A 144179-nucleotide genomic window follows, 5' to 3' on the forward strand; every position below is an offset into this window, starting at 1 on the left:
TACTAATATAACTTGTTAGTGAGTTGACCAAGCCCTTTCCAATTTGCCAGAGATTCCCACAACTTTCTACCTTAGACCTTAGAGCTTAGCCTTAGCCAGTGCAACTCATTGCCTGCCTGGCCTCTATAGGCATTTGCATGTAAACCTCTATAATGATTATTATTGCAGATTCTGAAATTAGGGGCCTGGATCTAACCCAAGCTCTGTCAAATTACTTAACCTCCCCTCTGCTTCAGCTTCTATATCTACTAACACTGGTAGCACTTTGTATAATTGTTAGGACTCTGCAAAACTAACTCTCATAGTAGCTTCTATTGTAAACAGCCAGTTTTTACCAGAGCACGTTCCATTTTGTCAGATTTCTGATTAGTTCAAACACTTTATTGCATTCTATCTTCAGCCTTTCCTTGATCAGTAAGAATAGAAAGTCTGAGATATGGCAGTGTCCTTATTAAAATGGAATTCTTGGTTCAGGATTACAGAATTATTTTGGTGTAGGGAAAGTGGATGAGGTGGCGTTGTTCTTCAGAGAATACCGAAAGGTTGAGATGGGCAAAAGTGTATGTTGGACTAAGTTTGGGAAGAGATTTTGGGGTTGAATTGCTCTGCCTAATAGAGTGATAGGTAATTGTGATTCTTAGTGACGATTCATCAAGGGTAGTTGGAAAGAGGAGTGGAAAATAGGTAGAGAAGTCAGAGCCGGAGTGGGCAGAAATTTTAAAAAAAGGAAACTTTTAAGAAAAGAAACATGTAATATATTCTTCAAAAATAATTACTTGTAATGTAAACCCTGCTACCTTTCTATGTCACCAAAAACATCTATAAAGTTTGTGTTATTGTTAGTACTTTTGTGTAAGTACAAAAAGGAAAAGCCAAAAGCCATTTCTTGCCACTTAAGTTTGTTAAGACATGGTTAAAATAATTTAGCACAAGAGAAAGATCTGAGTTAGAAGTGAATGTGTGAAGTCAGCCTTAGAAATTTTCATACATGTCTTGAGGAGTGGGTTGGCTTTTCCACAGGACCTAGAAGAGGACTTCAGGCTACTCTTATCCAACATATTGAGGGGCAGGTTGACTTCGATTGACATCTGCTGACAGTAAGGCCTAATATTTTGCCCTACATATTAATACATACATATGTATATACATATATGTAGAAATATACATATATCTAGAAATATACACATAGAGAGAGAAAGAACTGAAATAAATAGTAAAAATAGTATCTGTCAGAACTGGAGCAGCAAGAATGAAAATAGAAATGAAAAGAAAAATTTTCACTGTTATGGCAGCTGATGTGAAGAAACTGAAGGGTGGAACCCTCTGTACTTTGGTGGTCTTATGCTGCTCAGGCTGACTCTGTGATTAACGTTTATTACAGCATACCAGCTGAATATATGTTAGTGTGCATGTGTGTGTGTGCATGTGTTCTATACTGATAATGACTTAAAGAAGATTCTTAGGTTAATCTGTGATCATTTAATATTTCATAAACATAATATCTTTGACAGTTTATTAGATCAGTAAAAGTTCATACACAAGTAGTTGTTTAATATTATAACTAAATACATTTTCTTATCGCAAAGAAAATTGAAATATGTTTTACCTAATTTTTAAAATTATTTTCATATTTACTGTAATGGATTAATTCCTTACAAAAGAGAATTATTAAATTGATTGTGTCAATGATTTCTTTGTATAAGACTAAAATTATTTGGCTAATAATTGGTTACTTTCCTAAAATGTTCACTCTATCACGTCATATAAAACATAAAATTTCTTTAGTTGTCAGGGTCAGTTCAGATTCTCTACTCCACAGGATGAGTAACAGGTTACAATATGCTCTTTATGCCCCTTTGTTTGTAACGTATATGTGAAAACTATAAATGCCTCGTGGGAAATATTGCAGGCTTTTCTTTTTGCTATGTATCTTGACAATTTAAGAATTTCACAAGTAAATGAAAATTTAAAATATTAAAATTTGGGAAAAAATTACATATTTGTTTAATAATTTTTATTTGCACCGTAAGTGAATATTCTCCTCACACACACACACACACACAAATATTTTAAAATTACCTAAAAATCTCCTCATATCATCACCTTGAATCCTGAGTCCTCATGGAAAAAACTAGTTTACTTTATCATTATTTGTATGTCTAGATTGAACCATATGAAACTGACTTTTTGTATTTTAAAATAGCTGAATATCAGCAATTTGTGGTTCAATCTAATATTTTAATTTTTAGATTTTTTAAAAAATAAGTATTATTCTAATCTATTATCTAATGGAATTTAAATTTTTTTTCAGCCAAATATCTTAGAAAATAATTCTTTTTAACTAATAAATGTTATTCTGAGGTATAGAATGATTTAGCCATTCTCTTGATAATTAACTTCTGGGTTGTGCTACTTATTTTGCTGTAACTTTTTGTACATACTTGTTTGAGCAAATGAATGAGTATTTCCCTAATTTAGTATTTCCCTAAATCTTAGAGGTAAAAACGTTAGGCCCAAAATAATACACATTCTTTGTAGTAGTTATTACCAAATGCCTGCACCTCTCTACAATGTCAGCAAAATCTGACCTTAATTTTCTTAATAATTGATATTTTCCTATTTAATTATTTTGTCATTTTAAGTTAAATCATAGTTGTTTGATTCTTATATTTATGTTCCCCTTATTCCCAGTGATATTACACATCTATACCTGCTATTTAAAGTAAGTCTCCTGTAAATTGTGCAGAAAAATATGCTTTCTTACCTAAGAAATCCAAAACCTTATATGGGAGCATTTTCTAAATATCCCAAACACTTACATATAAAAAGGAAATGACTTATATATATATATAATGCCATCACTTTTACAGATAATTTAGGCTGTTGAATTCTTGGCAAGTGTTCTTTGCAACCTTTTTCCCCCTTCTTCAAATAGGATCCATCATAATTTAACTCACTAAGGGGTCGAGGTCTTTAATGTGTTACCTAAAAATGACTCATTCCTCTTTTAAAGCATTTTCATTCTGGGACAGAATATACTCACTGAGTTTCACATTTACCCTCTATTCACTTTAAAATGAACTTTTTGTGAATTTTGATAACTGTTTTCGAAGTGCATTCATGTGGAGATGTGACATAAACCTTCTGTCTCAAACCACTTACACAGGCAGGTTTTGTTTCTTTCTGAAACTGAACAGGTGTGCTAACTATGTGCTTCCTGGCCCCTAAACATTCTATTCCAAGTGCATCTTTTGCTGGACCAAAGATCAAGGTTTCACAGATATTATACCTGAGCCCATTTTTCAAAACTGGACCAAGTAAATGGAGTAAGAGTGACATTTAGTGGCCACTTTGAGTAATCACAAAGAGCTGTAATCTATGTCTCAAGGGGATGATGGATAATTTTGTTTGCACGACTTCTTAAAGCAGAAAAGTAGTGTTAGAACCGACTAACCACGAAACTTTTATTTGACTTTTTATGTCACCCTATTCTAACAAAAGATCAAAACCCCGTGAGTCAGTGTTCAGACAGCTGGAAAGGTACATGTTTAATTGGTAAATGAAAATCTAGTCACACCTATTAATGTGACTTAGAAACTTCAGTGCCTAAATCCCCCACTCAAATAGATTTGGAAAAGTACCATTTAATTGAGGCAAAAATCCTTTGCTTTCCATGGATTGACAAAAGCCACCTGGTGGTCTTTTGAACCTCAGAATTAAGTAGCAGGGGGAGGAGTTACTCATTAGCATCACATCTGATCTTAGAAAAGAGAGCCCCCCCCCCTTAGAATGAATGTCACTGTTGATGGGAATTAGATGCTCAAAATGTACTTTTTTCTTTTTTTGAGGAACATGTGTGCCTCTATAATTTCACCTTAAAATGTAGAAAACACCTCCATTATTAAGACATTTCACTCATTTTATAACATGGGTGTTGTTTTCTTAAAGACTTAGTTGCTCTCCAATAGAAGTACTTTCTAGGCAAAGATATGTCAAAAGATAGAGAATTTCTGGCAATAAACATTAAAATCACGTGGTAGACTTTTTTTTCCAATGAGGACTTTCAGCATTATACATAATCTGTACATTTGTATAAATGCGTTTTAAAACAATGTTTTGTTTTAATAGTACTCATTATTAAATTTTTTCAAAAATTTTTTCTAATAAATCCATTGTTATGTAAGATGGTAGATTTTTATAAAAAGGGAGACAAGTAATGGGTAATACTTTAAAAATCAGGGCTTCTGAATCAGCATCTTTCAGAGTGGCCAATTCTAAAAATGCATGAATTACAAAACACAAAAGATGGATAAAGCAATGTAGTTTGGTGGAAAGATTAAGAATTAGGAAACTTATTTAAAAAAATTAAAAAATGGTTTTAGTTGAGATACCAGTTTACTTTCAGGTAGTTTCCAAATGGAGATATTAATCAAATTAACTGGCAATATAATTTTTTTTGGAAATTAATATAATACTATTATATACATGCATGATATTACAAGTTCCAGATAATAATAACTCAAAAACTGAATGGATTATTAAAATTTGGTTTACATATTTCCTTTCAAATACATATGTGTATATGTGCATATGTCTATGTAGAGTCTGACTCAATGACCATTCCATTATCTATCTATTACTGTGAAACACATCTCCTCCAAAATGAATAACATAAAACAGCAACTATTTTCTTATGTTCATGATTCTGTGGGTGAGGAATTTAGGCAAAACACAGTAGGGGTGACTGGTTTCTTCTCTAGGATGTCTGTGGCCTCATATTGGATAGCTTTAGCAGCAGGAGATGACTGAGATGGCTTTACCAGAGCCATATTGGTTTTGGCTGTCAGTTAGGTTCCTCAGTTCTTCTCTACAGGTCTCTCCATGTGGTTAGCTTGGGATTCCTCACTGCACACAGTGTCAGACTTCTATTCAGGGATCCAAGAAGGAATGCTCCAGGAGATATATCTGTCATCAAAACATGGTGAAGGACATAGATACCCCCACCCCCACCTCTTGATGGGAGGAGTGTTAAAGAATCTTTGGCCATCTTTAATCTACCACAAAAATGAAAAATTTACATCTTTGGTAAATTTTAGCTACTGCACATAGCTGGAGGAACATCAGGATGCTATTTATAAACTTTCAGAGTTCATAAACTGGATAATAAGTTGATTATTTCTATTATGAGCAGAAACATTAAGCCAGTATGATGGCAGAATATAGTAGGAAATAGATAGATAGATAGATAGATAGATAGATAGATAGATAGATAGATAGATAGATAGATAGATAGATAGATAGACAGATAGATATAATTGGTCTTCAGGGATCTTCATTTACTCTTTCTGATTGCCATTTTCTCACTATTTTCCCCTGGATTCCAGATCTTCCAGGACCAAGCACCATCATTTCATTCCCTGCCTTTCAGGAGCTTCAGAAACCAAAGGACAATTACAGGTACCTGTTTTCATTGCCATTTTTGTTCCTATCATTAAAATACTTGCAGCCACTTAACTGTGCAATAACATTGGGAATATAGCAATCACCATATATGTTTCTTTACTTACATAGTAGGAATTTGTTGGGATTTGAGGAGCTTAAGGAATAATAATGATAATAATATTCTTTTTTACTCACCAAGTTTGGAACAACTTACAATGTAAATGTAAGAGACAGACTGATGAGATTAAAATGTCAGCTTTATTCCTAATAAACTAAGATTAGGCTAGGTTAAGCAATCAAACCAACTTGCTTTCCTACATCTTTCTGGGTTGAACTAACCCTGGAACTTCAGGTCTTCTTGCTAAGCTTGTCACATGCCAGAAGCAAGTGCTGCATGGCCAAAGGACAGATCCCTAAAACAGAGAAGAGGCGAAGCCATACATGTCCATTTTCTTCTCTCACATTCACCAAGTGGGAAAATCACTTCTCCCCTAGAGAAGAGTGAGTGAGGGACTGGAAAGAAGTCACAAGGGTTACTCTGGGGAGTATGTTTCTGTCTGCATCATTGTTGGCAGCCAAATCTAAAGCAACAAATAAAATTTCCAAGTATCCATTTTCAAGATTCTCCCTGCACAGCATGCATTTGATTTTTAAGAGCAATTATGGTTTAATTCACTGTTAAAATTGAACCTTTTTTTATTCAAAGGACTTCACAGCATAGGCCAGCATATTTGAATCACGGGTCTATTTTTGAAGGAAATGTATATAATTCATCTTTGGGTGCTAGTATCTCAGAAAATAGAATTCAAGACAAGAAATGTTCAAAGAGAAAGTGTTGATTTTTACACACTGGTAAAAGTAACAAAGGAGGAAGACAATCATCATGAAGATATATTGTATAATAAAGCTTCAAGTTATATAAAGTTACAACTAACAGAAATGTATTGAGAAATACAATTAAGGAATAAAGAGCATTATGAACAAGAACTTGGTAGTAAATTTGAATACTTAAGGGGATAAATTATGGGAAAAAATGTAAAAATTCAAAAGGTACTAGAAAAATAAAAACTCAAATTTATATTCTGGAGAATGTAACGGTGATTTATACAAATAGTGATATGTACAAAAGTTTTCAGAATTTTCAGAATTTAGTTGTTCTTTGCTGATGGAATGATTAGGTAAAACAGAATACTCTAGCAGCACTTGGAAGCCTCAGACTAGAAATACAAATAGAAACAAACATGGATAACTCTTAAAAGCATAGCTATGAGTAAAACTCATATATAACAGTAGATGGATAGCCCCCTTTTCCCTCAAATATATGTAACTACTGGGATGCTGGCAGAGTGAGGGCACCAGTATTCATCCTACATTAAATGTTAAACCGCTTTAGTACTTTCTTATAATTCTGACACCCCAATGGATCATTTGTGCAACACCTCCCCCCCTTTGCTGGAAGACCACTGCTCTAAATAAGTATCAGCTAATCTGATGAACCAATTTCAACATTTTAATACACGTTTTTACATGCAGCTCTGTACAATCATCCTTTGCTGAATTTTTCTCACATTATACATTTTTAGAGAAGTATCAAAGAATAATTTATGCTATGTATATATTTTTTTGCAAATACCACCTCAAAAGTGATTTGAAGCTTATAAGTGATTTGAGACTTATAAGGAGCAAAAGTGAAAGTGTGTATGAAAGAAAAAGGAGGAATCAGAGTAGGAGGTGATAGTAGCCAGAACATTCTCACATTGCTTCGTATACTTAGAATAGACCTGCAACTTGAACCGTGCTGAGAGGATAATTGATTCAGCACAGTTACCTGATAGGCTTTTCTGTTATGGTAATATCCTGTTTACTTAACATCTTTTCTCCTTACTTTCATAATTTTGCAAAAAATTCAGGGTATTAATGAGATGAAAAAAGACTCAGATGGGCACACAGGCACATATGCATACACACTTATAGTAAGGTGATATTTTGAAATACTTGTCTTTGTATTTTATTTTTTATTTCTATATGACTCTGCCAATCAGAAATAAACACATTGCTTTCAATAGCATTGCAATTGCTATAGTGGAAATGAAAAGAAAACAAAGTAGTTAAAGCACATTTTTTTCCCCAGTGTAGCCTGTTGAGAGTCCACAGGGTAGAACTTCAGCAGGGCAGAGCATAGAGGTTTTTGCCTCAGTAAAAGATTCAAAAACGTATAGTGGGAGAAACTGTCAACATTTGCCTGTGACCTGGCTTTGCTAAGCTACATTCAAGCTACCCCAAATAGACAGTCACATTTAGAGGCCAGGACAATAATGAACCAACCCCACTGAAAGCAGAGGGACGGTAGTGGTATAGGAATGTGTAAGAGATTTTAATAGCAACTGCACTTGAATGGGACATTACCATGGTAAAAATCTGCCCGGTTGACATTTTCAGATTTCTATTCATATGTGGATGAATATGTGGGTGTATGACACACAAGTGGCCCACTCCCTTCATGGGGAGATTATGCAGAGGCTGCAAATGAGGACAGGTGCCACGATGATTGCTTTCTTCAGTGTCTACCCTAACATTTCCTGCTGGCTGCCAGACTGATAATCAGGGACACATTTTATCATGACCCAACTGGGGAAGCATAGCTGCTGAGAGAGAAGAGAGACTGTATGCCCTGGGATCAGCAGGACCTGTGTAACATGCACACCCAGGAGTGGATTCTGAAGGCATTGACTGGAGGGCAGTAGAACATAAAGCCAGAAAATGGAGATTTGGTCAATATAGGGCAGTGTCTCATGATTCAGAATTTAACACCCTGACAAGGACCCTGAAGGATAACAACCATGTTGCCCTAATCATCCTAATACACAGTAGGATGGCTCTGGGAAGCTTGGGAAAAGTGATGACCCACATTCGATGAAGTAGTGATGCCAGAATTGTCATGCAAGACTGTGGAAGAAAATGTTAAAAGTCACAAAGAAGTGGGCACACTGAAGTATGTCTACTACATTATACTGGAATGTGTACTAGCTGTGCATGTTTCTTGGATGCCACAGAGGATACTCCGTTTATTAAGTTAGTCATTAAATATGTTAGTGAGGGGGGAAGTATGTCAGTGCAGCATTGGCTCCCCAAGACTGATAGTAGGAGAGATTGTTACAAAACTGCAATCCCTAGTAGCAATGGGACGATGGGATCACAGAAGAGAGGAAGCTACATGGCAGCACTTAGCTCTCGGAAGCATCAAGGGTGGAATTACCTTAAAGGACAACAAAGTTGCAGGGGCATCTAGGGGAAACTAACCTGCAGAGGTATATAATTAAAAAAGATCAAGAATGGCTAGGCAGGGGGCCGAGGTCATCCATCCCAGTGAAAAGTCATAATCTTTTGTCCAATTTTCAGATCTGGGCTAGTTCTTAGACATGGAACCTATCGACTGAAGAAGAAGCCAGATATTGGTGAGGAAGGACACCATGCCAAGTGTGATTATACAGTAGTGATTATCTCAGTCCTTTTTCAAAGAGACCTACTGTATTCACTCAGGTAACTGTACATTTGGATACTGGGTCTGAGTTGCTAATGACATCACGTGTGCCACTGGGCTGTCATGGCATCCCTACTACAGAAAGGAAATATGAGGGTCAAGGAATAATTGAAATCTTTACTCAGGTCCATCTCACACTGGGCCTGTTGGGTTTCTGGACCTACCTGCGGGGCATTTCCCTGGTTTCTGAATATATAAGTAGTCTTAATGCACTTAGCCTTTGGCAGAACTCTTTCATCTGTCCCCTGACTTGTTAAGTAAGAGTTATTGTACTAGGAGAGATCAAACAGGAGCCCTGGGGACAGTCCCCCTTTATTCACCAAGATGACAAATCAAAATCAGTAGTTCACTCCAGGGACCACCTTCCAAAACTTAAAAAACTCGACAGACACGGAATTTAAAGGGTCTTGACTGGGATGGTGACTACTTATGAGTAATACATTTGTCAAATCTCCCTGACTTAAAATGTGTGCATTTATGTCAAATTTCCATTAATAAAATTGTCTTAACAAAACAAAACAAAAACTAACTCCACGTACGTTAGTCAGCCTGTGTGAAATAGATCTTCTCTAATTCCAACACATTACCTTGAACTGTTCTCTTTTGTTGCCATTTGTGTTTGTTTAGTGTGCTTCAAAAACTGCTACACTTCCCAGAATGATGTTATCTGTGGAATTTGGCAGTATAAATAGAGAAGCTGTGAAGATATTCCCCAGGTTAAAAAAAATCAAATGATATAGAAATCTACCTTTTGGATCAGATTTTTAATTTTAATAGTATTGGTCTCAATAAAATACCCTCCAGTATCCACATCTAAAAGAAAAAGCACAGACTCAGGGTTTAAGGACACAAGAATCCTTAAACTTCTGATTCTCGGCTTTTGATTACCGTTTCAAGAGTCTGTGGAAACTTATCTGTACTAGTAGTATTACTGAGATTGTTGTTTTTTGATGATTTAGTGACAAATTTACAAAGCTTTGAGTGGTTTGTTTCTAACTGTATTATCCACATAAGCCCTATTGGTTTTAGTGCAAGATTTTGAACAATGCGAATTTTTTTTTTAGAAATGTGTGAAGGGTTAGTAGCAAAAAAAAAAAAAAAAAAGTGTTCTAAAATACTCTAAAACTTTTTTTCTCTTTCAGTCATAATAAGCGGTTCTTTACTAATGTTTTGCTTTCAGTTTTATATGTCATTAATAAGGAGGTTATTCATTTATTCATATAATCAGACATATCTTTACATGTTCTAATAAATATTTCAGTTGCATAAATGAGTTGAGAAAGTCTAAGTCTTTGTCAGTATCTAGATGTCAGATGTCCGTCAATACTGGTTGTAGTCAAAGAAAAATGCCCTGTGCTGAACACAGAAGACTTTTTATTTCTTTACTCAGTGTGAGCCCAGAATATAGTCGCTTTATAATGCATATAAATTACTCATGTGTAATTCTGCGTTTTATTTATTAAGCTACTGCCTTTATCGTGGCAGTATGATTGTAGAACCTCAAATTTTTAAAGTGCAGAAAATGGTAAATGCCTTTTAATGCAATGAGTGAAAAAAAATGCCATACTTGCATCTGCATCTTACTTATTAATACTGTCCATGCAAATATGACTGAACGTTTGAAGAGCAACAACTCAGTTTTGTATAAAATCTTTGCATATATAAATTACATTTTATTTCATTTCATAGACCAAATTATTGTCCTCATTTTAGATTGCGTTATACCTCTGAGGATAAAAGGCAGCTTCATGTTAGCAATTTTTCTTTTTCATATCCTTTCACAATATTACAAATTTGCACTAAACGAAAATAGAGCCAAGTGTTTTACCCAATGGTTTCTTTCCCATATTGTAACATTTGTTAACACAGGTCACAATTCAGGCCTTTGGTACTTCACAGTGTTCCTTGATGCCAGTTGTTCACCATCTCTAAAATGGTAATTCTTTCTTTTTCAGTGATTTCATCTTGTTCATTTCCTTATCTATGAATTTTTGAACTGTGTAAAGATGTGATGTGACAAATTGCCACCTTTGCTTTGGAAGCATCTAGTCAAGAAAGGTCTCCAGAGTGAAGAGTACTGAGGCAATCCAGCCTTCACGTCACAATCCAGCCACAGTCGAGGACCTTTTCAGACGCAACTAAATTTACCACTTCGTATTGATGAACTGTCCCAATCATCATTTGAGGAAACCAAAGACTGATAATTACTCTAGTATCTTCATCTTTCCTCATCGTTTTTGCTCATCAGAACTGGTGCCATTTTGAACTCAACAAATGCTAGTTTTGTAAAGGTGTTTAAATGAAGGGAACAAGTTTAAGCTCTGTTTCCTCCTTTCATGCAGTCAGAGGTTGTTTGTTTAAAGGTTAACATCTATACAGATTATAGGCTCTCACCAGTGCCAGGCCAAAAAACACAGGCCCCAAACCACTCATTCCATAACTGCCTCATTTTCTGACCTATGGTTGTTATTGTAGGAACTGGATCTATCAAGAAAGTGCCTCTGGTGCAGTCAGGGAATATCACGGCACCTTGTGCAATAATTTGCAAACAGTGGCTTGAGAGAAGTAGTATGTAAAAAAAACGCTTCCCTCTCTACATTGTCACAGTGAATGTTTAGCTGGGCTTACTTCCAGAAAAATGAAGGAAGTATATCTGAGAGCTCGGTGGGATGGGGAAAACATGCTTGGCAGTGAAATGGCATCATGAGAGATGGTAAAGAGCTATACCTTTGGTCTTTCACATCAGGCACACCTGAGGTCAAATCCTAGCTCATCAGTTTAGCATGTATCCTTGTGCTCAATATTATCCTCTTTAAAACTTAGTTTCTCCATCCATAAAATATGAAAAATAAAACTAACTGCTTCATGAAGTTGTGATGGCCTACAGAAACGCCTCAATAAGTGCTGAATTAATGTATTTCATTATGTAATGTACTTAAATGAATTAGCAAAGTGCCTGACACATTGAATATCTTTTTATTGTTGTTATAAATGGTATGTTTGTGGTTATTCATGAAGTTTTACCAGGTCTCGGGACAAAATTGCCAAAGTAAAATGCAGATCTTATTTGAGGGATAGCCACTATTCCACAGTAGAAATAGCCATTGTTGCATTACTGCTGGGACGTAGAGTGCCGCAAAACCTCTTCTTGGCCCCTCAAAGTCCAAAGTGGCTAGGAAAAGAGACTCTAATTTTGATTCTCCTCGTTGGAAAAACTGGAGGATAGAAACTGTTCCCCATGAGTTTATTTTAAACTAAGGTTTCTCTGAAGGACATTTCAGGGAATAAGCCATAAATCTCCATACAGAATCTCTCTTTTTGCTGCTTAGAGAAGCCTCCAGTGTGGTGAAGCATTGGCATGGTAAGTGCTCTGATGGCCTTGGAGGGACTGTGTGTATGTGCTGACTTGAAACTTGAAATATTCAACACATTCACCTATTTCAACTACATTAATATGTTCATAAAATTTAAGGTGACATTACTTTCAAGAGAGTCTAAAAATCTGGGTGAAAGTCTTAGAAATCCTAAGTCAAAATCTTAGAAAATAGATTAAGCTGGCAAGTTCCAGAGGCACATGGCTCTTTGAGATCATAGAAGACATATACAGAGTTCAGAGTTTTTTAAATGACAAAAAGACACTGTGACAAAATGAAAATAAGAATAATGAGAATAGTAATTTTATGGATGGCATTATTGTTTCTTATCCTCTTTAGCAAAATATCTTTTTGGTTTATTCCTGTTACAGTTGAAGAAATATTCATGTAAAGCTTTTTTCCTGCCTTAGTCCTATGGGCTCCATCGGCATTATGTGCTCAGAGTGGCACAGGCAAAAGCTGAGGCAGTGTCGCCTGCCACATTCACCTTCCAAGCTCATCGACAAGTCAGATGGGAATTCAGCCTGGGGACTCTGACTCTTGTTATTCCATGTAACCACTAGACCATTCTGTTCCTTTTAAAGTACATGTTCATACAAACAAACCCTGACTACCTTAATATTGTTTTATTGCTTCATTATTTTCCCAAGCTCTTCTCTCTTTTAACAATCATTTGTGATATTTGAAAAATGTCTCAAAGGGAACACTTCAAAGTATTGCTTTGTGGCTCAACAAAACAATGTCTCCCTGTCTCTTCTTCCTTTGCGGTCTTTGACAAACCTACCAGATAATATATATATATTCTCATGCACACAATTGCCTTTGCCTTACATTTCTAAATGCTCACTCATTCTTATTCTGCATAAAAACATTTCAATTTACCTAAGTGTGATATGGAAGATTTTTTTCTCTTTTTTCCTATCTTTAGGCTTTTTTTATCAAAAAGGAAAGAAACACTTAATGGGCATAAAACTATGCTATCTACCCTAAGTGTATCATTGTGCAGAATATGCAGGTATTGAAACAACATACTGTACCCCACAAATAAGTACAGGTAAATGTTAATATATTTTGAATATGAAAAATATGTAAAGTACAACCAACAAAAATTAATTAATTAATTAATTGATTGACTTTATATAAAAAAGTAAAGAACATGATGGTTTGAAATAACATGATAGTAAAAAGAGAGATAGAATTTTATTTTCACAAAAGCTTGACTTCATCTACATAAGACAGAGGATTGTATTAGCACTACTATTAACAGAATATTTTGAAGATTCATATATTTACATTGACACACACGTGCACACATGTCATATACACAGATAATTTTCAGACTTCTACTTTTGAACTATACTTTGTATGAAAGAAGTAAAGTTGACAGATGCCAAATAGAAGTTAAGTATGTGATACATCTACTGGCCTTTACAATAGGACAAGAAGGAAGATAGGATGCTGGAGTCACTTGAGAGGGCTTTGGGACTTTGGGTAATTAGAACAATTTAGGTAGGTCAAAACTTTGTCAAGATTGGAGATCAAACATCTTTGACTTGGTCAAAAATTTTACATTTAATGACAACATAGACAAATTGGATGTGGGAAGTAAGAACAGAAGGAGAGATACAAGAGCTTGCTGATTTCAGACAAAGAGTAACAGGTAACTTAATGTCAGAAATAACCTGGACTTTTGGGGGCACTATTAAATAAAGTTCTGTTCCCATGTTTGTATCAAATCCACATGTATACAGTGAAAACATAGACTTCCTAAAATAATTTGCTTTGACATTACTTCCTTTCCTTATAAAAACTTCCATCCTCACTGTGATCCATACACAATTTTTTCCTTCTGTATTGACTTTCTGAGAGAAAAGATTGCATTTATAAATTGCCTTTTAATCATCTGATGATTTTCTATACTGCTTCAGTAAGCTTCAGTCTAATTTCATATTAAATCATGAAAAATAAGAGAAGCAAATGCAGTGGGAATATGGATTATAGAATGTACTTTGAGAGGGGAAAACATTAAGACTAGGTAAATCTGGTTTCTTTTTATACTTAAGGCATAGATTTGGGAAAACAAAGGTACTGCAAGTATAAAAATACAATTTCTTATATATTTAATTTATGTAAAGTAGAGGCCCAACCAAATTGAATTTGAAAAAATGGTCTTATCTGAGACATTTACTTCAGTCACTCATTCATTCATTTATTCAACAAAGGTTTTTTGTACACTTACTATGTGTTTCATAATTTTCTAGGTCTTTGGAGTGAAAAAGGAATGCACTCTTTGCTATAGAGCTTATATTCTAGTGGAAGAGAAAGACAATAAGCAAACACAAACTTATAATGTCATGTAGTGATCAATGCTATTAAAAACAGTAAAGTGGGCTCAGGGATAGAGAGTGATGCTGGAGGGGCTATTTTAGATGGGATGGTCAGGCAAAGCCTCTCTGAAGAAAAAAATATGTCAGCAGAGGCCAGCACGAAGCAAGGGAGGGAGCCATGGAAGAGTAAACTAAGTAGAGGAAAGAGAATTTCAAAAGCATTAAACTGGGGAAAAATTTGGCACGTTTTATAAATCAGGAGCTCAGTGTGATTGATGCTGAGTAAGAAGAGAGAGTAAAAAAAGACAAAATTGGAGCAAAGTCATGGCAAAAGATGAAGTAGGACTTTCTAAGCCATGAGAAGCTAACTGTATTCTATTTTGAATGAGATGGAAAGCCCCTAGATGTTTTAAGAAAGTAACAAGATCTAATGTTCAAATACTTCTTCTGTTCCTTTCTTTCTTCTGTTATTCCCACTATGCAATTTTTCACTTTTGTAATTGTTCCACAACTCTTGGATATTTTTTTTTCAATTTTTTTTCCTCTTTGTTTTTCAGTTTGCAAAGTTTCTATTGACATATCTTCAAACTCAGTGATTCTTTCTTCAGTTTTGCACAGTGTATTGATGAGCCAATCACAGGCATTCTTTATTTCAGTACAGTGTTTTTGATCTCTGGTATTTCCTTTAATTCTTTCTTAGAGTTTCCATCTCTCTGCTTGCACTAGCCATCTGTTACTGCGTGTTGCCCATTTTTCCCATTAGAGTGTGTAGTGTATTAACTATAGATGTTTAAAATTCCCAGTATGATGACTACAAAATCTCTGTCATATCTGACGAGTTCTGATGGTTGCTTGTGTCTCTTCAGACTGGGTTTCTACCTTCAGCATGCCTTGTAACTGTTTGTTGAAAGCCAGAATATGATGTATTTGGTAAGAGAAAGTAGGAGAGATAGACCTTCAGTGTGGTTTTATGTTTATCTGGCTAAGAGTTACACTGTTTACTGTTTGCTATAGCTGTGGCATCAGAGGCTAAAATTTACTCTCGTGTTGTTTTTGTCTCCCCTGCTGCCTTTGGGTTTCTTTAGAGATTCCTTCTTAAATAGTGTTGAAGGCTTGCATTTTCTTTTTTATAGCTGTAATCCTGTTATTATGTAAGAGCTCTGTTGATGCTGTGGAAAGGTGCAGGGGAAAAGTAGTTTGTAGTTTTCCAGCTTTCCTCTCCACCCCTCGTAGTCTGGAAAATTCTGGAGTTGGGACAGAGTTGGACCTTTTCTTTCCCCCATGTGGAACACTAGAGGGGTTTGGAATTGGGTGTTTCCTTCCACCATATAGAAGGCTGAAGGTGTCTGAACTTGGGTATTTCCTCTGCCCTAAGTTAGTTATCCTCTAACAGAATAATTTTGAGGGCAGGCTATATTAAGGAGAATAGAGATCTTTTAGAGTATTTTAAAGTGGTTATTTTTCTCCTCTTCCTGATGGAAGCACTGGGATATGTTACTCTGATCTTCACAGTGAGAAATTGTTAGGGTTTCCTTAGGTAAAATTCATAAAAAGATTGGAGCCTCTATAACTCCCGCCACCCTCTGGAGTTTTTAACTCTGTCGTTTGTCCACAGTGAGCCTCAGCATTTTGTCAATTACAGGTTAAGGGTTCCTACTGGTATTGGCTCCCGCTGTGGACTTGTGCTTGTGGTAAACTGGACTTCTCTTTATCCACCTGTCTCCAGTTTTGGCAGCAGCGGTTTGTCTTACAGCATGAAATCTTCATGGATATAAGATTTGTTGATTTTCAGTTTTTTCAGGTTTTTTTTTCTTGTGAGAATGGAAGGGACCACTTCTAAGCTCTTTACATGTCGGACCAAAAACCAGAAGTCTCTTGTTGTTTATAACAAAATATTTAAAATAACCCAAATATCCATGAATGGAGGAGGCAGTTTTAATAAATTATGACCATATAGATAGGCAGCAGAGAATGGGCTAACAATCCTGTCTAGAATGATGAAAGTTCTGAGATTTGCCTTACTTGAAATCTATCAAGTTAGTCAATCACAATTTCATGGGTGCTGATAGAAGCCATAAGATCCCTGGGTCAGAGGCAAAGTACTTGATTATTCACAATAGAGCAAGCGTGGGCATCATGCATGCATAAGCTCAACTCGTCCCAATTCCATGGAGCCAGTGTGGAGGGTTTCATATGGATGCTGCATAAACAGTGGTGTTGCATCATTACTTATAAGCCCCAGATTAAGAGAACCCAAATCTTTTATAATCAACTGCAAATAAGTCTGCCCTTTGCCATGGAGAGAGATGCTAGATTTATTTTCCTGGACAGTAAATCTGCCCTCTGCCGGGGAGGGATTTACAATTACTATTTTGCAAGGCTGTTCACTATATAAACACTCTTGAAAAGATAGACTGAGACAAAAGCAGACTGTGCCTCTGCTCACAAGACTTGCAGCAACATAAGAGGAATTCAAGAGTAGTCTCCTAACAAACTCAGGATCTGGAGCTAAACTCTCTCTCTGATACCTTCTATCTCTGTGATCTGGTGCAAGTTAACGACTCTCTCTGCCCCTCAGTTTCCTCATACATAAAATGAGTTTTAAGGGAGGAATTGGTAAAGGGCCATAAAAAACAATTACATTGTGTAATGTTGGATATACTAATTATAACAATTTAAGCATCACATATTGCACACAGGTATTGATAGTCAACTCTGTACAGATATGTACAATCAACTATGTTTCAATAAAAAAATTAAAAAGTTAAAAAAAAAACTGAATTGGTTAAAGCATTAGAATAGTTCCAGAATCCAGCTACATGTTTAAAAATGTTAGCTGGTGTTATAATCATGATGCATTTATTCAACTGTATCCTGTTCATTCATTACATATGACTAAAGCACATGGAATGACAGCTGAGATATATTTTAAGAGGAAAGAAAACCCCACAAAGTGCAAAGTACTATAGAGCATACCACCATTTGTGTAAAGTAAGAATACATAAATATAGGTAAATACCTACAGACCCACATATATAGATGTTTATTGCATATGCCTAGGCTGTCAACAGAAGGATAGTGAAGTGCTAGTAACTGGGGTTGTCTTCAATGAGAAGAGTTCATGGCTAGGGAACAAGGAAGGAAAATTTACTTTGCTCTCTATACTCTTTGGTAAATTCTGAACATTGTACTGCGTGAATGTATTAACTATTTTTAAAAAATAATAAAATAAACTGTATCTGAAGCTAAAATTTCCTTGTTTATGTGAAAAACTCAACTGTTTATACATTGAGATTATATCTTATTGAAAACAAATATAGATTATTAAAATAGCAAGTTATTTTAACAATGTAGAGTTTTTAATTTGTTATATTCAATTTTGAATAAAGAACATTTTCCTTATCAGTACAGGTAAAGAGTAGGATTATAACCAGGATTGTGTGTTTGGAGGTTTCAAGTTGGATTAATGTGGTTGAATTGATTCAGTAATTTTTGGTTCTTGTGGAATTAACTGATTAAGTTTCCTTTGAAATTTCAGTTCTGTCCTATTCTAGACCACAAAATCTATATGCCAAACAAAACCAGAACCTTTTCCAAGACTCTATTGAATTTCCTGTGCACTTGTGAATGTCTGTGGTTTTTATCATCGAACCACAAAAAAAGCAGGATTAGTACATGTGGGCCCTTACGATGATAGTGAAAACTTTGCATTAATTATGGATGAAAAGTTCAGGGAGCCAAGCAAGTTTAGATTAAGTTTGGCAAATTTATTGTTATTTTCCAGAAAACTAGCCAAGTATTACAGTGGAAGATACCCATCCTCTTTCCCTCTAACACCACATGTTTCCCTTTGCATCAATTGTGAGATTGAGATTTTGGCAATTTTGCTCTGGATTTATGGGAATTGGAAAGAAAGCTAATGGACTGCAACATCTTGGGCTCTCTTTTCTGTGGATAGTCATTCTCATTGAAGTTCTCATTTCGAAATATACTACGGCTGATATCTGCCTCTTGTACTAAATCTAACCCTTAAAAAGTCCCCAATCTTGTGAAGTGGCTAGCTCTCAGAAAAATATTGCTACTGCTAGATAGCCAAGAATCCTTAATGTTAACATAATACTTTCATAATAACTGTTGCTTGTTCTAAAATGTCACCGAAATGTGTTTTGTTCTGTGTAACTTTTCAATAGAACTAGTGTCATCTACAGGTCAGTGTTTACCACCCCACATGGCAACATCTATGTGTACTGGCATTTGAAAACATGGGCTCCAATCTGGATTTTTACTTCCTTTACCTGCTGTGCCAGCTTAGAAAATGACTTCACCTTCCTGAGCATTAATTTCTCCAGCAGAAATAGGGTTTATAATATAATACGTATCCATAAAAGTCCTGGAAAGAAAAAGAGGGCATGTTCAGTAGGGTTAAAGAAAGAGAATTTAATGAAGAGACCATTTTAGATTTGTTGTCAGGGTTAAAGGGAAACCAACAAAGGAGGGTAGAAAAACCCAGAGTCAGCAGCAGCAGGAAGGAACTATCATCTCTCCACCTGCAGAGGCAAAGGAAGGCAGTGGCCACCATAACCTGGCAAGGATGTAGCTGCAGGAGAAGTCAGCCCGGAAGGAGCTGAATAAATGGAGATACAGTACGTGTAAAGTGTTTAGAAAAAAATACAAAAGCTAGTATAGGGGCATATAATTGTGCTTAAAAATAAATAACTAAAATATTCATAGATGGGAAGTATGAATTTTGTGAAGATATCAACAGTTGGTAACAGTTTTTCCCTAGAAAAAAAGGAATAGCAAAAGGAACATTCCCTGAGATTTATTAAGATGTTATAAAATTAAAATTTACAAAAAGTGTGACATGACAAACCAAGAAAAGGAGTTGATAATTCTGAAACAAAGCTAAGTATATAAAAGGAGTCATTATATGATAAAAACTTCTGAGGGGAAGACGGATTATCCGACATATTTTGCTTAGAAAATTGGTCAAAAGTTTGGAAAAAAATAATTGGATGCTTACTCCATAATATAAACTAAAATAAATAAATGCCAAAATAAATGACATAAAGAGTTAAAAGCAATAAATTATATAAAAGCAAAAGAAAATACATGTGACTATATAGTTGACCTGATGTTACATTTGCCAGATTTTTATTATTCAAAGTTTTAAAGTATTTTCTAGTTCCCATTATATTCTATCTCTTGATCCTTGAGTAGTTTAGAAAAATATCTTTTCCTTATTATTTTAGTACTATTTTTAAAAATATATGTTTATTTCTACCTTTCGTGTGATGTAGGCAGAAATGTGTTTGTATATTATGTATATTGTGTATTTTTAAAAACAAAACTTGCTTTATAGGCTAGTCATGGTTAATTTTTTTAATTGCTACCTGTGTGCTTGGAAGACTACGTTCTTCATTTTTAGAGCAAAATGCTCTTCTTCTTCAAATTTTATGTATATTCTTTCCCCAAATCTAACTCCCCTAGGACTTATTAAAGAACTTGCTGTGAATCCTCTCTTTTGCCATTTTTCTCTTTCACTATCTTTCACTTTCCTTTACAAAGGCCTACCTCTCACCAATATGAGTCTTACTATGATATGATGCCCTCTATACAACACTTCCAAAATAAAACTTTGAAATATTGGTGATGAAAAACAAAATGACTTTAGTAACTGCTTAACAAGTCCTTTTGCAAGTCAGATGGTTTTTCCAATTCTTTGCTTAAAACAAATTACATAATATATACATTTTTATTCATGCACTTAGCATATGTGACTTTAATCAATCAAGTGTCGCAAATGAACAAGCGAAAACAATCCAAACTGTCAACACAAGCTTAACTAAGTTCAGCTGCTTTTATGTATAGCTATATAGGTTCAAAAAAGCTATCCTATGTGTACATACAAGAATTGTTTAAACACAAGTTTGTACATAAGGGTTTATCCTTTCATTTCTCAAAACTCTTAAGTGCCAACTCTCAGTAGACACCAACACTTTATTCAGATATTTTGCAATAGATAAGACTATTTACAAAATTAACAACACTGTGCATCCCATATTCAGATCATTTAGGCTCCACTGCATATAAGTATTATTAAAAGACAAAAAGTGTTAAAAATTACTGTAGCTACAACAATTTGTTCAAGGAAAAGCAATATAAAAAGATGTAAATTGTGACCTCAAAAACATAAAATATGGAGAGAGTATATAAATCTAGAGGTTTTTTGGAATGCAATTGAATCTAAGTTGTTATCAGATTAAAATAGACTATTATAACTATAAGATGGTTTATGTAAACCTTGTGGTAAGCACAAAGCAAAGCATGCATGTACATTTATCAGACACACAAAAGATAAGGCAATGAAAGTATAGTACCACAGACAATCATCAAATCACATAGGAAGGCAGGAAAGAGGAAAAAAGAAACCAAGGAAATACAAATGGTCAGGAAACAATGAACAAAATGACAATAGTAAATCCTCACGTATTGCTGTGGGTTAAATGTGTTCCCCAAAGGTTCATATGTTGGAGATTTGTTTTCCATTGTAACAGCATTTAGAGGGTGGGAAATACTATTATGATAATTGAAAGGTGGAACCTTTAAGAGGTGATTAGATTGTGAGGACTGTATCCTCATGAATGGATTAACCCACTGATGGTTTAATGGGTGATCATAGGTGTGATTCTGATGGCTTTATAAAGAGACCAAGTGAACAGATTAGCTCTCTCTTGCTCAGCTATTTTCCATGTGATCCTTTTGTCACTGTAGAGAGTCACCACCAAGAACAAGGTCCTTACCAGACATGTTCCCTGGACTTTGGACTTCCCGATCTCCAAAACTATAAGAAATAAATTTCATTTCTTTATAAATTACCTAGTTTTAGGTATTATGTTATAAGCAACAGAAATGGACTAATACACCTATCAACAACTACTTCAAATCTGAATAGATTAAATTCTCCAATCAGAAGACATAGAGTGGGCCAATGGATTTAAAAAAAAAGATTCAACTATACTCTACTTACAACATTCACTTTAGCTTTAAGAACGCACATAGATTTAAAGTGAAGAGATATGAAAAGATATTCCATGCAAATGGCAAACAAAATAGTGCAGGGGTAGCTATATACATCAGAAAAAATAGACTTTAAGTTAAAAACTGTCAGAAGAGATAAAGATGGTCATTATATAATGAGAAAAGGATCAATTCCCTATTGTAAATATATATGCACATAACACCAAATCACCTAAGTATATAAAGCAAATATTAACAGAAACAAAGTGAGAGATAGACCATAATCCAATAACAGTATGAGCTTTAATACGCCATTTTTAACAAAGGATAGATCATCTAAACAGAAAATCAATAAGGAAACAGCTGACTTGAACAGTACTATAAACCAAATGGACCTAACAGACATATACAGATCATTCCATCCAATAGCAGCAGAATACATATTCTTCTCAAGTGCACATAAACATTCTCCATAATAGATCATATTTTAAGCCATAAGTCCTAAGAAATTTAAGAAGATTGAAATTGTGTAAAATATCCTTTTTGACCACAATGGTATAAAACTAGAAATACTAGTTTTTCTAGAAAAAGTAGAAATACTAGAAAGGAGGAATATTGAAAATTTCACAGATTGGTGAAAATTAAATGGCATGCTTCTGAACAATCAATAGGTCAAGAAAGAAATACAAAGAGAAATAAAAAAATATCTTGAGACAAACAAAAATAACAACACAACATGCTAAAACTTATGGGATGCAGTAAAAGTAGTTCTAAGAACAAAGTTTACAGCAATAAACAGCAATAAACTTTTCTTTAGGAAAAAAGAAAGATCTCAAATATTCAACCTAACTTTCACCTCAAAGGTGTAGAAAAAGGACAAACTAAGCCTGAAGTTGGCAGAAGGAAAGAAATAATAGATTACAGCTGAAATAAATGAGGGACTAGGAAAACAATAGAGAAGATCAATTAATTTAAGAGCTTTCTTTTTTAAAAGATGACAATCTACAAACACTTGTCTAGACTTAAATAAAATTATAAATTGAAGAGACATTACAATTGATACTACAAAAATAAAAAAGGTTTATAAGAGACTTTTATGAACATATCATTGTATGGCATATTATTATATGCCAACAAATTGTATAACCTAGAAATGGATAAATTCCTAGAAATATAATAACATAGCAAGAATGAATCTTGAAGAAATAGAAAATCTGAACAGGTCAATAATTAGTAAGGAGATTGAAACAGTAATCAAAAACCTCCTGTTAAAGAAAAACCCAGAACTAGATGGCTTTTACCAAATATTTAAAGAAGTAACATCAATCATTCTCGAATTCTTCCAAAAATTAAATACTAGAGAACACCTCCAAACTCATTTTGTGAGGCCAGCATCACCCTTATTCTGAAGCCAAACAAAGCACTACAAGAAAAGAAAATTATAGGCCAGTCCCTGATGAACATAGATGAAAAAATTCTCAATAAAATACTAGCAAACTGAATTCAACAGCACATTTAAAGGATAATAAACCATGATCAAATGGGATTTATTCCTAGGATGTAAAGACAGTTCAATATATGTAAATTAATAAATTTGACACATCACATTAAGACAATAAAGGATAAACGTCATATGATCATCTCAGTAGATACAGAAAAAGTATTTGAAAAAATTGAACATCTACTAATGATAAAAATTCTAAACAAACTAGATATAAAAATATTGTACCTCAAAGTAATCAAGGCCATGTATGACAACCCACAGCCAACATCATATTTAATGGTGAAGAGCTGAAATTTTTTCTTCTAAGACTAGTAATTAGACAGGGTTTCTCCTGTCACCACTTAAATTCAACACAGTACTAGAATTCCTAGACAGAGCAATTAAGAAGGGAAAAAAAGGCAGCCAAATCAAAAAGGAAGAATAAAATTTTCTGTTTGCAAAGAACATGTTTTTCAAAACATTTGTGGAAAAATGGAATTAAAAGATAATATGAGTCTTTCCATGAACTTTTTGAAGTCCCCTCATAGATTAAAAATCCTAAAGAATCCTCAAGAAAAACAAAACTGCAGGAACTAATTAAAAAATTGAGTGAATTTCAGCATAAAAAATCAACATACAAAAATCAGTTGCATTTCTATACACTAACAACAAACTATCTGATAAAGAGATTAAGAAAATTATTTTATTTACATTGAAAAGAATAAAATACTTAGGAATAAATTTAACCAAGGAGGTGAACATGTCTGTAGAGTAAAAACTATAAAACGATAAAAGGAAGCTGAAGAAGGCACAACCAAGTGAAAGGATATTCCATGTTCATGAACTGGAAGAATAAATATTGTTAAGATGCACACACTACCCCAAGTGATCTATGGAGTCAATACAATCACTATCAAAATTCCAAGACAGTTTTTCACAGAAACATAAAAACAATCCTAACATTTGTATGGAACCACAAAAGGCTCCAAGTAGTCAAAATAATCTTGAGCAAAAAGAACAAAGCTCAAGGCATCACACTAATTGATTTCAAAATATGCTACAAAGCAATTGTAATCAAAACATCATGGTACTGGCATAAAAACAGACATGTAGACCAATGGAACAGAATAGAGAACCCAAAATAAATTCCCACATTTTATGGCCAATTCATTACTGACAAAAGTGCCAATAATACAAGGTGGAAAGGATGGTCTCTTCAATAAATGCTATTGAGACAACTGGAAGGACAGTCTCTTCAATAAATGGTATCAACACAACTGTATGTCCACATATAGAATAGTAAAATAAACCCTCATCTCATACCATATACAAAAATAAACTCAAAGCGGATAAAAGACTTAAATTTAATACCTGAAACTGTAAAGCTACTAGAAGAAAACATAGGGGAAAATCTCCATGACATTTGTCTGGGCAGTGATTTCTTGGATATGAACCCAAAAGCACACGCAGCAAAAGCAAAACAAAACACACACAAAAAAATGAGCAAGATTACATCAAACTAAAAAGCTTCTGCACAGTCAGGGAAACAATCAATAGAATGAAAAGACAACTTATTGTAATGGGAGAAAATATTTGTGAGCCATACATTAAGGGTTAATATATAAATTACATAAAGAGCTCGTAAGACTCCATAATAGGAGAACAACCAGATTAAAAAACGGCAAAGTACCTGATAGACATTTCTCCAAAGAACATATACAAATGACCAACAGGTATATTAAGAGGTGCTCAACATAATTATCACAAAAATGCAAATTAAATATGCAATAAGATATTACTTCACACTTGTTAGATAGCTATTAGCAAAAAAGACAAAGAATAACAAATGCTGGTGAGGATGTGGAGAATAGGAAACCCTGGTGCACTCTTGGTAGGAATGTAAATTGTTATAGCCTTTATGAAAAACAGTGTGGAGGTTCCTCAGCAAATTAAAAATAGAACTATCATAAGATTCAGCAATTACATTTCTTCGTATTTATCCAAAGAATAGGAAATCAAGATCTTAAAGACATACCTACATTCCCATGTTTAGTGAAGCATTATTCAAATAACCAAGTTATAAAATGTGGTATATACATACAATGGAATATTATTCAGCCTTACAAAATAGATGCAATCCTGCCATTTGTGACAAGGACAAACTTTGAGGGTGTTATACTGATTGAACTAAGCCAGACACAGTAATACAAATACCGCATGATCTCATTTATAAGTGGAATCTAAAATAGCCAAACTCATAGGAGCAGAGAGTAGAATTGTGGTTACTAGGGGACTGGGGTAGGGGGAAATGGAGAGATGATGACCAAAGGGTAACAGTTTCATTTATGCAATATAAGTCCTGGAGATACACTAAACTGTTATACTTAGTAGATACATAGGCACTATAATTATTTAGGCACTATTATAATTAGTGCCTATAGCTAACAATTTCATATTGCATATTTAAAATTTGCCAAGAATGTATATCTCATGTTAAGTGTTCTTACCCCCCACACACAAATATTACTGCTACTGCTAATAATAATAATAATAATAATAATAATAATAATAATAATAAAAGGAGGTGAGAAAGAAATTGGGGAGTTGATAAACACGTCTATGGTCTGGTTTCACAGATACATATTTGTTCCCAAACTCATCAAGTTGTATACATTAAATGCACACAGCTTTTTACATGTCAATCATTCCTCTATAAAGTGGTTTTAAAAAAATAAACTTATGGGCTGGCCCCGTGGCTCACTCGGGAGAGTGCAGTGCTTATAGCACCTAGGCCGCAGGTTCAGATCCTATATAGGGATGGCTGGTGCGCTCACTGGCTGAGCGTGGTGAGGACCACAACTTGCCGAGGGTTTTGATCCCCTTACCGGTCAAAAAAAACCAAAAAACAAACTTACGATGAAAAATTTAGATGTCCACTTAAAAATGTGCAAAATAAATATGTGTCTGTATATGTACACACACATTTTTATACATTACATACATACGTATTTCTAAAATTTTTAAGAGAGATGCAAAAAGAATCTTCTCAGATAACTTGTTAGTTGATGATGAGAATGGAAGACTGCTATACCTTTTTATCTCTTTCTTTTACTTGAGGTGATAATATATTTACTTTAAAAGCATTTCCAATATTCCCTTTTCTGCTAGATGTTGCCAATGGAAGTCACTGGGTAAATTTTGGAGGAACTCTTCATAAGCTTAGATTCAGCTGCCACATGACTTTGCATCTCATATCTTTTTTTCTTTCTTTCCAGAAAGTGTATTGATTGCTTGGAAAGTCGCACCATCCTGAAGCATAAAGTGAAAAGCCTAAGTTAGGGATGGCTGATGATTCCTTGCAGATCCACTCTACCAGCCCTGCAGCGGCAACCCCAGACTCCTCCATAGGTCAGGAAAAGAAGACTCATTTGTTTAAGCCACTGTTTCAAGTCAAATCAATTTCCTAATTGAAGCATTATTTCACTTATTTTTTTAGTTTTTTTTTCAAGGCGGGTGGCGGTGAGTCCTTGTAAATACTAACAAAGTTGTATTAAAATTTTTCAGTAAGATTGGAGATTGGTTAATTTCTTCTTGAAGATTTGCCACCATTAACTTTATATATGTTGAAGCTACCTGAGGGAATACAGCTTAGAATAGTTATATATTCCTGATGAAATGAACTTTTTTCACTACGTAATGAAGTTCATAACTAATAATAATATTTCTCTTAAAGCTTTAGTCTTAAATTTTAGGCCATTAAAGTAACTACATAGACTTTTGGTGTTCTTAGTATTTTCTTGGTTTGTTTCCTTCTATTACTTTTCACATCTTTAGATGCATATATTTTTAAGTCTTCTTTAAAACTTTTTGAGGTTTTCTTGAAAAAGGGCACATAGCTGGAGTTTTTAAAAAAGGGTTCTTCTGAAAACATTTTTATATATTAACTGTTAAGTTTAGTCCACTTACATTTATTATAATTATTTATATATGTGAATGTGTTATTTCATTTTATAGTTTTCACATTTCTTACCATTTTTATGACTGCTTTTTGCCCCTTTTTCCCCTTGCATAGGTTAGTGTGTTTAATTTTTCCATTCCAACTCTCCTCTTCCATAACTTTAGAAGTTACTTTCTCTCTCTGTTTTAGTTTTGATATGCTTTGGGGTATATTCTATTATTTTTTAAGTGATTACTATTACTCTCCTTACCTGTTCTTACATACCACACCTGCTGGTGGATTTTATTCCCACTTCATTGACATCAGGCTTTGGCATTTGACTTGATAAGCAGAAACTTTAATGCCCAATGTGTCTACCTGCCGAATGCTTCTTGCATATCCTAGGTTACTGCTGCTGCTTCAGCCTTGATTTAGAAGGAAAAGGATATAAAGCCAAGCCATACGCAACCCACAAAAGATACAAGTCTGAGAGAGAACGTATCCTTTGATGTAACTTGTTACTGCTGTGCATTTTAGCATTTGCCTGATACATCTTATAAATTTTAACGTACGTTCTTAACAAAATCTAAAATTGATCAATACCTTTACCATTCTCCTAAAGAATGTAAGAAACTTAGAGTGATTTATATGCTAGCTTTTATTGTAGTTCATTTTTTATCTTCAAAGGAGAAATGGTGATTTTTTTTTTTACCATAAATTTTTGTTTAGATTTACCCATATATTTAACATTTTTTGTTCTCACCATTACATTTTTTTACCTTAGTCTTCTGGGATTTTTCTTCTGTATCCTCAAGCACATTCTCTACATTCTAGAGTATAGAAGTCCTTTGGTAAATGTCTGTGGTAATAAACTTGCCTAGTTTTTGTTTCTTTGAATATGCCTTTATATATTTTCATTCTTGAAAAATAATTCTACTGTACACATAATTCCAGTTTCACAGTTGTTATGTCTTACACACTGAAAATGTTCTACAAGGGTTTCCTTGTTGTTTGTTGAGAAGTTGAGTAGTTAGGCCAATAGCTGTTCCTTAGCCATCTCCTTTTTTTTGCCCTAACTGCCTTTAAATTCTGCTTTTTGGTTTCGTTCTGTTATTTTATTATGATATGTTTGTGTGTAGATTTCTTTTTATTTGTTCTGTCTGGAGTCACTGTGCTCCTTGAATTTGGGGATATGAATCTTTTATAATTTCTGTAACTTATTCTCCATTACTTCTTTGAGTAGTTGTTGTTTTCCTGATCTCTTTAACATCTCTTTCTGGTACTCCAATAAGACATATATCAGAATTTCTTATTTTCCCTCTCCATGTCCCTTAACAGATATTTTAAAATACTTCTCATTGCTGAAGGAAAACAATGGTAATTTTATTTTTTGAACCATTTCTTGCTCTTTGTTATACTGAGTGATAGTCACAGATGAAAAAGTTGTTAAATGACAGCCATCTGATTTAGGGTCGAAAATCCTCTTTGTATTCAGAATTAATTTACGAAATTTTCTCTTTTAAACTATTTGTAAAAATGTTAGGTCCACTAACCTATTCAAGACAGAGTAAGCTTATTGCAAAAATTCATGAGAATTATATTTGCATTTAAACATTTTAATGAACCTAAATGTTTGACATACTTTTTATCACTATCTGTGAAGTACGTATTTCATGATCACTGTTCTGCATTTTAATGCATGTAAGTAATTTTTTAATCCTAAACAATTTAACTTTGTTAGAAAGGAGTTATTTATAAGAACTACAAAGTATAAAAATATTTAAGGTTTTGTTTTAGCAATATTGTGTTATCGATCTTTGATTAGAAAGTACCCCCCCACACCACACCCTCAAAATCGGGAGGGTACTGAGCATGGCATATAGTTCTTTCCAAATATAAAACAAACCAGTCATTTTTTTAAAAAGCCATGGAATAATATTTTAATGTCTCCGTTTATTCCTTTTAGCAACAAAAATGTAATTTCTAGGTCATTTATCTAACATACGTAAAGTTTAGAAATAGTCTAAAATGCAAACCTCAGAAGATAATTATGGGATAGATATCTGGAGACCTTCTTGACCGTAATTTCAGTAACAGAGAATAATTCCAGGGTTGGACATTATATCAGTGACAGATAATTATTTAGGGAAGTAATGCTGGAAAGAATTAAAGAATTTAAAGATAGTTGATATTTAAGCATATTAACTCAGAGGAGAATGGGATTTAATTTTGAAAAGACTCACAATACGTAAGACTCAAAAGACTAAAATATTTCTTTCAAAATAATATTTTTAGAAGTTTAGAATAAATCATTTTAAAATATATTAATTTTTTCTCCTTTGAAGTTAAGGATTTGACAAGGTTGGTTTGGGATTTGACTAATTAAGAGTAATCTAAAAGTAATAATTGAGTTGGGCAACCTATAAAATGTGGCCTACTTTATTCAAGGTACATTGTATAATCAAAGATAAATTACAAATATTTATAGAATAATAGAGGGAATGGGAAACAATAAAGGAATTGTGCAAAACTAAAATAAAATTTTAGAATATAAGATATAAAATGAGACTTCCTAGATGCACCTCTCTGGTTTCATCATAGCTAATGCTGTTTAACTTTGGGTAACTTATTCTCTCTTTGTTTCATTTTCCTATAAATTAAAGATAATGAAATCTACCTCATAATTTTTTTTTTAGAATAAGTGGATTAATTGTTGTAAAATGCTTAGTACCATGCTCGCATATAGTAAGTGCTCAATGTATTTGTGTTATTACTGCAATTTATTACTGTTATTATTACAATGCTTAGAGAACATTTCTATTACTTTATTTTATTATCTTCTGCTATGGTCTGAGTGTTTGTGTTCCCTCAAAATTTATATGAAGAAGTCATAACCCCCAAAGTGATGGTATTTAGAGGTAGGGTTTTCAGGAGGTGATGAGGTTAAGTCATGAGGGTGGAGCCCTTATGATGGGATTAGCGCCCTTAGAAAACAGACCCTAGGGACACCCTTGCTACTTCTGTCATTTGAGAACACAGTAAAAAGAATTCATCTATAAACAAGAGAGTGGGCTCTACCAGACACCAGATCTACCAGCACTTTGATCTCAGATTTTTTAGCCTCCAGAACTATAAGAAATAAATTTCTATTGTTTATAAGCTACCCAGTTTATGGTGTTTTGCCCAAACAGACTAAGACATAAAATTGGTACCAAAAAGTGGATTTGCTGCTGTAACAAATACCTACAATGTGGAAGCAACTTTGGAACTAGGTAGATCTGGAAGAGTTTGGAGATGGATGCTAGAAAAAGCCTACACTGCTGTGAAAGAACCAAGTGCAACTTGGTGAGGGCTCAGAAGGAGAGGAGGAGAGCTGTAGAAGAAGATTCTATCATCTTAGAAAATAAGTAAGTGGTAGTGAAGAGAATGTTGGTAGACATATGGACAATAAAGGCTATTCTGATGAGGTCTTAAACACAAATGAAAAACATGGTATTGAGCAACAGAGGAAAGGTGATCCTTGTTATAAAGTGGAAAAAAACTGTCTGAATTATGTTTATGTCCTAGTGCTTTGTGGAAGGTGGAATTTATGAGCAATGAAATTCAATATTTGGCTGATGAAATACATAAGCAAAGTGTTGAAAAAGCACCCTGGTTTCTCTTGACTGCTTATAGTAAAATGCAAGAAAAGAGAAATGACTTAAAGACAGAATTGTTAGTCAGAAGAGTAGTAGAACTTTGAAAACTGGAAAATCTTAGCCTATCCATATTGAAGAAAATGAGAAAGCTTGCTCTTGAGAGAATAATGGTATGGCCAAGCAACCATTGGATAAGATAGCATGGTTTGGAAATCTCACTGGAAGCTAGGTTCCATTCATCAAAAGAATGGGGGATTAGTCAGCATCTAAATAGCAGTCAGGACCTATTGTCTAAAACAGTGGAAAAATTAACTGAAAGCCATTTTGGAGATCATAGGGGCTACCCCTCCTATCACAAGCCCAGAGTACAGGGACAGGAGAGAAGAACAATTTCAAAGGAGTGGTCACTGCTGCCTGATGCTGCTTCACCCCTCAGGATCCATTCCTCACATTCTGTTTTCTCTCCCACTCCAGGTGCAGTTCTAGCCTGCCTAAGTGCAGCATCAGTTGTGCTCAGCAAAGCTATGGGGGCATGGCTCCCTCCACCTAGATTTCAAAGGATGCCCGGAAGAGCTGCAGGCCCAGGTGGAAAATTGCTGCAGGAGTGGGACCACCACAAAGAGACCTCACTAAGGCAATGACCAGTGAAGCCACTATAATCACAGACTCGTAGAGCCACCAGTGTTCAATTTCAGCCCAGAAGAGCCACTGGCACACAACTCCAACAATGAGAGCTACTTCAAGAGCAGCAAGTAGGCTACCCCAAGTTGGAGGCAGAGCTGTAGAGGCAGAACCATTGCCCCAATGTGTCCAGATAGCATGACTTCCATCCCAGTAGGCCTGGAGGAGAGAACAACTAACCAAAGAAAGTTATTCTCCAGTCTTAAAGGTTTTGTATTTGGTTGGCAACTGTGATTTTTTTCTTTTCCATTTCTCCTTTTGCAATGGGAATGTTTGTCCTGTTCCTGTCTCACCATTGTATCTTGGAATCACATAACGTATTTGATTTCACAGGTTCACACTAGGTATGATTCATCCTAGTGTGGAGAATTTGTCTCAGGATGACTCATACTTTGAGTCTCATCCGCATCTGATTTAGATATTAAGCTGAGACTTTGTTCTTAAGACTTTTCAATTAATGCTATAATGAGTTAAGACTATTGGGCTATACTACGGGGCTATGCATAGTTAACTCTTAACTATGAGTTAAGGCTGTTAAGACTAAATTGGGATAAAATGAATATATTTTGCATTCAAGAAGGACATGAATTCTGGGGGACCAGCATTGGAATTCTATGGTCTGAACATGTTCTCCCAAAATTCATATATTGAAATTTTAACACTCAAGGTGATGATATTAGATGGGGTCTTTGGGGGGGTGATGAGGTCAAGAGGGTAGAGCCCTTGTGAATAGGATTACTGCCCTTATAAAAGAGACCCCTGAGAGATTCTCATCCCTTCCACCATGTAAGAATACACCAAAAAGACATTGTCTATGGGCCGAGCCCGTGGCGCACTCGGTAGAGTGCTGCGCTGGGAGCGCGGCAACGCTCCCGCCGCGGGTTCGGATCCTATATAAGAATGACCAGTGCACTCACTGGCTGAGTGCCGGTCACGAAAATACGACAAAAAAAAAAAAAAAAAAAAAAAGACATTGTCTATGAACTAGACCCTACCAGACATCAAATCTCCCAGCACTTGGTCTTGGACTTTCTAGCTTCCAGAACTATAAGAAATAAATTCCTGGCAATTATAAGCTACTCAGTTAGTGGTATTTGTCTAAAGCAGCTTGAACAGACTATGATACTTGCCTTTCTCTGAGGTTGAATGTGTGTGTGTGTGTGTGTGTGTGTGTGTGTGTGTGTGCGCGCGCGCGCGCGAGTGTGTGGGTGTGTGTGTGCGTGCGTGTGTGGTGATTTTGTCTAAAGTATGGTTCAGGGAAGTAAATAATTTTATTTTGGGGTCCTATTATAATCCAATATTAAGAAGGCAATGTAGTTTAGCAGTTAAGAGAGCTGACTCCTAAAAGTAGATTGCAATGACTAGCTGTGTGACCTAGGGCAAGTTACTTGATCTCTATGTGTCTCAGTTTTGTCATCTGAAAAATGGTGGTAATAATAGTAATAATAATTATTATTATTATAGCATTTTCTTTTGAGGATTATTGTGAGGATCGAATGACTTAATACATACAAAATATTAGAATGTTGTCTGACACATCGTAATTACTTAGATATCATCATTATTCAGTATTACTGATAATTATGTCTTTATTTTAATTATATTATCACTCTCTTTAATATTTTATTATACAAACAAAGTGATAATGTAATCACATATGCTCACGGGTATATTTAAATGTCAGGGAACCAAACTCAGCTTTATATATTAGGATTTATCTATAATCAAAGCTCATTTATGCTAATGGATGACTACATTTTAAAATAAATGTAGAAACCAAACGTATTGATTTTCTATGTGCTTACTGACTGCAAATGCCACCCAGCTATTAGTATTTAGTCATTTCTTTTTTTTTCTGCCTTTTTCCACGTAAAAGTGAAAATATGTGCTGTACTTTCTAAAACAATGATCATTCCACCCTAAGTAAATCAGGTACTTAGTTTTGAAATACTGTTACTCATTAAATATTTTCTCATCTACATTTCTACACCAATATTTCATTTTAATTTGAGATTGGAAAGATATATACATAAATAAAATAGTACATAATATAATATCTGTTTAAAACTGGTTTTTTTTAAGTGTTCTAAACAGCAATTTGTCTATTTGGTTTTTGCTTCAGAAAATATAAAAGACTTTCAGCTATGAATTTTGAGATTACCTCTGATAAAAGAACAAACCTTCAAAATATAATTCGCATGTTGCAAACTATTGATTAGCTGCAAACCCTTGAAACTTTACATGCAATGACTAAGATTATTTATACCTTCTGATCAAAAGTTTATAGCAAAATTATTGAACCCAGATAAACTAATTAAGGAATAATTTTATGTGTGCTTTGCTGCTAATGAAGTGCCTATCTGTGTAATGAGCTGACTTAAAATCAAAGAGAAATTTTAGCTTGATTTATAGTTAAGGATATTTTATAATGTCTTAAGGAAAAATTTATTTTTTCCAAAAAAATCTAATTTCTCAGGTAATAAATATAGTAACATACTTGACTGTTATCTCTTGTTTGCAAACATTCTTGTTACGCTATTATTTTCACTTATAGATGAGGGATATGAGGCTAAGATCAAGCATTTGAATGTGCAATTTCTTACTTTAAGCTCTGGGTCCTTTAACTTTACTCCTCTGAATACTGAGAATAGTTCCATGCTTTGAAATGTGAAAATTGTAAATCATTTCTTAGAACTAAACAAATACTTTAACTAAACAAATACTTCTTTCGGCTGTAGTGCATAAATAGACTTTTAGAATTCTTATATCCTACAGTGTATAGTGATTACAAACATCCGAGGGGCACTTTAAGAGATGGTGACTAAAAACCTACTATATATCTTCCTTAAGACTTCACAATCACTTATGGAATCCTTGTCATATTAAACAGGGGAAGGAGGGAGACTCTTTTGAATTGAAAATAATACAAGCAATATCTAGTTTGCTGTTCTACATGTAATAGATAGAGATGAAAAGAAAAGAGTTTTAAGCTGTGAAGAATAACTCAGAGATGATCAGTGTAAAACATTCGTGATTTACTGCTACATTGGCATATCTGAGAGAATACAGCCCTTGTGAAGACTGTCTCTCCAACCTAAGGCAATAGCGAGGCTCACAAAGACAAATACCTACCAAATTTCACAAGCAAAGTGATTAACGGCTTAAGCAAGTCCTGGCTTCGGTTCAGAATTGGTTGGTTCCAAGAGCACTGGGTTTGGCCCATTGCTAAGCCTTGACTTGATTGTGTAGAGAAGGTACAGTCAGTTTGCAATCAAGATGTTTTTGTTGCTATTGATTTTGATCAGTTTTCCAGGAAGCAGTGGCTCTGGTTCCTTCTTCTAGGGTCCTGACTTCTTTATCTCTCCTTCTTCTAGGCTCAAGGCCATTTCAAGAGGCAAGGTTGACTACACACGCTCAAGGCTCGGTGAAAATGTTATCAATGAGATTAAAATTTCCTGATTCTGTTTTATCTGCTACCTGTTAAATAAAGCAAGAGATATTGGGCCACAGATTATGACTTGCTGGTGGTAAAGTCTGGGCTAAACTTAAGGATTCATAAGACGAATGACAAATGTAGAAGCAAAGGAAGATTGTCACCTTTAATATATAGATAGTTGATAATTCCAGAGAGAAACAGGGTAAGCAAACATTACAGAACTGTGTTTGTGTCTGGAAAGGAAATGGGGGACTGCAAAATCCATTGAGTAGAAATGCAAATAAAAATTGGGTGACAATAAAATTGCCTGTTTTCTTGTGTTTTGTGGTGAAGTTGCCACCAGAAGTTAGTTTTTATATTAAAAATATTAAAAATATTTCATATTAAAAGGTTTAAGTATGGAGATTTAAAGATCTCAGTACTTAGGCACAAGTGACAATTGCAAACTTGTACATTTTCTTATATAGGTGAATTTTCTTTATTGGATACAACTTAATTGGTTATGTACAAAATATCGTATAAGATTAAAAAGATAATGTCATTCTGACTGCATTTGAGAGATGTGCAATTGTGCTTTGTCAGTTACTACAAGTACTTGCTGTGGTTCAGTGAATCAAAGTGACATAGATAAATTTCACTTATGGCTGGCTTTGGAAAAAGAAAAGAAAAGAACAAATTATATCTATATATATCTCTCTCTCTCTCTCTCTCTCTCTATATATATATAGTTATTTGTGTATTTTCCTCCAACCCACCTTGCTGAATGATTTGAGAGAAGATACCATTTAAGCTAACATTCTAGTTTTTGCTTCGGAAAAAGTCAGAGGTATGGAAATTTTTCTAAAAAAGAATGGGGAAGTATCTGTTTTCTTCAGACCAACAGGGTGCATTTGATGAGAGTGAAAAGAAGCCAACAACAAAAACAGCCTTTGGATAGCTTTCCTGGAGTGTTGACGACCCACACTAAATCGTCAACACCTCACTGCACACCATTGCTGGGAGAGAAGAAAACATCCCTCTCTTTCATTTTTCTTCCTCTAAAAGGCCAAACATGCTGTCTTTGGATCTATTTCAATCCTGCTTTAATTCATTAAAAAGTGAAACAAAATCACCGTTTACATCCATGACAGCTGGCAGGTTTTATGTGTTCTTACTACTCCTGCCAAGTAGCAAATGTTTCATTCAACTCAGTCACGGATCCTTGGAGAGCCACAAGTGTGGAGCCCATCAAAACACTGTGGTAACAATGACCCAGGGACCTGCGGGCACGGGGGTATTGTGCCAATGCATCAGTGTGTAGTAAGTCATAACTTTTAAAAACTTCAAAAAGAAACTACAGCAAAAGTCCCCCCCAGACCATGGGGAGTTTTGGTACCAGTTGGGTTAGAAAATTATCAAAATGTTATTGATTATCTTTAATATAGTTTCTAGGTATCTAAAGTAAGAAAGGTATTTTTAAGAGCATATATGTAGTAAAAAGAAGCTGGGAATTTAATTATCACTCATTTTTTTAAAATAGAGAGAGCAGTGGAACTTGTAATGGGTGAACAAAAATAAAGCTTAGAATTGGAAACATAGAAAATTTTTTGGAGATTAAAACACATAAGTTTTTATTTTTTAAAAAAAGCACTAATTTCCTAAAGGCATGGGGGTGTGGTATGGGTGTGGTAAGGATAAAATCATGAATTATGAGCTTCTTTATGTTACTTACTTGAGGAAAGAACAAACTGAATTTAAACATATGTTCATAAGAAATGATTAGTTGTAAATGAATTAATTATGGTAAAGTTTAGACTTCTCTTTGTAATTTTCTATTGGCTTGAACAGGATCTTGGTTAATTTTAAGAATCACTAGGCTTGCAGTGAGAAATAATGTGGGAACAAGGTTACTAAATGTTCTTTGAATTTCTTAGCCAGGACTAGTTTACATAGATACCAATCATAATTTCTGCAGATACTAATCAGAAATGATAGTCCTTCTCAAAATGAGGCCATGTAGCCTAGTGCATAGAGATCTACTTTTGAAATCTGACTCTCTGAGTTTCTATACCATTTTTGCCACTTAGTAGATGTGTGACTTTAAGTAAATTAGTTAACCTCTGTAAACTTCAATATCTTCACTTATAAACTGGAATAAAATAGCAGTATCCACCTCCTACAGTTAGTGTGAAGATCAAATAAGATAATGATATAAAGTGTTTATCCAAGCGTCTGGCACATTATAAGCATTTGAAAATGTTAATGATAATCATTACCATAACCTAAGGTATATTTTTAATTTACTAGTCTCCAGAAACATCAACTTAATATATTCAAGTGCCAAGTCAAGACACTTTGCCACCTCTGAGGCTCAGATGACTTGCAGGGTAGACATGGGTGCTTTGCTGTTCAGCTTTGCTCTTACTGCTTTGAGATAGAATCAGAATTTCAACTCAGACCCCTACATTTGGTTTTAACTTAAGACTTTTTGACTCAAGGAAGGAGGATAGAAACAAACCTAGAATGAAATGGAGAGCGAATGCTTTGCTTATCTTACGATTTTTCGTTTAGATTTTAACACTAAAAACAAATATGGATCCAGCCTTGGAGGACGACATTGCTGCTGTTACCCAGCACATCTAGGAGGGATCCAAAGCCACTTTCCTAATTGACTCTCGATCCAGTCCAGAAGTATTGCCAGATCAATATGGCTGGCCTTATTAAATTAAGGAACAGCTTTAGGCATCAGAAATTATTTACCACTCTTCACTGTCATTTAAAAATAGCTGTTTTGTCAATCATAGACTGTTTCTATTACTTGACTGGGTCAGTTTCATGTTGCTTTGGTTAGTTATTTTTACATGCCTGTTATTTTACGATTTCTACTTCTTATCCCCGATAGGAGGAATGGCTCATAGCTGCCACTACAGTCCAGAAATAGGACTACTTTTGGCTCTAAAACAAAGAGCCAGAGGCATGGGACTTTTCCGGCAAAATGTAATCGTTATGGCATGTGCTCAGCCTTTGGTTGTTTCATTTGTTAAGCTGAAAAGTTCTTAAAAACAACAACTTGCTTTTAGAAAACCATCTTGTTGCTTTTTGCCTGTGCAAAATCCTGTTTTGTTGCAGATCCTTTTTTTATTTTTTAAATCTAATACTTGGGCTAGAAAATTCATTTGCCACTAAAATTAATTTGCAAAAAAAACCAATGAAATGACTTCTGGTCATTATTTTTTGTGTGTCCTTTTTTATCTCAATGTGGGAGGGTGACAGACATATTTTGTTTCCAACCAGACCTGATACTGAGAAATTTAGTGGGTAATAATTTTTGGAATATATTTTTAGATAGCAGACAAGACCAAGAAATTTTAAGCTAGAGGCCTATGAAACTTCCCCTGTGGAATTACTAATGTTTCTGGAATGATACAGAATTACAATCTTCATCATAGGTGAAAGATATTAGAAAGGCAGAGTCTCAAAAGGTGTCATAGTAATTCTCTTTGTGTATCGTTAAATTTTATTCAAAAATTTAACTATAATTTTAAAGTCTATTGTTTTACAGACATGCATGCTTTAAGCAAAAGAGAGCTGTCATTATGAAGACTTCTGGTCCAAAAGAAAGATCTTTCCAGTATCTCAAAAGTAATATATTTAAAGCTGAAATCTTACCCCATAAAATATTCCCTTCTTCTAACAGCACCATATTTTTAACTTGTTAAAATATAATTTTTCAAAAGTTAAAACAGGACTCTCATACCAATATAAAATGAACACATATCAACAATTGTATTCAGATTATTAATTAGTAAGGGAATCAGTCAAATGCTAAGACTGGTTCAAAGAGCTTTTGGGAATCTGAGTACTTAAAAATTTATAAAGGATAGTTTAAATAAGTTTGCAAGGTTAAATACAACACTGGTTAACTTCCTAAAAGACAAAATTTCATAAGCTTTGGGATTATCTTTTATTTTGTACCGAAATTATTTTTATATCTACCAGATAAAAATCTAGACTTTAATCTGTAACTGTAAGTCTGAGACTTTAATCAATTATAAAGAGGGAGTTGGAAAAAAGTATGTTCTCCTAAGCATTTAAGTAATTCTTGGATAAACCTGTGCCTCCCTCCTTTGCCATTTAAAAGAATGCCACTTTTTTTTTTTGCTTTATGTTCAACTTTTAGGCAAATTTAGACAATTTTCCAAGGCTGGGAATATTGTACTTCTCTCCTGTCACTCAGGTTGTTTACTGAATCCTCTTGGTATTTCTTTCACAGTATTTCCTACATAATATTTCGAAAACACATTCCACGAGACAAGTGGGATTCATGGTCAAACACTTTTAGACGCGTTGACATGTTCTTTTTCTCTATTACCAATGAAATTACAACTGGTTCTTGTATAAAAATTAGAAAGCTATGATATCAATCAAGGACAGAAGAGGTCACCATGTTGGAAGGAAACTTTAGAGATTAAATTTATTTTTCTTTGTAAAATGCACTCTGTTTGTTTATTTATTTAATGTCTTTATTTCCTTGATATTAGAGCAGTAAAATAGATAGACTTATTATACTTGGAAATAAGAGATACTCTCCAACTCGAACTCCCGTAAAAGGTGGAGCTGAATTCAGGAGGAAGTCTGGAGGGAAAAAGAGAAATGTGTAAAAAGATCTTTATCTCTGTTAACATTAATTTATGGATCAAAATACAAGTCTAGAGCCTCTAAAACTACCAAAAGGGCTTTTTATTTGACATTAAAAGAAGGAGCTCCAGGGGACCAAAAACCAAACCACTAGAACAAGCTCAGCATTTCCCTGAATATGTGGGAGTAATTCCTTGCTATATCTTAAATTAGAGTAAGTTATTAATTAATGTTAAAATAGTGCTGTTATTAAATTATTGCAAATAACAGTATTGATAATCAGCACCTGGTATGTGTGAGGATTTCTACCCTTTGCGGTGCTAAGATCTTAAAACCATACAGTCTGTTTGCAAGGCCAGTTTATTGGTTTTAACTGTTTTTCCTATATCTCAGCTTAGATTCATAAATCTAAGTCATATGTAGCTGTTTGATTCTTTTTTTAAGAAACAAGTTCTTATAAAAATAATGATTCATTTTCCCACAGATTTCATATGTGTTGTTGATTTTGTAGTTATCTGAGTTGGCTTTTAATAATGCTCTTGAAAATCTGTTATGTCTCAAGAGTTCTACACTTGGGAAAGTAAATCAATAAAAGCTGAAAGTACATGATGAGAGTATAATACTGAGACACTACGGAGATTTATTTCTAAATTTTGAAATTTATTTCAGACATGAGAGGTATTAGTCAACTCTTTTTTATTGACATTTTGTGTGATATATATTTAATCCCCAGGATAATATATGTTGATATCCCTGTCCTATTGAAAGATTTAATTTTGTCAAAATTGAGAATCTCCTGTGTATTCAGAATGTTATGGTATCGACCCTGCATTAGTTTGCTAGGGCTATCATAACAAAGTGCCACAGACTAGGTGGCATAAAAAACAGAAATTTATTTTCTCCCAGTTCTGGAGACTAGAAGTCTGAGATCAAGGTGTTAGCAGGTTGGTTTCTTCTGAGATCTGTCTTCTTGGCTCATAGACGGCCATCTTCTCCTTGAGCCTTCACAGCGTTTTCCCTGTGTGTCTCTGGGTCTTAATTTCCTCCTCTTACAAGGAAACCATTGAGATTGGATTAGAGCCCACCCTAATGACTTAATTTAACATAATTATCTCTTTTTTAAACATTTTATTTGAGTTTATTTTTGTGAAGTACAGTGTGTAATTTCAATACATGCATATGCTGCACAATGATACATTTAGGGTAGACAGCATGGTTTTGTACCTGTTAGTACACCACTTCTTCCCCACCATCCCCTTCCCCTACCAACCTCTGGAACACATTATTTCACTTTTTTCTTCCAAGAGAACCACTTTTTTTTTTTTTTTTTTTTTTAGATTCACGGATGAGTGAGATCCTGTGGTATTTATCTTTCTGTGCCTTACTTACTTCAGTTAACAAGATCTTTTCCAGTTCAAGACATGTTGACGCAGATGATAGGATATCATTTCTTTTTAAAACTGAATATATATCACTTTTTTTCTCTATTCATCTGTTGATGGGCACTTAGGTTGACTCCATCTCTTGGCTATTGTGAATAGTGCTGTGATGAAGATGGGAGTGCAGGGGTCTTCTTTTTGATATATTGATTTCATTTCCAGTAGTTGGATAGCTGAGTCATAGGGCAGATCTATTTTTAGTTCTCTGAGGAATCTCTGTACTGTTTTCCACAGTAGCTGTACCATTTTACATTCCCACCAACAATGTAGGAGGGTTCCCTTTAAAGATGCTATCTCTAAACATAGTCACATTCTGAGGTACAGGGGGTTAGGACTACAGCATAGGGATTTGGATGAGTAACACAGTTCAGCCCATAACAGACTCCAAATCTACTCAATAACAAATTTCAATCTTAAATAGTTGCAACTGAATCAGATTTGGCAAGGAATAACCTGGCTCATATTTTCAGGCACCTAAATGTAAAAATATGTATGCATGTGTGTTCCATCTCACCTGCCCTCTTTCCCTGGTGTGCATTGATTTAACTGTCACTGCTTTGCTTTAGAAAGTTTGCTTCACCCAGTTTCACCATTAGCTCTAATGAAGAAATTAAAAGTCACTGTTCTTAATGACTCTCTGCTTATAATTTAATCACTGAATTTTTATTGATCCAACATTCTTAATGTTTTTAATCCAAATATACTGAAACACATGGAAATCTGTGAGTGTTGAAAAAAAAGACAATTTTTGATATGTTTGCTTTCTGAGTGTGGAAGTAAGAGAAGACAGATGATAGATAATTTCCAGGAAAGAAATAGAGCTCTCACTGTGATAAAGGAAAGGGAATTTGACCCTTTAAGAAGGGCTGTGAATCCTTAAGTGGTATAACTCTTTACTGAGACTCAACTTGGTGGGGTATAAAAAACATGACATTATTTTATGTTTTAACTATCTACCACCTTCAAAGGTGCTAGAATAAAATCTCCCTTCTCTGCTGGATAACATTTTGAACATATTTGATAACTTCATAGGAGGTCTTAATAATCAAAATTTTAGTCAAAGGATACAAAATTTCACTTAGACAGGAGTAATAAGTTCAAGAGATCTATTGTACAGCATGGTGAGTATAATCAGTAATCATGCATTGTATTCTTGAAAATCACTAACAGTGTAGGTTTTAGATGTTCTCGTCCCCCCAAAATATGTATGTGAAGTAATGCATATGTAATTAGCTTGATTTAGCCATTCCACAATGTACACATATTTCAAAACATCATGTTTTACACAAGAAATATATACAATTTTTTTGTCAATTAGAAAAATTAAAACAAAATAAAAAAACATTTTGGTCTACTTCAATTTAGAACTTCAGTATAATGTTTGATAAAATGATTTTTCTCTCCGCATTGCTGGAAACAAAAAATGGTAAGTATCCCATAATCTAAAGTTAGTAGTCACTGATAAACAGATTCCATTCATTCCCTTGCTCTGTTGCTGGCCAGTTCTGAAGTGGGGAGGAGATAGGCGGGCTGTCTTATTTGCACTCCCTCCTCCTCATGTTGGAGTGTAGAGATGCATGTGCAGAGCACAGCTCAACTCCCTCCACCACTTGCTAAGCTTCTATTTCCTCTGGGCTTGCACCAGGGGGGAAAGGAGTTCAAAAGAAGGCATATTGTTGATTTCTGTGGCTGTGCCAAAACGCTGATCTCTCTTGGGGTTACTCCCCTTCCAGACATACACACACTGCACAATTCCCAGACATGGGAGATCTGGTTTGAGCTAAATCTCTCCCAATTTCTCTCAGCACCTGACCCTGCTGGTGAATCCCATCTGCTCTTCCTTTTTAATTTTTGGCCCTAGCCAGCATCACTCTTACTGGAGTTCAGGTAGGATGGCTAAAGTCCATCCACTTTCCACAGTACCCATCTAATCCACAGAAAACTCGTGCGTTTTCACTATGACAAATGATGGGAGTGCCTGGTATTCCACTCCTGCGTCCTCTTTCTGCCCTGAGATCAGTCTAATCCTTTATTGCCCTTCTCAATGAGGTGTAGGAAAGGTTGTAAGTGATTCTTTTGGAGTACCCCTCAGCTTGGCTTTGTGATTTTCTCAGTCGTTTTTCCAAGGCTTCTTATAAGTGATGGTCATACAAATGGAGAAAGAGGAAGTGGAGGCTGATGTGCTGGAGGAGGAAAGTTATTTGTGGCTTTCTTTAGATTATGGAATACTTAGAAAATTTTGTCTCCAGTTTGCGGCTCTAGTTGCCAAGTTCAGGGTTTTCAACATCCTATTGTATTAGTAAAAGATTCATTCATCCGGAAGGCAACTATGGCAGAAATGGCCAATTTGTAAGACACTGAATTCTGACCAATTGCCTTGAACCTAATTTTTTAAACAATGGAGAGAAAAATGAAAGAGTTAGTCAAAACAGATTTTCTCAATGCTTAGAAGTTGTAAGTTTATTTGTTTGGCAGATCCCCATTGATTTTTATGGCACATAATAGTCTAGGTTTATGTTCCTGCCTCCTAAATGCAATTTGTGTACTACTAAATATTTTTTTGCAATCTCTTTAGCTGTAGTTTTCCCATATTTAGAATGATCTGAATGCTTGCCCTACTTATATCACAGTGTTCTTAGGATCAAAAAAGTTAAAATGGATATATAATTGTTTTATAAACCGCAAAATGCTGATATGAAATAGTATTTGTTCAAAACTTACTTGTATATAAAAGTGACTCAGTAAAAGAGAAGAATAGGTGGGCTTTAAAAGAAATAAATAAATGATCACTCAATTCCAATCTTTTTTCTCTTAGAAGACCTGAAAACAGGAGCAATGACGACTGATCACTGAGACCCCACAGAGAAGGGAAGCAGACACTTTGCTGTGCCCCAGAGCAGCCTACTGTACTTGTAAATGGGAGGGTCAGCCAGGTTTGATCAGGTGGATTTTCTGCAGAAGGTAGTGGTTCAGAATGAGAAACTTGCATTTGGTGAGTACTGTGTCCCCTTCTCACTTACATATAGTGTGATCTTGATCAAGTTGCTTCTGTGTTAATAAGCATAATGACACCACCACATTGGGTGAATGAAAAGCCATGTAATATGTAGTTGTGCAATATTATCCCATACTATTACACATTATTAACTCTGACTGTGTAACCACATTATTTGAAGGGCTTTACGTGTATGGTATCCTTTGTGTAGTTCTAAATGCTTTATACGCTTTATATGTATTGTATGCTTACATGTACCGTACACTTTTTCTTCGCTAAATGTTAGTTCATTGAGGGGAAAAAAAAAAATGCTAGCAGAAGAAAAATTATCCAGTTCTTAAAACATCTATACTTTCAACCATGAAATTGGAAAGCATGGCAACGTAAGGGAAGTAAGCAGAGAGCTGGAAGGGCTGTGGACCACAGAATCAGGGTTTTCCCTCTGGCCACATAATTCCTGGCATCTGCAGACACAGGCTTTTGTGTGGGTTTCCTTGGACATACGCTTCAATACTATGTAACTAATCCTTTTTCAGTACTGCTCTACTGGACATGAAATTTGTTCATATCTAGTTTCAAGCCTGAAGAACCACATGCTTGTGGCTAGAATGGAAGATATACTTACTGTCTCTGAACAGATTATATTAAAATGCTTCTTGATAAACTTCTTTATATGCTAGGTCTTGAAAGGATATTAGACATAGTTGAATCTACATTTTTCAGAGTGCTCTGCAGAACCTAAATATATGTTATGAGGAAAAAAAGGTTTTATCATCAAAAAATTTGGAAAACATTGGGGTTTATAAATTAAACAAGTTTCTTTACTAAAAGGCTTTGAAAAATCTGTAATACTCTAATGTGCTTTCTCAAATCTAATAGAAGGATATAGATAATGTACTGTGTGTCAATTTGCCCAAGAACACTTTTCCATGGAGTTCCTCCTGGGAGTAATATTTCATAGAACATGCTCTGGGAAATAATGATCTAAGTCTAATGTCCTTATTATTTGGATGGGGAAACTGAGGCCCAGACAAATGACCCTGAAAGAAGCTGGAGTTCTAATTTAAAGACTGCATAAAATCATCCACCACTATTTTCCCTTTCCTAACCACATCTATGTAAACCTCTAAGTGTCCTATTTAAAATATAGCTGGCAGCTCCAATTTCAGTAGGTGGGCCATTTCAGTCCTTTTAAACTGATCATAATTTCATATGCCCCCAATTTCCCCTTATCTTTTCACAGTTGTAAGAAACCCACATTTCAATATTTTTGTTTGATGTTTTATTTCTAATCTTAATATAGAGTCTATCTACTGTTTAGACAGAGGCCTTTTATTTTATTCCTAAATTCATCCATCTGGTAACCCACCACAAACTTTATTGGTAAAAGCACTCTATGATTCTAAGAAATAGAATCTCTTTTGACTGTCATTTGGTTTAGTTTAGTCGAATCAAAGATTAATGATTAGGGATGGGGGATAGAGTGTTTCTAATAATTAGATATATCAACCAAGGGGTACAGTTGCGCTTAAAGGGAGTATTTGGTGTAAATAAGCAGCTTCTGTTACAAACAGCTTACCACAGCTGCTGATATCTTTTGGAGCCCGATAGTCCAGTTTGCCTCTATCTCTCAGAATAGCTCCTCTTGGGTACTGTCTCCCTTTGTGTGCCTGTATTCCTCATACTTTGAGGGAGTAAGGCTAATGGACAGACAGAGAAACAAATCTTTCATATAATTGATTTATCTCCTCTCTAACATTTTTTCTCAAAGTACTATCCAAATTACTGTAATACTGAAATAATACCAAGGATTCTTGATCTATGGAGAGTTTTCTTAGGAAGAACAAAGATCCTTAAGCCCTAGAGACTTCCTGGAAGATTTTATCATGAGTCATGTGTATAAACACCATATTATTTTACAGAAACTCTTTCTGGTTCCTTTTTTATTATTTGAGATATCACAATATCTCCAGTGAAACAAAGGTCTGTTTCTTGGACAATATTTCTGTTATTTTAAATCTGCTATTTTATCTTTACATCCCAGGAAGAATTTTCCGACATTGCCCGATGATTACCATCCAATCTGTTGGTTTAATAGTTCTATTATTTTCTCACTCAGATTTTCACTCGGTTTTATTTTTAATTGCTGGCATAGCTTCCTCTTCCTTTCTTGCGATCTTCAGACCTTAATTTCCCCTTCCTAGAATCCCTTCCTCAAGCCTCTAGACTTGATAGCCATTTGGAGGACTTGTGAGCCAATGCAATTTGATTGAGTTCAAGGGCTAGAGAGCACTCACAAAGTTCTTTTGTTCAGAAAAGAGAAGCTCCTTCATTTAACTGTGTGATCCATATAAGACACTTTACTTTTGACACTAAATTGTATGTAGCACAAGATAAATTAATTGCATTAAGCTATGATGTCTTTAAAAAACTGGACAAGTGTGTACATCCTGCATATACAGAGTACTTCAAAAAGTTCACAGAAAGACTTTGGACTTCTAGTCTATGAAACTAAGTGATATAGGCCCCGAGCCAGAACAGGTAAGCACTGCCACGGGACTCCCAGCCCAGGACATTCTGCACCACCCAGAGAGGCCCAAGAGCCACCGGGCCCACAAGCCCCAAGCCAGCCATATCAGAACAGTCAGGCACTGCTCTGTGGGACTCCCAGCCCAGGACAGTCCATGCTACCCAGAGAGGCTCAAGAGCTGCTGGGCCCACAGGGTCCCAAGCCACCCATGGCAGAACAGATAGGCACCGCACCATGGGACTCCCAGCCCAGGCCAGTCCCTGTTGCACAGAAAGGCCTGAGCTGCCAGCCCACAGGCCCTGAGGTAGCCACGTCAAATTGGTGGCCCCTGCAGGATCCTAGCCAGACACTAGGGTAGAATGAGTGGACTGTGAAATCCCTTGCCACAATGACTAAACATAAAAGGAAAGATACCAGAAATATTAAAAATCAAGAAAGTATGGCACCACCAAAGGAAAATAATAACTCTCAAAGTCTATATCCTATAGGACAGGAAGTCCTTGAAATGACTGACAAGGAATTTTGAGCAACAATTCTAAGGCAACTAAATGAGATACAAGAAAACCCAGACAGCACAATGAAATGAGAAAAGTATACAGGACCTGAAAGAAGAAATGTACAAAGAAATCAGTGCCCTGAAAAAGAATGTAGCAGAGCTTGTGGAGCTGAAGAACTCACTTAATGAAATAAAAAACACAACAGAGAGTTTAATCAGCAGGCTAGAACAAGCAGAAGAGAAAATTTCAGACCTTGAAGATGGGCTGTTTGAAATAACAAAGGCAGACAAAAAAAAAAAGAAAAAAGATTTTGAAAGTCTGATGACTAACATCAGACTCTTCATCACAAACCCTAAAAGCCAGAAAGGAATGAGATGATATATTCAAAATATGAAGACAGAGATTGCCAGCCAAGAATGTTTTACCCAGCAAGGCTATCCTTCTGAAACAAAGGGCAAATAGTGTATTTCTCAGACAAACAAAAACTGTGGGAGTTCACTATCACATGACCACCCTCACAAGAAATTCTCAAGGGAGTACTGGGTTTGGTACCTGAAAAATCACCACAACCACCATAAAAACACAAGAAAAAACAAAACCCACTAGTAAAATAAAAATGCTAACAATGAAGAGAAAAAAAAGTTTATCTACCACCCCAAGAAACTAACAAATACAGAAGACAAACAGTATATCAGAAAGGAAGGAACAAAAGACACTTAAGACATCCAAACAAAAAATGAATAAAATGCTAGGTGTAAATCAACACTTTTCAATAATAACTCTTAATGTAAAAGGATTAAATTCCCCACTCAAAAGACACAGACTAACTGACTGGATTAAAAAGGAGAACCCAACTATATGCTGCCTTCAAGAGATTCATCTCACCTGTAATGACACACATAGACTAAGAGTGAAAGGATGGAAAAAGATATACCATGCAAATAGAAATGAAAAACAAGCTGGAGTAGCTATTCTTATGTCTGATAAAATAGATTTTAAATGAAAAACCATAAAAAGAGAAAAAGAAGGCCACTATATAATAGTAGAAGGATTTATCCATCAAGAAGACATAACAATCATAAATATATATACACCCAACATTGGAGCAGATAGATTTATAAAGCAAACACTATTAGACCTAAATAATGAGATATATACACTAATACCATAATAGCAGGGGTCCTGAAAACCCCACTATCAGTATTGGACAGATCATCTAGGCAAAGAAACAGCAGAGAAACACAAGATCTAAACAATACTTTAGACCAATTAGACTTGGCAGATATCTACAGATCATTCCAACATGCCATCCAACAACCTCAGAATATTCATTCTTCTCATTAGCACATAGATCATTCTCCAGGATAGATCACATGTTAGGTCACAAATCAAGTCTCAACAAATTCAAAAAAACTGGAATTATCCCATGTATTTTTTCAGATCACAAGGATTAAAATTAGAAATAAATAACAAATGAAATTCTGGAAACTATACAAACACATGGAAATTAAACAGCATTCTACTTAATGACATTTAGGTCCAAGAAGAAATTAAACAGGAAATCAAAAAATTTATTGAAACTAATGAAGATAATGATACATCATACCAAAACCTGTGGGATACTGCAAAAGCAGTACTAAGGGGGAAATTTAATGCATTAAATACTTACTTCAGAAGAGTGGAAAGATGGCAAGTAAACAACCTAATACTTCACCTTAAAGAACTAGAAAAACAAGAAAAATCCAAACCCAAAATTAGCAGATGGAAAGAAATCATTAAGATCGGAGCAGAGCTTAATGGATAGAAACCCAAAAACAATACAAAAGATCAATGAATCAAAAAGTTGGTTTTTTGAAAAGATAAATAAAATTGACAAGCCATTTGCAAAGCTAACTAAAAAAAGAAGAGTAGACCCAAATAACAGAAATTAGAAATGAAAAAGGTGATATTACAACTGATACCTCAGAAATACAAGAAATCATTAGTGACTACTATAAACAACTATATGCCAACAAATTTGAAAGTCTGGAGGAAATGGATAAATTTAGGGACACACATAAACTTCCAAACTGAGCCAAGAAGATGTAGAAAATCTGAACAGACCAATAACAGTAAAAGAGATTGAAGTTGTTATCAGAAGGCTCCCACCAAAGAAAAGCCCAGGAACAGATGGATTCACTGCAGAATTCTACCAAACCTTCAAAGAAGAATTGAGACCAATTCTCTACAAACTATTCCAAAAGATTGAAATAGAGGCAATTCTCTCACACTCATTCTATGAAGCAAACATCACCCTGATTCCAAAACCAGATAAAGATACTACAAAAAAAGAAAACTACAGGCGAATATCCTTGATAAATATAGATGCAAAAATCCTCAATAGAATACTAGCTAACAGAATACAGCAACACATATGCAGAATTTTACACCATGATCAAGTGGGATTAATCCCAGGGATGCAAGTTTGGTTCAACATATGCAAATCAATAAATGTGATACACCACATCAATAAAATCAAACACAAAGACAATATGATCATCTCTAGATGCTGAAAAAGCATTTGACAAAATTCAACATTCGTTCATGATAAAGATTCTCTACAAGTTAGGTATAGACAGAAAGTATCTCAACATAATTAAAGCCATATATGATAAGCCCACTGCCAATATCACCCTGAATGGGGATAAGCTGAAAGCTTTTCCCTTAAGAACAGAAACTAGAAAAAGATGCCCAATCTCACCACTACTATTCAACATAGTGTTGGAAGTACTAGCCAGAGCTATCAGAGAAGAGAAGGAAATAAAGGGCATCCAGATTGGAAAAGATGAAGTCAAACTGTCCCTGTTTGCAGATAACATGATCCTATATATCAAACAACATAAAGCCTCTATACAAAACTCTTGGAGTTGGTAAATGATTTCAGCAAAGTAGCAGGATACAAAATCAACACACAAAAATCAGTAGCATTTCTATTCTCCAATAGTCAGCATGCAGAAAGAGATATCAAGAAAGCTTGTCCATTTATAATAGCCACCCAAAAAATAAAAGTTAGGAATAGAGTTAACCAAGGATGTGAAAAATCTCTATAATGAGAACTACAAACCACTGTTGAGGGAAATTAAAGAGGACACAAGAAGATGGAAAGATATCCCATGCTCTTGGATTGGAAGAAACAATATTGTGAAAATGTCCATACTACCCAAAGTGATATACAAATTCAATGCAATCACCATCAAAATTCTAAACAAATTTTTCTCAGAAATGGAAACAAGTATCCTAACATTTATATGGAATAACAAAAGACCACGCATAGCCAAAGCAATTCTGAGCAAAAAAAAAAAAAAAAAAAAATCAAGGTGGAGGCCTAACACTACCTGACTTTAAACTATACTACAAAGCTGTAATAACCAAAACAGCATGGTACTGGCATAAAAACAAACACATGGATCAATGGAATAGGATAGAAAATCCAGAAATCAACTCACATATCTACAGCCATCGGATCTTTGAGGAAGGTACCAAGTCTATGCACTGGGGAAGAGACTGCCTCTTCAGCAAATGGTGCTGGGATAACTGGATATCCATATGCAGGAGAATGAAACTAGACCCATACCTCTCACCATATACCTCAATCAACTCAAAATTTATTAAAGAATTAAATATACACCCTGAAAGAATAAAATTTCTTAAAGAAAACTTAGGGGAAGCGCTCCAGGAAGTAGGACTGGTCACAGACTTCATGAATATGACCCCAAAAGCACAGGCAACCAAAGGAAAAATAAACAAATGGGATTATATCAAACTAAAAGCTTCTGCACAGCAAAATAAACAATTAATAGAGCTAAAGACAACCAACAGAGTGAGAGAAAATATTTGCGAAATATCCATTGACAAAAGATTAATATCCAGAATATACAAGGAACTCAAACAACTTTACAGAAAAAAATCAAATAACCCAATTAGAAAATGGGCAAAATTGCTGAATAGGTATTTCTCAAAGGAAATATATGAATGGGCAACAGACACATGAAGAAATGCTCAGCATCACTCAGCATTTGGGAAATGCAAATCAGAACCACTTTGAGATACCATCCCACTCCAGTTAGTATGGCTAATCTCCAAAAGACTGAGAATGATAAATGCAGAGAAAAAGAAACTCTCATACATTGTTGGTGGGACTGCAAAATGGTGCAGCCTTTATGGAAAATGATATGGAGGTTCCTCAAACAATTACAGATAGATCTACCATGTGACCCAGCAATTCCACTGCTGGGAATAATACCAGAGTATTGGAAATCATCATGCCGAGAGTTGGAACTGGCCCAAATGTCCATCAGATGAGTGGATAAGGAAACCGTGGTGTATCTACACAATGAAATACTACTCTGCTATAAAAAAGAATGAAATACTGCCATTCGCAACAACATTGATGACTTACAGAAAATTATATTAAGTGAAACACGTCAGGCATTAGAAAGAGAATTATTTGTGGGAGCTAAAAATAAATAAATAAATATATATACAAACAAACAAAGGGTAGGGGGGGAAGAAACAATAATCATAACAACTCCTTGAACTTGTTAAGAGAAGTGAACGGATATGATGCAGTGGGGGGCGGAAAGGGAGAAAGGGACGGGGGAAAGAGGAATGGGTAAAGGGACAGAAAATCAAGTACGATGTGTATTGAGAAGTTAATACAAAAATAAATAAATAAATAAATAAACAAATAAATAAATAAACAAACAAATAAAGTAAAATAAAATAAAAATGTCCACTGTTAAGGGACAGAGAAGAGAAAGAAAGAAATACTGTCATTTGCAGCAACATGGACGGACTTAGAAAAAATTATATTAAGTGAAATAAATCAGGCACAGAAAGAAATACCACATGTTCTCACTTATTTGTGGAAGCTAAAAATAAATAAATAAATAGATAGATAGATACACACACACACACACACACACACACAAATAAATGGTGGGGGGCGATGTGGAAGAAGACACAACAATCACAATTCCTTGAACTTGTTAACACAAGTGAACAGATGTGATGTTGATTGGGGGGAGGGGAGACAGGAAAGGGGTAAAGAGGAATTGCTAAAGGGACAAAAATCAACTACATTATATATTGATAAATTTTTTTAAAGTTCACAGAAAGATTTGTATTATGTTTTAATTCATTTTTCCACAAACTGTTTGAAGTGTCCTCATAGATACATGGCAAATCAGTGGTTTCCAACTGGGGGTGAATTTACTCACAAAAGGATATTTGACAATGTCTAGAGATATTTTAGTTTGTCACAACTGGAAGATGTTACTGGCGTCTAGTAGGTAAAGCCCAGGGATGCTGCTAAACATACTACAATGCACAAGAATAGCCTCTTATAACAAAGAATTATTCAGTCCAAAATGTCAACAGTGCCATTGCTGAGAAACTGATTTAGATGATGAGAGCATATTGAATATTTGGTAACATATTATCTTTGTTAAATGTATCCAGCAGATGAATGGAAAGCCATGGAAGACTACCTTGGTTTGCAAAACACTTGAATTTCACTATCAAATGCAAACTATAACTGAAGTGTCTGATTATATTACAAAATAACAAAGGTTAATGGGAATGAATAAATCTTTCCTTTCCCTCATTTTTTATTTATATTTTCTTATGCAATCTTTGTTCTCAGACATTTCCCACTTTCTTCAGAATGAGATGGTTTGGACTTTTGCCTATGACTCATTTATTCTTAGACACCATTTTTACTTAAAAGCAGTTTCAAACCTTCCAACGTCAAGCCAATTGCATTGGCAGGTCTCTCCAATGCCTTTAGGTAATCCATAGTACAGATGCATATTTTCTTTTAAAGCCTTAAATCCCAGTTTGTAAAGTTCCTATAAATGAACATTTTCCTTGTGGTGGGAAAATGTCTTATTTTAAAAATTGTTTAATAGGCTGCCACTGTCAAAGGATAACATTTAGACACTCAGCCAAGATATTGGTGTTGATGCTAATTCCCTCTGCTTTTTATAGCTCATGCATGACTCTCACAAACTCAATATTTTAGTTGTGTGCTGCAAACGTTCAAGTGAAGCAGTTCTTGGAAACAACATGATATGAGTCTGTTACAGCTATTAAGTCATGGCAGCTACAGTGGAAATGAATACAAAAAAACCCCCCAGTTTATATAGGAATATGTTTCTCAGTGGATCGGTTTCGATATTGCCCCCTGTGGTTGAATCAAGTTTCCCCTCAAGGCCGTTGATTCAGGCATTGTCCACACGGACATAAATAACACAGTGATGACGGGATTTTTATTTCCTTCAGGTTTAGTTTTGATATAAATGTATATCTGAAACTTAATTGACAATAAAGAATGCTGTCAGAGAAGTTGGGAAGGCTAATATTAGTGACCATTATCTCCCAGGAGGTCACTCTCATTTCTTGCTCTTTTCTGCTAGTGATGCCGTTCTGCCTTCCGGATGACTCTGCAGTGCACTCACATCCTGTCTGGAGTGCTCCCAGGCTTTAGGAATTTGCAGGGAGCTATTGAAGCTATTGATATCTCACAAAGACAACTATTTTTTCTAATCCCTTTCCAGGTAGTTGCTCAGTTACCTTCTAAATCTTCACCTTTTTCTCCACTGTGCAAATTCCTCAGTGTTTGTAAGACATGGCCAACCTCTTCCCCATAGAGGGCAGAAGGCCCTAAACACTTAGACATTTTTTTTAACCTGGGTGGAATTCAATTTACTGTGTTACAGAAGTATAATTTTACAGCATCTAGCTGCACTGATTACAGTGCGGTTTGGAGCACCAGCAGGGTAAAAGCGGGTGAAGGAGTGGTGATGACAAAAACTTGTAACTTTTCAACAAGAGTTCACTGACCGAGACAGCATCCGGGATGGAAAGGTAAGTCCTGCTTATTTTGTGATATTTTTTCTTACATGAGGAAAGAGGGGAAAAAAAATGACAAAAAGAAGCAGAAAAATATTAACCTTATTTTTTAAATGTTATTTTGAAGCCACGCAAATCTGCCCAACAAAATATCATGCTAACAATATACCTCTTGTAAATTGTTTGTATTATTAGCAGTAATAAATGCTAGAAACCTCTTTATAATAGGATTTGGTTTGCTAATTGGTTGATTAATAGAAAAATTCAGCCAACTGTAGTGATTGTTAAAAACTACATTATCTGTCTTAAAATTTTATTTTTCACTATACGCATTAAATGCATGATCATTTATTGATTTTTTTTTCTTTTTTTTTTTTTAAGTAGAGACCTCTTCTGGGTCCTCCTTCTTATAATAATAATAATAATACAAACTATATTCTAGTTGCCGTAGGTCCCAAAACTCACAAGTACTTGTTAAGTCCTATCCCTCAGCAAACTTCCAATATACACCTAGATCTCAACCATTTCTAAGCCCTTCATCTCTACCACTTTAGCCCAGAAACAATGAGCCTCCTAACTAGCCTCTTGGCTTTCACCCTTGTTCCTTCCTCTCTACCCAGAAACCAAAGTGATTCTTTAAAAGGAGCTCAGATCTGGACACTCTGCTCAAAATTTTCAATGGCTTTCACCTCATGCAAAATAGTACTGAATTCCCTCCTGTGTTCTGCCATGTTGTGTGTGATCTGAGTTTCCCTCTCACTCTCTGACCTCACTTCCTGCTCTGCTCTCCAGTCACACCGGCCTCCCTGAGCTTCCCAAACAAGCCCAGCAAGCCCTTGGCCCAGACCCCTGGCACTTCCTGTCCCCTTGGTGTGGGAAGCTCTTTCCTCACACAGACAAATGGCAAGTTCCCCTCTTTCTTTAGGTGTTTGCTGAAATGCCAATTGCCAGGAGGCCTTCGCTGAGCACTCTTTGTAAACAGCACACCCTCCCAATCTCTCTTGATTGTTTTACACTGATTTGTACATTATCACCAAATATATTATGTATTTATACGTTTGTCATCTGTCTCCCCCACTAGAATGTAAGCTTCATGAGGGTTGAAATTTGGACTGCTTTATTTGTTGTTAATTCCCAGGACTTATTCCCTGACATAATTGAAGTGCTCAATAAATGTTTATTGACTAAATAAACTTCTGAACGATTACATGAATTCATCATCTAACATTTCTAATATTAGTTTTTCTCAAGTACAGCAAAAACTTGACAACAGAAGGGAAACAATGTGAAAGAGGATGGATTCATTCCTTTAGCATACCCTCCCCCTCCCAATTTTTTACGGTTATCTTACCCGCACTTGTTTTGTCAGCAATTTTATTACAGTTTCCACCAACACTTTTGGGAACAAAAATAAACTGACTCTTAGTAAATCTCATTGGGTAGAAGAAGTAACACTCAAACAAAGAGGGGTCAAGGGCAAATATTCAGTACTTCTTGATAATTGTCTAGATACTACCTTCTCTCACTTATAAATCTGTGTACACACCATAGAAAATGAACTAGGGTCATATTTATATGAACATTTGAATGTTCATTCTCTTAAGTGATCATAGGATGGGCAATTGATTTAGTTTGTTTCTCCTTTGTGCTTTCAACACTTTGTCCCATAATGAACACTGTTAGAAAAATAATAAAAATGGCATTTTTTCAGGCTGGCCAATTAGAGCTCAGTTGGTTAGAGTGTGATGTAACAACACCAAGGTCAAGGGATCCCTGTAGTGGCCAGTTGCCAAAAAACACAACACAACAAAACAAATGGCATTTTTTCTAACATGTAAGTTTTTCAAAGGACATTTACCTTTGATTGTCCTCATAAAGATACTTGGTTAGCATAATCATTTTAGTAACTTTTGTTGTTTTATTTTGAAAACATTTTAAAATGAACAGAATATGAGAAGTTGAAGGAGGATGTTTATATTACATTCATGTTTAGTTTTTAAGCGTTATTTTAAAAATTGAAATTATGTTTGAAAACCTATTGATATTTCACTATTATGCTTTGTTCAGATTTAGCTACTTTATGTGATAGCTTACTCTTCTATATTCATTGCCTTCTAACTTATCATTAACATTTGAAAATTATAGGGTCTAGATCAGAAATTTGCTATCCATCTCTGAGTGTGTGTGTGTGTGTGTGTGTGTGTGTGTGTAATAGGAGTTATAATGGAAAAATACAATCTTTACATTCACACATATCTAAACCATATTATCAGTAAGAAACAAGGGTGAAGGAAAGAAGAAAGAGATACAAGTAAGAGAAAATATAAGGGCATGAAAAGTAACTTAAAAAAAAGCAGTAGGGCTGTGAAAGTCAGAGTTGCTGCTAAATGAACATGAAAGCCTGATTTGGGGGACTTTGAAAGAGAATCCACCATAAAAGAATGGCTCTGGCCTTATGTGTGAATATTGGAAAGAACAGTACCATAGGGACTTGGTATAGTTTCTATATCAATTCTATACAACAGAATAAAATAGAAGTCTTAACTGCTGTTGGGTGGAAACATGAAGTAGAAAGTTTCCCCAAAGCATTGTGTTTGTCATCTGGTAGTAGCAGGGGTAGCAGACTAACATGGAGCTCCACTAAAGGTAATAAGGACGGTGCCTACCACTAGGTCTAAATGAACATAGTCAAGCTCGCTAAATGGCAGAGTGGGCTGTAACACCTAGTTAGTGAATATTCTGTAAATCTAGATAGACAGATTTGCAATTAGAAACAATAGCATAAGCTCTGGGGCACAGTAAACTGCAGAAACATTGCTCACCTTAGGAACAGCACTCCATTTTCAATGAATCCTTTCATTCCTGGAACATTTAATTCTTTCACAAAGATTTAGTATAGCAGTATGACCACCACTACTATTAATATATTCCAAATATTTAGTATGAGCCAGGTATTGTTTTATTATTTTATATATAATTCACTTAACATTCTAGTGAGTTAGGTATCATTTTTCCCCCCCACTTTATAGACTAAGAAACTGTGACTCAGAGCTTTTGAGTGACTAGTTCCAAGACTCAAGGCAAGTAAACAGTGGGGCAGAGACTTAAACCCAGAGAGCTTTGATCCAGAGCTCACACCCTCAGGCCGTGCCACGTGCTCCTGTAGTATCATATTATTTGAAAGAATGAGCTCTGGACTTAAGCTGCTGGGGTACATATGCTGGCTTAGACTTCTACTGCTTAACCTGGACCTGCTGCTTAATCCTTTTGCACTTTGTTTCCTCAGACCTAAAATCAGATTGCCATACTGCTTGCTTCATAAAGTTTTGTAGAGATTAAATGAAATAATAAAGTTAAAGTGCTTAAAAGAGCCCTTGACATAATTAGCATTCACTAAGTATTAGCTATTCTCTTCTCTCTCTCTCTCTCTCTCTCTATATATATATATATATATATACCTATATACCTATATATATATATAAAACACACACACACACACACACACACACACACACACACACACACACACACACACGGGATGGATACCAGTGTTTGCCCTTAAGCCTTTAAGCATAACCTTGAATAGGTGGCTCAGTTAGGTCACTTTTATAATCCCTTCTAATCCTAAAATGATATGACAACATTCTCTATTGTTTCTGTGTTCTTACCTGCCATTCCCTTTCTTCTTCATGAGATCAGTTTCATCTAAGTCTTTCCAGCCATCTTGAGATACTTTTTAATCTGAAGTCATGGAGTTTACTCCTCTTTTTGTTTTGTGTTTTGGTTTGCTTTGTGATTCATTACGCAGTATATGCATGTATTGAAACAATACACTGCACCTCACAGAGATATAAATAAAATTTTAAAAATTATATTTAAAAAAGACTTTTATGTAATGTACACTTTTTACCATAAAACATTTTCATATAAGTAGGCTTACATTTTAAAATAAATTTTAAGTTGGGACCAACTGCTGGGCTGCTGTTATACTTTTATTTCTCTAAGTACTGTTCTGATTCTGGGCACACAGTTGTCACTCATAATATATTCATTAAAAATTGATGATTTTGACCAAAATAAATGACTTTTTATTTTTTCAGGACAAAAAGACAGAGGATAAGAAATGCTGGAGAGAATATAGAGAAAGGGGAATCTTATATGTTGTTGCTGGGATGTAAATTAGTGTGACCACTATGGAAAATAAAATGGAGGTTTCTCAAACAGCTACAGATAGAACTGCCATATGATCCAGCAATCCTGCTGCTTGGGTATATACCCAAAGGAATGGAAATCATCATGTCAAAGGGATACCTGCACTCCCATGTTTATCACAGCTCTATTTACAATAGCCAAGATATGGAATCAAACTAAATGTCCTTCAGTGGACAACTGGAAAAGGAAAATGTGGTCATTGTACATAATGGAATACTACTCAGCCATAAAAAAGAATGAAACTCTGCCATTCACAGGTACATGGATGAGCTTGGAGAAAATTATGTTAAGTGAAAAAAGCCAGACAAAGAAAGAAAAATACCACATATCCTCATTCATAAGTGGGAGCAAAAGAAAGAAAAGAGAAAAAGAAAGAATGAAAGGAAGGAAGAAAAAGGAAGGAAGGAAGAAAGAAGGGAGGAAGGGAGGAAGGGAGGAAGAATAATGCGCTGAACTTTCAGAAGGAGAGAACAGAGCTGTGGTTGGCAGAGGTGGGAAAGGGAGAGAGGGAGGGAGCTAGAGAGAAATTTTTTAATGTACATAAGGAATGATTATGTTTTGTAATGATGAACATGCTAATTATCATTATCTTATTATTACACACTGTACACAGGTATTGATATTCTGTATCCCATAAATATGGTTAATCAATTATTTTTCAATTTAAAAAAGATTCTCACATTTCACGGCTCCTAGAAATTAAAAAAAGAGAAAAATAGCATTAGCGAAAACCATAATCATAGCTTTAAATAATCTTTCTTTTTCTTTAAATCCAAAAACGGTAATTAAAAAATGTTAAAGATGGTTTAGTCACTGGCTTTTGTTTGAGCTGCTTCATTGAAGATAATGTTGTAAACGCTATTAATCCATGTCCATTAAAAGAATTTCCTACCGGTTATCTTGGTAAATGTGAATATAAAACATGCAGAGATTCCTGTCACACCTCATGTGTTAATTAATAAACAAATGTACATTTATGGCTTATGCCTTTTTGAGTTAATTAGATAGTAGATCATTTCCTAGTCAGTGATTCTTGGAGTATAATAGCTATCTGATGAAATTAAAACTTCAATTGGCACACCAATTACAATTTGGAGTAAGATGTCTGACGGCAGCCACCTGTGGTAATCCTTCTGACATCCTTGATGAATGTTTTCCCACGTGTGAATGACTCATATGAATTTAGTGTTAATGCACGTTCAAGCACTTGTCTCTTTCTCTTTAAAGTATGTCACTTAGGTGGTGTGGGGAATACACTTGTGGCCTGAAATAGACTTTTCGATTACACCAATTTTAAAGGAAAAATCTATGTAGAAAACAATGAATGATTTGGGCTTTATCAAGCTTTAATTCAGGATTTTTAAGATTATGGTTGCTTATCTCTAGGCTGTTCAACAAAAAGCAATATGATAGAGCCATTTTGCATGTATGTCATTTTCCTATTTTTATCTTTTAATATATAAAAAGTACCCTTATCACTCTTGTTTAGTTGTAAGATTACTCAGAAGCTCCTAAGTTATTAGTTTCATATTTTTGTGTCTATCTTGTTAATTATTTTTTGTAATAACTCTTTTCTGTAATTGTAATTATAGGAGCATGAGTTTTGCTTAGTAAAGCCATGAAAATGTCACTTCTTTTCTTCTTTTTACCATATTTGTCTTTTAAACATCATTCTAAATCACTCTCTTTCTTCACCTTTCCTCATTTTAACTTTTGGACCATTATTTCATATTGAAGATTTAAATTTTTCTTTAATGTATTAAATTGAAGGCTAATAAACTTCATTTATTTTAAATCACAGTCATTATTTTTAAAGGCAAGAAATCAAAAACATATTGAGAAGAGTAAATGTCAAACTTACAAGTAAAGCTTCATTTGGAAATGTATGTTTTATTATATAGTAATAATTCAATTCACCTTCAATGTATAAGTAGCAAAATAAAATAGCAGATAATATATATTCTGATTTATTCAAACATGTTCTAATTTTTATATTAGTGCCTGAACTGTAATGAAGTATAAAAAGTTTAACAGTGTGTAAAGATTTGTCAAATTATTTTCTTTCCACTGAACTTTCAAATGGCTCAGGGAAGCCAATTTCATTAGGGAGCATGGTTGTAAGTTCTAAGTTTTATTGACCTGGTGTATGCTATATAGACTACTAATATTCAAAGACAAAATCTTGGGATTTTACATTGAGAGAAATGATGCATGTGGAGCAATATAGACCACAGAGAATATTCTGAGAAATTTGAAAAACAAGTAATGCTTTAATGTTAAAAACCAATCTTTATCTTTCAAGCCCCAAAGAACTCATTGCCTTTCTGTTCTGGTGCATCTGTATCTTTGCCACCATGTAAAGCATTGTTCCCTTCCTTCCTTTCCCCACCCTTACACTCCTCTTTTGCTACCAACTTTCTATACAAATTGGCAGGGGACTGATGCTCGAGAAATAAACAATAATGCCTTTTGACTTTCTTTTAGGAAAAGACTTCTCATCCCTTGCACAAAAAAGACTAGAAAGGGTGGTCTAACCTCAGACTGCCTCTTTATAAGGAGACTCCTCTATATCCCTTTTTCAGATCAAGCCCTATTCAAAAAACACTTTGAAATGATGAGAATAGCATTTGGCCCATAACAGTATGGTTCTTATGTCATAAGTGTCCAGCCAACCACTTCACACCACCATAGTGTCACTGAAAAAGGAAAATGGCTATTTTTGCACTCCCTACAGAGAAAGAATCCTGGGAAAAGAGCAGGAATATTGGACTTTCCACTCTTCAGTGCTTGGGCAACACGCAATCACAGTGTTTCAGAGTACAGACAATCTTGTAAAATACAACAATTCAGACTTTGAACAATCTCCTAGGGAAGTCAGGACCTCGGGAAGGCAGGCAGGCAGCACTCTCAAAGAAGTTTCCTGTGGAAACAGGCTTGCTTTATTTTCACTTGCACACCTTTTTCCTTGCATGTGAAACCTCCTGAAGGGGAACGTGATTTTATGTTCAACCATCTATCCATGCCAACTCTCTTATTCAACTTCTTGGTCGATATCCATATTCAAGCCATTCTCTCTGACAGTGATGCTGTCAGCTTGCTCCACATCCCTTTCCCAAAGCTGCTGCACGTCAAGCTTGAATTCACCTTTTGAACTCTAATTCTCAGACAGTTATCTGGATTGTTTCCAAGCAGTAGCTATGCTTTGTTTGATCCATTGTCCTCAGCCTTTATTTCTCAAGTTTATTTTTTCACTTTGGCCCTGTGCATAGAGGTCACACTTGTTTGATCAGCTCGTTCCCCCTCTTCCAACATCAATAGTAATTCAGCCCGAAGAAAACCAAAAATGGCTTGCTACTTTCAGATTAAGTCCCTTTGATTCTGTTCACAGACGAACCTACAAATAGCCATCTATGTTCTAAAACATTATTTTAAGGAATCACACTATTGGGAGTTTGGAATCTTATCCATCAATTCCAATCTTTTCTGTTGTTTCCCAGTGCTCCCGACATTTGGAGATGAAAATGGGAATGATTTGAAATAGTTTCACTTGAACCTAGGAAGTACAAATCACTCAAAATCCTAACCTTTGCTACAGAGGAACAGCAAACTGCCTGAGGGACTGTGAGGGAAGGGTAAAGGTTCCTGGATACTAGGGAAAACATTGAACTTAAGAGAAAGAAAAATCATTTTTCATCCCCATCCATTCCATGAGAGGTTCTCTGTAGTCTTGAGATGGTTTAGGGATGCCCAGAAACTTCCCCACTATTGCTATTTCCCTGAGCATTGGGCAGGGCAGGGATTTTCATTACCAAATCCAACCCCACAAAGAAAGAATAAACATGACATGTTAACAACACAAACTGTTCTTTCTTTGACCTAAGGGTGTATGGATGACTGTGAGTTTATCCATCTGAGATTTTATGTAACAAAAACATAAAAACCAGCTTGGTATTGTTTTTATTTAATTTTCATATTCAAATAAAGCTCAATTGAAATAATATTTGGTAGAGAGTATAAGAAAGGTAAATTACACTTTTATTTGATCTCCTCTTACACAGAAGGCCCTACGGGGTGTGTGTGTGTGTGTGTGTGTGTGTGTGTGTGTGTGTGTGTGTGTGTGTGTGTGTGTGTGTTTCAGGATATAAGAAAGAGAAGTAATATAATGTAGTGTGTGCTGTCAGAGGCTGGTTTTACACTTGGGTGAAAGCAACGTGAAGGACATTTTGAAATTCCTTTCCCAGGAGATCTTTAATAGTATTATGGGTTGCATCTGCTGGGATCTTTATGACAAATTCTGCCTGCAGGCAGGGTAATGGATTTTGAAGACCTTTTGTGGAATTTTATAACCCTGAGAGTATGTAAAATTGAGTTGAGAAATTGAAAGAAATGGGTTTTAAAAAGTCTATTTTCTCAAAGCAAGTTAGTTTTCTGATGTTAGATTTCAGTTTTTCAACCTGTAAAGTTATTATTATTAAAATAAATTAGTGATTCTTAACGTTTTTGCTGGAGAGAGGATGCCATTGATATTCTGAAGCTCATTCATTTAACTCTCTGGGGTCCATGGGACTTACATTAAATACTAGATATAATGATTTCTAAGGCAGAATAGTGAAGTTTAATTTTTATATTTTAAACAAAATGAGAGTGTTAAAAATAACTAGTAGACATCTATTCTTAGGAAAGGGACAATCTCATGTGGAAGACATAGCAGGCAGACATATAGAAAAGACCCAAGAATGCTTCCATCATGGTGTATCATGAGCTCAAATGCACGCTGTACACATCAGGGGACAGAGAACAGCTACATGGACTCAGAAAAAGGAAAAGGATACATGTAGATTCAAATAAAAAAGAAGCACTGTTTCAGGTACGGGTAAGGAAGAGTGGGAAAGGGAACACTCAAAACTCATAAGTATTTTAAGAGATGACAGACACATTTTCTTGATCAAAGCATGAAGCCATATTAAAGAATAAAGACAAAAAGTTGTTGAATTTCCTTGAAGATCGAGCAGAGGAATTTAATTTAATTGCCTGGCAGTAGGGTACCACGATAGCTAAATTGCAAGGATGTAATGGTGGGACATATTATTGGAGAAAATTCTGGATAGGCAGGGAAAGAATGAGGACAGCATACTATGTAGGAATCTACTTTGATGGTCCAGGGAAAAGTGAAATAATGGCATATGGGGTAGTGATTATGCCTACAGAATTAGAAAAACTGCAGATTTGAAAAAAATACTATTACAAACAATAGGAGAAATTTGGTGATGCATTAGAAAAAATGAAAAGGTATAAAACAAAGTAAGCCCAGTGATTCAAAATTATGGGAAGAGCCTTTAAAGGGATGAGGACTTTAGATCCAGGTGACCCATGCATGACTTGAGAGCCCTTCCCCAGCTTTTGAAGTGGTAAGGTCTGGTGTATCGATGTGTTAACAGCACATCCCAATGGTGAACTCTTGAAACAATCAGAGCAGAAATGAGAAGTCTTAAATGATCTGAGACAGATTCAAGACATGTATGTCTATCAGAAAACTGATTTTTTACTTAAATTTTTTACTGCTCCAACGAGTTCATTTAGAACTTGTTTCTTGTTCTTATTTTACCATTTAAACATCTGCTTTGTAAAGCAGATAATGTTTTCTTAGTATTGAAAGCTGGTTATTTGGCCAGCTAGCTATTCGTTCTTTCTAAGATTGTAGGAATCATTGCAATGGGAATCCCTTTGACTTATAATATTTTGCAAAATAAAAATAAATTAATCTTCCTGTTTTATAGTGAAAGCATTAAAATACATAAAATGTTATTAGGAGAGATTTTACCAATTCTTAAAGCTAGAATTAATTTTTCACATTGACCATTTTCTGCAGTGAATCGTAAATTGGGACAAGTCCTGCCATATGATAGTTGCGTCTACTTTTCTGATATAAGTTAAATGTAGTTTTTGCACCAAGAACATTCTTCAGAAAATAGTAATTCTATTCGTCTGTATTAAAAATATCTACATAACACAGAAATCTATCTATCCAGCAATCTATCTATCCATCTATCTATCTAAAACAATAATATGTCTCTTAAACATCTATTCCTTAATATCCTGAAGGACAATCTTCAGAGCCTTCTTGAGGGGAAATGTTAGAGGTTGGTGGGTGGATTACATGTGATATACTCCAACGGGTAGAATTCTCTAAATGTCTGGATTCTTTTCTCACACCATTCCAAGGAATTTTTGATATCTCTACTTTTTCTAGTGAAGACCACTGTTGAATCCAGGTTTTATTAAAAACAACCAGGCAAACAAATTAGAACCACTCCTAGATGCTTGAGCTCACACACGAACGTAGACTCTCTGGTAAATGCACACATGTATTGATAAACTCAGATGGGTCTGAAATTATATCCTTCCCTATTTGGTCTTATTCCTTAAGAATATATTCCTACACGTATCCTCCAGATTTCACACACACACACACACACTCTCTCTCTCTCTCTCTCTCTCTCACACACACACACACACACACACACACACACACACATTTATAAAATTTGCCAGTTATTTTGGATGTATAAGTTCTTTTCTCTTAGATTTCACTTTATAATTGGCCCTCAGGGCATTTGGAAACTGACTGTAGCTAGACCTGGATGGGTATGGGTGTTTTCTGTTGGCCAGAGATGCTGGTAGGAATTTTTATACTAAATTGGGCACTGGATTTCAACAAGAGACCAGAATTTCAGTGTCAGAGTTCAAGTGATGGGGTAGAGACCTTAGTTACTGAGGCAAAGAGGAAAAGCTTAAGAAAATTCAAGTATGTGACTCTGAGAGGTATTTGGCAACAGTCACTCAATCACCAGGTTCCTGAGCCCACATCAATGAGTAGCCTTCTGAGATCTAACCTGATCTGCATAAACACAAATCTAGGCTTCTCTCCCTTCTTTCATGGCTTTGCTCAAATGTCACCTTCTCTGTCAAGCTGTCCCTGACAACCTATTTACACACACTTCACCCTACCCAGAACTTTATTTTCTCTGAAGTGCTTGTTAATTTCTCCACTAACGTAACAGGAGCTCTGTGAAAACAGAGAAGCTGAATATCTCTGAGGACAGACCTGCAGCAGGACGTGTACTCGTACAGCACTGTTAAGGGCCCACAATTTAACATGGCACTAGAAACGTAAGAATCAAGATAGAAAACATTTTAATGCAATAATTAAAAAAAATACTAAGGCAAAAAATCCATAATGAAAAAGATCAAAATTTTAATAAAGATAGGATCAGAAATGATACCATGCCTTGCTATATTAGAGACTGAGGCAAAAAGACAAATCAGTAATACTGATCCAATGGTCTGGGATTTTCAAAATGTGCCTTCCACAGTTAAGGTTGAGATTCTGTACCTTAAACTCCTAGCACTAAAAAAGAAGTACAGTGTTTGAATAATGACTTTAGATTGTTTCTGTTATTCACAGCTAAGAGTCTTGACCTATGTGCCAATGTATGAATCCCACCAAATAAAAAATAAATTCAGTTTTAATCTTCAGTAATTTGGCCTATTAAGAAAAAATATATTTATTTTTCTTGAATAGTGCCTGGAAAGTTACTCAGGCACTTCTTAACTTATTTTCCTTTCTACTGTGCATAGTGACTTGCACTTATAGTATGAGTTGCAAAAATACTGTTGGCTGAATGAACAACAATTAATATGACTCATAGCATTAAGTAAATCACCCATTTTGATATATCCTAAATTCTTAACTTACCAATTTCATATAAACAAATGTGAAGTAGTGAGTATCTGAACAAAGCTACAATGGTAGCCATTGTTATAGCACTGAGAAAGTAACCCTGGACAGGTGGACATGTGTAAAACAAAGGAGATATATTTCCCTTGGAGGTGAAGACCATCTTTTCAAGTATAGTCTAGAATCTAGGTTGCCAAGCTCTACAGAACTTCACCTCTTTGACAAATTCACAAGTGGACCACCATTCACTACAGCTCAGTAGGTCAGAGGAAGCTCTGCATGCACCTGGGAGAGAACTGAGGACACACATCGCAGCTTAGTCATAGACACCTGCCCTTTCCCACTACCTGCCTCAAGCAGATCCCTATGGACTTTCTGGATGCCTGAATCTTCCTGGCCTATCTTCCTAAAGGTGGTGTAATTAAAAGGGACAGATGCCAAGAGGAATAAAGGGGCTGGCAGGTATGTCGGAGGCGATGGCAGTTTCCTCAGTGGTGAAAGAATCTCTGTGTCTGCTGCCTTGGTGCCATGCATTTCACAATGACTGAGGAAGTTGTTCAGGCAGTGAATATCATAAAAGTCTTAGTGAAGACAGACTGTATTGATTTCTATTTGCTCCTTCATTTCATGTTTAGTGCAGGGTTTCAATAGCAACAAGATTTCAGAGGCTGTGGAAAATGGTTAGCAAAGCTGCTGATCAATGCGCCAAGGGAAACAAAAGTAAATTGACTAGTCAACAGAGAGGTTTTTGCAGCTTCCAAATGTGTCATTCCTTCAATGTACTGTTCCTTCCCAGGGAATGAAAGCCCAGGTGTCATGTAACTAGCACCAGAGATGAGTGATCTTCTCCTTCCCCCAGGAAAGAAGAAACTAAAGTTCTGTTAATGTGACAAATACTTCAACAGACTCTGAGCTTTAGGTAAATAGGATCTATCCACTCACAGGAAAGGCTTTTAACCAGAAGTTTTTAGAGCAAATTGATCCACTGCTGAAGATGATAACACAAGCGGCATATTCACAAGTATGACAAGCATGACAAATGAATCTTCTTGGAAACTCGACCCAAAAAGCCACAGGCCTGGGGGTGGCTCCTGGCTCTAACAGGAATCACTTTTCCCTTCCACCTACAAATGGCCAATGCCAATCAGCAGTGATTACTTTTGGTGTTGTTTTTGCAATCCCCAACCCAAGCTGCCCCCATCTCCTCAATGACATCAGGTCAACAGGATACACTACAATCACTGGAATTCAAAGCTGGCATCAGAGCTGGGAGATCTTTTGTATCCTCTTATCCTTGCCAAGGCAATCAAATTAATTCTGTTAACTTGCCAAATCAGCCAGCCTAGTAAACTCTACTGTCTTAGAAGGGAAATCTAGACATTCATATTGGTTCATATTGTTTTTCTCCCCTCAGTGTGATCTTGGGAATCTTGCCAAGGGGGCTGATGGCTGTCATCTGATGATGCCATGTGAAGGCTTTAATAAGCTGACATTTCCTGTTGCTGAGATGCCATATCTGGAGGCCAAACCAAACAGAGTTTGGGATTTGGATGTTTTTCGTCTCTTTCTCTTCCTTCTCCTGATCCAGTACTCAGGTCTGCTTAACTCTCTTTCTCAATCTAGCCTGTGTGGATGTGGAGTACACAGGTCAGATGGCGGGTGCTGCCTTCTAGCCAGACAGAACCTACTGAAACACCCTTGAGAGCAGGGCAGCCTGAGGAGTGAGGCTGGCTTTGTTCTGACACCGAGAAGAAGCATTAGCTGGAAGTGTTTCCTGTGAGATGGAGAGGCAGTTTTAGGAGGAAGCCTAAAGCTTTACTCTTTCAAAGCTCTTGTTACTGCTAATTGAAACATACGAGAAAAGAATAAAAATACTGACATTGAGGAAGTAGAAGTTGGGAGTAGGAAAGTAAGAAAGACTATTGTCAGCTCAGCTGGCCTAACCAACTATTTGCAATGTTTCTTACTATATTACAATGATGGATTATATCCTCAGAGACTAACAATGAAAGCTCTATAGTAGAATTTGAGAGTTTAATTTTGTATCTTAAAAGTGTGGGTTGATACGCACTGGCAATGCTGGGTGGGCAGGTTGGTGACTGCTCACCTCTAGGGCAGGTGAATGGCACCTCTAGACTTGAGAAGGGCATAACCGAAGGGCATATACCTGCACAGACCTCTACAGCAGCCCAGGGCACTAGCACTCTAGGGTCAAGTTTTTTGGTAATTATTATGCATCAGCATCACAGGAAAATGCTTTACTTTGTGTGTGGTGACAGGTGGGATAGAGTGATATGTAAATTAAAGGGAGAATCTAGATCATTCATTCCAAAGTTTTGAGGTTACTATACCTACTGTATAACATCTTAGCCAAAGTGTCACAAGCCTAAAATGCAAATAACTATCATTTTCCTTCAACACTTTTCACCAATATAGCCCTAGATAGTAATATTCATATTCTTCTGAATCCCTTATTTTGTTTCCTCTATTTTGTACTTTTCCAAGTATCAGAAAATACACATATCTTTATTGAAGTGAGAAATTAGTATTTCTGAGACACTATTGATCACTAGTTTTCTCTTAAGAATGACCATTTTCCCAGAATTAATTGAATCTGACTCCTTCCTCTGTGTGACTTCATCAAGAAATCTGGTTTTGCTCAATGTAGCAGCATCATCTTAGTTACTGGACAACTCATATGCTAATAATATTGGACAGTTTCTCTAAATTTATCTTCCAGACTGCAATTTTTTTTGCATTGAATTTGATGCAGTAACAAACTGAAATAGGGTTCAATCAAGTAAAATAAATAATTAGTGAAATAAGTTACACATAAAAGATACTAAATACTCAACATTGGGGTTTGTAAAACAGTAGGCAGGGAGTAATAGCAAGACATCGATATACGAGCAAATATTCAGTTCTCACTTCTTAACAGGTCTATGCAGATGAGAGAAAACCCTAATCCCCAGAGGATAGAGCTGATAATGAACATATGGGAATAAATTCATGAAGAGGCCACAGACCGAGAAGGAGCTGGAAACAGTGACCAGGCAACAGGTCAGACCAGACCAGGAGAATGAAGCTAAAGCCTCTCAGTGCATGGAAGTAATCAGAATTTACTGATTACTGAGGCTTGGAAACTGCATGGAAATAGGACTGACTGCTGGGCTGTGGATCTTGAATCTGATCATTCATAAAAAAGGTTTGAGTAGGCATGGGACACCTGGGCACCAGGAGTGACAACGGATCAGCAGGATCCTGGGGCAGTGAGCTGTCACTCATTTCACAGTCTACTATGTGGGTTGGTAGTAGAGTGAGGGAGAAGCATTTTTGTTCTTTCTTTGATCTTATTAAACATTTAATATATGCTAATTATTAAAAAATAAATAAGTAATGGATAGAAACAAAAAGAAGAAAAAGCAATTACCCTAATTGATATTTCATACACAAAAAGGATATCTCCACGTGCACATCCCACAGGCATTTCAAACTCAATATAGTCTAAATTAAACTAACTGTCCTCAAATCTCCTCCTCAAAATATAGCCCTGGTCTTAGTTAATGATTCTGTTTTCTAATGATCACTCAAGCCAGTTACCCAGGATTCATTCATGATTTCTCTTTCTCTCTTTGCTTAGTCACCACCAAGTCCAGTTAATTTAATCCTCTCAATTCTTGTGGAATTCATTTTCTCTTCCCTATCACTCAGCTATTGACTTAATTTGTAGCCTACTATCTCTCACACAAATGGTTGAGATAGTATCTATATGGTCTACTTGCTGTTAAATCTCTTTCTTCTAAATACATTCCAGTCAATATCACTGGTCTATTTAAATCAAAATATTGATTATATTTCTCTCCTAAATGCACTTCAATCTTTTGGCTAATTGTCTAGCAGAAGTCACAAATTATCTGGCCACATGCTTAATATATTAGGACATTATATGTTGTTTGGCTTGAGCCAAAAAGTAAACGATATATATATAAAAGCTTTCTTTCTTTCTTTCTTTCTTTCTTTTTTTTTTTGAAGTTCAACACTATTATTTATTAGGGAAATGCAAATTATTATTATTATTTTTTTAAATCTTCACAACAATCATAAGAAGCAGGTAGTATTTGTATCCACATTTTATAGATGAGGAAATGGAAGCACAGAGAAATTAATAAACCCATTCAGATCCCAAAACTAATATGTGGTAGAGCTGGGATTTCAGTCTAGCCTGCTGGACTCTAGAACTCGTCCTCTTATTTATTTATTTATTTTTCTTTTAATATTATTTTGTTGATACAGTGCGGTTGATTATTGTGGCCCATCACTGAAACCTCCCTCCCTCCTCCCTCTCCCCCCACCCTCCCAACAATGTCCTTTCTGTTTGCTTGTCGTGTCAACTTCAAGGAATTGTAATTGTTATGTCTTCTTCTCACCGTAAAGAAAATATTGATTAATTGGACTACATTAAAATTAAATACTTCCAATCATCAGAAAACAACTGTCAGAGAGTGAAGCAGCAAGCCATATGGGAGCAGATATTTGCATTCATGTTTCTGGCAAAGGACATATTCAGAATATATAAAGTTCTCCTAAAGTTCTTAATTTCAAGAGGCAGCCAACCTAATGAATAAAAGAGGCAAAATACTAACAGTCATCGTTCAACAGAGGTTATCTCAATAAATATGTGAAAAAGGTGATCTCAATAAATGTGTGAAAAGAAGCTCAAATTAGAAACACAATGAGCTATTGATATCTCCCTATCAGAGTAGCTAAGACAAAAATTGCAGACCGTGAAAGAGAGGACATGGAGCAGGAGGAATGTTCATGTACTGTTGGTGAGAATGCAAACTGGTAAAAACCAGTTTTACCAGTGCATTGCATGGCAGTGTCCCCTGAGCTGTATATGTGCATGCCTTATGACACAGTAATTCTACTCTAGCTACATATACAGTTCAGAGTAATACAAATATGAATCAAAAGACAACCAAATATCCATCAAATATCCAAATATCCATTTGAATGGACAAAGAAATTGTGGGATACTGTATGACAAAAAGAATAAGAAAATTACTGCTACACTCCAAACATGGATGAATCGCAAAAACATAATGGTCAGTGAAAGAAATCATATGCATAAAGTGTCCATGTTGTATGATTCAACATATGTGCATTTTCAAACCAGACAAAAATAATCTATGTATTAGAAATCAAATCAGTACCCTTTGAACATGAGATGGGTAGTAACTAGAAGGGTTCTCAGGGGGACTTCCTAAGGTGCTGGCAACATTCTATTTCTATCTCACTTCTTGTCACGTGGGAGTTCTCACCTTGTGAAAGTTCATTAAGCTTCACACCTTTGTTCACTTTTCTGTTTAATTCTAAGTGTAAAGATGGAAAAATATATTAAATAAAATTGTTCTTTTACCTAAGGTTGCTTAAAAGGAAGAAATCCTTATTCAATATATCCTTCTTAGGGATAGAGTGAATTCCTTGGAATTGTTTTTTTTTTTTTTTCTTTTTTGTGACCGGTAAGGGGATCACAACCCTTGGGTTGGTGTCGTCCGCACCACGCTCAGCCAGTGAGTGCACTGGCCATCCCTATATAGGATCCAAACCCGCCGCAGGAGCACCACTGTGCACCCAGCACCGCACTCTCCCGAGTGAGCCACGGGGTCGACCCTGGAACTGTTAAAGACTCACCTTATTGTGAAAAGGTATTTATTGTAATAGAATATATTTACCACTGTTTCAAATGGTAATCTTTAAAAATATATAAAAATAATTAAAGCTGAAAATTACTGTTTAAAGCATAAAATTCAGGTGTAGTTACCAAAAAATTTTGAAGAAGACTTAACAACAGGTAAGGATCAAATACTTCTTGCTGTGTAAATCATGTTTTATTGTGGAACTTTGTGAAACATTCATAACAAAATCTGAGACTCACCTGGCTTCAGTTTCAAATTAACCTGAAACTCAGACAGGTTCAACAAAAGTTTTGCCAAGGTTCATGAACTTTCATCAAATGTGCGCTGATTTTTTTTTTTTTTTTTTGAAATTTAACCATTCAATAATTTTTGCCATGCTTAGACTGGATTTCTTTACAAATGAAAACTTGCAGATTAAAGCCAAAGGAGGTTAAAAATGTAAACAATCTTATGCTTCCTTTTTATAAATATAATCTGCAATTTTTCTTCACACTGTTTAAAAAAGTTTTTTTAAAGTCAATTTTGGCAGGGCAAAAAAAGAATATTAGTTTAATAATTCATCTTTAATGCACAGAAAACTCACCAGAATTAATATTACCTGAGATGCTATTTTTTTAATGAAAAACCAATAGAAGTGAACATAAGTACATTTATATAGCAATAACAATACCAATATTTATTGTTCAGTTAGTATTTTATATGCCTTATGTGTATTATTATAACTAATTCCTACTACAGTTCTCCGTGATAGGTCCTTTCACAGACAAAGCTAAGTTTCAAAGAGAGGTTAAATAATTTGTTCAATATCATGCAACTAGTAAGTTGCAGAACCAAACATATAATCCAGAGAATAAAATATAGAAATGAAACTCTTAGCTACTATAATATTGTGGCCGTCATTACTAGATGTCTACCCCAAATCCATTTTCTTCTTTCTAAGAAGATATCAGCAATGAGGACTGAGCAGAAAAACAGAAGAAATCTGGACCTTAAATAATTCATTGATCCCTTTACCATTCTAGCTCTTCCTCCTTCCGGATTTTGTTACCAGAGAAATATAAATGCCTTCATTTATTTAATCTTCATTATATCCATGTCTAAAAGGTCCAATAATACTGCTCTCCACATTGACCTATCATAATCACAGGCGTCGAAAAGGCAATCAATACCTAACACAAAATCTGAACAGACTACTTGCTAAGGAAGGGCAAATTGTACTTTTAAGGCACAGTCTTTCTGAGAAAGCAGAGGGCCAATCTTACAAAGGGGCTAGGGAAGCTTGGTGTTTAAGGATAGATAAACTTTCAGAAGCAGGAATGTTTAGGGATTGGTTATTTTATTTTATTTTTTTTGCTAGGAAACTGTGGTTATTTGAGTGAGACTTTAGCTGATTAGTTGACCTGCAGAAATGTACTGGTATTTACTCAGTGAGGCTGCTGCTGTCTGCACCACACTCTCCTAAGTGAGCTAACCGGCCATCCCTATAAAGGGATCCAAACCCTTGGCCTTGGTGTTATGAGCACCACACTCTCCCAAGTGAGCTACGGGCCGGCCCCTGAGGCTGCTGCTAATTGGCTGACTTCAGAAATGTGTTGTCACCCGTTGGCCAAAGTGAAGTACAGAACTGAGTTACAGAGTTTTCCTTTATTCATTTGAATGTTCCGGTGGTTACTTGTTGCTCTGATAAAGAACAATCAGTTCTTTCCTAGGACTCTAGGTACTTCTTTCTCTCAATAAAATTTGGATAAATAGTAGAAGGAACAATTAGAACTAAGTCAGGATTTCCTAGACTAGATTTTGAGTGTCTTTAATTTTGAATCTTGACCTCATGCTAAAAAGCAAGGGGTATCTGTACTGTTTGATTTGGTTTAGTTTTTAGAAGGTAACATAACCTCACTTTATGTATTGATGTAAAAATCCTGCTATGTGAATAGGTAACTGAAATACAGGGACCTTGAGGAGTAATGGTGTTTTAAAATGCTTGTTAAAACACTTTCTACCCATTTAAAAACTGAGGTCCAAAAGATGAATTACTGTCATTAAACAACAACAACAAAACAATAAAAACATATAACCTCAAATGTTTCTCAGACTTTAATCTATCTAATATTTTTTAAAAACCTCAAAAATAAAATGAGTTTATTAATTAGCATTTAGGATAGAATAATTAAGAAACTATGAAATAAATGCAAATGAGAGTTTGAGGTATTTATTTTAAGAAGATGACTGAGAAGGATAATCAAACAGTCATTAAAATTCAGCTCTGATTTATGATTGTTTATAAAATTAATCATATATACTTATTTTCACTTAAATCTATAAATACATATATGGATATATGTTCAATAAATATGTAATTGTGAATTTTTAAGGATAAGTAAATTTAGCGTACAAAGTTAACCTAGATGAAACAATTTTCCACAAAAGGCTTTAGTATTAGATTTCAATTGATGGATTATTTTGTCCCTAGAGAGCTCTTTGATATGTAATTGCTTTTAGGAGAAGGAATTTCAAATTGAGTAAAATCATCCTATTTGAACTTTCAATAAAATTAATCGCAAAGTATAATATCAATTTTCTAAAGTAATAAAGGAGGCAAAATTTAGAGGGTATTAATGGAAAATCCGTATATAGTCTAATAAAAGGACAGTACTTCTAAATTTAGAAGTTTTTAAAATAGTAATTTCATTGCTAGTTAAACATTAGTAGTCTTTGCCTGCCTCGTGTTACCATGATCCTTTACTGTGATATCCCATACTGCTTCCGAAGTTGTTTAATAAGCAGACTAGACAATATAAGGCCCATTACTTACTTTTGGTCTTCTGAAGTGGATCTGTGTATTTCTGAATCAGATGTTCCATTGTTAACCAACTTTACTTCTACTTCAGATTGTGGGGAAAAGACAATTGCCCACCAGTGGTGCGCTGTGGGAATGACTACAGTACAAGGAGAAAAGCTGAGTACTGGCATCGCGGGACTCTCCCAGCATAAACCTCTGAGAAAGTGTATGGATTGTTGGGAAATAGCCTGATGAGAAAGAATGTTGAGCTATTACTACACATAATTCATTAATTGAGGGCTTAAATTAAGGATGCCCAGGCTGGAGTACTATTTGTGTGACACAGGAAACTTGTCATAATTACAAAAATATTTAATAAGTACTTAATAATTTTGTTCAAATTCTGCTTGCTAATTAAGGTGCAAGCAAACTTAACTGAAATATAATGTACACGTGCATATCTTACACATTTTCTTAAATGAAAAAAATGATCATTAAAAAATATTGCTTTAATTCCAGCTCAGTCCTCCTTTTTGGGCAGCATTTATGAATAGGAGGTGTACAAGGATATGTGATATGCCATTTTTAGAATCGTCCTGTTTTCATTTACCTTTCAATTCCGCAGAATACATGGTGGTATTTAAGAATACTATGTACAGATTTTAATGACCTTGAAATTTCTTATTTAGATAAAATTCTTGGATTTTTATAGATGACATATATAATTCAAAATCAAGCAGCCAAATACAAGCTTTCACAATGTTAGATCAGCAAACTCTTGTAACTAGCTTCAGGCTTGAGTTTTAAGACTTGAACATAATGTCACTAGGTGTATTGCTGGAACCTTCTCTACAGCCGTGAAGATCTACAGAAAGGAGATATTAAATGGTTAATAAACCATCCCTTAGTGGAGCAACTATATGAATTCTTAGCTGCCTAAACATGAGTTCAGTAAGGTTTATAATAAGAAAATTATAGTTATTTACTCAGGAAATAAAACCAGCCAAGTGTCAGAATAGCTCTCTAAAACAGATGCATCACTTCAGTCTTATATTTATTGCATGTGTATTCTCATTTTTCACGGTTTTCCAGCCCCTTTGTAATTCAACTCTGACAACTGTAAATCAACAGAAAAGATGAGACACTGTGGTAAAATCAAAGTGAAAACAATTACTTAAATAAGTGGAAAACATGCATGGTATTGTGGTTATAAACAATTTGTATAGCATTTAACAGGAAAATAGTACAGCCTCGGATTGAGCCAAGAGTATAACCAATAGCATTTTAAAAGTCATATGATCATTTAGTTATTTAGCATACACACGTAGGAGTAATTAATGTATGAAAAATATCAGTTGCACTATGCCCATTACTAAGAAGGCTTTCAAAATGAAATTTCTTAATCTTTAAAACTATTTCTCATTTATTTACCTAACGAAGTCCTGCTTTTGGTAGAGACTTCATCTCTACTGGTCGGTGTTATCAGGAATATTGAGTTCCATTTGGAACCCTGTGCTTGGCTAGGACATTAATCAGAGCTAAAACATTCTGTTCTTGATAGTGATCCAATTGCTTAGCCTCTTCCCTAGAGGATTTGTATTAAATATGACGCTGTTGTGCACTGTGAAATTTCTCTTTGTTTAAACAACACTTGAAGCATATCCTGTATGTAATACACCAAAGGTAAATGGTGGTCAATCACATGTTCTTGAAGGCTGCAGGTCTGTCGGTTTTCAGTTTAATCACAATCAGTACCTGTACTTCTTTATTTTCCAGAAGAGAAATGTTCTGAACATACTGCAGGCTCAGTTAAAGCTATAGGATGCACTATGTGGCTCATTTCTCAATTAAGCACGTTGAATCTTTAATAGTAGTTAAAACTGGGAAAAAAATAAATAGTTTCAAATCCTATTATAAAAGGTCTTCCTTTTAAGTCCTGAGATTTACAGCACTAAAATGAGACAGTCAAAACTGCTGTTTTGACCTACTACGCGTATCCAGCATGTCCTCCTTCCAGAATTGTTCACATTATTTGACATGCTTCTTTCATTTTATTTAAAAATACAGCATAAGCTTTACAATATAACACATGTGAAATAAAATCAGTGCAAATGTTGTCTATATAAACTTGACAAGTTCAATTCATGGAAAAAGCTGAAATGTCAACAAGGTCTTCATTAGAAGGTTACAACGCTTCTCTGCTATAATTATTATTATTTTATCTCTCTTAGCAACAGATTATGGCTTATTTAAGCAAAATAATTCTTTAGGAATCTGACATTGAGATGACTTAGTACATAAAATGGCTCATGCTTGTTAAACTACAAAGAATTAATCCCAGTAGATTTCACAAATAACACCTGCTCAAGCCTGCTAGAATTGTCTGTCTTTATAGAACGTGTCAGAGCAAAATTTGGCAGTACTGACAGACTAAATACTCAAAAATGAGAATGTTTGCTCTTTATGAAGCCTTTTCTCTTTTTACTACTATTTAGAAATTAACCCTGAATTAGCCAATTTCTAATGATTACGTAATCACAACATGATTTTGTACATTGTGAGATATACAATAAGTAGTATTAATTGCTCTAATACAAGTCTTGTAAGATATCTTCTAAGAGAGTTTCAGAATCTTCTAGATTATCTATGGATATTAATACATCATTGGCTGTAAAGAAATAATAGTCAACTTGGGTATAAGGTATTTTGCAGGTTCGATTTTTCCCTTTATTAATCCTAATTTTCTGAATCCTAATTTCTCCCCCTCAGTTGAATCGTTCCTGTCTGAATTCAAACATGCCTATTTTCCATCTTAATAAAGTTCTTTTGACTCTACAGCCCCCTCCAGCTACCACCCCAGTTATCTGCTTACCTTTACAACAATATTCTTTCAAAGGGTTTATACTCATTTCTCTAATCTTCTCCATGATCTCTTAAACCCACTCCAATCACTGTTTCAATTTATCACTCTGCCATAATGATTAGCGCCAAGGTCACCAACCATCAGATTGCTAAATCCAAGGATTAATTCTTAGACCTCATCATGCTTTATTTATTAGCAGCCACAGCTGATGCCTTTTCCTTTTTGAAGCATTTCTCCATTGACCTCTGGACATCACTCTTTTGGCTCTCTTTCTGTCTTTTGGGCTGCTTCTTCTCAATCCCCTTTGTCAGATCTTTCTCAACTACTTTACCTCTAAACAATAGAATATTCCAGAAGTCAGGCCTTGAACTTCTTCAAAGTGATTTTATTCCAGTAGCATGCTGTAAAAATGATCTACGCTGCCCATCCCTGAGAGCCGTGGACAGCATCGCTATATAGAAATCTAATGAGCAACTCATGTTTTCAAAGCATGTGCTGGTTTATTTCCATTTAAAGTCTACACCTCCTGCAGTCTTCCTCACATCCTAGGAGTTGTTCAGACAATGTAGTAATATAATAAAATTTGTGTTCTAAAAAGATCACTGTGTTAATGTCATGGATTAAAGAAGACTAATAGCAGCTTTGAGGATGCCTGTTACAAAACTAAGGAAATCATATGAAGCCAATGAGAAAAAATATATTATTCAAAGAAAGTGGTTATAAACATTTTTTTTAAAAGAGCATGTTAGATCCTTACATCACTATACAGCAAAACAAATCTCCAATATATTTAATAATAAAATGGAAAAAACAAAATCATCAAAACTTACATGAAAAGTATACCGCATACAAATAATGCAATTTTATATTCATTTAAAAATTATATTTTCTGAGAATATTTAACAACATTCTCAGGAATATTAAAAATAACAATATGAAATTAAGTAAAAAATGAAAGATACAAAATTGTTTCTGGCACAGTTTGTATTAACCCAATGTTTCATTTTTCTCAAAAAATATACACCAAATATACAAATTCGAAGTTTGTTTCTAGGTGGAATAATTTTTTTTAATTTCCTTTTTTTAATATTCCTTTGCCAAATTTTCTATTTTGAATCATATTAATTTTACAGTCAAAATTTTACATTATTTCTTAATAAAGGGAATGATTTCTGAGAGAAGAAGGATTTTTTTTTTAGGCAGTTAAATAGAAATATTTAGAATAATGAGTAAATACCCATTATTACTCTAGCTAGGCCAATGTTATGAGCAGGCTCTTCTTTTAAATGGGACAAAGAACTGAGACAGACTTTTGTAATGGGAGGTTTAGGAAGGATTTATAATCAGTGAATTAAGGTGATTGGAAAGCCCTGAAAAAGATGTCTATTAACTTTAGAATTTGGGGTACAATGACAGATTCCCTCAATGATTCCATAGACAAGAGGTATGAATTATTGAACATCATAAGGAAAATAGAGAAGTTTTCCCTGCCTTTAGGAGGGCTGAATACAACCAAAAACAACAATCTAAATTTAGTTCCACTTGAAACAAAATTAGTATTCATTATTTATTGAATTCATAAAAATTAAAGACAGCTAATGTTTCAGAATAAAATGATTTGGAAAATTCTGGTAGTTAGAAGACTGAATATGGCTCTCCATGGGGCTGGTTGGGGAGAAAACCAACAGTTTTACTTTAGTTTATTTATTTCTGAAAGAATATTCCTTCTATGCAGTGAAACTTTTAGGGCAGACTGCCTTCCATATGTCCTGAGGTATTATGAAGAAAGTGTACCGATACAATTTAGCAATCAGTAAAGCTCTGTGATGAGCAAATAATAGCAGAAAAATTTTATTTCTTCTTTAGGAAAGACTAAACAATAGTCTGTAGTCATTCTTTATTTAAACAAAATGTTTGATTTTGTCCACTATAAAATTTTTATTGATAAACTTCTAACATGGATAACACTACTAATCCATATTATCTGATGCAGATTTTATAATTTATCATAGATTTCTAATCAACACCCTGTGAAAGCAGTTCATTTTGCCTACAAATAGAATTAGATCTACTCTATTGCAATCTTTTCAAGTTTACTTATCATTGCATATATTCCAGTTTGACCCAGTTCTGCCAAGAGAGAGCTGTTGAAAAACAAAGTAATGGGCCACCTGCTCCAATTGCAATAATTTTTAGTGAGTGCACTTAGGAGAATTCCTGGCTCATATGTGTTCTGATTACACCTCTATTTTACTGCCAAGGTCCAACCCTTTCCAAAGAACCATGATGAGATTGTTTAGGGAAAATTTATCATCATGGAGCTGCCCCAGAGCCTGAAGAAAGTGCTCACTCTTAGCTATGCTTCCTAGATCTATGACATGTCTCCTTCCTTTTCCTCCCTGCTCCTGCTTCTGATCCAAAGAGTATAAAGAATTCAGCACATTATGTCCTGATTTTAAGTTAATATATCTGTTTACAGATCTCTCATCATACGTGCCTTGAAAATTAAAAGAGATGTTGCCAGCCTCAATGTTTATCCCTGCCCCAAATCGCCTAGAGTGCCAACAACATATCTTATCAACTCTTGCCTCTAAGCATCGTGCAGGTACTGACAATTACCACGAATGCTCATCGTGCATTGACTCAGAACAGTGGATGAGTTAAAAAAAAAAAGCTTTGTGATAACAGGAATTCTGATTTTCAAAGTAAGACCTCAATAAAAAGAACTCAGAAATATAATTGAAGTTGAAACTGATGAATACAGTTTATTAGATAAAATATGCTAGGGTCACAATTACTTAACTGTGCTCTAGTTGGAAATATTTCTTTTATACTGAACTTCAGATCAGGATAACTTGAGATCAGGACCATTGATCAAAACAAGAGTAAGCAATATGCACACCTAATAGAATTCTCTAAACTTATTTGAAAACAGTTAAAATAACAACAAAAAATGTCTATTTTTTTTGTTTAACGCAAGCTCAAATCTTAGGAGCACGAAGAGCTTAAGCCAAATCATAAAATCAATACATTAAAAAAATGAAAGCAAACAAAAAAATTTTAAAAAGTCTCTCAAACTTTCACAATTTGAAAAAGTATTGACTTGGCCTTCCTTAAGTGCTGTCTTGACCTAAAGTACATCCTGTGACTCATATTCCAATTACTGTTATAGTCTTTCTGGTCCAAATTGCTGGGAGGAAGGGAAGTACTGCTGTAGACACTTGAAGTGATTAAATAACCTGGTGTATAGAATCTTGTAAAAGCTGCACCCAGAGAAAGATGCAGTCTCATTTCTTTGTTCCTGTTTCACTTTTATGATTCCCTCTTGGAAGGAAGGTACATTCTGTCTCTATTTGAAAAAAAAAAATGAAGTAACAATAACATGATCAGTGCTGAAAAATTTAGTTGATGTCCTAGTACTCTCCATAAGTCTGGCTTATTTTTTTAATGCAATAGTACTGGGTCCTACTCAAAATACTCTACATTAACTTCTTTTTGCAAGCATGTAAGAATAACTGTTATGTTCTTTATTTACAGGAGATTCACCTTCAGTGGATTCAGAAATCATTACCTAAGGCCCTTCTATGGGCAAGGCCTACCATTAGGAAGAAAGCCATTTGGGGATTCTTATGTGGAATTTCAAGTTGCCCATAGGTCGCAAAACCACATCAGCTTCAAAATACCTTTTGTGAAATAAGATGGAAAATTTTATGAGATAAAAGTTCAAAGGAATTTTTCCAGCCATTTCAAATTATAGATAGACCTTATTATAATCACTTAATTGACAGATTACAAATACTACAACATGGATTTTTCCCCCATTTTTCTTATTTTTGTGTAATTGGCATACCTTGTCTTAAAAAATTCTGATGGAAAATTATCACAGAAAATGACAAAACAATAATAACAAGGAAAGATCCTTCTTTTAATAAAAGATTTCCACATAGCTCTTTAAATTGAAATTATGCATTTACTAAACTTTCAAAAGTTCAAAAGTTTAATTTGTATGCAACTGTTTAGCGAAGCACCTTTTACATGGCTCATTGTAAAACTTAATTCTCTAAACTCTATCCCTTCCATAATGGTAGCCTGTACTTAGATATTTTAAAGTGACATTTTCAAAATAATGTTTTATCTTTTTTTGTTGTTGTTTGTTTTAAAGATTTTTTATATTTTTATTTATACATATTTATGGAATACAGAGTTGACTGTATTTGTGTATAGTATGTGATGATTAAATCAATATTGTTACTGTGTTAATCATTAAAATCTATGATTACTTTTGTGTCTTTTACCCAAATACTCCCAATCCTCCTTTCCCTTCTCCCTTTCCCACCTCTAGTAACTACAGGTCTGTTCTCTCCTTCTGAAAGTTCAATGTTTTATTAGAGTCTTTCTTTCTTTCTTTGCTTCTTAGCTCACACTTACACCTGAGAACATGCAGTATTTATCTCTCTGTGCCTGGCTTTTTTCACTTAACATAATTTTCTTCATGCTCATCCATATTGCTGTGAATGGTAGTATTCCATTGGGTACTATACCACATTTTCCTTATCCAGTCTTCCATTGATGGACATTTATGTTGGTTCCATATCTTGGCTATTGTAAACAGAGCTGCAATGAACATGGGAGTGCAGGTATCCCTTTGACATGATGATTTCCATTCCTTTGGGTATACACCCAGAAGTGGGATTGCTGGATTGTATAGGTAGTTCTATCTATAGTTGTTTGAGAAACCTCCATATTGTTTTCCATAATGGCTGTACTAATTTACAGTCCCACCAGCAGTGTAGAATAGTTCCCTTTTCTCCACATCCTCGTCAGCACTTGTTATTCTCAGTCTTTTGGATAATAGCCAGTGTAGCTGGGGTGAAATGATATCTCAATGTGGTTTTGATTTGCATTTCCCTGATGATTAGAGATGTTGAGCATTTTTTCATGTATCTGTTGGCTATTTGAATGTCTTCATTCAGAAAATGACCATTCAGCTCTTTTTCCCATTTTTAATTGGATTATTTGTTTTTTTACTGTGAAGTTGAATTCCTTGTATGTAGTGGAAATTAATCCCTTATTGGATGTATGATTTGTAAATATGTTCTCCCATTCAACAGGTTGTATTTTCACCCTACTAATTGCATCCTTTGCTGTGCAAAAGCTTTTTAGTTTGATATAATCCCATTTGTTTATTTATTTTTCTTTGCTTGTGCTTTTAGTGTCATATTCATAAAGACTTTGTCCAGTCCTACATCCTGAAGTGTTTCCCGTATGTTTTCTTCTAGGAGTTTTATAGTTTCAGGTCTTATACTTAAGTCTTTAATCCTTTTTGAACTGATTTTGGTATATGGCTAGAGGAATGGGTCTAGTTTCATTCTTCTACACATGGATATCCAGTTTTCCCAGCACAATTTACTGAAGAGGCTGCTTTTCCCCAGTGTACGTTCTTGGTCCCTTGTCAAAGAGCAGTTGGCTGTAAGTACCTGGGTTGACTTCTGGGTTCTCTTTTGTATTCCATTGGTCCATGTGTCTGTTTTTATTCTAGTACCATGCTGTTTTGATTACTAGAGCTTTGTAATATAATTTGAGGTCAGGGTTTTTTTTGCTTAGGATTGCTTTGGCTATTCAGGATCTTTTGTTTATGAATTTTAGGATTTTTTTCTATTTATGCAAATAAGGTCATTGGTATTTTGATAGGGATTACATTGAATCTGTAGATTGCTTTAGGTAATATGGACATTTTCACCACATTAATTCTTCCAGTCCCTGAACAAAGAATGTCTTTCCATCTTTTGGTATCCTCTTTAATTTCTTTCAGCAGAATTTTGTAGTTCTCATTGTAGAGATCTTTCATATTTTTGGTTTAATTTATTTCTAGACACTTTATATTCTTTTGGTAGCTATTATAAATTGGCTTTCTTTCTTGATTTTTTTTTTCTGTTTGTTTGTTGTTGATGTAAAAGAACACTACTGATTTTTGTGTATTGATTTTGTATCCTACAACTTTACTGAATTTATTTATTAGCCCTAGGAGTTATTGGTAGAGGTTATAGGTTTTTCTATATATAGGATCATGTCATCTGCAAACACTGAAAATTTGACTATGTCTTTTTCAATTTGGGTACCCTTTGTTTCTTTCTCTTGCCTGATTGCTCTGGCTAATACTTCCATTACTATGTAAATAGGAGTGGTGAGAGTGGGCATCTTTGTCTTGTTCCTGTTCTTAAAGGAAAAGCTGAAAGGACGATGTTGGCAGTAGGTTTGTCACATTTGGCTTTTATCACATTGTGATATTTTCCTTCTACATATAATTTGTTGAGAGCCTTTATCATGAAGGGATGTTGAATTTTGTCAAGTGCTTTTGCTGCATCTATTGAGATAATCACATGATTTTTGTCCTTGATTTTGTTGATGTGGCACATTTATTGATTTGCATATGTTGAACCATCATCCTTCCATCCCTGAGATGAATCCCACTTGATCACAGTGTATAATCTTTTTGATGTGCTGTTGTGTTTGCTAATATGTTGTTGAGGATTTTTGCATCTATGTTCATCAAGGATATTGGCCGATAGTGCTCTTTATTTTGGGTTTTATCTTTGTCTGGTTTTGGTATTAGGGTGATGCTGGCCTCATAGAATGAATTTGGGAGAATGGCCTCTGTTTCAATTTTTTGGAATAATTTGAGAGAGATTGGTGTCAAATCCTCTTTAAAGGTTTGGTAGAATTCAGCAGTGAAGCTGTCTGGTCCTGGGCTTTCCTTTGTTGGGAAGCTACTGTGTTTTATCTTTTTTTTCTTCAAAGCAACTCTTCTATTATGAGAAAAAATTATTCTCATTTAGACTTTATCTTGAGTATTTTTTTCCCACACATCTATTTGGTTCTTTTTAACTGATTTAATGAAGTCACTGAGTGGCTGTCTGGAACAGATTATTTTATCAAGAAGCAATATGTGGGTTCACACTAATAAAATAATTTGAAGAGTAGAGAAAAGAACTTAGCTGGAAATATGAGGTTACCATTATTTTGTTGGTGATGGTTTAATTTGGGAGTTTGTAGAAATTAAGAAATCTAGAAAAAAATATAAATACATTTTTTTAGCTGTTTTTGTGTTAACTCCCACAGCAGCTTTCTTCAACATAGAGGCAGATTCCACAACAATTGTTCTGTTTTCACGCCTTAAGTCCAAGGAAGGAAGAGAAGCAGATCAAGGATTATTAGTTACTGCTACACTCATGAATTTTTACAGGCTTATCTTAGACATAGAAATATGTACAAATTCCCTTTTGTCTGAATCAGAACCACTTTGGTCATAACCTTTGTTGGCTGTGTAACAATAAAGAGGACCTACTTACCGTTTTTGTTTTTTAACAAGTGTAAATGCAATAGAGTATTAACTGGTTTGAGTGCATTATTTGAAAAATTCCTAAAGACAAATTTACATGATTTGTTCAAGTATAATTTTCTTGCCAAAGTCTCTGGGATACTCCTAACTATTGGTAAGATTTTTAATAAACAATTTTTAAGGGAAAACCACACACAATTTTGTAGGATTTGTGCTGTTCCACAGAAACTATTCTGCCTTTAGATTCTGAGCCAGGCCACCCCCAGAATGCCTTTCCAGCAGGAGAGGGCTGTCATCAAGCACAGTGAGTAAATAAAAGCTAGTTCATTCTCTGTAATGGTAGGAAATTTCCTATCATCTTAGCCTTAACCAGTGTGAAGTCTTCTCTGAATTTATTCAGTGTGCACAGACCTGGAAATATCATTTCCTCTTAGGAATGAGCTGGGGGTAAGCCAATGTGTGTTTGGGGTTAGGTGGCTGTAAACAACAATTTAGTGAGTTTAGAAAACAGGAGAGCTGGGTGGGTGGAACTGTAAATGGAGTAGTTGTTTTTACACACATCAAAGTGGGAAGTGGTGATTCTAGTAACTCCATTTGTGAGAATATGAGGAAGATTTTGTTACACATTCCCAATACATAATCAAACTTATCTCCCCCAAACATAGTTGATGTTTATATAAAAGATTTATGTAAGTTAAAATAAAATATTGTTAGACACTAGATTCTCCAATTTCCTTGGGACTTAGATTTAACTATTTAAACAACACACAGCAACCTCAAGTGTAACTCTTAGGATTTAAGTAGGCCATCAGCCCGGTTGTGCAACATAGCAGAACAGCATGCACTGTTTCCTTCCACTTTTTATTTTGTTTTTCTTTTCCTTATTACTACTTCAAATCACCCCATGTCTCAGCTTGTTAAGGGCTTCAGGCCAGTCGGCAGGTGTTATATAAATTCAGAAGATTGATGTCTACCCAGAGAAGCTTGTCCAAAAAGATACTCCAAAAAGATCATACTATTTATTAACTGCCTGCTGGCATATTGTTTATTACTCTATTGACTGTAGACCTAAAAATGTTTATTTTAAATTGATTATTTCTTGCTAATTATGTTTCTCTTAATTATGTTTCTCTTAAAGGAAGCATTTTATACTATAAAATGAAATATGGTTATTATCAATTACTCCTAGAAACTCTGATCCTTTTCCTTTTGATCATATATATTTTCTGACATTTGCAATAATAATAACTAATATTTATTGACTGACTCAATGTGACAGGCTCTTTTCAAAGTGCTTTACTTTTATTAATTAATTTAATCCTCATCAGAACTTTGTGAATGTACAAATATTATTCCGTTTGCAGTTGAGGAAATCAAAATACAGGGAGGTTATCTAACTTGTCCAAGTTCATACAGCTAGTAAGTGGCAAAGTCCTGAATAAAACTCATAACTAGTAGTTAATCATGTTAAGAACTTCTTAACACTGTCAATTACTTAGAGATATTCTATATTTATTCCAACTTAGATTTGATTAAAATATTGAATTATATATTGCTACCAGGGAATTTTATATTATATTATATATCACTATATTTGTGATAATAATAACTAGTAACTATATAACATATTTTTCTGCTAGGCACTTTCTAAGTGTTTTATACACATTAACTAACTTAATCCTCACAACAGCCCTATGAGGTGTGTTCTATTAATATCACTACTTTACAATGGAGAAAGGAGGCACAGAGAAGTTAAGTAACTTGTCCAAAGCCACACAGCTAATAAGTGGCAGACCTGGAACTTGAACCAGGAAATTTGTCTTGAGTCTGCTGCTTTAACCTGTATGTTCTGTGTTTCTCAAAAGCCATAAGGAGTTATATTCTCAGTTTAAATTAGGACATTTTATTCCAGATCCTGTGTTTATTCTATTAGCATTTTTTTGTAATGCGAGTGGCTGTGTCTTTATTTCTATATTTCTGGTGTCTAACAAAGTCCTTGTCATCCGTTAAGCAATAAATATATCTCTAAGTAAAAGATATGTGATAAATGTGATATAAGATTGTCAAAATAATTCCTGCATTGAGAAAAGTAGCACCTAAACTGGCACCACAGTGAATTCCCTAAAATTCATAGTAAGGAAAGTTACTGAATGGCTGTAATGGAAGTTTTTTTAAATGACCCCACTTCCCAGTCAGTGGTTCTCCTTCTGCTTGTTGTACCTGGATTTTGTATCCTTTTGGGCAGGAAGAGTTCAGGAATTCCAGTGCCATTCTAAAATTTGGGTCAACCACAGATTCACAAACTTAGCAGCATCTATTGCAGGATGCTGAGACCAAATGGCAAGGTCAAAAGGAATCCCTTCTCTAATAGGTTGTTTTTGCTTTCCTAATAAATACCTCTTCACTTCCTTTTGAGGGGTGACTTTAAAAGCAGGAATTGGAAAATTTCACAAGACTCATAAGATAAACTCCCTTCTTAACAAATCACTTTAGACTATAAGCAGTGAGAAAGCTTTAGTAAGGCCAGTTTTAAAGACCTAAAACTTTAAGATAGTTTAGATAAGGTTTGAATAAGCAGCCAAATGTTCCAAGCCAGAATTCCAAGTCTGTTAGTAATGATAATATTATTTAGCACTTAGATAATTCTTTGCAGGCAGTAACCATTAATCATTGGTATCCTGCTGAATAGTACGCAAGTCTTAAGATTATCAGTTTATAGAGGCAAATAGTGAAGTTGAGAGGTGAAGGGTGCATTCAAGGTCACAACCTGGGTTTTTGCTTGAGCCAGAATTTTACATGTAGTTTTTCTAACTCTATCCCTATTGTGTTCCACAAGCCCTTACCTTATTTTTGTGCCAAGATTTTTTAAAATGTAACTACCTGAATACACAAAGTCAAATTTTGCTTGCAATACCCAGGTTGTTTTTAAGAGATAGTGCAGAAAGAAGTTATAAGATACAGGATGAATTCCTTACTCAAATACATACTGTCTGTGGAATCTTGGGCAAATTTCTAAATATTTTCAAGCCTCAATTTTCTTATATGCATAATAGATTAATATTCTTCAGCTCATGCAGATTTTTGAGAGTTAAATATAACAATATATATGCATAATTATTGATAACTATAATCATTTGAATGTTCACTATATGTAAGCATTCAAATTCTCAGTAGCCAATTTATTTTTAATATGGTTTTGGGTTCATTCATTTATTTATTCAATAGATATTTTATTGGGTGCCTGCAACGTACATTGTGTCATGGAGTAATAAGCAAAACAAACTTCTTGGTCTCATAGAGTTCCAATCTTTAAGGGGGGGAGGAGCAAAAAATAAACAAGTAAATAAATATATAATGTGAGGTATAAATTCCATGTGGGATAAGTTCCATGAAGAAAAATACAGCCAGTAAGAGTACACGGAAGTGATTTGGATGGGATATTACAGAAGTATGGAGAGAGAACAGAAGTTCATGGAAAAAGCCCTGAATACTGAAGCTTACCACGCAAAATAGAAAGAAACAGCCAAGGCGATTGAAAAGAAGGACAATGAAGATCAGAGCAGGACAGGTGAAGCACCATGTCAGGAAGGAAGGAGAGCTCAATTAGGCCAAGTGTCCCCGAGCAGTTGTGCAATATGAGTGATGTTTGACCATGTGGTTATGTGATTAGCCAATATGGTGGTCACCAGTAACCTCCTGACTTTAAAAAGAGGAGATTGTTTGTTTGTTGTTTGTTTTTTAGACAGTAAGTATATATGAGTGAGTATCTAACTTGTGAGTTTACAGTTCAACAACTTGGGTGGGCTTGAGTTTAGCAATTCTTCTGGCTCACTCATGTTTGGTGGGTCGGCCGACTGTTGGATGGGGCAGCAAGGTTATGGAGGTATGTGCAAAAAGAGGAGTTCTGGTGGTATGTATAGACTAAAGCCTGGGTGTCTCTTATCTGAACTACTGCATAAGTCTTTACTCTTTTTATCTCCAATCCATTATTCTGCAACCAGAATTACTTTTTCAAAACAAAAAATCTAAAAATGTTTCTGTTGCTTAAAAATTTCAGTAGGTTTCTATTTCTTTTAGGATATTTATGCAATACCTTTAACCTGTTCTCTAAATTTCTACCCTCTGGGATTCAGCCACATGGATAATTTTAATTCCTTATACTTCTCCCCACCCCAAAGCCTTTGAACTATATGCCACTCCCCAGAGTATTTCACAGAGTTGTGATTTTACATTTTTGCATGAGTAATTAATGAAGGTCTCCCCTGATTGATTGAAAGCTCCATAAAAACAAGTATTTAGCACAATCACTTTGCTTAATATTATGTCCTCAGCATTAATGTCACAGTGCGCTGTAGGTGATCCACAAATGTTTGTTTGAATGAGTGAACTCAACCCAAATTTCATGATTTTTTTTTTTTAATCTAGGGAACTATATAATTTAGTCTCCTGAGGATGATGGCTTTTTGATAGAACTGTTAAATATGTACCGTAATTATCTATTACAACTCTGTATTCTAATTACACTGACACAATTTAAAAATATCTTAGAGAACTACAGAAACAACCAGCCCTTTCTTCTTTATAATTGTAAAGTAAAACATGAGAAAATGACTTGAAAAGTGAGTCATCATGAATGCTTACTTTCCACATGATCATTGATGGTGCTCACAACATACTGACTTTCACGCAGCAGGACTGATTGTTGGACCAGGAAGCATGGATAAAAAATTCCTCTCCTCTGAGCTTTCTCAGAATGCTGCTCTTCCTGGCCTTTCCCTAAGGCCAGTTGCATGCTAGGGTTCCCCTCCATCAAATTTTTTTCACCAGACTTTCTATTTAGCAGAAAGGAAATGTGAAGCACTTAGACATGTCTGGGAATTATATACTGCAGAAGGTTAATATAGCCCTTTTCTCACAAAGTCCTTAAAATGCTCTTCCATTTATGTAAGTATTTGTTACATCATAATCTCCATTTTAAAGAACAAGTGTCTTATCAGAAAGGTAACAAATAAACCGAGTTATAAAAAGAACACCCTAATGAATTATCTAGTACTGTGTATTCAGCTAGGCTAATTTCTTGTAGTAAATGAATATCTATGCTGTGTATCCACCTCAACCCTGACCACTTAGGGATCTGTACAGCTTTGGCTGGGAAGTCACTGAGTATTAAACTGAAGCAGAGCATGTAAGAAGCAGAATCAGAGTACTAGGTAGTTTGTTGGGAGCTGAACTTACATAGAAAAGGACAAATTTGTTTATCTTATCAGTAAATCTCTGAGGGTATCTAATTCATTGTTTTAATTAATAAATATTATGTCCAGAGTGGGGGTTGGGGGCAAGAGAAAAGGAATTCAAATACTTGATGACAAACACATTAGAGAATGTTCCAAGAGAAACCACATACCTCAGGCTACTCAGAGACAGAAGTATTTTGCAGTGAATATGCTACAAAAGAATTTGTGATAGTAATCACCTTTACTGTTCAGTGATTTCCATAGCAACTGAACAATGACTCATATATAAAATTAGGCTTTAAGAAAAGGAACAGTGAACTTACTGTGCCAGATGATTATATATCCCTATCTTCCTTCCATGTAGGATTAAAGCCAAATATTGAATATAAGTATGTTCTATGAAGTATTTAATAAGCCTTTCTTATGGTATTTCACTTAGTCCTCCCATTAGCCCTTATTATCTCTATTATATAAATCAGGGAAGGTTAAGAGAGTTTAAGTAACTTGATCAATATCAAACAAGTAAATGCCAAAGTTTGGATTCCACATCTAACTCCCCTGAATTTAGTTTTTCCAGTATTTCTTGCTGATAAAAGCTCCTTTGAGAAGAGATTATTTCTGATGATTTTTGTTTAAACATCACATTTTTTCAAGTCACAGTGGAATTAGATGACATTTTACAAAATAGAATGTAAGTAATATGAGACTTTGCTCGGCATTTCCATGTTGTCTATCATCATATTGTTGGTAACTCAGGTAATGACATGTGGAATCTGGAGCCAATGCATATAGTATGTATCCTGTGTCCTACAGAGGACATCTGGCCAAGTGGGCATGGTAAGCTAGATCCTGAGGAGCAGTCTGCTTGCCATGCCTTATGTGCTGCCTTGAAACCCTGCCTCAGCCCAGAAGAAAGGGCACTTTTCTAATTGGTTTGCTCAGACAGGACACTTTTTTGCAATGTTTCCCATTTGTGCCACAGGAAAGAACCCCTTTCTAGGTTGCACAAAGACCTGCCATATGTGTCAGTAGTAACTTCAGGAAAGCCTGATTTTTTTTTGCATATTAGTATCCTTTAGAACATGGAATGTTGCACCGGGATGAATCTCTTTGTTCACAAAACCATGGATCTTGAAATTGCAGTTAATGAGAGTTCTATTATGTTTAAATGTTTTATACTGAGAAGCACTCAAAATTACTTTAAAACTCGATTTATGTACCAAAATTGCTTTCAAGAGACCATTTAAATTAATGAATTAAGAATATGATGAAAACATATTTTATATCAGATCACACTGAATGGAGAAAATCCTAATATGATAAATAAGAATATGCCCTGACAAAGATACTCCATAACTAAATATATCGGATATCTTTCCCACTACTGGATGTCTTTAATTTGTCAAAAAGTAAACATAAAGCGACACAAAGTATACAATTTGATTTGTAATTTTATCCTAGTCATTTATATTTTTAGAAATTATTAGAATTGCTTACTTCAATTAAAGCCTTCTTCTTGTTTGTTTAGAGTGTTTATTTAATTATTATTGTCTTTACTGGGTTAGAGGGTAGGAAAAATGAAGGGCAAAGGGAGATGAAATTCAAGAATGTGGAGCATAGTTAGTGGTTTCTCCAATATATATATATATATATTTTTCTCATCAGATGGCCAGATTTTGATTTCCTTGAATTAGGCATTTAAGCCTATTTTGAGGAGGAAATTTCTTTGGGCAACTCATGCCTTTAGTGTTGTCACCAACCTTGGTCCGCCATAATGGAAAAAATTAGCACCACAAACTTGGTGAAGTTGCACAAATTATTGATCTTTCCATAGTGGTATTCTATGACCTGTGTTGATTTTTTTTTTTTAAGCTAAAAAAATACACCATTGAAGGTTTCAGATAGTTTCTGCTGACTCAAGTTCATGGTAATATATATTATATGTCATAAAGTAAACAGGTCAATAGAATTCACAGAGGAAGTCAAAGTGATTGCAGATGCTCTTGATAAGCTTGTTTCCACCAGTCTGCAGAGCTTTCACACTTGACAGACGTCATGCACATTTGCAGCCATGCTTTTCCAGATCAACTGCCTTGGAATGATTTTCAGAACTCTGAGCCATTACTAAATGGCCATGGAAAGAAATTAAGCAAAGAAAAATTGGACAGACTCTCAGGAAAAGTTTCCTAATTGTGAAAACTATTAAAATGTGGCACAAATATCCTCTCTGCAAGAGGATGGCTGTCCATCTCTCAGGCTTTAAAAACAGGGCTAGATCAACTCTTAAGAAAGAGAAATGAGGGCAAGACTCATTACTGGCAAGGAAGTGACTAGATGACATAATGGTCTTCCCTCTCTCTTACTAATGTGTATTTGATGTTTTCATTTAAGTGGTAACTTAGTTTCAAAAGCAGATATCTGAGTGTGTGGAGAAGTCTCAGGTTTCAATGAAAACCGCACAAGAAGTCAGGATGAAGGCCACCATTGATCAAGTATTGGGCTTACTTTTACAAGTATATTTGACCATGGAAGACAATTGGATGGTCACCTAACGCATTTCCTGGCACACTCCCATTGTGGGCAGTCTTCTTTACCTGCGGGTCTATCTCGCTCTGTCTGGCTTTCTGCTTCTCAAAAAAATAGAAATATTTTCTGTGCTTGTTAAGGCCAACCATGGTGTGTGTGATGGACAGCACCTGTCATATTTACGCAGGATGACCAGCTTCTGTTTTTCTGCCTGCTCTGTGTGCATACCTATAAATCCAGTGTAGCTGGGCTGAAGGACAAGCAGCAATTTAGCATTAAGAATGTGAAGGGAGAGTTTGAGGTAGATTCGAACTGTCACTATCAATCAAAGCCCGTGAAAAGGTGCTTTCCAGAGGGCACAAATGGCCTCCGTTTGCCTGTACTGTTTTATTCCTTTCATCAGGTATCTAGTGAGAGAAAGTATGAGGATTTACACATGAAATATTCCCACGATAAATCTCAAGGAGTGAGTAAAAATGTTGTGAGATTTTATTGAATGGAAATGTCTGTCTTCTGGGTTTTTTCTTTTTAATTTTTATTTATTTTTAATTATTATTCTTATTTAATCTTGACATTCTTGCAGGCTGCTTTGATTTTTTGTCTTAGGCTAGCTGTAGGTGTGGCAAGGTTTCCCAAGTATTCAGTCATCTGTTATTCTTTTCTGTGTTGATTGCAGGAATGAAATTGTGTAAATACATGAACCTCAGTAAACATTGTCTTAATTACTCAATAATTAAAATTGGGATTTTTAGCAAGAGCACTTTGGCTACTTCTAGCTAGTTAATGTAAAATTAACAAAAAGGCTTTTGTAATTAAATAACTGATAAAGAATATTATTGTTTGCGTGTTTTTTATATCTTGGTGAACTATGATGTGTGTCTGTTTCTACCGTCACTTGCAGCTCAACAGAACCCGGTAATGTACATTAAAAAGTTTCTAGAAGTTATGAGATGAGCAACTGCTTATCTCATATTTCCTTTCTTAAGGTTCCAGGATCGCAAGAACATCTGTCATGGAGCAAATATACCTCCACTACGAATAAGTGTTAGCGCATAATATATACATTTATACGAAGTAATGAACAACAATTTTATATGGCCGTGGTCTAAATAACATGGCTCTGTAGTTTGGGGTATGCCAAAATACATAAAATCCATTATAAATTCTCAGCTTTCCTGAATCTCTCCATTGTACTACTAAGAATTTCATGATCTAAATACCAAGACAGAAAATAAGTTTTTCCATGGGCTAGAGTCACCCCAGAGTAAAACCTTAAGCCCAGGTTACCTCAGACCCCTGTAGATCTGATCTGTTCCTGAGAAAAAAACCAGCCAAAATACTCTTGATGACAGGATTGAAGTTCAAGATAGAAATGTAAATCTGGTCAGACATACTGAGGAATAAATAAATCACATTGAAGAGATAGAGAATAGAGCTGCAAGAGGGACAAAATGAAAAGACAGATGCTAAGGAAAGGCACAAAGAAGAAAAAAATATAGTCAAGTTGGGACTGTATGGGCTTGTCAGACATAGAAGAGCTATCAAGTCCTAAATTGCTTAGAGAAATTATAGCAGTACCTTGCCATAATAGAAAAAGGAACTTGTCTGTACTCAAGAAGACTTGAGTTCAAGTCCCGTCTCTTCCCTCACTGGTAGTGCGACTTTGGATAAGTTACTTCTCTGTTCCAACACTCTTATTCACATCTATGAATTCAAATATTTGAATTAGACATGAAAGTCCCCTTTAGCTCTCATTTTAATCTGCAGTGACATGCTGGTGGGTTGTAATTGAGAGAGTCGGTGGTGGGTAACACACTGACTATTTGTGTTGGAGTTTACCCTATTTGCATGGGTCTTGTTCTTGCTGATTTCATGAAAACACAGAATGTGAATTGCGCTCCATAAATTGCAAAGAGGAGACTCATTTTATCAGGCAGGATCCTGATTTTCAAGTCAGCACCTTAATGCTCCTTATTTGATTACACTCTGGTATATAAAGCATTAGCTTCAGTATTATGCCTCTTCTTCTAACACAGAAGAACTGAATTAGGAAGAAATAGATGTTGAATTGAGTTAGAGAAATACTAAAACAGTGGGCTAATAATGCTTTCCAGGACCATTTAATTTGACTAATCTAATGAAAATATTGGCAGTAATGAGAACTTTCTGTTAAAACGAGCTATGTTTCCTCCTTAATATATTATTACTTGTGGCATTTGTTTCTGTTGATTTTCCAAACCAGAAAATGTTTCTAATACTATTACAAAAGGTGGAAGAGAGAATTGATTACCCTCACTCATTTTCCAAGGAAGAGATTTCTCAACTATGTACACTTGCGTACATATATGCACCTAAATTAGCCAATTAAACATTAAGTAAAAGTCAAGGTGTCACAGCTTTCTGTCAATACTATTTAAATATATCACTACCTCAGTGGGCAGAACCTCATGTATCATAGCCCAGTTATTTGCTCAATTCCAATGAATTTTCATTAATTTCCCGACTGAAGTACTGTATACACTTCTGGCCTGCCTGGGTGAGGACAAAATGTTATGAACGATTGTTCCCTAAAGAGGGAACAATGGTCTGTTTACTAGGTTGGCTGTTTTGAGAGGTTTAGTTGCATGGACTCAAGCTTTAAGAGACATGATTCGATTATATATATCATAGCTGTGGTTCGACAGCATATTTTAGGACTTGGCTCGGATGTAAAGTTTTAATGTAAGTTAAGATGAACGCAGGGTGTCTTTGAGATAAGACTGACATTTGTTGTAGTGAAATTGAGGTAGAATTTGTTACATTCCTTTTACTACTTATAGTCTCAACAACTCTTTTGAAAATTTTCTGGCCTCCTTCTTTAGTTAGAAACATTTTCCAGCTGGAAGATATATACAGTGACTTTGGTGTGTCATCCTGCTGCTTGCTAAATATAATGGTCAGGCTGATGTCTATGACTTTGTTTATTTAGTCTTTTTCTTTGATTCTATATCTTATTTTGTGCCTGTCTTCCTTCCCAGCTCAGTGGAACAAGAAATGCCCTGGCCAGCTGCCATCTGGTAAAACAGCTGCTTTTGGTTCTGGAGAACCTGCAAGTGGGACTGTACAGTAAAAACCAGAGTTTACTGCGCCTGAGACTTAAATGCTCCTTTTGCTATTAATAGATCAAAATGAGCTTTAACTGAGGAAAACCACGTTGAATGTCTTTTACATTCCTTATCTTTACTGACATCACTGCTGTATTTGATACTATTGACCCAGCTCTCCATAAAATTATTTTTCTTTGGCTTCTTGATAATGTTATTTCTATTTGACTTGTTGATGCTTCCTTTTATAGGTTCTCTTAATCCGTTCCCTTTAAAATGTACCATTGTCTACATGTTATCCTTCTTCCTTGGTCTCTTATTTAGCTTCATGCTCTGTTCATTAAGCCAGCAGTTCCCAAACTTTAAGCTAGTGGTTTTCAAGCTTGGCTGCATTTGTGGGACCTTCTAAATTGGGATGCTTGGGCTACTGCTCTGAAAATTCTTACTTAATGTTTCAGGTGTGGGGACCAGAATTTGCATTTTTAAAATACTTCACAAATGATTCTTATGAGCTTTAAGTCTGAGAGTCACTACCCTCATGAATCATATCTATGTTCCTAGCCGAATAGACCATTGACTTCGGTGCCCTGGATTCTTATCTAAACTTCAGACCAATGCCTCAAATCTTCTAGGAAATATATTCACCTGGATTATGCACAGTCATTTCAAATGCTGTCTACTCCGCCAAACTCATTATTCAATGCCGTCTCTTTCATTCACGGTCTGTCTACCAGCCTTCTGTACCAAGGAGAAAACCTTATTTATCCTCAGCCTCTTGCTCTCCTCATTCTTGTCTTTTCCAATCTTCAATACATTCCTGAGATGGTTAATATTGTGTGTCAACTTGGCTGGGCCATGTGCCCAGATATGTGATCAAACATTATTCTGGGTGTTTCTGAGAGGGTATTTTTGGATGAGCTTAACATTTAAGTCAGTGGACTTTGAGTCAGCAGATTGCCTTCTATGATGTGGGTGGGCCACATTGGATCAGTTGAAGACCTGAATAGAACAAAAGACTGATTTCCCCTGAGCAAAGGGGAACTTTAGCAGCAGATGGATTTCAGACTTGAACTACAGCATTGGCTCTTTTTTGAGTCGCCAGCCTGCCATCCCACCCTGCCAATTTTGGAATTGCCAGCTTCCATAATTACTTGAACCAGTTCCTGAAAATAATTACTGCCTCCTTCTCTCTGCACACATACACACACACATCCTATTGGTTCCGTTTCTCTGGAGAACCCTTACTTACGCACGAACCTGTTACACTTCCCCCTGTGTAATGGAGATGTAAAAAAGAATTACTCAATTACTCAAAGCCAGTATGAATGCATTGAGAAGCCTGGATGGACTGCACTTCAGTAATTTCCCAATTAAGAGGAGAAAGCTGAATGTGACAGCCCTGATTCAAAGTTAGCTTCTCCCTTTTATTGTAAAGACAAGAAAGTTTCACAAGAAAATTCAGTTGATTTAATCATTACGTAGAATGCAAGGACATGGGCAGAGTTATGACTAAGTATAGTTTTAACAATGGAAACTAGTAACATCAGTAAAATAGACTAAAAGTGAAATTCCATAATGCAATTTGTAAAAGGTTAAGTGATCCACCAACAAAAGCTTGTTCTTAGTGAACACTTTCTTTTCCTACATCAATTTCCTCAGTATATTTACATAACAATCAAGTAACTTTCTCAACATATCAATTAGTAAGTTAACCTGTACCAGGGACATCTGCCCTTTGAGCCAGCAATCTTGCTGTGTCACAATTCTTTATCTACAACAGAGACTTTAGCCTGGGGAAAGTTTCCTATCTTTTGCAAGCTTAACATTTCTATGTGTAATTTTTAAAACTTAAGTTCTACCTGAAACTACAGGGCTTTGGAAGCTAGGCCCTGTGAAATACATTTGCTTTATTAATGTTAGTACACTCCACATGAACCTATTTACCTATTACCTATTTTTCTTCCTTCCATTTCCACTGTTTCTACCTTAGTTCGTTGTTGTTTTTTTTTTTTTTTCCTGGAATAACCTTAACTGGTGCCTCACCTCACTGTTATCCTTCTCATTTCTATCCATCAGTTCCCCACATTGCCTTGAACACGATCTTCCCAAATCAGTAAGTCTGTTGAAACTGTTATCCCACTATTTAGAAAAGTTAGGTGTTTCACTATTGCTTCCTGAAGGATCAAACTGTAAATCCTTTGTGTGCAAAGTATTTCATAGCATTTCACATCTATATTTAAGCACTAACTCTACTCAATTTTCAGTCTTTCCCTTCCCATATCAACACACACACACACACACACACACACACACACACACACACACACACACACACGTTCCAACCAGGAAACTATTTACATCTTCTTAACTTTGCAGTCTTGTCCTCAACTCATGACTTTGTGCATGTTTTTCTTTCTCCCTGCAATGCACTTCGCTTGACTTAGTCTGTACGATGAACTACCTCTCACCTTTCCCTAGCTCAAATATCACATTTTCTTGGACCTCTGCTTCCTCAAATCAACCAGACAGCAATTGGCTTTTTCACTGCTGTGTTCCTATAACACATCTACACGCATGATTGAGGTCAATGGTTAATATTTATTAAATATTTACTAAGAGCAAGGCAATGCATTATTTTATTTAATCATCATTATTATTTCCATTTTAAGAAACTGAGGTTTGGAGAGGTATAGCAGCTTTACCAAGATCACAGAGCTAGTACATGGCAGGTACGGGGACTGAATGACTCCAACATCTGTGCTCTTAATCACTGCACTACAGTCCCTCTACCATATCATCTACTGCATTGCATGTGTTATTTATTTATAGCGTGTCATCTGACTAAACTACAGGATCCCTCCTATATCACCAAATGTCTGGCACAACAAATGAATAATTGGATTAATAATAATCTGTGGTAGTATTGAGGTATTTCTGTAATTTATGAGTTTCATGTATTTAACTTTGCTTTACAGATTGCCCAAATTTTACAAGTTATGTAGAAAAGTAAATATTTGTATATTAAATTATATTTTATTTTTATTGACTTAGGATCACAACATTTTAGAGATGGAAGAAAATTTTACAGTCATTTAATATAATTCACACATTTTATACATTTGTCAGGTAAGGAGTAGGTAAGTAAAAGGATTATTAAAAATCATAGCTAACAGATGGTAGCAAAGGTACCTGAGATTCCTATATCTAGATGCCATTATTCTCTACATGTAATTTTAGAAATGTCCTACATCCCCCCAAATATTGTGGGTCTCAGTAACATGTTGTTCCAAATCTTAATGTCAAAAAATACTCCATCATAGCACCTTTTCTGTACATTTAATTTGTTACACAGCACTTATAGGAAAACAAATTTAATTCAAAATACTTGTGCATATTTGCTTACTAAAATCTACTTTTGAGTTAACTTTTGGAATTTTTTTGTTGAGTATCACTTTACAAATGTGAAAAAAAAAACATATTGGCCGTGTTATACAAACATTAGAATTTGAATATTTACATAAATTTTTAGGTAACAAAATCATGCTTGTTAATCACTTTAAGATATGATGTTGTCTCTTGAAAGGGTGAGGCCTGCCTAATTTCAGAGTATTTACCAAATGGGTAGCTGGAACAAACCAACTCCCACTTCCACTGAAGGGGTCAGCCACCTACAATTAAAAACCCTCCTGTTGCCACAGGCTGAGGGCAAACAAAGTTTCCTGCCACACTTCCAGGCCATAATGCTCCAACCAAAGCAATTCCAGTTTCTTCTTTAAGTTTTAAACTTTAGTCTATCTTGCAATGAAAACTCATAAAATCTTTCTAAAAATACCAATCATAGGTATCAAATCATTCTGTTCATTTCCAGCTGTGGAATTCTGCTAATTTCCTGCAGCTTTGGTATTTACTCTGCGGAAGGTAGAGGGTAATTGCTTAATGAAGAAACTCCAAGAGTGGAGAATTTCTCAATTCCTATATTGACTGCAGCAGTCTCTGGGCTTCAGGTTACTTATGAGAGAGATCCATAGACCTGCCAAATTGGAGGCCCTAGAAACATATTTCTCTCTCACTTTTTCTTTCCAGTTAAAATTTACAAACCATACACAAAAGATTTATCTGGACTCAATACAGAGCCCAAGAGAAAATGTTGACATTGGAAATGCTACTTTTTGCTTTTTTTGAACCACACCATACACTATTTTATACAATTTTTTCATTATTCATCTTGAAACATATCAAAAACATTACATTTCTCTTTAATTCCAAGCCAACCATTTTGCTCTTCTGGGATACCAGACATATGAAAGGTTTTTGCTGAGTTTTATTTATGCCTTCATTTATTTGGTAAAAGAAAAACTGAGAAGGAAATTCTGAGTTCTCCCTTCACAGCTATGATTAGGAAAAACTGAAAATCTGAAGCAATAAAATTTATAGAACTATAAATCACATTCCATTTTCAGAGCCTGAAAAATTAGGGAGATTAAGAAGGTTGAGGAAGAGATGTTCATTACTGGTTCACATGCACATTAATTTAGTTGGTCTACTTACATTATCACAAAACTTCCTAGGGTGCCCTAATGGGTCACTCAGGTGACTTTATGCTCACACATCACTTTGACAAAGCAAAGGTTAAAAACAACAGATGTTACTGGTGTGAGATATTGTACAGGCTGCAAATGCAATCCTAGTTTTTTTGTTTTTTTTTTTTTAAACTTTGGCTCCTCAAAAAAATATGTGAAAAGCAACCTCTGAATGATTCTGTGCTCCAATTTGATTTTATTTTAGAATTGCTTATGTTACTAAGATTTATGAGTGTTGCTTCCCGTGAAAGAATGGCATGTCCTTCTGCTCTCAGTGTAGACTTTAATGGAAATAGTGTGCTTTTATGGAACAAAACCTCTGTGAAGTCCTGCCTAAAGCTGTTTTAAACCAGAACCTCTACACTGTGTCTGGAAAATGACTAACAGAGAAACAGACAGAAAAGGAGCAAATCTGCTTTTTCAATCTTCTTTCTGAAACTTCCTGTGCAAACTTTTTGCTAGCATTTTTATTCTATGGTAGCTGTAGAATATAAGTGATTTACATTCTGGAAAGTCATCCTCTGTGTTATTTATGTCCTATATGTATATTTCAGTGATATGTTCAACAGCTGCATTCCACACGACCATTGAAGGAGCTGTCAAAAAGCAAAACCTTTTACAGAGAAAAACTTTGAAACTGAAGTCAAACCTTAATTACCTAATGAAAGGCAAGAGGAGGCTGATGTTCTGAAATAATGGATAGTTCTGAATATTTGACATTAATAAACTTACTAGGATTTCATGCAGAAGATGTACCTTTCAAATTAAGTTTAAATGAGGTAATTAAACACAGCTGATATTTCCTGAATGCTACAGTGGAAAGGTAGGGTCGAAGCCTTGGGGCTGTACTGGGTGGCATATGCTGTAACATGCTACATCTGCAGATAACCAAGACATGAGTGTTCCTCAAAGATTTGCTTCATTATCTTCTGGTTCAAAATATTCACTTCAGATACAATTATTTTTAATCCAAGCCGAATTCTTTTTACTCTCTACATTCATATACATTTACTGAGAATCACAGAATCTAGATTTGTCACAAATCTCTCTTATAATCACCCTGATAGATTATCAGCCATCTCTGTTCTTTCCAGGGATGAGAAGTTCACCAACTCACTAACCTGTTCCCAAGAGGAATTCTTTTACTTCAGAACCTACTGTCATGGCTGGTTACATATATGGTATACAAATCTGAAGGATATTAATGTTTAATCTTAGTTAAAAATAAACATTAGCAATTAGTTAAATTAGGTAGAGCTTTAATTTTCTACATTATAATTATTTGTATTTTTCTTACTTAAGAATAACATCATATGAAATTTATAATATTAAGCAAATCGAAAAAAAATTATTTATGCAAACATATAATGAAAATTTAAAAAGAGTTTTTTTTTTTTTTCTTTTTACTCTCATATAACATGATTACTATACTAGTATATAATAGCGCCTACCACATAGGGGGCAATCTGAGGTAACACATACCACGTCAGTATTCTGTTTTATGAACTATTTGTCTCCAGGTTATTCATAAAATGGGAAGTTCAGATTAGATTCTTATTTTTTGAATTTCATCTTACCCTAACCAAAAATTTTTCCAAGAAAATTGTGAATTTTTGCTTCATTAAACTCCTTTCTTCCTCTTCCATCTCTCCCTATTCCCAACATCAGATAGCCTTAATTTATTTTGCTTTACTGAGTGGGTTCAAGGTCTCTCTTTCTCAGCTAAATATAATAATAATATTTGAATGCTTTCTATGTATTAATGCTAGTTATGTGCTGGGAATCAAAAATATCTCAGAACAGCCCAATAAATAAGAGAATGTACTTGACTAAGACAAAGGAAATATATGCCGAATATACTCTGCTCCCGACTGTGGAACTCCCTTTTAGTTTGAAGTTATTGAAGAAAATTGAAAGGAAGCTATGTACATTAAAAAATGCTCAGCATCACTAGTCATCAGAGAAATGCAAATTAAAACTGCATGGAGATGTCACCTCACCCCAGTTAGACTGGCCATTATTAAAAAGACTGTGAATAACAAATGTTGGAGTGGATGAGGGGAAAAGGAAACTCTTCTACACTGTTGGTGGGACTGTAAATTAGTACAACCATTATGGAAAACAGTATGGAAGTTCCTCAAACAACTACAGATAGAATTACCATATGATCCAGCAATCCCACTGCTGGGCATATATCCAAAGGAATGGAAATCATCATGTCAAAGGTATACCTGCACTCCCATGTTCATAGCAGCTTTATTCACAAAGCCAAGATATGGAACCAACCTAAGTGTTCTTCAACAGATGACTGGATAAGGAAAATGTGGTATATATACACAATGGAATACTACTCAGCCACAGAAAAGAATGAAATTCTGCCATTTGCAGCAACATGGATGAGTTGGAAAAAATTATGCTAAGTGGAATAAGCCATGCTAGGAAAGAGAAATATCCCACGTTCTCACTTATAACTGGGTGCTAAGAAAGAAGAAAGGAAGGAAGGAAGGAAGGAAGGAAGTAAAGAAGGAAGGAAGGAAGTAAAGAAGGAAGGAAGGAAGGAAGGAAAGAAGGAAGGAAGGAAGGAAAGGACCAAAACAATTTGCTGAATTTTCAGAAGGAGAGAAAAAACCTAAGGTTACTAAAGATGGGGGGGAGGGAGGGAGGGGGGTTAGGGAGGGACAGACTGTGTAAAGGACATAAAGAAAAATCATGATTTGTAATAATGAATATGCTAATAATAATAAAAAATAATTTTTTTTCTTTTTTTGTGACTGGTAAGGGGATTGCAACCCTTGGCTAGGTGTCGTCCGCACCGCGCTCAGCCAGTGAGCACACCGGCCATCCCTATATAGGATCGCGGGAGGGCCGCTGCACTCCCAGCGTCACACTCTCCCGAGTGAGCCACGGGGTCAGCCCATAAAAAATAAAATTTAAAAAAGCATTTCAAATTCACATTGCCATGATTATTTTCTTTATTAATAAATATAACATGTCTTAGGGGAAGAAGTTGTATAATTGTTTACTTCCCACTAGGCCATGAGACATAGAAAAAGTACACATATCCTGGCAAAAACAAATTACATACAAAAGTTGTGCTTAAAGTGTAAGTGAGATTAAAAATGTGATTGTTTTCCCATACAAGGGTACCTCAAAAAGTTCGTGGAAAGATTTGTACTATCTTTTAACTCTATTTTTCCACAAACTTTTTGAAGTACCCTTGTATGTAGTAGGTTGAATGGTACTGTTCAAAAAGTTATATCAATGTCCTGATCCCCAGGACCCATGAATGTTACCTTATTTAGAAAAAAGTGTCTTTACAGATGTAGTAAAGTTAAGGATCTTTAGAAGAGAAGATCATCCTAGATTATGCAGGTGAGCCCTGAATCCAATGACAAGTGAGCAGAAAGAAAAAATCCAAGAAAAGCAGAAAGAAATTTGAGACAGACAGAAGAGAAAGAAACACAGAGAAGCAATGGGAAGATGGAGGCAGAGAGAAAGTGATGTGGCCACAAGCCAAAGAATGCCAACTGCCACCAGAAGCTGGAAAAGGCAGAAAACAAATTCTCCCCTAGAGCCTCCAGATGGAATGTGGCCCTGATGACACCTTGATTTTGGACTTCTGGCCTCTGGAACTGTGAGAAAACAAATTTTTGTTATTTTAAGCCACCCAGTTTATGGTAACTTTTTACAGCAGCCACAGGAAACTAATACTCTGTATAAGCTCAGTAATAAAACCATCTGCTCATTAAACCCATAGGACTACAAATTCCATCAGGCAAAGACCACTAGATTTGTGTTGACTGCTATGTATGCACAGCTAGCTTGGTGGGGGCTAGCATATGAATGATTAGAAAACACTGTTGTGCAGCCTCCTTTGAAGCTGGATGAACCAAAGAGAGAAAAGCCCACGAGAAGCTGTAACTACAGGGATATGGATCCCTAAACAGGAGGGAGCATTATGATGGATGAGCAGGAGCCACCAACTTATGTAAGACATGTGCCTGTTTTGGCACAACATTTGAGAATAGAGAGAATGCTTGGAGGAACAGTCACATAAAAGTAGTATATGACTCTCGATGCCTACAAAGACGTTTCTGTAAGAGAGAGGGGTACCACTGCCTTTTAATGCTTGAGGCAGGGTAGAGTTTTGTCACAATCAGACTTATTCTAACACACAAGATAGCTGGCCCATAATATTTATTATATGAGTTGCATGAATTTATATAACTATTTAACATAAGTATTTATATCAGGTGGCAGTCTCAAAGAAAATGAGAAAATACATTTTCTTGACATTTTTATCAACTGAAATATTTTTGTACTCTCTCTCTCACTCACCTACACATCAAGAGATAAGAAATTATTTATAAAAATTTAATAAAAATGTTTATGTTGTATTTATATTTTCCACCTCGTACAAGAAATATTTTTATTGACTGCTTTTAAAATGTTCATTACAATGCCTAAAAGCCAAAGTACCAACTCTCATTCTTCACCTATCATATTAGATTGTAAATTTTTACTAAAAGGAACTGTAACTACATAAATGCTTATCATTTCAATTCTCTAGAATTAATTTTTTTCTACATTAATTATCCTTATTCCCACCTTGTCCGAGCATTTTTGAACAGTTCAAAAAAAAAAGATCCTGCTGCCTCTATAAAAATTGTGACTCTAGAATTTAATCGTTGCTTCCTTACTCATGTGTATTTGCTACTCAATTAATAACTGCTGCATTGATTTGTTGTTAGTTATCTCTCAATTAACCCCTACAGAGAAGTTTCTCCCAGCAATACTGGGTGATTGTGCACATTCTGGAATTTACATATATTATATACTCTGCAGTTCATCTTGTTGCCTTTACGAAATATCAACCCAATTCATTCATGACAGATAACGTTTCCCTCTGTATTTCCGTAGATCTAGGAAAGATCATCCTTTTCACTTGTCTATTCTTGAGGCAATTTTGTCCAGGTGGATACCAGGAATAAGACAATTAATTGATTCCTGTTAGTGAAGTTTTTGTGGGAAAGTCTGGGTACTTAATTAAGCACATTTTTACCTCTCTCTTGCCTTTTTCTCCTTGTATAAGACTCACAATAATCTTCTCATCCTCAAGATGAAGATCAGTGAAGAATTTCCTGATCCAGGCAAGCAGAATTAACTGTCCCTCTTTTTTTCACCACTAAGCATAATAGTGGCACCATTTTTGTAAATTCTTTTGTGTGGGAAATTGAAAAAGAGAACATTCATGGGAGTTCTAACATATGATAGTTTCCAAAACCTAAAAAACTCACTTTAACAGAGGTAACTGCTGAGGCAAATAGAGTCAAAGCATGGTTTCCAAGTGCTGGAGGAATAAGGGAAAGGGGGTTGGGGCTGCTAGAGGAGTGAGGCTGGGCTGGCGGGTAGGAGGGAGTGGCCAGGATGGCCAAACTCTCAGTAGCCCTGATAGAGACTAACTTTGTAAACACTTGCAGCTACAGAAGAAAAAAGTTGATAGCTGTAAATAATTTAATCTCCACTGAAGAGTTGTCCCAGATGGACTCACCCAGTGTGGATAAGTTCAGTAAAGAAGGAATCTCAACTTCTCCATTCAGGGTTTTCAAAGAGAATAAAAGTCATGAAGTAATTTGAACCATGCAGAATGTTAGAGTCCTTTATGTCAGCCTAGAGATTATTACAATAAAGCATGCACTTTCTATGTTCTCTATATAGCTGAAGTCATTAGATAGATATTAAGAATGGCAGTGCTTAGAGTGTGACCTTGAATCTTGTGATTTATTCATTTTTTAGATCTTTTCTAGGGGTTTTCCTGTGTGCAATCAGTGTACTTGCCACTTTTCAAAATGCATTAAGACAGTGTCCTTGTCTGGTTTCAGCAATCTGTCCCACACAATTAGTAGCAATTTTTATTTTCCAGTTAGAACCATTGATTATTTTTCCACATTGGTCTCTAACTGACCTAGACATTTAAAATGGATTGCTGTTGAGTCACACAAAGCAACAGTGAGACTTATTTTGCAGCAAAGCACTAGTGATGTTGACCTTATTTATTGCTCAATCACCTTAATGTAAAATTCAGTATGATCAGTTTTATAACAGTAATGGCAGGAGTGCAGACAGACGGCTTGACTCACTCCCTACCACAAGAAATGGACATGCATTTTCAATTTCAACTAAGCGTTTAACATCTGCATGTTATGGCCTTTCCAAAAACCTGACAGAAATGTCATCAATGAAACTGAGAAGAAAGTATTTCTGACAGACCTTTTTCTTTGGCTTTCCTGGTATTCCACTTGCCAGATTCAAAAAGAAAAAAATCTGCTTTTCTATTCTTTCCAGATATTTACTTAAAAAAAAAAAAAAAAAAAAAAAAAGAGGAAATCTGGGATCAATGGTAGAAGACAGGATTGCAAAACTAGCTGCTGTAATCATCCAAACTAAGAAATAAGTTATAGTCTTGGCCACAACCACCTCCAAGTGTACTGAGTTGGCTCAGAAATAATAGACCAAAGTGAAGGGTCTCTAAGAATGTCTAAAATCCCCTGTACTACTTAACAACTTAAAAAGTCAAATCTATATTTTTCAGGGTGAAAGTTTAGTAAATGAATATTTTTAAATTTAGGATACAGCATTGCAAAATTGTTCTTTATCTTAATGAGATGGAACCTGTCCTTTATAAAGAGGAAACTTTGGTTTCCTGTTATGTACTGTGTCTAGGTTCTTAGGGTAAAAGATGTTTATTAGCATAACTACATAACCCCACAGCTGCATTAACCTATGGTACCTGCCATCAGGCAACTGCACACAGCTAATGAGTTTCAGAGCTAGAATATGAACCCAAGTCTTATTTAACGCCAGAGTCCTTCTGCATGATAACTACACTAGCCTGGTCCATGGGAAAAAGTGAAATACATTTGCTAATGTGCAATATGAGAGTGGGGTGGGGATGATGTTTGTTGATCAATAAATAGCCTGCAGCTAAGTCTGCCACATCTCTTCTGCCATTCTTCCCATTCACCCAGACTCCTTCCAATCCATTCACTATACTAGAGTAAGGAATAGCCTTACAAATAGGCATGTCACATTATTTAACTCTTCTGTTTATTTTGTAATTGCTTATCATAGAATATGTTCAACCATATCCCAAAGTAAGCAATTATATAAGGAACTCCCAGGTCACAACTTCCAACTCATAATCAATCTATCCTCCCTATTCCGTATTATTTGAAAATAAATCCCACTCAACATATTACTTCATCCATAAATATTTCAAGTTGTATCTCTATAAATACTTAAAATAACATAATCACAATATTAATATCAGTCTAAATAAATGAACAGTATTTCCTTAATGTCATCAAGTACCTTGTCAATGTTTAAATTCCCCTGATGGTCTCATAATTTATCTTCAAAAGTTAATTGGTTTGACACAAGACCAAGTAAGTTCCATACCTTATTGTTGGTTTATACATGTCCTAAATCTCTTGTAATCTATAAATTCCTCCTCAGTCTCTGTGTCTCTCTCTCTCTCTCTCTCTCTCTCTCTCTCTCTCTCTCTCTGCAGGTTATATGTTGAAGTAACTGGGCGGCTTGCCCTGTAGAGTTTCCTATAGTCTGGATCTTGCTGATTTCCTACCCATGGTTTTCCTTTGTTCCCTCTATTTCCTATGTCTTGGTAGTAAGCTTTAAAAGATTTGATCAGATACAGAGTTGACAAAACTATTTCACAGTTGCTCTTGTGTATTGCCGTTAGGAGTTACATAATGTTTGGGGTCTCTCTCGTATTGATGTTAACAGTCATTTATAATCATTGCTTGGATGCATTAACTCATTAGGGCATGCGAATGGTGATACTCTAATTGTTAGGTGGTATGTTTGTGTGCGTGTGTGCACATGTGTGCTGGAGCACACTCATTAGTAGTACATAAAGATATTCCTTATTTCTTTTTCTAGCTGGATAGAACTCCATTCTGTGGAAGTATTACAGTTTGCTCAATCAGTCCCTATGATGGACATTCTGGTTGTTTCCAGTCTTTAGCTATTTCAGATAATGCAGCCGTCAATAGCTTTATATACTCACATCACGGTTTTCATGCCAGTGTATCTTTAGGGGTGAGATGCTTAGAAGTAGAATTTCTGGGTAAAAGGGTACATATATATGTTATTTTACTAAATATTTCCTGATTTTTCACTTCCTTTTTGCATTCCTATCTGCAGTGTGTAAGAGTGTTGTTTTTTCACAGGCTCAATAATAGTATATATGGTCACCTTTAGGATTGTTTGCCCATCTGAGAACAAACATATTGGCAAATCCTTCCCCTCCTCCCCCTACACTGTCAAAACTCTTATCTTCAGTGGTATCTATTACTTCTGAGGGTGGGAAATAAATCCCTATTTCTTAGTCCATTTTCTGCTGCTATAATAGAATACCACAGGCTGGGTAATTTATAATGAACAGAAATATGTTTGGCTCAGAGTTCTTGTGGCTGGGAAGTCCAACAGCATGACGCCAGCATCTGGTGAGGGCCTTCTTGCTGTGTCAACCCACGCTGGAAGGGCAGAAGGATACAAGAGCATGAAAGACAGAGGGGATGGGGGCTGAACTGATCCTTTTTTATCAGGAACCCACTCCATTGATAAAGGCATTAACCTGTTCATGAGAGCCCTCATGGCCTAATTGCATCTTAAAGTTCCCACCTCTTAATACTGTAACAGTGGAAATTAAATTTTAATGTAAGCTTTGGAAGGGACATTCAAATCATAGCACCTTAATATGAGGAAAAGTCCTGTATAGTCTTCTCCTAGTTCTCTAGCTTCAGTACATTATGCTTCCTCTCACTCTGCTCCAACCACACTGGCCTTCTTTGGTTCCTCAAAATGGCACGTTGTTTCTCTACAGAGTTCAGATTTGAAAGACACCCCCTCCCCGCCTACTTGATTAACAGTTACTCATCATTCAGAGCTCAGCTTAAAGGTCAGTGGTTTGTGGCAACACCCCCAGCCCTACAACGTAGGCCACGTTCTTTTTTTATTCACTCTCATAAAACCATGACCCCTTTTCTAAAATAACTTAACTCAATTTCTAATTATATATCCAATTTTGTGATTACCAACCTTCCAATCATAAGCTCTATAAAGAACAGTAATCTTGCTTGATTGCTTAATTTTATATTCCTAGCAACTTTGTAGTCTAACATAGTTGGTGTTAATAAATATTTCCCAATTAAATGAGTATAGCGTATGCTTGCACTTGAAAATAGTTTAAGCTGTTGATAGTAGAGAAAATAAGTTTACAGCATAACTAGAAATGAATGGCTAGAGAGCAAAATGAAACATAATTATTTTTAATAAAGAAGAAGCCTAGTACAAAGATAGAAAAGAAGGCAATAGCTAAAAAGGGATATGGCAACAAGGCTTATTGTTGTTTTTATGGGTTTTTATATTGGTTTGTTTTTTTCTTTTGCTTAGTTTTTAATGACAGGAGAGACCAGAGGAGAAAGAGCCAATAGAGCAAAAGCAGGTACAAGTTTTGAAGGATCCAAAATACAGTGGATGGATTGGCCTGAGTGACAAGGCAAAAGGAGATGTCACCCAAAAAGTCCATTGGAAAGGAGGCATGGATAGATGGATGGACTTAGATGTGGATCATTTTGGGGGTGGAAAAAGAGAATGCTTCCACCTAGAAGCCTCTACCTTCCAATTCCTAGAAAGAAGGCAAAGTGCATTCTCAAAAGGAAGGCTAAGATTTGAAAAACAACTACTGGAAAGTGTCAAAGCACACTTGGGCATTATTTTCAAGCCTGCATTGTCCCTCCCTCAGACTCAAATTTTTTCTTAACATTTCTTCCTTTTACTTCTGGAAAATTTCTTTGATTTCCCTTGCCAAATCTTCCACTAAATTTTTTATTTCAGCTTTCATATTTTTACAAACATCCGTTTAACTCTCTAAATGGTCTTTTATCAATGCATTCTGTTCTCTTTTATGTATTTGATATCATCCTACATCTAAATGAAATTATTAAATGTGTCTGTGTTCTTGTTTGTTTTCCTTAGCACACATTTTTTCCCCAGTGGTGCATCTTTCTTACTTGTCGTGATCCTCATGAGCTCATCCAACTTAACATCGCTGTTCTTCTCCAGGTGGCCCACTCTAGAATACACTCTTCTGAGTTCTCATAATAATCATTTTCTCCCTCTTCCTATTAGGGCTTGGATATCAACAGTTTCTGCTTCACTGTAACTATCCCCAAGTAGTCTCCTATACCTAGCCCACACCTTTGTAAATAGTTTCTTTGTAAATAAGCCTTCTCCAAATTATTCTGATTTAAATGTGCGGTCTGCTTCCTATTGGGACCCTGACAGGTACACCTTGGAAACAGACATTAACACTCCAGAAGAAAATCTGGCTGCAAATTCATTGACAAAAATTATTACAGTAAAAATCTTATAAAATGCTTCCTTTTAGGTTTGTGATGTATATGAGCATTAGTGATGTATAAACAAATATTTAATGGCATTATGGTTTAAAATGACCCCGAAGTCTGTGTAAATCGTGTAACATCTTGGCTTTTCAGTCTCTATTGATAATATGAGAAGGTCACAGGAGTAGATTCATCTCCTCAGCCAAGTATCACAATGATCACTAGATATTTACTGGGGATTCACAAGTTGTAGGATCATTTGTTAAGTGCTAAGTATGCATTAAATAAAATAAACTCTTGTACTTATAGGTTTCACTTATAGCTTAGACACTGAAATAAGACATAATCACATGTCCTACATGCTTATCAGAAAAAGAGAAGTGAGCTAAAATTTATTTTTAGGGGTTTCTTTTCGGGAGGGGATGAAATGGCTTCTCCAGAAACTATGTGCTCCTATACTAAAAGCTATTTTTTTAAAAGCCATCACAGTGTACATAGGGGGTTCATAATTTTAAGAAATTTCAAAATGGAAACTCTGGAAACTGACATATATATTTTACATTGCATAACAGATCCCCTCTGAGAATACAAAATATATTACTATTAAATACCTTCCAAACTGTTAATAATTACTACATGGGGCTAATAAGACAGCTTTTGTTGCTGCAACCACTGAATCATTGCCATCTATTTATTCTACAAACTCAGCTTATTTGGAAAACAACTTGAAATCAATTCTACCAAATAATATACATCTTAAAAGTTCCTCAGCTCTTTTACTTCATCACAGTATGCTTCAGGTTCATGTCAATAAATTAATAGGATTACATTTTCAAAATGTCTGTCACAGATTCTGTTGAAGTAATAGTCAATTTGCGTGCTATTTGGTGTGTGTTTGTGTGCGCGTGTATTTGTGCTGCAGGAGAACAACAACTTCCAAAGTGTCCTCGGCCTCTTATCAGCTTCCTATCCTTGCCCCACTTCAGTATTTCCATTGAAAAAAAAAAAAAAAAAAAAGGTTTTATGAGCATGCTGCACTTTGAAAACTCATAAATTCTATTATTTTCTAACAGGAATAATCTATTGTATAAACCCCAGCAATTGTTATTGGCTGTCTTATAAAGTCATCTGATGCAGCATCCAGACTCGGTGCAAACGTCCTTCAAATTCATTAGGATACCTTGTTATGTTCATAAAGGGGGAATTGTGACATGCATTCAAGTGTCTTTGATATCATTGAATCAGCTCATTTAACATTTCATATATTGCTAGTCAAAGTTATCATCCTTAAAAGCAAAATAATACATCATAAATGCATACATATTTTGTCAATCATACCTTAATAAAGCTGGGGGTAAAAGCATTTCACAAATAATGATATGCAAGTAATCAATAAAATATGAAAACACAATCAAGAAAAGTAAAGAGAATAAATAGAAGCGGTGCTTCTGCATCGGGATTATTGCTTCTGATTAGGGTTATCAATCTGAAATCTGCTTAGCGCTCTCACTATTATGGAAATAATGGCTACATGATGCATTAAAAAGAGACTAGATAACTAAGTTTCTTCTACAGGCCTAGAAGAAGCATGATGCTACATGGGGAGTATGAGTCATAGCCTTCTCTTCATTAAAAAAGAAAAATAAAAACAGCCAATAACAACAAAATTAATATTTATTTTTAATTTATCATTTTTAGCATTTCATTATAACTGAAAAATAAATATTTACTGAAAAAATAGAGAACTCTATAGTCACCTCTAAAATCCAGTCCCCTCTTGAATCATGCTACCAACATTTTGGTACATGTGTTTATATGAGAGTACCTCAAACAGTTCATGGAAAAATAGAATCGAAAGATAAGATGAATCTTTCCATGAACTTTTTGAAGTACCTTCAGATTAGCTGAGTGCTTGACACTACGTGACAAGAAACATGCTAAGTGCTTTGCATGTGTTAAATTATTTGCTTGTCATAAGAACTCTATGTGGCAGATACTGTGGTTCACAAAGGAAATGTGGAAGAAAAATGCATATGACTACCAGGGGAAGTAGAACATTTTTCCTTTACTGTTAATTCACCAGGTGATTTATACACACAATTTCCAAACCTCACAGTTGATGCTATTTTACATTTTATATTTTCTTGATGATAAAATATTTGGAGAGTTTAAGTAACTTGTGCAAGTTTACAAAGCAAATAAGTAGCCAAGCAGACACTTGAACCTAGCTAATGGAACCCTCACCTGAGCCACATGGCCATGCTGTGACCATCAGTCCTCCCTGTCCATCCCGAGGAAATGACTAAGCATTGCCTTTATGTCAATCTCTGTAAACTAGTGCTGCATGGAGAGAAGTGTACAAAATTAAAGTGTGAATATTAAAAAGAATCAGATCAGTGAAGGCAGAGGACTGAGGTTCATCTGAAGGGATTTCCTGTCAGCATCAGATCCCAGCTCCTGAGAAGACAAATTCAACAGTCAGGCAATTTCTCTATTTCCTATTATAAGCAGATGCTCTTTCACTTCTCTCTTTAATTTTCTTCTCATGCCTATAATCTAGCTTTCACCTCCACCTTACTTTTTAAGGCTATAAGAAACCTATTTCTGAGTAATTGCTGTGGTTTATTAAAAAATCATCTCTTGGTGATATTTGACATTGCTAACCACTCACTGCTTCTTTGATGTCTTACTTCTGAATTTCTACAAATTATATTCTCCTTCTACCCTTCAGTGGATTGTCCTTTATCACCTTTTCTCTTGCCATACTTTTCTTGATTTAATGACCAAAGTTGGGCATCCTGTGAAACTAGGCTCTAGCACCTCAACTCTGATGTTTCCCATCTCATTCCCCAAGGAGGGGTCTCCATTCCCTTTTTTTTGCCACTGTCCAGAAGAAAACAATGGGTATTTATTTTGGAGGGGGATGTTATTCCCACTACAGAAATCTAAACAGTTAAATCTTGAATATATTCCTTTTACCCCTTCCTCATGATCCACTGAATACAAATGATTAAAATGCAGATAGCCTTGAGTTTTGAATTTCTAAGGTTTGTATTATAATCTTACTAATTTTGGTAGTCTGCTATAACAAAATACCACAAATTTGGTGATTTAAACAACAGACATTTATTTTCTCACAGTTCTGGAGGCTAGAAGGCCACGATGAAGGTGTGAACAAATTTATTTTCTGGTGAGGGCTCTCTTCCTGGCTTGTGTACAGCTGCCTTCTTGCTGTGCCCTCACATGGTCTTTGCTTGTTGTGTGCATGTGGAGGGAGAGAAAGCGAGCTCTCTGGTGTCTATTCTTATGAGGAAACTAATTTTACTAGATCAGAACTACACCCTAATGACTTCATTAGGAATAACTTAGTTATTTCCTAGAGGCCTTTCTCTAAATACAGCCACACCAGCCATTAGGACTTCAACATTTGAATTTTAAGGGGACACAAATCACTAATTTAGCACATTGCTCGTTTTAATTAGTATTATTTCTTATATGCTCCAGTCCTGTTTTCCCAACTAGACTATGAGCCTACAGCAGTGTCTTTTCATTGTTAATGGGAAAATATCTGAGATAAAATAAAACATTTATTTTATTAGGTAATGAATATGCTAAACACCCCAATTTGATCATTATAGAACATATATATGTATTGAAACATCAAACTGTACCCCATAAATATGTACAATAATAATGTGTCAATTAAAAAAATAAAAAATATAATAAATTTTTAAAAAGACATCTCAGGAAGCTTTGTTATTACTAAATTTATTTATATCAAAATTACTTATTAAATTTAAAATATTAAATATCAAATTCATTCATTTACATCCAATTTTACTACCTCAAAACTGGATATAGGCTGCTTATATTTCTTTAAATAGGACAAATTCTGAAGGACATTGGAGCCACTTCTGAGGCAATATAATGTATTTTAAAATTAACTATGTTATTAGAATGCTATTAAAATTTTGTACACATGAAAAATAAATAAATAAAATATTTCTTATAAAAATAAAAGTAAAATTCCCACTTCTTGTCCCATTTAATTTTCTCCTTGCTAATTATTATGTGACACACAGACACTGAGGATGAGAAAATTACACAGTTAATTTAGAGAATGAGAAGAATCATAATTACTTTTAGGAATAAAACAAATATAAAGATTCATAAATAGATGGGATTTGGGGAAAGGAGAGAATTGGGCATGGTGAAGGAAAATGACAGGTAGGAACTAGATTAACATCTGTGAATAAATAGAAAACAAAGATGCTGTTGTTGTTGTTGTCATTTTTGTTGTTTTCCTTAGTGACATTCTTAATAAGTCCTGGAACAAGAGAATATGTCATTTTTCTATTGTCCATGTTTTCCATTTTTAGAAAAATATGATTAATAAAATAGGACATAAAGTAATATAATATTTTAGCAAGCGTTTGAGTTTAAAATGAGAAAAAAGGACTGAATTTCCTTTTCTTTCTCCATCTGCCCAAAGCCAATAGCCTCAGGTGAATCTATCATTTGAATGGCAGAGCGGAGCGGGACAGAGCAGCCAGATATCAGACAGAGTCTTGGATATGATGAAATTAGGGGAAAGTGATAGGGGCCAAAAAAGAAAAAAAAAATGACTTCACTTTTATCTATGGAAGAAATTCAGTAGGTATTGAATTATTGCCATTTTTTATTTATTAATTATGATTACTCATCAACCTGGCTTTAAATCCACTTCGGAGGCTTAAAACACAATCTCTAGACATGTACCATTATCAGCATACTTTTGAAGCAAAAAGAAGATACAATGCAGACCAAAAAATTTTTTAAATCCTAAATGAAAGTAAACACCTACTTTTAAAATTTAGCTTGCCTAGAACTTGGAGAAACCCTACATTTGAGACAAAAAAAAAAAAAAGACAGTATTTAGATAAATAATTAAGAGAAGACTTTAAAATAGCTAAAGTTCAGAGTACAGACAACCAACAAGTCTAATAAAAGAAAAAGTAATGTGAAAGATTGTTGTTGGAATGTAGAGTGCTCGTTTCAAGGAACGATCATCAGCATAAGGGTCAAGAAGGAGAATTCTAGTGATGATGGAAGAGGGAATCTGCCACACGTGCTCCAGAGAACAAGGGAATCTCATGAAAAGTTGCTCCCACGAGAGGAAGTAACAGCACACTCAGGGCACAATTAGAGGGGATGAATTAATTTCTTATTGTTATATTTTTCTTGAGTATTTATTGATTAATAGTTTTTGTGAGAGCCTAGAGGAAAAACATTTAGCCAATTTGAAGCATTCATAGTACACAACACCTCGAGATGGGTAATACCCAGACAGGCCAGGTAAAGCACGAAGAACATTCCAGGTGAGAGCACATAACTTTTTGGTGTAATTGAACTACAAGTATCAATAGATACTTTTCTTTAATACTCCAGATTATGCTTTCTATCTTATAATAAAAAACTCATTTTTTTCTCCTCCTTAAACATTTCTGGTTTTCAAGAGGGGATATCTACTCTGAAATATTTATTACAGGTAATTGGTTCCTGTTTTGAGTTTCTTATTTGCCTAAAATTCAGGGCTGCAGATCTCAAGGCGTGTCCTCTAAAACCAAATTCTGCAGCCATTAGCACTCTCGCCAGTCTTGGCTGTTCATGTCCACCATGTCAAGCACAAGATTGTGCTGTAGCCCACAATGTTCCTTGACTGCTAGTTCTTTGCTCTTTCCTCTGGTCCATGAGGCAAAAATAGTTGTGAAGTGAGGAGGGAGGAAAAAAGCTTCCTTTTCCTTTCTTCTCACTCTCCAAATCTCAAGGTTACAGTTTTACTGTCTTAATGCCCAGTCATTTCCCTAGGGGGCACTTGCATCATTTTGATGGGGTGTTGTGTTTCGACAGGGATCTACCCTCTGTCCCACTTCTTGATGACTGAGAACTGGCATTGCCTGCAAAACTGTGGTGAAGACAGGAGCTCTCTGATGTAGACTCCTTTGCTTGAAGTGCGTTTCTTCTCAGAGCTCTTCAAGCCTTTGTAAACAGTTACAAATCTATGAAAGGAAGGACGTTGGGCTCTAGTTTGCGACAGTCATTTCAACAGCCAATGTACATGCATATTGGAGGAATGGTGAGCCTCATACCATCAACCACATAATCTATTCTGTTACAAAAGAAGAGGGACACACCCATGTAAGGGCAAAGAAAGCTGAAATACGATGGTGTGTAAGCAAAGTTAGTAATTCAGTGTTGCTACATAGTAGTGTATAGGACAGGGAGTGATAGAGGTGGATCTGGTGAACTAGGTAGAACTAGGTGATAGACGGCCTTCCACACTAGGTAAAGCCATCTGAATTTTATTCTCAAAATAATGCAGAGCCATTAAGGCAGACAATATAATGTCAGAATATACTTTAGCAGGTCTCTCCAGCTATCATGTAGATTACTGATGTAAGGACAGCATAGATGGCACATTCTAAGCAAAAGACTTTGTAGCACAAAGAAATATTCATGACCTGAATTAGTGCCATGATCATTGGGATAGTTTTTATGGAAATGAAATGACAGGATTGAGAAATATTTAGTATGTAAAACAAGCAGCATTTAGTGATTGATCAGATTTGGAGAATGGTGAAGAAAGAAGTTTAGGGTGAATTCTGGGTTCCTATGGAACATCCAAGACTAGCAAGAAATTAAATATGGAAGTCTGAAGTCAAAGAACAATTTCTTCAGATACATATTCAGTAGTCATTATTAAAAGAACAGACAAGATTATACAAGAAGAATAGAAAATGATGAAGAGTAGATGATCAAGGATGAAACTCTGTCCTCAAATCTGCTGGCCCAGATTTAGACTGATTAGCACCTCAACACACCCCCAATGTCCTGCAATTATTTCTAGAATCCCTCATGAGGGCTCCCATGCTCCACATGTTATCCTAGCAGACTGAGGCCCTGGGTCACCTTTCAGCCAGTTGTCTGTACTCCAGGTTTTGAGGTCACTCCAGCTATTTTATTGCTAAGTCGTTCCTGGAAGCTGTCTTTTTGGCCCATTTTGCTTCCACCAGCACTCAGCTCCATTTTAAAATCCCCGAGTAGTATTTTTTTTTAAATTTTATTTATTAATATTATTGTTCTTTTTACATTAGAAGATGTTGCAGAGTAGTTGGGGGGAGGGGAGAAGGAAAGGGGAAGGAAAATAGGGTGGGAGGAGGATGAAAGAGGGGGACATCGTTGAGGTTTGTGGTAACCCCTCATTCCGACAGAGGAAAGGAATGGCTGGTAAACTTTCACAAATGCAAAAAAAAAAAAAAAAAAAGAAAGAAAGAAAGACAGAAAAAGAAAAAAAAATCACAGGTCTACCAACATATACAGCAAGAGACATTTATATTATTCTGACAATTTCACATCCAGCAGTGAAATATGAACATTGTAGCCAAAGGGCCTTTCTGGCATATTTCCTGAAGCAATGAATTTGTCCATTAAGTTGACTTGCTGCTTTTGGAATTCCTACTAAATTTGAATTAATACCTTTCTTGAAATATATACAAAAACGAGTAAATATAAAATAAAATTCTGGTGCACTTAGCACTTGGTGAATCACTTGGAGACAACAATGATTAAGAGGCAGAGTGAATGGAGTCTCCCAAGAGGGAAAGAAAGAAGCAGTAAGAGATGCCAGAGGGGGAATAAGGAGACCACTCTTGGGACCAAGAGAGTAGAGAGCAATTTTCTGCAAGTAAAGAGAAAGGGCTTTGCAGTGCATGTGTAATGTACATTGTTGCCAGTGAGGAGCGGTAACGAGAAATAAAAGGGAGTCATTCACTTAAACGTGGTACAATATGGCAACAAGAACAATAGATCTAAGATAATTCCATTTTTTAAGAAGTTTCTTCTTCCTACAGAAGCCCTGTTCTCATCCCAGGTTGAATAGTTCCATCACAGCATGGAGACCTGAGAAAAGTTCAGAGGAACTTTGAAAGAACTAAACATCAATAATGAAAAAAATACTAGAAAGTAACATTTGGCTAGATTTTGATTACAAGTTAACTAAGATCTAGTAAATAAGATCTAGAAAAATCAAGAATGATTTTCAACTTCAAAGTGTAAATATTTGGGCTAATGGGTTAGAAACCAAGACCTTTGAATCATAGTACTGCTATAATGTGATATCGCTTCAGTAGTTTGCATACCTATAATGAGGTTTTGATCATCACAATAATTTGTGAATCTTATCGGAAGCTTTCCTCTATGAAATATATTTACATGTTGAATTGAGCAAGAGAAATTTACAAGCTAATTTTAGTGTTGTATCAAACCTTGGAATTTTCAATTGATAAACAATTTATGTGAACTGGATTTTCAAGGTGTTCACTTAAGATTGGACATTAGACATAATTCACAGAAAATTGCAATCATTATCATAACAATCATCATTGCTATATTAACCTACAGGATCTTGAAAATAAAGAATATTTAATATCCTACAAAAAATAAAGGATAATAATAATTTCTTTTCTCCATATATCTGTCTGCCCTAGAAGGTTAATAACAAGCCCCGCCTTTTTTAATTAAGAAAAATAACAGAGGAAGACACTTAAAAATACGACTTTACCTGGATTTCTGTCATATCCTCCTCATCATAGCTGTGGAGGTGATGAGGCAGGAATAGTCTGGGTAACTGACTAATTGGGTTAGCTATTCATTTTCACAGGTAATTTAAGTACATTTACTGGAGGGAACATATGTTCATAAAAAAGAGACCTTGTGGAATGCCCATTTCATATATTCTTGGAAAGGATTGTTGCACCTGGCAAATATTTGCAATTTTTTTTCTTTCAGATACCAAAATGCATGCTTATATCAGCTGAAGGCAGAGAATCGTTAGACATTCCACTTGATACCTGCATTTATGTGCCTCAAACTATGTTTCCAGTTTCAGTGTTTTAAATTAGGTTAGGAACACAATGGGTAAAGTTTATTTCTCAATTCTAATTTGATTTAAGTGTTTGTGGTGATGAAAATGATAATGTTCACCATGGCATTAATTTCAAAGAAAATTACTCCTCAAGTTCTTTCCATATTTTTCCAAAAGAAAAATGCCATAGATTCACATTACATATTAAGCATAAAGTTCATCCTGTCATTCATTAAAATACACATCTCACTTTCAAAGTTGCATTTTATGGACAAATTTAACTTGTTTAACAGCATGCCCAATTCTTTCATACACAATCATTGTATAGTATAGTCGATTTGCATTTAGACATAAATCAATTGTAAAAGGGTAACTAAAATTTCACTGTCATTAGAGGCAGATGGAAATTGAGGCAATTGAATCAAGGAGAAAGGAGGCATTGATCTTATAGTTGCACCATCCCTTGTTTCCAAAACCTCTTCTACCCTTGTTCCACTGACTGAATAACTAGGCTTCAGGAGTATGAGATGATCTTATTTGAAATAGATCCAGTTAAGTTGAATTGACAGTATTTACTAAGTAACTATTAAAAATATTAGGAATGAGTGAGTATGGGTTTTTTTATTCCAGCAAAGATATTTATTGAATGCATACTATATGCAGGAAACTATGCAAAGTCCTGTAAGTTCACCAGTGATCAAAATGGTTGAGGCTTGCAGAGGGAGAGAACATTCCTTGGGCTACAAAGTGAAGTGGGGTGGAAAGGGGGAGGGAGAGGGAGGTTGGGGATAATTGGGTGGGGGACACGGGGTACAAATGCAATTAATGGTAATGGGTATGTTGCCAGTATGAATCTGTCCCTCACATCATGGCACAAGGAGTGACAATCAGCTTTGTTTCTCATGAATATTCATAACCAATAAAAAATAAAAAGATACAAAATTTTAAAAAAGAACCTAAAAAATAAACAAACAAAAAACAAAATGGGTGAGGTTCCCCATCTTGAATAGGTGCATTAGGTTTCAATCAGAAAAGCAGAACCACTGTGCATGATATAGATCAAGGGACTGATTCTAGAGATCAGATCTTATATGGACTTAACTAACTTCTGTACTTCTGTTTCTCACTGCCTCTAAATTGGTATACATGATGAACCTGAAAGAGATGCTGGTACTACTGGCCATGGCAATACTCTTTACCCAGGATTTGGAGAAGTTGAAAGGCCTCGCTGTTCCCCATATTGAAAAGGTTAGCCAGCAGATCAGCAATAATGTCTGTGAGATGCAAAATTGCCTGGCCTTGCACCAATCTTCATAGAGAAAATGACTTCTGCTTTACTTTTGTCTTCCAAATCTCACACAAATTTTTCTGATGGGCAATCATAATCCAAGCCCATTCAGGAATGAAGATACTGGGAAATGTGGTTCCAGCTTAGTTAAAGTCCCAGAGTACAAAGCCACCTCAAAAATTACATTGTTTTAGTTCCGGTCAAGATGGTAGAGTAGTCGGTTCCTGGTGCTGCTCTCTCCCACAGAGTCACCAATTTGCAGCTATTGAGGAGCAGCAATGGAGGACCTAAGATCTGTGCTGGAGTGGACAGGAGCCACCCACCATGGGACACCAGTTCAGGTTGCTCCCCATTCCATAGAGAGACTTTAGGGCTTCTGGGCTGCCATGCCCTGAGCCTGCTGGCTGGAGAGGGCAGGCAGGGTGGGACTTCTGGCCCAGGCCAGTTTCCACCTCCAAGAGTGACTTAAGAGGCTCCGAGCCCCCACAACCTGAGCCAGCCGAGCTGGAGAGGGCAGGCAGGGTGGGACTTCTGGCCCAGGCCAGTTTCCACCTTCAAGAGTGACTTAAGAGGCTCTGAGCCCCCACACCCTGAGCCAGCCGAGCTGGAGAGGGCAGGCTGGGTGGGACTTCTGGCCCAGACTAGTTTCTGCTGCCCAGAAGCAGCAGTCCCTTCAGGATCCAAACCAAACATCAGGGGGAAATGAGTGGACTGTGATAACCCTGGCCACGATGACAAAACACCAAAGGAAAGATCCCAGAAATATGAAAAATCAAGAAAGTACATCACCACCAAAGAAAATTGATAACGTTCAAGCATTAGATCCTATAGAACAGGAAGTCTTTCAAATGGCAGACAAAGAATTTAGAGTAACTATTCTAAGGAAACTAAATGGGATACAAGAAAACTCAGACAACAAAACAAAATGAGAAAAAAATTACAGGATCTGAAAGAAGAAATGTACAAAGAAATCAATGCCATGAAAAAGAATGTAGCTGAACTTGTGGAGTTGAAAGATTCATTCAACAAAATAAAAAACACAACAGAGAGTTTAACCAGCAGACTTGAAGAAGCAGAAGAGAGAATTTCTTTTTTTAAAAAAAAACATTTATTTATTTATTTTTGGTGGCTGGATGGTATGGGGAACCAAACCCTTGACCTTGGTGTTACAAGGCTGTGCTCTAACAAACTGAGCTAACCAGCCAGCCAGAAGAGAGAATTTCTGATCTTGAAGGCAGGCTATTTGAATTATAACAGGCAGACCACACAAAAGAAAAAAGAATCAATAAAATTGAAGAAAATCTAAGAGAGACAAATGACAACTTTAAGAGTGCAAATATCTGAATCATGGGTATTCCAGAAGGGGAGGGAAAAGGAAATGGCATTGAAAACTTGTTCAATGACATAACAGCAGAAAACTTCCCAGGTATAGAGGAAGTCACAGATATCCAGATTCAGGAGGCCCAAAGATCACCAAACACATTCAACTCAAAAACGTCCTCTCCAAGACATGTGATAATCAAATTGACAAAACTCTAAGACAAAGAGAGAATCTTAAAAGCTGCAAGAAAGAAGCAGAAAGTCACCTATAAGGGAGCCCCAATCAGAATAACATCAGACTTTTCATTAGAAACCCTAATAGCCAGAAAAGAATGGGATGATGTATTCAAAACACTAAAGGACAAAAATTGCCAGCCAAGAATACTTTACCCAGCAAGGCTATCCTTCCAAAATGAAGGACAAATCATGTATTTCTCAGACAAACAAAAAATGTGGAAGTTCACTACCACACGACCAGCCCTACAAGAAATTCTCAAGGAAGTACTGAGTTTTATATTACATAAACAACCATCACTGCCATGAATATGAGAGAAAGAACAATACCTACCAGCAAAACAAAAATGCTAACAAAAGAGAAAAAAAATAGTTTATCTATCACCCCAAGAAACCAACAAATACAGAAGACAAACAGAAAATTGGAAAGAAAAGAACAAAAGATACTTAAGACATCTAAACAAAAATCACTAAAATGCTAGGAATAAATCAATACCTTTCAATAATAACTCTAAATGTAAAGGGATTAAATCCTCTGTTCAAAAGACACAGACTGACTGACTGGATTAAAAAGGTAGACCCAACAATATGCTGTCTTCAAGAGACTTACTTGTCATGTAAAGATACACATAGACTAAGAGTGAAAGGATGGAAAAAGAAATATCTTGCAAATAGAAATGAAAAACAAACTGGAGTAGCTATTCTTATATCAGATAAAATAGACTTTAAAGCAAAAACCATAAAAAGAGATAAAGAAGGCCACTATATAATGATAAAAGGATCTATCCATCAAGAAGACATAACAATCATAAATATATATGCACCTAATGTTGGAGCAGCCAGATTTACAAAGCAAACACTATTAGATCTAAAGAAAGAGATAGACACTAACACCATAATAACAGGGGATCTAGACACCCCATTCTCATCATTGGACAGATCATCTACGCAAATAATCAACAGAGAAACACAAGATCCAAACAATACTTTAGATCAATTGGATTTGGCAGGTATCTACAGAACATTCCATCTAACAAGCTCAGAATATTCATTCTTCTCATCAGCACATGGAACATCCTCCAGGACAGACCACATGTTAGGTCACAAAGCAAGTCTTAACAAATTCAAAAAAATTGGAATTATTCCATGTATTTTTTCTGATCACAATGGATTAAAATTAGAAATAAATAACAAATGAAATTCTGGAAAGTATACAAACACATGGAAATGAAAGAGCATTCTACTTAATGACATATGGGTCCAAGAAGAAATTAAACAGGAAATCAAAAAATTCATTGAAACTAATGAAAATAATGACACATCATACCAAAACCTGTGGGATACTGCAAAAGCAGATTTAAGGGGGAAATTTTTTGCATTAAATGCTTACTTCAGAAGAATGGAAAGATGGCAAATAAATAACCTAACACTTCACCTTAAAGATCTAGAAAGACAAGAACAATCCAAACCTGAAGTTAGTAGACAGAAAGAAATAATTAAGATCAGAGCAGAACTAAATGAAATAGAAAAATGAAAAACAATACAAGAGATCAATGAAACAAAAAGTTGGTTTTTTAAAACATTAATAAAATTGACAAACCTTTAGCAAGATTTTTTTTTCTTTTATTTTGTTGATATACAATGTGGTTGATTATTGTGGCCCATTGGATCCAAATAACAAAAATTAGAAACAAAAAAGGTGATATTACAATTGACACCTCAGAAATACAAGGACTCATTAGAGACTACTATAAACATCTATATGCCAACAAATTTGAAAATCTAGAGGAAATGGATAAGTTTCTGGGTGCATACAAATTACCAAAACTAAGCCAAGAAGAAGCATTTCTCAAAGGAAGATGTACGAATGTGCCAACAGACACATGAAAAAAATGCTCAACATCACTCAGCATCTGGGAAATGCAAATCAAAACCACACTGAGATACCATCTTGCTCCAGTTAGGATGGATAATATCCAAAAGACTGTGAATGATAAATGCTGGCGAGGTTGCAGAGAAAAAGGAACTCTCATACATTGTTGGTGGGACTGCAAAATGGTGCAGGTTTTATGGAAAATGGTATGGAAGTTCCTCAGACAATTACAGATAGATCTGCCATATGACCCAGTGATTCCACTGCTGGGAATATACCCAGAGGAATGGAAATCATCATGCCAGAGGGATACCTGTACTCCAATGTTTATTGCAGCTCTATTTACAATAGCCAAGAACTGGAACCAACCCAAATGTCCATCTTCTGATGAGTGGGTACGGAAACTGTGGTACATCTACACAATGGAATACTACTCTGCTATAAAAATAGAAAGAAATACTGCTATTCGCAGAAACATGGATGGACTTAGAGAAAATTATATTAAATGAAACAAGTCAGGCACAGAAAGAGAAATACCACATGTTCTCACTTATTTGTGGGAGCTATAAATAAATAAATAAATAAATAAATAAACAAACAAACAAACACAAACAAGTAAAGGGGGTGGGAGAAGAAGACAGAATAAGCACAAAAATTCCTTGAACTATTTAAGTCAAGTGCACAGATAGGATTTGGGGGTGGGGGCGGGTATGGGGTGGACAGGAACGGGTAAAGGGGCACAAAAATCAAGTACAATGTGTCTTGAGAAGTAAAATAAAAAAATGATTACATTGTTTTAAGGAGATATTATTCAAACAAACACATAAACATGTAAAAGTATAACTGGTATAAGTGAACGGAAAAGAGCTATGAAGTGCCTTGAGAAGAAAGAATTTAACTAGTCAGGGAAGTAAAAAAAAAAAAAAAAAGAAGCTTAAACTGTCATCTGATGGATAACAAAGCTTATAATAAGCAATGTTGGAGGTGAAGAACCTATTCAAAAAGTAGAAAGAGCAGGTTGCAAATGACTGATGAGAAATCCACAACGCCTGCCTGAATCTATGGGTGGAATTTAACCTGGATTTTGAAGTATTAAGTTCTTTCTAAATGTAGTTATATAAGTACATGTAAATATTGTTACAGGCAGCTATGCATGAGATATAATTATAAATAAATGTTATTTAAAATATTGAAACCATTCACTTTATAGACAGAAAGATAGATATATGAAGCTAATTCTAAAATTTCATGGAAAATGGAATTGAAAGATAATACAAATCTCTCCATGCACTTTTTGAAGACTCTTTGGATAGTATACAGTACACAAACAAAAAACCCAATCAACTCATTTTCTAAATGTATGAGTTATTTTAAATCAAGGTTATTTTTCCATTCTTAACCCTTGAAAGCTTAAAATGAATCAACTAACAAAAATATGCCTATTAGAACAAAACTAATATGTAATTATAAAATATGTAAATTCATTCAGTTATGTAAAAATATTTATTATATGCCTACAGATTGCCAGATTATTGTAGCAATAGCTGAGAATGCAGAGATATTTATATTTATATATATATTTATATATATATATATGTATACACACACACACACATGTGCCAATTTATTCAGGGAATTTGCAGCAGAAAGATATATGGAAACCAACAATTATAATACAATGAAGATATGCATGAAAAATCATTAGCATAAGAGTAGATTAATCAGCAGAAGACACATATTAGAAGTGATTTTAAAAAATGAATTGTTTAGCAACTGAGCAAGTATTGAAGGAGCTTCCAGGCAAAATTAACTCTACATGCAAAAGTACAGAAGAGTGAATGAGTGCATTTATTTAGTCCAGATAACTCTGCACAGCCTGATATTGTTTAAATACAAAGAACAAATGGAATTGAGGGTGAGGGAGAGGACAAGAAATAATAAACAAGTAGGAAGAGCTAATAAGTAAGTTAATTAAGTCTATCCTAGAGCTGAGTGGCTAATAAATTTTGACCAACAAAGATAAATGAGTCAATTGGTATCTAAATAACTAAACAGTAATATTGAAGTCAGATTGCTGGTAATACCAATAAAGCACTATTCCTACCATGGTTCCTTCTTGATTTCTTACTCTCCAGTCCAATCCTATAAAAAGATCAAACTGACTTCCTGGCTTCCTCTCTCCGGCATTCTTCTGTCAACTCAGTTAAGGCCACCTACTCTTTTGTGCAGGTATTGGCATCCCTCAGATTTACAATATATAGGTCTAGTCTTCTTAACTATCCAGTAAATTTAATGTATACATTATGTTTAATCCAGTACTAGGTGCAGCAGACATCGTGGAAGGGAAAATTGAAAGAAGAAGAGGAGGAGGAGGAGGTGGTGGAAGAGGAGGAAGTAGACGGAAAAGGCAGAAGGAAAGGGAGGAGGAGAAAATCGAAGAAATAAACTAAACAAGGTGTGATGTGTATTGAAAGGTATTGTCTTATTCCGAGCATTTCATCAACTTTCATTTGGATGTTTTAAATATCTTTTTTTCCTTTCTGCCCTTTTTATTGTTTGTCTTTAATGTTTGTTGTTGTTGTTTTGTGGTGGTAAGACTTAGTTTCTTTCTCTTTCTTGTTTGCATTTTTGTTCTACCAGTGGATTTTGTTTTTTGTGTGCATTTGTGATAGTGATCATCATTTTTCAGATTCCAGATGCAGGACTCCCTTGAGGATTTCGTGCAGGCTACTCATATGGCAGTGAACTCCCACAGTTTTTGTTTGTCTGGGATATATACTATTTCTCTCTCCTTTCTGAAGGACAGCCTTGCTGGGTATAATATTCTTGGCTGGCAGTATTTTTCTTTTAGTATTTTAAATATATCATCCCATTTTTCTTTGGCCTGTAGAGTTTCTGTTGAGCTGTCTGCTGTTAATCTGATAGGGGCTCCCTTCTAGGTGACTAGGTGCTTTTCTCTTGCTGCTTTTAGGATTCTCTCTTTGTTTTTGAGTTTTTCCAGTTTGACTCTGATGTGTCTCAGAGAAGATTTTTTGGATTGAATCTGTTTGGGGATCTTTGGGCCTCCTTAATCTGAAGGTCCCTGTCTCTCCCTGTACCTGGGAAGTTTTCCATTATTATTTCCTTGAATAAGTTCTCCATGCCTTTTCTTTCTCCTCCCCTTCTGGAACACCCATGATTCAGATGTTTGTGTGCTTGAGCTTGTGGGCTAGCCCTCTTAGAAAGTCTTCATTGTTTAAATTCTTTTCTCCTTTTTTTGTCTGCCTGGGTTATTTTGAAAAGAGTATCTTGAAGATCAGAAATTCTTTCTTCTGTTTGCTCTAACATGCCATTTAGCTCTTGGTTGTGTTTTTTTTATCTCATTGAATGAATCCTTCAGTTCTATGAGTACTAGTACATTCTTTTTAAAAGTATTAATCTGTTTGTAAATTTACTCCTTCTTATCCTAGGTATTTCTTTTCATTTCATCATGTTGTCTGAGTTTTCTCATATCTCATTGAGTTTCCTTAAGATCGCTGCTCAGAATTCCTTTTCAGTCATTTCAAGAGTTTCCTGCTGTATAGGGTCTGGTACTTCAGAATTACTGTATTCTTTCTGAGGTGTCATATTTTCTTGGTTTTTCATATTTCTAGTATCTCCACACTGATGTCTGGTCGTCTGGCAGAGCAGTTGCCTCTTTTATTACTCTTGAGAGGGCTTTGAGGAGAGAGACTTCCTTTACTTTTACTAGTGTCCACTGGTGACTCTTCTTTTGTCAGTGCAGTCAAGTGAGTGGTGGTCCACATGCACAGTGGCTGTGGCTGCTAGTGTGGTGGCAGCAGTGGCTGTGGTGAACCACTCATACAGAAGTGGTGTTTTCAGTGTGCTCCTGCCTTCTGCTAGGTGAGGGTCTGCCCACAGCTCCTGCCTAGGACACCAAGTAGTTCCTGCCTTCTTACATCTTTTTTTTTTTAATTTTAACATTTACTTGTACATTTTTGCAGGGTACAGTGTGTTGTTTCAATACACACATTCCAGGAACTAGATAACCACTTCAGTTCTAGAGGTATGAAGTTAAATAAGCAAAGCTTAGAAGACATGCTAAAGGGGTGGATTGGATTCTATATACAAGGGGAAGCCATTAAATTGTTATATATATTTTTTCATGTAAATAAAATATAAGAGGTAAGTTAAACTTAACTGGAATCTCTACAGCTAAACATCAAATCAACCTTGTTCATCTTACCATTTAGATAAAACTTTCAAGAGGAGCATCTTTACTCTGTGTTCCTTCTCCAACTCAAGAAATGGCACTTTTGCATTTTTCTTTATGATCAGTATCCTATTCATACATTCAGTTATTAGTTGAAAAACAAGAGTTTTCAACACTTTCATTTATTTAATATTTTTAACAAAGGACATACTATGTTCACAGTATGGAGTACATCTATGGAGGCCACGTTATGTTGGATTCTGGGACTAAAGCATTAAACAAGACAGAAACCAACCTGGTCCTCACTGAGAATGTGGCCAAGTAATGAATTACAAAACATCATACACATGGCTTTTTATGTCTTTTTCAAGTTGTGTGCAACTTTGGCCAAGTTATCTACAGATTTTATCTATAAATATAGTTATAATATTTAACTCAGAGGTATAGAGAATTTGAATAACATGTATAAAGTACCTAATAGATCATCTATAAGAAAACATATGCATTAAATAAATACTTTATTAAAAATTTGTATATTTTTAGGATTAAATCCTTGGCTTATATGCCTAGAGAGCATGTAGACTTTAGCCATAGCATTGTGTGGCTTTGAAGTTTCAATTCCCACAGCTGTTAAAAGACATGTGTGCACACGTGTGTGTGTGTGTTGGAGAAAAAGAGGGGAGACTACCTACTTAGTTTTTGTCACAAAGAGGAGAGCAAATATTCCTTCTTCATGAATGTCTGTCTTCAGAATCAGTGTGTATAGTGGATAAATAAGAGGCTCTGGATCAGACCCTCTAGGTTTAAATTCTGGCTTCTACCATTTACTGACTATGTGAATTTGTTCAAATTACTTAATTTCTCTGGGTTCCAGTTTTATCATATGTGGAAAGAGAATGATAATGCCTATCTTTTAGTGCTACTGTAAGAATTAAATTAGATAATACATATAAAGTGATAATACCTATCTCCGTGCTGTTGTAAGAATTAAATCAGATAATACATGTAAAGTATTTAGAGCACTGCCTGGCATATATCAAGTACTCAATCCTATTACTAATTATTATTTATATTCATCTGGGATTTGGGTCTTGCTTTGTTTGTACCAATTATTATCTGGTACCTGGAGAAATACAAAAATGGGATGGGTTTTTGATGTCGAATGTTGCAAAATTGTGGGGGGAAAAACCTCTTAGGAAAAGATTTTTTTTTTTTTTTTTTTGCCATGGGGAAAGAAAATAGCTACCAGGACTGGTTTTATATCTGACTAATCAAGCAGTAATTGTTCTATAGCCACAGTAACAATTAAAACTCAGAACTATATTTGAATCTGTCTAAATGAGCAATGACAACTTGCTTCAGTGAAAATGTCCCTAAAGGCCAATCAATTAGTAATAACCTCATTCACTGAAAGTCAACCAATTGGCAGTCAACTCACTCTAGTGAACATGCTTCTAAGGCTGACATTAAACCACTACTACCTCTGTTAAATATTAAACTATGCTTCTAAGACTGACAACAATTCACTCTTGCCTCTCTGCAACCAACCCAAAACATGCTTCTGTAATCAACACAAAATGTAATTCTACAGCTGATGTCAATGCACTCTTGTTCCCATGCAAACACAACCCTGAAACAATCTCTTCCCTAAAGCCCTGTATAAAATTATCAAGTTGCAGTGCTCAACAAGGTTACCTCTGTTCAACATAGTTCTCTTCTACTTGTCAACAATGCATTCAGCCCTTTGATTTTAGATTTTGAGTAGAGGTCTCATTATTTTACAATTAATGTAGTTTTCTCCAAAACAATTTTGAAGACACTTGGTTGGGAGGGTAACCTGGGATCTTTAGACCAATAAATATACCCAGTCCTTTTCTACCTACATTTCATTTGTCCTTCAGATTTGCCGCCAGGAGCAACTGTTTCAACAGTGATCTGAGTTCTAACTTGTTTCGTTGAGTTCTCATTATGGAATTTACGTTGTTATCTTTGAATTTATTTCTAAATAGATTTAGTATATAAAGTTATTAGATGTTTGGTTTGATGGTGCACTATTTGTTTAATATTTTTGTCACTAACGTGCTTACTCCAGTGACTTGCTTTGCTCTTTATTTTTTTCTTTCTTTGGTACAAAGTCTTGTCCATAGTTTTTGTTTCATATGGATTGTCTTGTGTCTAGTGAGTTGAATCAGGGAGTTCCATGGGGAACAGGTGAAGGTACCAGCTAGATAAACCTCCTATATAATTTAAACTAGCCCAAAAGTATCATGGTTGGAAGTCCATTAGGATACAGGTTAATTTGTACTAAGAAGATTACTCAATTATTTCTTCGGTTCCTCTCAAAATTCATGAAGATACTGCTGTCTTGTCAATTTGTGAAAAAGGTCACTTTGCTCAGTTCATATTCCCAGATCAATGATCACTGAGTCATTGTTTACATGGCCTCTTCCTGGCCTCTGCTTGGGTTGAGTAATGCAAAACATCCTTTATAAGTACCACATGTAACAGATTTTAGAGATTTTTTTCTTGTTTATTATGGGATTGTCTATATCAAAACTGCACACATTTCTACTATATTCTAGATATTGTGTTTTACTTGGTGAATGGTTTAAAAAAATCAGAAAAAAATGTATCATTTTGTGGAATTTTAATGTTTTACAACTATTAGAATTTTGAAGAAAGTCAGAAAAAAGAGAAAATTAATAATAATACAATAAATTCAATACTCAGCTCTATAATGGATATTCAAAGTTATAAAACCAAACACTGACTCCACAATAGACCATTTCAAAAGTCTTCTGAGACCTACCTTCCCTGTATCTTTTTCTCTACTTTACCTTCACAACACACATCCTTTTGCTCCTTCCCCTAACCTCTTAAATATGCTACCTTTCCTAAGCATTTTTCTCAGAAAAAGAACAATTACATGGCATACTATCCCTTTAAAGCTCTAAGACCAGAAGCATCTTTCTAGGAGCTGAGTATAAATTCTGGCCTCGAACCAATTTGAGGTCCATAAATAAAGTTCTTTTTTTTCAACCTCAGAAGCTTAGGCTGAAATTTTCTGAAAAATACAGATTTGTTTTAGGTATTTACTGTCCTGTATTACCAAATATGTACCAGCATGTTAACTTAATTGCCATCCTCTCAGATGAGAAATCAGAAAAAGCAGTAAGACAGGAAAGACTAGAAAGACGTTTAAATAACCCAGCTGTGCATGATTTTAAAAATATTCTTGAAAGAGCAAGGAAAAAAATGAAATATACTTCATAGGCCATTTTAGAATCCTTTCCTATAGAGTAGATAGAACAAAGATCTAAAATTCCAAACAAAATAGAGTTGAATGAAGAGGAGACTTTGAAATTAGACTGTAGATTTTGAAATAATATGCTGGGATAGATATGAGACAAGTAAATGGAGACTTTTTCTGTCTTTTATAACTAGGCTTATGCCTGACACTATAGTAGGAGATTGTTAAATTGGCTGACATTTTCCAATAAGCCTTGGAAAGTAAGTAAGCTAAAAATGAAGATCCATTTACAACTAGATAAAAATACAAGCTTCCAAAATAAAAATAAGACCAAAGGTCCTCTGATCTTTAGAGTTGAAAGCCTGTGGAGAAACATGAGTAGATATTACAAGCAGAAGGACATTAGAAAAAACAACATTCCACACTTGTTAAGAAGCAGAGGGTGATCATCTGAACTCTCACCAGTGATTTCACTCCTAAAGAGAAACTGCTATTCAATAATTCTCCATTTTTCTCTAAACTTCCAAGGGAAATTATTTACAGAGATGAACATTAATATGTCTTTCTCACTAATATGGATGTCATTTATTTCATTAATCCTACTACCAGAGAGCATCAGATCCCACAGAGCAAAGCTGTCAAATTGTCTAAAAATTATGAAATAAATAAAATTGACTGGTATTAACAATAAAAGAAAACAATTTTGCTTAAAGTAAAAATGTCTGGTTGGGCCAAAAGATAACAAAAGACAGCCTTGAATGCGTACAGTAAGTGATAAAAGTTTTCAGGAGGAGTAAACATCTTTTGCCTTGGTTTACATGAATGATTCAAGTACTGAAAATTTCTACAATTTCTATAATCCTAAATTCTTTTGTGCCAACATGTAATTATTACTTTGAGATTACTATTATTGGAACACTACTTTGTTCTCTGTTACACAATCTCTGCAAATTTAATAAACAGAAAGGAGTCAACTTTTCAAATAGAATTGCCAGATAAAGCTTACTGCAGAACAATCATTTTTAAGTTTCATATTATAGCTAATATGGACATCAATATACCTACACTACATATAATCCAAGAAGTAACCAAAGAAGGGGCTGTGATCCCAGAGTTCTGGCAGGTAAAATACGTAAATAAAATAAGTGGGAAAGAGCCTATGAAAATCCAGGTGAATTTTTCCAGATTTTTATAAGCTTTTTTTTTGCATGTACATGAATATATTAAGCAATGTTAGGAATAACAGGTAAAAACAAAATGGCAAAACTTAAAGACATAAGTTTATGATAGCCTATATCCTCATCCAGTAAACAAGGTTTCTTTTTTGCTTCATAGTATCTGAAGCCTGAATTATCAAAGCATCTTTGGTTCTTAAATAAAGACTACCTTTAAATATAGGGTTCCATATGCAGTAGGATCTTTATTGCTAAATGAAAGACCCAAACTAGTTGCTTATTTCTTGTAAAATCTTCTTATTTTCTACTCATTTACCATCAACTTAACATTTCCTACACAGCAATCCTATTTATTTTAACCAATAATGGAGAAGCTCATAATTGTCTTTATCAAGTTTGTGTCCACAAATAGAACAGATATTTGGATAATCCTGTTTTAGTCAGTTTAGGCTGCTATAGACTGGGTAGCTTAGAAACAACAGAAACTTATTTCTTACAGTTCTTGAGGCTGGAAGTCCCATGATCAGGGTGCCAGCAAGGCTGGGTTTCAATGAAGACTCTCTTCTGGGCTCCAGACTGCCAACTTGTCTTGTGTCCTCATATGGCCGAAAAAGAGTGAGAAAACCCTCTGAGGTCTCTTTTATAAGGGCACCATTCTTATTTATGAGGGTTCCACCCTCATGATTTAATTACCTCCTAAAGGCTTCACCTCTTAATACCATGACATAGAGGATTAGGATTTCAATATATAAATTTTAGAGGGACACAAACATTCAGCCTACTACAAATCCTCTTAAAAATCCTAATTTAATAGTGCTTCTTGATGGGCCTTATTTTTTAAATAAAAAAGAACCAATACTAGCCAGAATATGCAGTAACTACTCCAGACTCTCTTGTGACATCCGATCTCTTACCAGAAATCAAATTGTCTCAAATGGCTAAATTTGTGGTCTTCTCTAAAGGATGATAACTTGTTCTTTTAAAAGGCGGATAAAATGCATAAATATCGATAGTAGTTTTACTTTAGAACTAATTCATAACCTTGAAAGGTTGTGAAAAAAAGAGATTTGTTACTTAAAGTTACTGTAATCAGCTAGGACCCCACAGTAAAAGAAATACCACTAATAAAGAGATTACTACCTAAAATAGACTGCTCTGATTAACGTCCTTATGAAAGAATCTCTTATAAAACAAAAAGACAAATCCATGGGAGATTCAACAATTCCATAATAAGTTGACAAACTTGGCACCCAATTCTGAAAAGAAACAATGGTAACCATCTGAATATAAAATATATAAGAAAAAATATCAGTCAAAGACAGAATGGCTACCTAGTGCCATTAGATAACCTCAAAAAGACAGTGTGCAAAAATTCCCTGTGAAGCAATCCATCATAATAGTCTCTGAAATTTAGACAAGTTAATCTTTTTCCAGTAGCATGATCCTGAATAAAAACAGGTCCCACTTGGGAAGTGCAAAGCATAGAAAAAAAATTTTTGTAAATGTATTAAAAATTAATGTAATGAAAGTACTCCCACTTCTTTTTCTGTGTATGATTTAAAAGTTACTGTACTCACCTTCCTTCCATAAAAGACTAGAAAGTGGACAAAATATGTAAAACTACTGTGATAATGGACGATATAAACAGCAGGACTGTTATCCCTGAGAAAAGGAGTGGAAAACAAAGTGCACCATGTTTTCCTGTATTTCTCTCTGGGGGGCATTTATAAACCACCCCAGTGTGGTGAGAGGCAATCCAAGCAGAGCATGGCACTGTCACTGAGTTGAGGAGAGAGCGATGAGAGTTTACAGAGGTTGCAGTGTTGATAGTTTATAAGAGAGAGTAACAGAGAGTAGGTAGTTATGGAAAACAGAGTTCAAAAGACTTGTACAGAGTTTCCTTTAAGGCTCTGGCTGAATTCTATGCTGCATATTTGTAGGGTGAGGCACCATGAGATCCGGCAAAAATGACTAGCAGGGAAAGAACAAACTGTAAGTGCAACAATTCCCACAGCTTCCAAAGGGCTGAGTGATGATTGAATTTGGAATGGTAAGAGTCGAAAAACTTAGTTAAATATCCAGGGCATTCAGTAGAGAGCCCCAAATGGCCACATTCGGTGCTAAATTAAATTGGCTAAGTTAGTCCCAGAGTAAAGACTATTCTAGATATTCCCGAATAAAGCCTAAAACAAATCTGAAAAGGATCAAGCCAATCCACAAGTAACATAACTGCCTCAAAAAATAAGGTTGAAAAAAAAGTATGTCATATGAAAACTCTGATCTACAGAATGGAATGGAAAATATCCAAAATGATAAATACAACGAAAATTTTCTTTATTATTTTGTTAAAAAATTGGCTCTATAAAGCAAAAATTAATATAATGTATTGTGGATTTTATAAATTACTTAGATGTAAAGGTTATGGCAACATCAGTATAAAGAAAAGAAAGATAATTCATGAATACTGTCCGAAGTTTCCACATTACAGATAAAAGGGTAAGCAATTCAAAGACAGATTATAACAAGTTAAAAATGTATATTGTAAACTCTTAAGTAATCACTAAGATAATAAAGTATTATAGCCAATGATCCAATAGAGAAGAAAAAATGGAATATTAAAAATACTCAATTCAAAATTAGACAGAAAAATAGTAAAACAAAAGGAAAAAGGAATATAGGGGATAAATAGAAGAGAAGCAGCAAAATAATATACTTATATAAAATCGTATTAATTAAATTAAGTAAAAATTGTCTTAACCCTTGATTACAATGCAGAGATTGTTAACTGGTTAAAAATATGACCAAATATACACTGTCTATAAGAAAGGTTTTTTTAAATATAAAGACTCAAATAGTCTAAAAGTAAAAGACTGGTAAAAGATACAGGCATACAAACACTAGACGTAAGACAGTTCAAGTGGTTATACTACATCAGACAATGTGGGCTTCAGAATAAGAAGTCTTAAACATAAGGAGAGCTATTTCATGATGATAAAAAGTTCAATTCATTAAGACTACTTAACTATCTTCAAAAAATACATGGAGCTAATAGCAGAAGTTCAAAGTACATGATGAAAAAAATATTCAGATAGAACTGAAAGGGGAAAAAGGAAGGAGCTACAATTGTATTTGGAGATTTCAACACTCTTATCTCAACAGCTGATAGAACAGTACACTAAAACTCAGTGAAGATACAGAAGACTTGAACACTACTATCAACCACCTGGACCTAGTTGACATTTGCAAAATACTCAATTAAACAACTAATGAGCACACATGCTTTTCAAGTGGATCTGGAATGTTACCAAGATAGACCATATGCGGGGGCATAAAAATGTCTCAATAAATTTAAATAATACTGAATATATTTTTGTAACAAATATTTAAAAAACCTATATGGAAAATATCCAAATATTTTAAAATTAAACAACTACCTTTTTAACTTTATGACTCATTTATGGCTCTAAAAATGCTGGAAATAATTAGAAAACATTTTGAACCGAGTGACATTTAATGTACAATGTAACAAAATCTGTGAGATAATGCTGAAGCAGTACATAGAGAAAATAGCTTTTGAAAGAAAAAAAAGAAAAACCTAGAATTAAAGATTAAGATTTCTCCTTAAATATTGAGGAAAAGAAGTTCAATTTAAACTCAAAGTAACAAAATGCAGGAAATAATCAAGAAAAAGGTGGTAATCAGCTAATTTTTTAAAAAGGCAATCAATAGAGAAAATAAACTAAAAACATGGTTCTTTACAAAGATCAATAAAACTAATAAAACCTCTAATAGACTGATTAGGTAAAATTAGTAGTATGAGGATCAAAAAGGCAACATCATTACATAATCCAACAGGCATTAAAAATGTTAGGTGAATTTGTTGACCAGTCTTCCAAAGCTGGACCATTGATTTTGGGCCACAACACAAAATGTGGTTAGGTGTCAAGACTTATGATGCTCACACACATGCCAAGAAGTTATGAAAATATTTATTACTTACATAATGAGGCTTTTGAGGAGAACAGGAAAGGCACTCAGGCTACCTGGAAATGGTTTGAGAGTGCAGAGAAAGGAGATTGACTTGAAGTTTTTATCATGGTTGTACGACGGAGCTGGGAAAGGGTTTCCTTGTGCAGACAGGGGCTTGCATGGTTTCAAATTCCCATTGGTATCAAAGGAGAGACCATGGAGCATGCAGGCTCTCATATTGGCTTTCCCAGATATGTGACAGAAGAGAAAGACGGAGAGTGAGGTTTAAAAGCTGTCAGAACTTAACACATCAAAAAAGAGTCAGACTCATTATTAAAGAAAATTATGAACAAATTTATGCCAATAAATTTTATCACTTGGAATGAACAAATGTACGATTCAAATAATCAAAACTTATGAACAAGCAGTAAAAATTCTGAACAGTATATGTACGTGTATGCAATCAAATTCACAATGAACACCCCTTACAAAGAAAACTCCAGGCCTATATAACTTCCCTGTTGCATTCTATTAGACATTTTGAGAAGAAATAGTACCAATCTTATGCAAACTTGTTAATAGCAAAGGAGAAGAAAATAAATATCAACAATTTTGTTCAAGACTAGCATTATCATGATGCCAGAGCAGACCAAGACATTACAGGAAAAGAAAACTGCAGATCTCATAAATATAGACATAAAGTCTTTAATAATATTTTAGTAAATTAAATCAAGTACTATATAAAAAGGATAATGCATCATGACCAAGTAGGGTTATCCCAAGGATGCATATTTGCTCTGACATTGAAAAATCAATCAATGTAATTTAACATATTAATAGAATAAAGGAGAAAATTATGATCTTTTCAGTAGATGGAGAAAAAGCATTTGCCAACATTTAACATTTATTTATAATAATAACTCTCATCAAGCTAGTAGTAGAGGGGCACTTCCTGATAAAGGTCATCTACCAAAAACAGAAAAATTACAGCTAACATCATACATCATGGTGAAACACTGAATGTTTTTTGCTAAGTGCAAGAATAAAGCAATCGCTCTTCTATTATAGCAAGGAAAAAAACAATAAGAGATTGAAAAGGAAAAAAACTTATCTTGATATTCAGGCAACATTTAAAATCCTAACAATTATATTAAAAAGCATTTAGAAATAAGAAATTTAGTACAGTCAAGTGATACAAGATAAATACATAAAAAGCAATTGTATTTTGTTTTGTATGAATATTGTAACTATTCATGAATGAAACAATGTAAAATAAAATATTCACTTAATAGCATAAAAAATGAAATATTTAATATAATTTAATAAAATATGTGTAAGACTTGTACATTATAAGCTTAAATTCTTTGGTTGAGATAGAGTTTTATGTGGAGAGAGGGCTATATCACGTTCATTGACTGGAAGACTACAGATTATTAAAATGTGAATTCTCCTTGATCTACGATTTAGCAAAATCCTAATTTAAATCCTATCAGTCTTTTTTTCTTTTTTCTTTTTGGAAATGCACAAATTGACTTAAGTTTATATGGGAAATTAAATGAGCCTAAAATAGCCAAAACAAATTTGAAAATGAACAACATTGGAGGATTTACACTAACTGACATGTAAAACTCCTAAAAAGCAGGCCTTCTCAACCTGGACACTGCTGACATTGTAGGCTAGATAGCTCTTTCCTGGGGGAGCTGTCCTGTGTCTTGTAGGATGGTTAGCAGCATCCTTGCCTCTATTTTTTGATGTCAGTAGCATCCTCCACACCCTATAGTTATGACAACTAAAAATGTTTCCAGACATTGCCAAATGTCCCCTGGAGTCTAAATCACACCAGTTGAAAATTAATGCTACAAATATACATAATTAAGACAGTGTGGTATTGGCCTAAGGATAAAAATAGAGATAGTTGGAACAAAATAGATAGGGCAGAAATAGACTAATACATAAAGTCTATTGATTTTTTGACAGGGTGAGAAAATAATTGAAGAGGAAAGAATAAACTTTTCAACAAATGGCTCTAGAACGACTGAATATCTGTATGGGGAAAAATATACTTCAACCCTTATTTCATGACCTTCGCAAAAATTAATTCAAAATAGATTGTAGTCCTAAATGTAATACCCAAAACTCTAAACCTTGAAGAAGAAAACATAGGAGATAATATTTATAGCAATAGAGTAAACAAAGATTTTTTTAGATCAGACCACCAAAGTGCAAGAACCCCCAAAAGAAAATCTTTATAAATTGCACTTCATCAAAATTATTAATTTCTGTTCTTTTAAAGTCTCTTAAAAAATGAAAACTCATGCCACCAGACTGAAAGGAAATATTCGTGATACTTAGAAATAACAAAGAACTTGTATCCAGAATATGTATTTAAAAATTCACAATAGTTATGCATGAGCATGTATACAAAATACATAAAGAACTCTTACAGTTCAATGAAAAGACAAGTAGCCCAAATTAAAAAAAAAAAAAAAGCCTATGCAAATAACTTGAACAGACATTTCACAAAAAAAGCTAAACAATTCACAAAAGAAGCTAAACAAATGGCCAAAACGAAAACATGCATAGCATCATTAATAAAGGAATTACTAATGAAATGAATGTAATTCATTACACAATGAAATGCCACTAACACATACTAGAATGGCTAAAATGAAAATGACCGTCAGTACCAAGTGTCTTTGAGAGTGTGGCAATTGGAATTCTAAATTCAAGCATTGCTTGTGAGAATGAAAAGTGGTACACATACTCACAAAAACATCGAGTGGTTTCTAATAAAGTTAATAAGCTCTTTCCACAAGTTCTACAAGACAGTGATTCCACTTCTGGATATTTACCCAAAAGGTGTGAAAATGTATGTCTAACAAAAATGAGTGATCCTGGCATAAATGTTCCTGGAAGCTTGATTCATAATAGCCTAAAACTAAAACAACCCAAATGTTCGACAACAGATGAGCAGATAAAGAAGTTGTGGTATGTTAATACAAAGGAATGTTCCTGAGCCATAAACAGGAACAAACTCTTAATACATGAAACAACATGAATAAATCTCAAAAACATTATCTTAGCAAAAGAAACCAGTCACAAAAGAGTAGGCATTGTACGAGTCCATTTATATAAAATTCCAGAACCATAAATCTATCTGGTGAAGGGGCATGTAGCAACACTCTGGGGGAATAGAAAGGTTCTGCAATTTTATTCAGATGTTCCTCACTTGGATGAATACATTTATTGGACCACATCCTTTTAAATTGTGTAATTTTATTGTATATAAATTATATATCAATAAAGCTGTAAAAGAAAATGGGAATAAAAATTAATTATTTCCGAAAATGTATGTGCTACACTTTTACATAGTTAATAAGTTCTCTGGAAAGTAGACCTAAAATGGGTTTTACTTTTTCTTTTCTCTCATTTCTGATTCTTCACAGATGCTATGAAATAAAAGGAAAACTCTTTAAAAAAAAAAAAATCCTAGTTAGAGGTAAGCTAGTTTTGAATTTTAAACTCTATGTAAGTATTTACGTATTTCTTTCACTAATCAGAACATTCTCATTTACCTAATTGATGAAAACGACCAATTTTATTATTCTCATTGTAACTGAAATAATTTGATTTCTTTAAACAGAAACTCAATCCTTATTGAGTTCTACATAGCAAGCTGGATATATATTTTTTAACTTGTTTTTAGTTATCTGTTTCGAATAATGCAACAACAAAATATTTATAACAATAATTATAGCTAATTTCTAATTACTCACTGAGGACACATAAGTCTATATGTTTATGCATGGTTATTTTCAAACTAAGCAAGTTACGACATCTATTCAGTAATAATTATGCAGAAGCTTCCTGTTCAGTGCTACGGCTAAATTGTCTTCATTGTCAGAGTTATACTGCCCTCTATTGAGGTCTACATTTTGCATCGACGGGGACATAGACTCCACAGGAACTATGAGATTCCTTACATATATCCATGAAAACTGAGCTATAAAAGAGAAATAACCTCAGAACTTTTCCCATCAGATGATCTCAATTCAATGGTGTACCATATCCACTAAGGGAGAAACATGAATCTATATAAAGTTAGAATTGCATGGACTGTAGCCTTTTAGACTGTAAGGTGACCTTAAAAATTAGATGCAGCACAACCTCTTCATTTTATTGAAGTTGAACTTGAGGCTCCCCAAACTGAAGCAACTTTATCTAAATAAATTCAATGAGTCAGTGGTGAATCCAGGAATATTGAGTTAGTCTTTATTCAATTGAAGCTTAGCTAAAGTTCATCTCTGCTGAACACATTATCACATGGTCCAAATTATTTGTAAAAATCAGATAGCAGGTAGTGATCTTTCTCTCTCCCTTTCTCTCTCTCCCTTCCTGCCTGCCTTTATGCCTGACTGCCTGCCTTACTTCTTTCTATCTCTTTCTCTTTCTCTCTCTTTTCTTTTTTTCTTTTTTGAGTATCACACTAATTACTAAAGACATTGGTTAGGACTTATGGGGACAGCATGGGGTAAAGGTAAAGAGTCTGGGCTTTGACATTAGATGCATGTTTTAATCCCATTTCTGCTATTAATAAACCAGATGATCCTCAGGCAATTTACTTAATCTTCCTAAACCTCAATGTCTTCAATAGTAAATTGGAGATGGAAATAATGGCATGATGTTATCAGCACCACACTCTCCCGAGTGAGCCACGGGCTGGCCCCAATGGCATGATGTTATACAGGGTTTGTGAGTATTAAGATTGTGTGGGTTGGCTGGTTATCTCAGCTAGTTACAGTGCAGTGTTATAACACCAAGGTCAAGGATTCAATTCCTATACTGGCCAGCTACCAAAAAAAAAAAAAAAAAAAAAGATTGTGTTCACTCAGCTACATTCATTTTCAAAATAAATATTATAAATAATTATAAAAAATAGAATTTGTGCAAGAATTGAAAGTGATTACGTACATAATGAGCTTAGAAAAGACCCAGTACATACTGAGTTCAATAAAATATAGATAGTAGTACTATTACTCTTGCTACTATTTTGTGATTTTATTTTAAAATATTATATTTACTATTTCTTAACATTCCTTATGGCTGGCCTAACATTGGATATATAGTATATTTTATAAAATTTCTCTTGAAGCCAAAAAAAGATCTGTGAAATATGTAAGTAACATGATTTTAGGACATTGAGAACTCCCTTTTTTATCCAGCTCAAAAGTAGTACTTCCATCAGTCATATCATAATGGATAAAAGTCCCAGTGTGCCTTTGGATTATATACCAACAATTTTATTTTAATGTCAATTTTTCTTTGAGAGTAAGAACACACAAATCCATCTTGTTTTCTATTGATGTATTACAGACTCGAACCAGGTAGCTCAAGGAAAGAAATGCAGGGAAACAGGCAGTGACATTGGGTCACCATTGTTGTGGTGATGGGCATGCAGCTCAGGTCAAGATCTTAGGTTATAGGTATGCTCTTTGCTGCTAGGGTGTCATTGCTTCAAAGCCCTTCAGCTGACAAAGCAAAGAAAATTATTAGCTTATACCAATGATATGTACTGTGGTTGCAATGGTTTAAATGTTTGTGTTCCCCTCAGAATTCATATGTTGAGTACCAACCACCAAGTTGATGGTATTAGAAGGTGAAGCCTTTGGAAGGTAATTAGATCATAAAGACTCTGCCCCCATGAATAGGATTAGTGTCTTTATAAAAGAGGTTCCAGAGAGCTGCCTTGCCTCTTCCACCATATGAGCTCACAGCAAGAAGTCTACAGTCTGCATTCCAGACATTCCAGAAGACCTCACCAGAATGAAACCATGACAGTGCCTTGATCTTGGACTTCCCAGCCTCCAGAATTGTGAGAAATAAATTTCCATTGTTTATAAGCTACCTAGTTTAGTGTCTTGTTATAGCAATCCGAATGGACTGAGAAAGTATCCATCCGTATCTATATTAAGCTGTACATGAGTTCATACTGATGGCTCAAACTCTAATCCATAACCACTTGGCTTATTCTAGCCTACTCCCCTTGCTTATCTGTAAACTCCCAGTCCAACAGTGAGAAATGTGGCTCCCACCATCTGCTATTCATTTAGTTAATTGTTCACTTCTAGTGGCATGTAGACAGGTATCAAAGTTGTTAACCTGTACCCCCATGGAAAAAAACTTTATCGACTAGAGTATAATGCTTATGTCATGTCCTTTTGCTTTAAATCTTACAGAGTTCTTTAATTGCCAGTTACATAAATCAACATCTTTGCTCCCATTCCCTTCAGTGATATTAGATCATATAATATAGTTGTACTCTCTTGTCACAGTCTGGATTCCATACTGAGCTCCCCAACCTCCTAAATGATTTTTTAAAATTTGCATACATTAAGGTTCAATCTTAATACTGTAAAGTTCTATGGATATTGATAAATGCATAATGTTATGTATCCACCATTATGATATCATATAGAATAGTTTTACCACCCTAAAAATCTCCTGTTTCACCTATTCAACCCTCTCCCAGAACCATTGGCAACTCCTGACCTTCTTTCTGTCTATAGTTTTTTTTTTTCCAGAACATCAAATAATTGGACATATAGTATATAGTTGGCCCTCCATATCCATGAGTTCCACAACTGTGGATTCAATGAACCATGGATTTGAAATATTTGGAAAAAATAAATAAAAAATAACAATATAAATAAAAAATGCAGTATTATAACAACTATTTACATAGCATTTACATTGTATTAGATATTATAAGTAATCTAGAGCTGATTCAAAGTATACAGGAAGACGTGTGTAGGTTATATGCAAATACTATGCCCTTTTATATGAGGGACTTTAGCATCCCCAAATTTTGGTATCCATGAGGGTTCCTGAAACCTATCCCCCAAGGACACCAAAGGACAACTCTATGGCCTTTTCAGACTTGTGTCTTTCACTTAGTAATGTGAAAATAAGTTTTCTCCATTTATTTTTGTGGCTTGATAGCCCTTTTTTAAAAAAAAATCATTAAGTAATATTATGTGGATGTACCAGAGTTTGTTTATTAATTCACCTATTGAGACATCTTGGTTACTAACACTTTTTGGTGATTATGAATAAAGCAGCTATAGACATTCACCAGCAATGGATGAGATTTTCTGTTGCTCCACATCTTGATCAGCATTTGGTATTGTTTGTTTTTTAGATATTAGACATTCTAACTCATGTGTGGTAGTATTTCATTGCGGTTTTAATTTGCAATTCGCTAATGATAAATGATGTTGAGCATTTTTCATACATTTATTTGCCAGCTGTATTATCTTCTTTAGTGAGTGGTCTGTTCAGGTACATCATCCATTTTTTAATTGGGTTGTTTGTTTACTTATTATTGAATTTTAAGTATTCTTTGTATATTTTGATACAAGTCCTTCACTAGATATGTTTTACAAATATTTTTTCCCAGTCTGTGATTTCTTTTTATTCTCTTTACTGACTCTTAACTATCTTATTTTCTCTTTTGCAAAACAGATATTTTTAATTTTAATAAAGTCCAACTTAATTTGTGTGTGTGTGTGCATGAAACATGCTTTTGTTGTTATATTTAAAACTTATTGCCAAACCCAAGGCCATGTAGATTTTCTCCTATGTTTTCTTC

The sequence above is a fragment of the Cynocephalus volans genome, chromosome 9 (genome assembly GCF_027409185.1).
Source record: "Cynocephalus volans isolate mCynVol1 chromosome 9, mCynVol1.pri, whole genome shotgun sequence".
Lineage (NCBI taxonomy): Eukaryota > Metazoa > Chordata > Mammalia > Dermoptera > Cynocephalidae > Cynocephalus > Cynocephalus volans.